At 34.3% G+C, this 144,179-nt stretch overlaps 4 protein-coding genes and 1 pseudogene across 6 annotated transcripts; 3 read left to right on the top strand and 2 right to left on the bottom strand.

Annotated features, from left to right (window-relative positions):
• Positions 1-50,806: 50,806 nt before the first annotated feature.
• Positions 50,807-52,295, top strand: LOC106664965 (transmembrane protease serine 13-like). Of its 2 annotated transcripts, XM_014391078.1 has the most exons (2): positions 50,807-50,895; positions 51,496-52,295. In XM_014391078.1, exon 2 carries the CDS (start codon positions 51,681-51,683, stop codon positions 52,206-52,208), a length of 528 nt encoding a protein of 175 aa, XP_014246564.1. In that variant the 5' UTR covers positions 50,807-50,895; positions 51,496-51,680; the 3' UTR covers positions 52,209-52,295. The 2 variants fall into 2 exon arrangements, with proteins under 2 accessions (XP_014246564.1, XP_014246563.1); XM_014391077.2 differs by lacking the exon at positions 50,807-50,895 and having other exon boundaries at positions 51,188-52,295.
• A 22,059-nt stretch (positions 52,296-74,354) lies between these two features.
• LOC106664791 (trypsin-2-like) lies at positions 74,355-75,432 on the top strand. The gene has a single exon (XM_014390784.2). The coding sequence runs from the start codon at positions 74,455-74,457 to the stop codon at positions 75,412-75,414; it is 960 nt and encodes a 319-aa protein (XP_014246270.1). The 5' UTR covers positions 74,355-74,454; the 3' UTR covers positions 75,415-75,432.
• A 4,462-nt stretch (positions 75,433-79,894) lies between these two features.
• LOC106664925 (matrix metalloproteinase-2-like) lies at positions 79,895-138,346 on the bottom strand. 2 transcript variants are annotated; one of them, XR_002910889.1, is made up of 13 exons: positions 138,219-138,346; positions 116,511-116,675; positions 104,463-104,584; positions 102,350-102,514; positions 100,977-101,101; positions 100,759-100,908; positions 96,041-96,357; positions 90,659-90,835; positions 90,458-90,605; positions 82,137-82,275; positions 81,815-81,944; positions 81,677-81,748; positions 81,522-81,614 (listed from the first exon to the last, which is right to left on the bottom strand). XR_002910889.1 is itself a non-coding variant. In XM_024229991.1 (12 exons), exons 1-12 carry the CDS (start codon positions 138,321-138,323, stop codon positions 80,052-80,054), a joined length of 1,842 nt encoding a protein of 613 aa, XP_024085759.1. In that variant the 5' UTR covers positions 138,324-138,346; the 3' UTR covers positions 79,895-80,051. The 2 variants fall into 2 exon arrangements, 1 of the variants encoding a protein (XP_024085759.1); XM_024229991.1 differs by lacking the exons at positions 81,677-81,748; positions 81,815-81,944 and adding an exon at positions 79,895-80,158 and having other exon boundaries at positions 81,493-81,614.
• Positions 83,610-84,666, top strand: LOC106664924 (anionic trypsin-2-like). Its single transcript, XM_014391013.2, has one exon. It carries the CDS (start codon positions 83,678-83,680, stop codon positions 84,599-84,601), a length of 924 nt encoding a protein of 307 aa, XP_014246499.1. The 5' UTR covers positions 83,610-83,677; the 3' UTR covers positions 84,602-84,666.
• On the bottom strand, positions 118,597-118,681 carry LOC112128177 (annotated as a pseudogene).
• Positions 138,347-144,179: the final 5,833 nt, after the last annotated feature.

The following is a 144,179-nucleotide window of genomic DNA, read 5'->3' as shown; positions in this document are numbered from 1 at the left end:
CATTATAAGGATGACTGAATTATTTCCAAGTAGCGGAATGCTACAGAGGTAAACAAACAATATCATTTGGAAGAGGATTAATAAGTGTTGACATTCATACAAATGAGTAATCCTGTAAACGTAAACAGAATATTTTATATAGATTTTTTTTAATGAAAACTTAAAATCCTGCATTATTTTCCGGACAACCCAATAAATATCGATTAACGGTCAGTAATCACCACACGTTACTAGTAATGGAAAGAAAGTTAATTATTTTGGACGATAAGGATGGAAAGGGAAATATAAAAACCAAGTTTAATAGTTTCAAATGCCTACGCCTGAGTAACATGTATCTGTTCTGTATTTAATGCTTTTTAGATAGATAAAAAGAGTATTATTTGTAAAAAACATTACTCCAAAAATAATTTCACTGCCTGTCGTACTTGAGTTACTTTTATGAAATAAATAAATAACATTATTAATAATAAAAATTATTAAGAAAAGAAACTAATAAAATATATTAAAAAATATTAATAGAAGCAATTGTTTTGATGTCAAAAAATATAGATTCCAAGTATACCAAAATGATCAATAATAGTTGCATTCTTAAGCTTAAAAAGTTGCTTTGCTATGTATTAAATAAACACAGAAACTAGAAGAAATAAAAGAAACAACAATTTGCACTACATCTATAATTAACCCAAATATGGTAGGTGTAAAATGTATATGTAAAAAATATATAAATAAATATAAATACGGCAAAGGAAAATAATAATGTATGTGTACATTTGTCATTAAACGTGTTTATGGTTAACATAAATTATCTCCATCATATAATATTCAAAATAAATATTATTTTGAGATCGTGAGGTGCGGTCCGTTGTGACGTAGGTTTTAGAAAAACATTTTTATATCGTGCCAACGTTTCGATCTTTATTGAGATCATCTTCAGAGACTGGGTTTTATAAACATTGTTTACATTCTAGAATACATGGAAGATGTGAAAAAATTGAATTTATACAATGCTAGAAATTTTAGACTCAATCAAAGTATTTGTTGACTTTGATTGAGTCTAAAACTTCTAGCAATGTACAAATTCACTTTTTTCACATCCTACATGTTATAGGTTAAACAACGTTTATAAATTCCAGGCTCTGAAGATTATTTCAATAAAGATCGAAACGTTGGCACGATAAAGAAATTGTTTTTCTAAAACCTTCGTTACCATACCGCACACCATACCGCATTTCACGATCTCCAGCGGTCACTAAACACCACACATAATTTATAGTCGTATTTGTGTTAATTTTGCTTGGGTTCAAAATTAAATTTTTGAACGTTAGGAAAAATTTGAAAAAATAATACTTCTTCCTTTTAACAGTATGCTTAATTACTCAAAATAAACGATGAAAGCACAGTTCAAATACACAATTTATTAATAAAAAGATAGTTATTAATAAAGAAAGATAGTTACAGTTTCCACTTCTTGCAAAACAATAATCCCCAGTCCTATGCTTGAGTCACCATCTAGGTTCACTTAACTCATTTTATTACAATACAAACACTACACATATTGATGTCTTTGAACAATAAACTAGACCAAATATATCAATTGTTGACTACAATAAGGTATAAAGAAAAAGCGTTCTTCCTTTCCGCACATGGACCAAGAAAAAGTTGATCGCTTACACCAACGACGACTGGTCTCGTTTTATAACCCGAGATAACATCCCCATAGAAAACTTGGGGCCGAATAGGGAAAGTTCCAAAGGATAAAATGGCATAATAAACATGACTTGTTTTTCCCCGCGAAGTTTCTTGTTTGTGCGACATTTCACCGCCTCGACGTCTGTCAATTTTCACTTTCCTAGGTGCATGGGGTTGCAGTAAAATCGGCGGATATTTTGTGTTAAACGCATCGCCAGAGGGATTTATGAAGCTCGTTATCCATCTTAGGATGGGATTAGTATGACTGATGAAAACATCATCTCTCCATCTTGGTCAATTCTCTTAAAGAACGCATGCAATATAATGACTAAACAATATCCCCAAATTCGATGTATTAAATCTTTTAAAAAAATCTAATTTTTTTTGTAAATATCTGCTTTATAACTTGTCCTTTTCCATTTTGTTCATATAAGTAATTTTTTCTTAGAAGCAGAGGTTTTATATATTATTTACTTATTTACTTCATTTAGTTTTTTTTTTTTTTGCCGGCTAACTTCCAGGGTCATCGCCGGCGCCCCACATATAAAGCCTTCTCACATTTATCTTCTTGTGTCTTCTTAGCCATCTTATGTGTACATTCTTTTCTGAGTCTTCTTATGCCTCAACTAAACGACTGTTGCCTTCCGATTCACCTAATAGGAGATAGTCCTAATAGGAGGATCTTGTTTTTTGTTACCCTCCCACATGTGATAAATTAAAATCATAGATATAATGTTTATACACATTTTCATAATTCACATTCATACTAATTTACTAACCTACATTACAACTAATTGGAGGTCGGAAGATTATCGTGATCTTGAGACCTCATTTCATTTACACTAATAAATACATGCAATCGGTATTTACAAATTCCGCTCATACACTAAACTATCCTAATCTAATTTGTTTGACGGGCCTATGGAGTACTCGATATTCCTCAACATCCAAGTCCTTTCACGCTAATAAATACATTCATTCTGGACAAGCCACTACACGTCGGTAGTATAGTGCCAACGAAATGCCAATGACCCGTCCCCACACTTTTTTTTTTTTTTTTTTTAATTTTACAATAGATACCAGGGACTGGAGCATTTCCCTCCTGAGCACTGCAGCTGAGCTGTACAGCTTATTGTACTTTATCCATGGCTCCATATTTTCGGGGGAGGGCTCGCAACACAAATGTGAACTTGAGCCCCCGTTGTACCGTTGTTCTTCCATCGAAGAACTCATTTTTGAAGGGGGTTGGAACCAAATTCAGGGTTGCTGAGTTCCATCCCGCCCCTCCCATTGATGAGTGCCATGCCAATTTCTTTCAATTGCGGCCACCGTTCCCCTTAGGCGTCAGAAAAAGTCCAGAGGCGACGGTGGGGATCGAACCCACGACCGGGGGATCTACTAGCCGAGAGTCTGACGCCTCAACCACTCTGCTACCGCGGCCCCCAAAACCGGCAATGTTATGTACCGAACCGTAAATCGAATTTATTTTAAATGTCATTATGATATGAAATAATTTTCATTTTATAATGGATTTTGAATAAAAAGAAAGGCGTTTGAAAACTTGGTTTCCTGAATCTGATCCTCTATTTCCTGAACCATTCTTTTAAAGAAAAGTGATGATCCTGAAGGTTACTACTGGGTCTTGGTGAGGTAAAAGTATGGCGAAATCTTTTACATATGAGAGGAGTACTGTTTCTAGATTGATAGGTCTGTAGTGTACATAGGGCCAAGTATGCTGCCTTGTATAACCCCCGCTACTGCATTACGATGGGGAAATATGAGTATACGTCGTTTTTACAAACCTGAAGGTGTTTTGTATTTTATTTTTACTCATTCGATTCTACCCAGTGTTTTAATTATATTTTGTTAAATAACCTATTGAATATTACACAAATTAAAATCTATAATTATTCATAAATCGTGAGATGCGGTCTGGTGTGATGTAGGTTTCAGAAAAACATTTTCTTTGGCACGAACTTTGGCACGATAAAGAAAATGTTTTTCTGAAACCTACATCACACCAGAACCCATCTCACGATTTCTGAATAATTATCGATTAACGGTCACTAATCACCACACATTAAAACCTATACCTCATTGGTTATTTAAAAGAACAGCAAACAAGACGTAGTTGAAGTTCTGAAAAATATATTAAATCAAAATTTTAAAAAGCACTTTTGGGCAAGTTGTATAAATGATACATCATAAAAAATCAGTTTTGATGTACCCACAACCAAAGTACACATACATATAATCAAAGTTAATAATTATATAAGGAAAGTGTCTTCTTTTTACCTGCAATTTTAAATTGGCATTGTTCACACAAATTCATTTCTCAATCCTAAATTCTGAATTTAGTGCAATAATTACAGTTTTCATACAATGATAACGTACATAATTACCTAAAGCTCGGCAAGAAAATAATTTCACCCACAAAGAAGTACCTGTATCCCATCCTTACATCATACTACAAATATAAAACCCACCTATACTAATTTGTTGGGCCTGTGAGTACTTGATATTCCGTCACAGCCACACCCATGCATACTTCGACATTCACGCAAATAAATACATTCATACAAATAGGAGTGATATAACACGTGTGGTGGGTTATATATTGCCATACGCATTGATTAATTTTAGGTAATCAATGAGCTTCCGTTTATAATGACTGTTGTGCTTAAGTACTTTTGTTATGTCATTGGGAAGGCCACACCGTGCTCTGTGCGGCGCTAGTTGTTCGCATTCTTCTAAAATATGTCTTACTGTTACAATTGCGCGGCACATGGGGCATTACCTCCGTCTCTTGCCGATGAGGAGACGTCCATGTGTCAGGCGGGTATGGCCTATTTTTAATCATGTAAGTACAATTCTTTCTTTATTTCTGAAAATTTCAGGGACCCAAGGTTTGACTGACGGGTTTATCGCTTTTAGTATTTCATTCAGGATTTATGTTAATTAGGACTTTTGATTTGCCATTCATACTATTTATTTATTGTCTTTTAAAAAATGTTTATTAGTCGTTTGCAAATGTGTGCGCTTTTGTACATTTTTTTTCTTAAAAATCAAATCATCTATCTTCATATTATTTTTATCTTTTAAATATGAAAGTGACAAAAACGACGAAAAAGCAATTACAAATTTACAAACAATTAGTGTTATTAACGACCTTAGAGTTAGCGTTTGAAAAAATACATTATTTATTGAATGTATTTAAAAAAATTCTTACTACTTTTTTTCTATAAATGTATGCTTTAAAACGCGTTCTTTTTTATAAATATTTTTTCTTAAAAGTAAATTTTTTATATTCCTTCTTATTATCTTTGATAATTTTTAAATGAGATGATTTGATGATATGTAAAAATAGATCCAAATTTATATTATTTACAACCTATTAATACAATATATTGTAACAGACTTTAAAAATCTTATTATTTTTTAATAAATGCATGCTTTATAACTTTTTTTTTTGCAAATTTTTGTTTTTTTTTAAAGCAGATTTTTTTAATTTCTTCATATTATTGTTTAGAAAGGAGATAATTTAAGGTTATAAAAGTAAAATAAACCCGAATTTTTGTTACTTATGAGCTATGGCATTCTACATATATGTTGTAGGTCGAATCTTTTTAAAAAAATGCTTATTATTTTTTTATTTTTTTACAAATGTGTAATTTATAAAGTGTTATTTTTTCTGTTTTGGAAAATAAGTTTTTTCTTGAAAATAAATTGTTTATATTTCTAACATTTAGAAATAAGTTAATTTGGTAATAAAAAATTGAAATAAACCCTGATTTATTTTATTTGCTACATCATTGCAGCTTTGTAATTTAATTTAAAGAAATGTGACAAAAACACTGACAATTAGTTTAAAAAAATATATATATTTATAAAATAAATCACTTTTATTTCGAGCAAGAGATAATTGTTTTGTTTTTAATTAATAAAAATAACCTAATTGGACAAAACTAAAGTACAGACAACCTAAATACTTGGTTGAAAAAAAGGAGTTGAGAAAATTTTCAGACAAAGCAACATTTCATGCTTTAGATGAACGCGGAACATGAAGAGACTCCATTGTTCGTTCTTCAGATAATAAGGGCCAATTTCCGGACGTCGTAGGCGAGAATAACAAAACAAAAATTATATTTAAAATATTCACTTAAAATGCAAGATTATTTAAAGAGAAAAATCTACACACATTAATAAAATATACACTCCCACGTATATAATATGATCAGTTTCAATTTAACCACATTTCAAACTTGTTTTTTCCTTATTTCAACCTCGATCTTGGAATATTAGATTTATTCGAATCGGTTTTGGCTGAGACGACGGGACTTTTCAACCCCACGTCGCAGATACGTATGCCACGTCTTGGAGTCAGGGCACGTAAACAATTACACCGCTATTACAGATTCACAACAACGGCATACATCAGGGGCTTCTTTCCATCTCAAGGAAGCCCCGGCTGAAGAGTTAATCGAACAAACATTAGGTTGAACAAATTGAATACACCTTTATGACATGTTCCACGTTGGGCGAGATAATTGGGAAAGCTTAACAGTTATATATTGAAGAATATATTCAACTAAAGTACACTGGGCTGTATGGAATATTTTGAAATAATTATACAATAATATAATTTAAATTGTACTTTTGTACAATTTATAAAAACAGTGAAGTGCAAATCACTGTACACTCAGTAGAATAAATAGGGCTCTCTCGACACGACACGCAAGAATGACACAATTACACAGAAGACAAACACTTTGAGCCCTGAAGATGATCTCAATAAAGATCGAAACGTTGGCACGATAAAGAAAATGTTTTTCTGAAACCTACATCACACCAGACTGCATCTCACGATTTCTAAATAAACTCAGTATAATTTTGTGAAATATAAGACGAATATTGTTTATGAAATCGAAATTTTTACAATAGTTATTTGGAACTTGGAAAAAAGTATGTTCGGTGAGGTCATAACAGAACGACAACTCTCTAAGTTTTTGCCGAGCTTTCGACGATTATATCGCTCATCATCAGAGCCGATTTATTTCAGGAAAATATCCCAGTTAGAAAATATTTTATCATTTAAAACAATTAAACAATTTTTCAATGATATATGTTCTAACAGCAATATTTTCCTAAAATAAATAGGCCCTGATGAATTAAAAAAAAATAATTTTGTTTTTTTAAATAATATAATATGTTCTAATTGCGATTTTTTCCTGAAATAAATAGGCTCTGATAATGACGATATAATCGTCGAAAGCTCGGCAAAAACTTAAATAATTGGCGCTCTGTTGTGACCTCAAAGAACATCCTTTTTTCCAAGTTGTTCAACAATAGGTCGATTCATCATCTCATCTTTAATAGTCATCAATTAATTAAGGTTTTTAGTTGAGATAAAAAAGTCAGTGTCACGAGCGGGATTCGAACCCACGATCTTCGGCTAGATACGCCGCTGATCTACCATTTGAGCTTTCAAATGTAGCTCAAGTGGTAGGGGAGCGGCGTATCTAGCCGAAGATCGTAGGTTCGAATCCCGCTCGTCGCACTGACTTTATTATCTCAACTAAAAACCTTAATTAATTGAAAGATATTAATTTGTCATGAAAACTAGTGAATTGAATAGTTATTTTTAATTTAGCCATTTGAGTAAATAGGATAGCAAAAAATGCAATATACGTGAGTTAGACTGCGTTCCATCACTGCTGATTTATTTAATCTCACAGCTGGCAAAACAGCCTTACCATTTGTCAACAATCTGGAGTTCAAAGGTCGCCGACAAAGTGCGTTAACGTTGAACAAACAGTACATATAATTGATCTGCGGAAAATTACCAGGAAGCACAAATTCGAGAAATTCAGATATTAAGTGGGCGTTTATTTACGACTTGAATCCTCTCGTGAAAATACTTTACGAGTAAAACCTAAATATGTTTGAAAATTTTGTGTTTTTGTAAATTTTCTTTTATTAAATGGTAAAGGAAAAGTGACGAGTAGACTTATCTGCGAAAATTACACGTCATTACATTTTAATTCCGCATCAAAGGGAATTTCAGTATATTCGAACGTGCTTTATAATGAATCTACCTGGTTTTGAAATCAGTCCCTCAGGTTTTCTCGAAGGAAAACATAATTTTCTTGTCTCGAAGTTAAAATGGAAGAATACTGGGGTTAATTTAATTGCTCCCTTTGTTGTTTAGAAAGCCTTTTACGTTTTTGTTTTATTTTATTCTTAATTCGCCTTTTTAAAATCCTGGACACTTTTCAATCTTTTCCATGTTCAAAAAGCAGAATCCAATTTGCAATCCTTAGCCCAAAAATGACGTACTGAATCTTCCAGATGAGTAAGGTTTTTTTTAAAAGCAGTATTCGTTCGGTACGTTTTGTTTTGAAGGAATAAAGACGGCGAGATAGGAAAGGTTTAGCCTGATGAGGAAGCTTGAGCACTTCATCAGCACGCCATCTCATTTGTATTCAGACGGCAACGAAGAATCATTGCACTTCCTTTAATGTACAACACGTATCTCCAGCTCCGTACATACTTCCGTGTCATTTAATAATGTAAAACGCACGCAACGATGATTTGTCAGTATCAGTAGGGATTTAAATCAACCTGATAAAATTATTTGTCCAACAAGAAACACATTGAAAAATTTCGACGAATCATGTAATATGTGAAATTTTGATCTGTTTAAAATTTTTCCTCGATGGCTAAAGAAATCCAAGTTTTAATGAGAAAATGTGAAATTTGACGCCACAGACAGGCAGTTATAAACTAAATGGACCTGCTTGTTCGAGGAGAGAATGCAACTTGTTAGGGCTCCACTCCTCAGCGTGCTTTTACGAGGTCTCTCATTGAATTTTATAACTAACTTGCATACATTTCGAGAAAGTGTCGATAAAAGGTCGGCGGCAGCAGTAAACACACGTTCTGCAAGCAGAACACAAATTTTTGAATTTTCAGAAAAGCCAACGTGATTCATGTTTAGCTTTCTAAGACTGAAAAAATCGTTCGACAAAATTGTATATTAAAAAAATGAATTTTTTACAATTAATTCATATTAGAAAGACCGACTAAAAAAGTGGGATAACTGATTTCAATGAAACTTTTTTGTGATACTAGGGATGGTTAGGACTTGAATGTCCCCTTGCAACTCTCTTATCCTCCTAATGCATTTATTCCATCAGACATACGGCACACTATTAAACAACTACCTTCACGAAAAGCTCCAGGTTATGATCTAATAACAAAACAAATATTACAAAATTTGCCCCACAGAGGCTTACTATTCTTAACATACCTATACAACGCTGTACTCAGGACCACATATTTTCCATTACAATGGAAGTTCTCTATAATTAAAATGATTCATAAGCCAAATAAACCTTCTGATCTTCCAAATTCCAATCGACCCATTAGTCTCCTTTCTATCCTTGCCAAAATACTAGAAAAACTACTTCTCCGACGATTACTGCCATTCTAATATTATTCCAGATCATCAGTTTGGGTTCCGCACATTTCACTCGACAACTCAACAATTACATTGTGTTGCTGACAATATAGCCTCTTCCCTCGAACAAAAACCGCATTGCTTGGGTGTCTTTCTTGATTTAGAACAGGCCTTCGATCGAGTCTGGCACTCCGGCTTGCTTTGGAAACTGAGGAACATCCTCCCTCATACGTACTATCTTATCTGACGGATCGATTTTGTCGAATTATCACCTTATATACGGATAAGGGCGGGAGTTCCTCAGGGAAGCATACTTGGCCCTTTTCTATTTTCCATATACACTGCAGATATTCCTACACACGTTGACATTTCGACACATACATTCGCTGATGATACAGCGATTCTTACACGCAATTCGGATCCTTCAATTAACACTCAACACTTACAACAACACCTGAATGAATTAACAATATGTTTCACAACATGGAGAATAAAGGTAAACCTAACAAAAAGCACACAGATCAATTTTACATTACGTAAAAATTTCTGTCAGGTGAGTATAAATGGAATGCCATTGCCTACCTGACCTTGTGCGTTATCTTGGACTTTTCATGGATAAACGACTGACTTGGAATCCCCATACAAGACTGAAAAGACAGCAAACAAACGGACGTTATAAATTGTTAACAAGACTACTCGATCAAAATTAGACCTTGAAAAAAACTTTTAATTTACAAGACAATGATTAGACCTCTCTGGGCGTACGGTTGTGAAGTGTGGGGCTCAACCAAGGATTCCAATTCCCAGCGTCTCCAATCAATACAAACTAAAATTCTCCGTCAAATTATAAATGCTCCTTTTTACGTTTCAAATTACACTATCCACAAAGACCTTCACATCCCGTTTGTACATGAACTCATCAAAACCCGACATAAAAAATTTCATCAATCACTGAACACACACAGTAATCTATTAGTACGAAATTTATCACTTCCAACCCTACCTGAAAATCCTCCAAGACGATTGAAGCGAAAGTGGCCCCGAGACCTTCTCATTATGTGAATACTGAACAAGATATCAGCGTGAAGGAGTGGTACCACTGGGCAACTTCTCCTACAAGAGCCTCAAATGATAATTCAACATATACGAACATATTTACTTAATACATCACTTGTAGTTGTAAATACCAAATAAATGTAATAAAAAAAATAAAAAGTGATACTAGGACGAAAAATTTTATACTGCTACTAGGATGTACGAGCCGGGAAAAATTGTTTAAAATAATATCTTTCAATTAATTAAGGCTTTTAGTTGAAGTAAAAAGTTAGTGCGACAAGCGGGATTCGAACCCACGATCTTCGGCTAGATACGCCGCTGTTTTACCACTTGAGCTATCGGGAACTTCCCATCTCCACCACCAACTTTTGAATTTTTTGAAATAACTACCCTTGGTAAAAAAATAAAATGGGATTTTCAAAATCAAATTTTTTGACTTGTTTTCCTACCCTGCTTAAACTAATAAAACAACTGACAATATAAGAAGTATTATCCTTACAATGAGAATACACAACAAAGGCAGCATTTTAAAAATTTATGTAAATTGCTCAATTTTTTTTCGAATCCTAAGACCAATGGACAAGAAAACTTGGATAGGTCCTTATATATATAATCTAATATTACCCAGAAAATCGGTTTTCCGTAGCTTCCCTTTGTCACTCTTTGATAATTTCATATATTTTTTCATTACAATTTTTTTGATCGACAATCAATTGTTTTCAATATTTTAAACCTGTCACGTTATTAAATCGACATCCCCTATTTTTTCTCAAGGCGCTAATCCTCTTTTCATTAGTTGTTCGTGTTTTTCCCCTTTTGCAACTGTGTGGTGTATAAGTTGACTTGGAGAAGTTGAGATATCTGCGAGCCAGATGCAGCCACAGCGTATTAGTCGGACGGTTTCGAAGGGAGCAACTCCTTTTGGAAGGGAGGGTGTAACGTGGCGTGAAGTGTTATTAAAAGTTAATGATACGGCACAAACATCCCCTTCCGTTTGGGCCGGGAGGAAAGAGGATGAAATCTCAAACTCACCCCCGGACCCGGCCGGGTCGTGTGTGTCTGTATTGTTTTTGTATTACTTCCACGCCGTTGGGCTCCAGAAGAGAAAAAGGTATTTCTTACCTTGAAATTGGTTGTCGCGTAAGTGCTCGCGCATCCGGCGGAAAAATCCTGATCACATGACATTTTTCGAGCCTTTTCTCTTCCAGGCTTAAAATATCACCATGGTGATATCATGTTTTTAATCTTAGAAAACAGAGAAATTTTACCTCCTTTTAAGATGTGGGACTGCTTGCTTTTACGATTATCTTACTATTTTATATCGCACCCAACTTCAGAGTTAAACGTTTTTCGTCATCAAAATCGTAATTTTGAATTACTACTTGTCACTTTCTAACTTAACATACTAGATCTGTAGTAAGTATTGAACGTTATTATAGAAAAATTGATACCAAAAATAATTTTAAATAATTATTATGACGCGACTGAGTAAACATCTTTAAACTAAATTATACAATCGGTCCTTTAAAATTGACACGTACTGAAAAAAATTCTCCAAATCCGAAATTTTATGTGTAGATCACTTTTATTTAATGATTGCTCCAACAATAAACTTCACTATTGTAATATGTTATTTGCCCTAAAGGTTTAATTTTTGAAAATAATATTTCTTTCTTTCCTGTACATTAATGGCACATGTGTGGTGGTTAGTGACGATAGTCGATAATTATTCAGAAATCGTGAGTTGCGGTCTGGTGTGATGTATGTTTCAGAAAAACATATTCTTTATCGTGCAAACGTTTCGATCTTTATTGAGATCATCTTCAGGGTCTGGGGTCCACACCCTACATGTATTTTTTAAATTTAAACAATGTTTGTTAATCCCAGGCCCTGAAGATGATCTCAATAAAGATCTAAATGTTGGCAGTGTATTTGTCCTGAGATTTGTTAGTATTTGATATCGTAAGAATAATTTATAATGTGTGTAATTAATTATTCAGAAATCGTGAGATGCGGTCTGGTGTGATGTAGGTTTCAGAAAAACATTTTCTTTATCGTGAAAACGTTTCGATCTTTATTGAGATCATCTTCAGGGCCCGGGGTCCACACCCTACATGTATTTTTTAAATTTAAACAATGTTTGTAAATCCCAGGCCCTGAAGATGATCTCAATAAAGATCGAAACGTTGGCAGTGTATTTGTCCTGAGATTTTTTATTATTTGTAAGTAGTATTGTAAGAATAATTTATAATGTGTGTAATTAATTATTCAGAAATCGTGAGATGCGGTCTGGTGTGATGTAGGTTTCAGAAAAACATTTTCTTTATCGTGCCAACGTTTCGATCTCACTACGGCTGTACTCCAACCAGAGGACACGATTTATGAGAAGTCAGTCAATGATGGTACTATGTTTGATATTGGATTAAAGCAAGGATAGGCTTTAATAGGCGACGTGGGGGTTCCCGGGAGGGAAGTAGTGGAGAGAGCTTGAGCAGTAGGGTTAGGATGGGTTGAATGATTGGAGTCAATTCTTCAACGAAGGGAATGGATACTGAGGTTAGATACATAGTAAGGAATTTGGAGGATTCATCTGAGCACTTTTATCCTCCTGACTGCTTGGATTCGATGGACGTTAGATGTAGTATATCCAAATAGTTCAGAGTAATGTGTTGTACAAAGTTAGTTTGTTCTTTTCTGTCATTTCTGATTTCGGTTCTATAAGTCTCCATAGTTGTCCAAATCGACTAATCAGTTCTAGTCGCTTGAGTCTTGTGTGAAGATTCGACGTCAGTATACTAAGTATAGTATAGCCCTTGTTTGTTTAGCTTGAACGTAATTTGGATGCATTTGTCCTCGTTCAGTATTATCTTCAACGTTTTGCACCATTATTCAATAAGCTCAAGATGTTTATTGGGGGTTACTTGGATAGAATTTAAATAAGAGATAAAATTGCATTTTTTACGAGGGTTCGCAACAGCAGAGGTTATATCAACCCTCGAGGTGCAGGTGTTTTTGAAAAAAAATGTAAGTATGTCGGGTTCGAATGCCCGGGACCTTTATCTTACAGTGAAGAGCGCCGTGACAACGCCTAAGCCGTTGCGGCCACCGCGACCTGCATTCTTATCAATGAAGGTTTTAAGGATAGTGTTGGTATATGTCGGCAGGTCAGGCGCACTTTGCTATGAAGCAACGATCAGTTAGGTATAATTTTAGGATTAGATAATAAGGAGTGGGTAGAAACTGCTTTTGTTTGAAGAGAACTCCCAGGTGCTAGACCCTGTTAAGAGTTTGGGGGATGTCGACCCCCTTCCCAGTAGTACTCTCTATTACCTGAAACAGAGAAAATAGTAAAACATTGGTGAATCGTGGAATGACAAGGACGAAAACAAAATTGGTGTGAAGGAATGACATTAAGGAAAATGAGGTTTATATTTTTTATAATGTATGTTTATTGTTTAGCACTTGAGATGAGGAGTTGGTGTTCGGGCGGATCGAAATCACGATAGCTCAAGTCGTTAGAGCAGCGGTGAATTTAGCCAAAGGTCGTGGGTTCAAGTCCCGCTTGTGGCCACTAGCTTTTTCATCTCAACCTAGACTTACGAAAAAAGAGTTAGTTCGACTGCTGAAAAGCCAAATTTTTCCCCTTTTCTTTGTCAACTATTATTTGATTTTTTGTTATTTTAAGTGAAGTAAATGAAAAGTAGACTTAACCAATGTGAACCAAGGCTGTTCAGTGCTTCTTGTTGCTCTTTATATCAATATACGATTGATAACGATTGGAAACACAACAATCAAGGTTTGTTTTTGTGTGACGATCTGGCTATCGCCTTTGATCATGCACTTCCTCTAAAAAAATTGTAATAAGAAGTGGGAGGAAACTACTTTAGTTTGAAGAGAACTCCCAGGTGCTAGACCCTGCAAAGAGTTTGGGACATGTGGACCACTCCTGAGCAGCACTCTCTGTTACCACAAGCAGAGAAAATAGTAAAGCATTGCTGAATCGTAGAATGACGAAGACGAAAACAAAGTTGGTGTGAAGAAATGACATTAAGTAAAACTAGGCTTACTTTTATAATGTATGATTATTGACACGAGATGAAGAGTTGGGGTTCGGGTGGATCGAAGTCACGATAGCTTAAGTCGTTAGAGCAGCGGTGAATTTAGCCGAAGGTCGTGAGTTCGAGTCCCGCTTGTGACACTAGCTTTAGACAACCTAGACATAGGTAAAGAGAGTTATTGAACCGTTGAAGGGTGGGGAAGGATGTCGTGTTAGATTGCCAGTGAGATATTGCTGTTTTATGTATATATACGTTGGATTTTGAAGGGGTGGGGAAGGATGTCGGGATAGAAAGACATTTTTATATGAGGAGTCGGCCTCTTGGAGGCGACAATGGGAAAAACCTGAATAATAGTTTGGCCAGATTATACTTTCAGGTTTATATAGACGAGATAACTGGGAAAACGAAAGCCAAATCCACATATAAAAATGTCCTTCTATCTCGACATTCTTCCCCATCGCTTCAAAATCCAACGTATATATACATAAAACAGCAATATCTCACTGGCGCTCTCAACACGACACACAAGAATGACACACCTACACGGAAAACAAACACTTTGAGTGAGTACAAATACTTTGATTGAATCTAAAATTTTCTAGCATTGTATAAATTCGTTCTTTCTTTACGTCTAAAATTTTCTAGCATTGTATAAATTCATTCTTTCTTTAAATCTAAAATTTGCTAGCATTGCATAAATTCATTCTTTCTTTACATCTAAAATTTTCTAGCATTGTATAAATTCATTCTTTATTTACATCTAAAATTTTCTAGAATTGTATAAATTCATTTTTTCTTTAAATCTAATATTTTCTAGCATTGTATAAATTCGTTCTTTCTTTACGTCTAAAATTTTTTAGCATTGTATAAATTCATTCTTTCTTTAAATCTAAAATTTTCTAGCATTGCATAAATTCATTCTTTCTTTAAATCTAAAATTTTCTAGCATTGCATAAGTTCATTCTTTCTTTAAATCTAAAATTTTCTAGCATTGTATAAATTCATTCTTTCTTTAAATCTAAAATTTTCTAGCATTGTATAACTTCGTTTTTTTTTTCTAATCTAAAATTTTCTAGCATTGTATAAATTCTTTTTTTCACATTCTCTCTGTATTTGTAAAATTTAAACAATGTTTATAAATCCCTGGCCCTGAAGATGATCTCAATAAAGATCGAAATGTTGGCACGATAAAGAAAATGTTTTTCTAAAACCTACGTCACACCAGACCACAACTCACGATCTACAAATAATCAATAGTTAATACGGTCAGTTTGACTGCTAAAAGCATATATGGATTCATTTTTTAAGTTGTTTTTGTTAAAGCATGAGTGTTGCTTTTTGTATTTAGATTATAATTGTATTTAACGGTAATTTGACTTACTTATCAATAGGAAAATTTTTAAAAGATTTTCAACCTACCGTGGAAAAGAAAGTGCGGGTTTTTGTTTACAAATACTCTCTTTACGTCGGATTCCTTTGTTTGACCATTGTCCAGAAAGGGGTTTGGGGATTAATTTTAACAACGAGAGCCAGTACGAGGCGGACAAAGGTGTTGCTTAACACAATCAGGTCGGCTTAACACGGCATCCGTCCTGGAAATCCTGTTTCTACCCCTTTCAGAAAACACATCCTGTGGGACTACAGTACAGAAGAGAAAATCATTTACATGTATGTACATATTCGAGTCTTAGAACTATGAAAATGAAGAAATAGTCATTTAAAAACGAATTATAATAATTTTATTTAAAACACTATGTACGGCTTGGGAAAAAGGAAGATTTCGTTAAATTTTTCAAAGGGAAAAATTCTTTTTTGATAAAAAAAATCAAACATGTCAGTTTCCACCTTCTTATTTACGATTAAACAATTACCCTTTACTCATGTAATTTCAAATATATTGGGTTGTCCGGAAAATAATGCAGGATTTTGGTATTAAACAAAAAAAAAGAAACTAGTTACTTTAAAGCAATGTTCTTTAATCAAAATAATTTCCCATACTCTCAATACATTTCTCCCAACGTGTTGGTAACTTATTAATTCCGTCTGAGTAGAATTCAGAATTTTTAGAATTGATAAAGTCAATAAATGCATTTTCCAGTTCCGTTTGATTTTTGAATATTATGTGTTGTAAGTAGTGGTCCAGGTGTCTAAAAAAATGGTAGTCAGTAGGCGAGAGGTCCGGAGAGTAGGGTGGGTGAGGCAAAGTTTCATAGCCAAGCTCCAATAATTTTTGTGACGTTACACGTGACACATGTGGTCGAGCGTTGTCATGCAACAAAATGGGCCCTTTCCGATTGACCAAAGAGGGCTTCATTACTGCCAATTTCTGATGCATGGTATTAATTTGGTTACAGTATGATTCAGCATTGATGGTTTCGCCAGGATTTAAGAAGCTGTAGTGTATTAAACCAAATGAAGCCCACCATACCGTAACCATTACCTTTTTTTGATGAGTTGGGGGCTTTGGAAAATGTATTGGAGCTTCTCCTTTGTCGAGCCACTGTCCAGAACGTCTAGTGTTATCGTAGAGAATCCACTTTTCGTCACATGTAACAATTCTGGCCAGAAATGGGTCATTTTTGTTTCGACAAAGAAGTGATGCACAAACATCAAAGCGCTGATTTTTTTGGCGATCGTTTAATGAGTGTGGAACCCAATTTTCGAGTTTTTTCACTTTTCCAATCGCCTTGAGGTGGTCAGCGACGGTCGTTTTACTGACTTTGAGTTGCTCTGCACCCACCACTGATCGCAGAACATCATCATTAAGAGAGGAAGGCCTTCCACGACCTTCTTCATCTTCAAGGCTGAAATCTCCCTCCCGAAATTTTTTAAACCACCTTTGCACAGTGCACTCATTAACACAACCCTCGCCCCAGACTTGGTTAATGTTTCTAGCCGTTTGGGCTCCGCTTCGGCCGAGTTTAAACTCGTAAAAGAAAATCGTACGAAATTCTCGCTTTGACATTATAAGGATGACTGAATTATTTCCAAGTAGCGGAATGCTACAGAGGTAAACAAACAATATCATTTGGAAGAGGATTAATAAGTGTTGACATTCATACAAATGAGTAATCCTGTAAACGTAAACAGAATATTTTATATAGATTTTTTTTAATGAAAACTTAAAATCCTGCATTATTTTCCGGACAACCCAATAGCATTATAAACAAAACACTCAATTGTTGTTTACATACCATGCCTAATGTTGTTCATATTTAAGCTTACATTTAGTCAGGTCAAAATGTTAATTTGTAAATCAAGGCTTATTTTCGGTCTTATGGAAACGTTAACAGATAAAAACACCACGAAACACTGTTTTCTTTTCATTTGTTTAAACTTACCTATAATTAAGCACAATGTGTAGGGTGTCCCGTAAAATGCCATCAATGCTTTGAAATGTTATCCTACTTGCCAAATTGGACATAAAAGCTTTATATTGTCCAAAGTCTGGTTCTGAATTTTATACGAAGTACTTCGTATCTCATAAAATGTTAATTCCTCTATAAATTTTATTACACCAATAGTAAGAGAATTAAAACCTCTTTGAGATTCTTGTTTTTTTGGGACCTTAAGCAAACACAATACAAAACCACTTACAGTAGTTTTTTTCGAGTTTCAGAATTTCTGACTTCTTGTTTAAGATTTTCTGGGTTCTGGAAATAATGCCAGACTATTAAATTAAATTCAGAGGACAATTATCACAAATGTAAAATTACTAAACTGGCTGCTAAGATCTGGATTAAGCGTTTAAAAAAATTATCTTTAAAATTTCAAAACGTCTATCCAAAAATAAGGTTACTAACATAAAGTAAACAAAAATTAAAAAAGTCTGTTCAATGCTAAATTATAAAAAACGTAACAAAAAGTTTGACAGAAGTAAAATCTATAAGGATATTACAATTAATTAAGGGTTTTAGTTAAGATAAAAAAGTCAATGGCACGAGCGGGATTCGAACCCACGATCTTCGGCTAGATAGGCCGCTGCTCTACCACTTGAGCTATCGTGACCTCGATCCACTCGGACACCAACTTCCTATCTCAACTCCACCTGTTGAATTTGCCCCACTTTTCCCCTTTTTGCCATTTCTTATCTCAACTAAAAACCTTAATTAATTGTAATATATTAATTGGTCAAGCGGACCATAAAAATAGTGAATCTGTAAGGATATTAGACCTGCATTTTTGAGAAAGGTGGACATTAGTTTAAGTTCATTAGATTTCATGGTCTGATTGACTAAATAACATCTTTCAATTAATTAACATTTACGTAAGGTATAATTCGAATCCCACTCCTGACACTGATTTTTTTTTATCTCAATCAGTACCTTACATAAAGATTAATTAATTGACATTTAATTTAACTTCACTAGTTTTCGGGTCCGCTTGACCAATTTAATATCTTTCCCATCTCAAATCCACGTATCAAGCCGAAGGTCGTGGGTTCGAATCCCGCTCGTGACACTGACTTTTGTATATAAACTAAAAACCTTGATTAATTGAATTTAATTAACCCTTTACGACGGATTTTGTTGCAAAAATTCTGTTTTTTATCTTTATGTTGCATTCATTATTTTAATAGATGTTTCAAAATCTTAATGACTCTTTTATAACTATTTGTAACTCAAAAATCGCATCATAACCTTCTCAAGATAAACTGTCAATTTTTCATTGGAACAATAAGAAATTTTTGTTCTGTGTTAAATTGTGCAAGAGTTATATGTTCCACTGCGTCATTTTTAAAAGATTTTTTTTACATTATTTCATTTATTCTATACATATCAGTACATATTACAAATGTAATCACAAACCTTTTTTTTTTTTTTAAGACAGTTTTAAGACGGGATTAAGATGGTCTCGAGACCATAGTCCATTAAGGCGATGTGTCGTGTTCTTGAGATGGAAATGTGTAGAGAGTAAATAATGCCAGACTATTAAATTAAATTTGACTTAATTTTCCAGAAGTCAATCATCATATATCTAAAATTACTAAACTAACTGCTAATATCTGGATTAAACGTTTAAAAAAATTATTTTTAAGATTTCAAAACGTCTATTCAAAATTAAGGTTACTAACATAAAGTAAACAACAATTAAAAAGTCTCTTCAATGCTAAATTATAAAAAACGTAACAAAAAGTTTGATAGAAGTAAAATCTACAAGGATATTACACCTGCATTTTTTAGAAAGGTGGACATTATGAACATTTAGTTTAATTTAATTATATTTCATAGTCCCATAGACCAAATAACATCTTTTTTGTTAGTAGTGAACGTTAAAACATTATTTTACAAACGGTGACCTTGGAAAAGAAACCCGAATGGAACTTTTGACTTTGCGTCGTCCCCATTGTGCGGGAGCTCACGCCATAAAACCTCATTGGTAATATATTATAGCCAGGTTTGACATAAACTGCCTAAATCCCTATTTACGAAAAAATAGGCCTGGACGGAGGGTCGCCAAACGGCGCTTTTTTCTTCCCCCCGGGCCATCGTTCGAAGATGATAAAACGCCTTATCGGCCCCTCTGGAAAATGGAATCGGCGTTAGCCATTCAGCGTAATTAACTGAGGTGAGATCCCGTAGGAGTCGGCCAGGCCCGCTCACCGAACCAGAAGCACCAAGATACCATGGGGGTCAATTATTGACGATTTTTTATGCTGAAATTCCTTCGCAACTGAGGGCTGAACGAAACGCCTAATCAATCGCGGTCACCCTTCCTGAATACTCTATGAATCAAACTCTTATAACCAATCCCCTTTTCATTAAAAATAAATTCAATTTTTACCTTAATTTATGATCTTTTTTATTATTATCGTATTCATGAAAATCATTAAATTATATTTATTTAATAAAAAAGTAACGAGTTAAAGAAACAAATGTATCTCAAGAGACGCGTGAGAGAGAGAGAGAGAGAGAGAGAGAAAGAGAGAGAGAGAGTGAGAGAGAGAGGGGGAGAGAGTGAGAGGGAGGGAGAGAACATGATAGCACAAGCAATAGTAAATAAGAGAGGGCAAGCGAAAGAGGAAACTAAAAAGGAAGAGAGAGAAAGAAAAAGGCTAATTGCAAGCGAGGTGTAGAAAAACATGTGGAGAGAAGCAAATGTAGAGAGAGAGAACAGGAGCGAGTGATAAAGACAGGGGTGGAAGAGGGACTGTGATAAAAAGGGAGAGAGAGCAAAGATAGGGCAATAAAGAGAGAGAGAAGAACAAGAGAGAGATTGACGATGTTATGAGCTTGCAGGCAAAGTTAACTCTCATGGTCCTTTCTTACATTTAACGTGAGTTATACATATCAATTTATTATGATTTAGTCAACTTTTGGTCTTTACAATGTATTTTACAATTAGAATTTATAGTGTGTAGCATTTAGTGACCATTAACTAATGATTATTTGGAGATCGTGAGATGCCTGTCTGGTGTGATGTAGGTTTAGATAAACATTTTCTTTATTTATTCAGATATCGTGAGATGCGGTCGGGTGTGATGTAGGTTTCAGAAAAACATTTTCTTTATCGTGCNTTTCGGACCTGGGATTTACAAACATTGTTTGGATTATACATAAAATATTGAATAATCCAAACAATGTTTGTAAATCCCAGGCCCTGAAAATGATCTAAATAAAGATCGAAACGTTGGCACCATAAAGAAAATGTTTATCTAAACTTACATCACACCAGACCACATCTCACGATCTCCAAATAATCATTAGTTAATGGCCACTAAATGCTACACATTATAATTCACACAAGACCACAACTCACTATTTCCAAAAAAGTATAATTTACAATGATGAAAAAAAAATATAAATTTGTTTTTTTACTAAAAATTTTACGATGTATTTTTTATATATTTTTTTTAGTAAGTTTATGAATTTGTGGGGCATACGTATAAATAAAACAAAAAACAAAACGTAAAATAAAGACAAACAAACAGATGATACGTAGTAGGGGATATTCATACAGTTCAATCTGTATCTAATTAAATTAAAATATATGACAATTATATTACTAAAATGCCAAAACTTATTATTAAAATCGTTAAGAATACTTTTCTGAATAAATAATAATAAAACACTAAACAAAACATTCAACAAAGACAAATAAAAAAATTAGTTATAAAAAAAATATATATGTAAATTTTAAGACGAAAGGTATGAATGGTAATGTTTGACAAATATAGAAATAAAATACAAGAAAAAAATCGTTAATAATGCTGTTTTACGGTGCATTCTTGTTTACTAAAGTTTATTTTAATTGTAAATATTTATTCATTAAATAATATTTATATAAATAATAGTGTGTGAACATACACAATTTTGTACATTTTTTATTTCTGAAGGCAGCTCATTATATAATATGTTTTATATGATAAACAAATTTCGGGAAGATTTTGTTCTGTCTTGATATAATAAATAGTTAGAAAAAGGACTTAAATTTTTATTATAGAAATTATTGTAGAATAAAATTGGATTAGCTATAAATTGTGTTTCTTTTATCATTATTGTTTTGTTTTTTATGAAAGTGACAAAAACAATTTTTGAAGATCTTCAATTTTTAAAATATTAAGTATTTCAAATTTTTTATTAAAATTATATGCAATAATTTTTGAAGATCTTCACTTTTTAAAATATTAAGTACTTTAAATTTGACTGGCAATCTATCAGCACACTTAAGATTAAGTATCACAAGTGTTTAATAATTTTTGTAAACTCATTTTAGTGTGAGTGAGAAAGAGAGAGAGAGAGAGAGAGAGAGAGAGAGAGAGAGAGAGAGAGAGAGAGAGAGTGAGTGGGAAAGAAAGAGAAGGATTAAATTTAACAAAACGTTATGTTATAAATTGATTTCTGACTGACCTTTCACCATATAACCTGTATTTGGTCGTATCCGATCACATTGGTCTTTCTGTCCTGACCGTTTTGGTCAGGCAGACACATTTTGGCTTTTCTCTATCTTCACTGTTTCTGACAACCAAATCAACAGTCATAAATAGAATAAAGTAATCTGTAACAACTAAAATATTTACATGATAATTATAGTAAACAATTTTTTCTTGCACTGGGTCACTTATTGGGTGCGTCTGTACTCGCGGGTTGATGACAAATTATTTGACACAACTATTTGACATAAACTCTTGAGTGAAGTCAGACCCACTAATCGACCCAACGCCGGTTAAGCATTCACCGACTCGCAGAAAGACCTAGCATCAATTCAAACAATTTTTTAACTGAGCATAATTTTCTTAGTTTGCTCAGTTGTAACCGGGTAATTAAGTCGTGGCCCGGAGTTGGTGTGGATGTTGTTGGCTCGCACAATTTGAACTTTGGCCGGAACTGGAGCAGGCGGAGAGGAAGCCACATTAGCACGGTCAGGATTCCACGAGTCGTCCTACGAGCGTGTTCGAAGATTTTTCATCTGCCGGACTATCGTTTCCTTTCTCGTCATCGGATATCGTCTCGTGTCTGTCTCGGAGAAGATATCGAGTGAGTGCTTACTTCAGACATTTTATTGTATGTTAAAGGCCTAAATGTTATGTATATAGTTTTAGTTTAGTTAGGATAAGTATCTTAATTTCATTTCGTTACGTGTAAATATATTTAGTTAACCATCACACTTTTATTTCTATGTGCTTTCTTTAATTTCTTTACTTAACAAATAGTCAGGTCCATTGCGAACCCTCCCGTCTCACGCGGAGCTATCTCCTGGCCGCCAACATTCGTTCCCCCCCCCCTTGATAGTTAAAAGACTATCTGGCGCCCGTACAAAATTTTCTTTTGGTCAGGACAAACCAGACCGGGGGTTACACAATTTAGAATAAGAGAAATCTGTACTACAAGTTCTTTACAAAGCAGACTATAAGAGAAAATCTCAGAAAAATGTAATAAAACACGTAGAAAAACGCTGTTATTAAAACATTCTAGGTTTTTTCTCTGCTTTTTTATCTTTTTCTCTGAGAATGTAACTCACAAAAAGAACTCTAGTTTTGTTTTTTCCGTGGACAATGTTTATTGACAGTAAATCAATGACATGGTAATAAACCGTCTAACGAGTTTGAGCAGATTATAAAAAAGAAAAGAAAAAAATAGAAAATGAGTTGGAAAAAGAAAAATAACTTTAAAAAAGGGATCAAATACATAACTGAAAATTGATATTCTGAGATCAAAGAAACTAGGCAAGCCCGGCATAACCAATAAAAAGGTGACATTTTATTGTAGGGTCAGGAAACTCTAATAGATGAGAAGCAGAAAGCCGCTGCGTACCAAAAAAAGGAATAGCGCACGTCAGAGTGTCGACAATACACACCCAAGCGATAAAATAAGTCCTCTCATAACGAGAACCGCCCATGACAAATCGTTCATCCATCCGCTTTTTCCATGATCTATGATTCAAATAAAGAATCATCTTTTTGAGACAAACATACTACACATACTAAATCCAGGGTTTAGATGAGGATAGAGAGGAAAATTGGTGCAAATCAATCGGCAGAGACGCTAAATCTTCTCGGCTAGCTGAACTTACTCTTGACTTACACTCCAACTTACTTCCTAAACGAAAATGTACTTTTATTTACAATTTCTACAGCAAATAACCTGGAAATAAAAGTGGGGTAAGTTTAACATTCTAAAACAATATATGAAGTGTAGCTTCAGAGTGTGAAGAAAAAATATCCACCTCAGTTTCGAGATGTAACATGTAATGAAGTGTGGCAGAAGGTAGGGCAGACACTTTCTTTATAAAGAAATAGTAGATTCTCTCAAGTATCTCGTAAGCTAAGGAGCACCTCCTTGAGCAACAGAGCAACATATACAGCGGCAGATCGATTCAAACACCTTATATATAATATGGAGAAGTACACTGACAGGCAAAAACTTCAGCCCGCTTGTAATATGACTTGATTTGTATATATTTTATATATTAATCAAAGTTTCACGTTTAATAATTGAGTCTTTGTCTAAACAAGTAAAACAATGTAAATGGCTAAGGAAAATAAATTTAAAAAAGACGGACACATAAAGTTGGTTTCAATTTTGTTTTAGATTTTTAATTAACATTTAAATATCGCCTATTTTCTCCTCTGCCTTAACGACATCTCGAAGACGCTCAGCATACTTTATAACAGGCTGGAAATGTCTTTTTTCTGGAGGTTAGCTCATTCTTCCCGAAGTCTCCTTTCAAGATCGTGCAGTTATCAGGAAGTGATAGACGTGATCTTATTCGTCTTTTGAGGTTATCCCATAAATTTTCGATGGGGTTCCAGTCTGGAGAACGGGCTGGCCAGGCTAAGACCCTGAAGGTATGGTGTTGAAGGTACGGTTGTACCATGCGAGCGACATGTGGAAGGGCTATATCGTGCATTAGAATAGGATTTTCGCTGCTTTCATCGAGGATAGGTGACGCATGATACGTCCACATAGCGAGTGGCCGTTAAAGACTCTCCACGATCAGCAACCAACTCTGTGCCTCTCTCCATTGAAATTCCCGCCCACATAATCATTAAGATACGTACAAAAGGTTGATTCTGGAAAAATCACAGTCTTCGTAGTTTTCATTGCGCTTTCTCCACACCCTTTCACGTCCATCTGGAGATGGTAGAGCAAATCTACACTCATCTGTAAAAATTAAAGCAGACCAAATGTCCAAAGACCATTGGCTGTGTTCTCGAACAAATGCGAGCCGTGCAACTCCATGTGTTCTGGTCCATTCTGGTCCTCTTACGGGGCGAAAAGCCACCAGTCCATACTGATTTAATCTTCTTCGAGCAGTGCGTTTAGAAATTTGGACACCTCGAACTTCATGGAGCTGATGAATCGCTTGACATCCAGTGTGGTGCCGGTTTTTCAAAATTCTCAAAGCCAAAAAACGGTCATCCTGTGATTCTGTTACTTTAGGGCGTGCCTTCTACGGTAGGCGAATTTTATCGAAATCCCAGTTTCTCGAAAACGTCTAACGGCGTCTTGCAGTGTTTCGTGGGATTTTCAATGGCAACAACCGCATATCACGCGCACATCCTCAGCATTAAGTGGCATTTTTACGTTAAACAGTTTCAATTAATTAATCTTTTTCTGTAGTGGGGTAAAAATTAGTGTCACGAGCGAGATTCGAACCCACGACCTTCGGCTCAATACGCCACTACTCTAACCACTTGAGCTAAAGGGTTCGAATCCCGCTCGTGGCATTAACATTCATTTCAACCAAAACCTTATCGAAAAAGATTAATTAATTGAAAGAAGAAGTTTGGTCAATCAGACCACTAAATATAATGGATTTACTAAAAAGTTTATTGCTTAAGAATTCAAATAAGGTTGAATAAACATTTCAAATTCGGTAAAAATTAAACATTAGAAAATCCTTTATCCTTGTCTTGGATTAAGGATTGAGTGTGTTTAACTCTAAGTCAAATTCCCAATTAAAAAGGGTCCGTAAACAAATATTAATTGTTAACAACAATTAGACAAATTAAGGGCAGATACTTTTATCGAGAAAATGAAAAAAAAATCAATTGGGTGGAATTTTTTGCCTGTCAGTGTATGAACATTATAAATTCCGAATAATCATCGACTACCGGTCATTAAAGTCATTACAGATATGAATACATTGGAATGTAGGGAATTAATATTCTGTTCTTCTTATGTTGTTTCTTTTTTGTTTGTCTTTTGTTTTTTTATTTTGTTCTGTTTGTCTTAATACATATAATTTCGAGTTTGTGGGCTTCTAAATGCGAATTCTGTTTGCCTGTGGGGGACCTTTTGTAAGTTAGAATCCTTTTGTTCTTTGAAGTGTCATTTTTATTATTTTCAAAGTTTATCGCAATTCAACCTTGTAATTTGAAAATCCTGAAAATAATTGTAACCTCTGAAGTTGATATTTTAAATTCTCCTTTTCTTATAATTATATAATTATGCATATTCTTGGGATAGTAATGCACTCCGAACTCTGGCTGACGGTTTTAGTACCATGCCATAATAATACTGTGTTTTTTATTTTTAACTCTATTTTTTTTTTTTCATTTTGTAACTAAAGTATAGTATATCTATCTATCTATCATTAAACACCACACATTTTATTATAATCTTTTTATCTTTTTCTGTTTGTTTTGTTGTAATGGGAATGATAATTTGATCTCTGTATCAATATTAGGATGATAATAGTTTTTGCTTAGATTTTTTTTATTCCGTTTGCGTGTTGGGTCTTTGTTAGGAGGTGATAAATTTTCGTTTACTTTTACTTTTTTAAGTTTTTTATGGTCTTTTTTTAAGCTATTTTGGTGCATTAGATTATTCTTTAGGTCGTGATTTTTTCTCTTGGTATTTGGTTTATTTGTCTTCACGAATTGTTGTTTTAATAATTCTTTAGGGTTTAGTGTTAGGAATAAAAGAAGTGCCTATGAGTTTTTAGTTTTGTGTATTTTAGTACTTTTGTTTTTGATTTTGTGCTTTATGACTGTAAATATTTTTATGTTTTTTGTTTATTTTGAGGAAGACGCATGTACAGCAAGGAAGTCAACGCCCAGACTGAAGTGACGTGTGGAGGAGAGGAGTTGGCGGACAGAAAGTTTTGGGACAGAGAAAAAGAAGTACCACGGAGTTTTTGTATTACGACGTTAATTGTAATCTTTATGTCGTTCTTGTCCATTCCACGATTGCCTTGTCAATTTGAGAACCTATTAATTCCATATATATGTGTATATACACAATACAAATTCCTTCTTTTGCTCGTGGAGCTAATACCAAATATCGAATTCGATCTTAGCGTCTCAGGAGATAGTGCCATTGTTATAATCCGAGTCCGTCTGGGGAGATAATGCCGTTCTCCCATCAGCTAATGTAACATTTGTTTTGGGATAACCACGAACACTAGCACAGAAACTCAATTTGAAATTCAATCATTTGAAAATTCAGTCAAGCAGATCATTCATTACGACGTCAGCCACCAAAGGCGAAAGATCACCTCCCATGGCGACCCCATCGACTTAGGTGTATGGTATTCCCTCAAACTTAATATAGTCTGACATACATGTGAGTTCCAAAATTTCCACGTTCTATGTTCGTTGTAAAATATAACGAAAAACACTTAGAGGGACTGGGGTAAAGAAAGATTTTAAATCAAATGACACAATTTCATCATCCCCAAGCGTTACATCAGATATTTTTTCTCGGAACTGAAAAGAATTTTTAACATTGTATTTTTCTTATACTAGCAGCTATATTTTTGACTTCAACCATTTTGATAACTTGTAAAAGGGTGACGGAATGCCTGAAACAATAGGCCTCAGGGGCATATCTGCTGTATGTACCCTTAGGCAAACCGTATATTTTTGGAGGAACAAAGTTATGTATTTTATGTGAATTAGCTTGAAAACTATTTAAGTATTTCTCGTTTGAAAGTTTATTAACAAGAATATTATTACGTCGCTCCAACACTAACGTAGATTTTCATTACTTAAATCGTCCTAATGGAATTAAATGACATCAAAAAATCCCTTTTGATTTACTCATTCCTTCATTATTTTAAAAAATTTCTATCGTTTAGCGTAATTAATATAATAGAAAAACTTCTTTCGAGGGATGGCGAATATGCCGGGATTGGTCAGCTGTGAATCAGTTTCCAAGACGTCAAAATCTCATAGTTTACGATGGTCGCTCCCTTTGTAAAAGTTGTCTGGCTCCGATCCGACCGTCGGCTTCTGACGTATGTAGAAAAGTTTCCTCTCAGGCATACAAACTACAAGTGTTCGCCGTGTAAATTCAGTTTCCATTGTAGCGACACGGGGCCCTTTTTCCTCGTCCTTTCACGGGGCGGCGCGGGCGGCCCTCGACCCCCGGGGGTTGGTAATTTATCGTACCACACGTCGACCCTCTCGCACACTAACAGGTGGCCATTTTACAATACATTTAACAGCTTTCTCTTTCGGATTCCCACACCAAGGCAATCTCCTGTAAATTAAATTCGTTAATCATTTTTAATTAAACTTATAAATCTAAGTTCATACCTGTTTTGAACTCATTTGCCTATATTTATTGCAATAAATCATGGCTTTTTTTAGATCAAACTAACCCTGTTCCAATACCTCATGGCTATAGGGATTTTTAAATGTAATGTAACATGCTTGTGCGTGTTTGTGTTTACGTTAATTTACTGGAATGAATATGATTGATTAGTGTGTTGTGATTAGTGACCGTTAATCGATAATTATTCAGAAATCGTGAGATGCGGTCTGGTGTGATGTAGGTTTCAGAAAACATTTTCTTTGTCGTGCCAACGTTTCGATCTTTATTGAGATCATCTTCAGGGCCTGGGATTTACAAACATTGTTTTCATGTGACAAATACATTTAGGATGTGGAAAAAAGTGAATTTATAAAATGCAAAATATATTTTTTATATTCAATCAAAGTCTTCTGTGTAATTGTGCCATTCTTGCGTGTCGTGGTGAGACTGCTAGTGCAATATTGCTGTTTTATGTTTATAAACGTTGGATTTTGAAGGGGTGGGGAAGGAAGTCGGTATAGAAAAGACATTTTTGTATAAGGTGTCCGCTTCTTTGAGGTGAAAAGAGCCGACAATGGGAAAAAACATGGGTAATGGTATGGCCTGATCACCTTTTCAGAATTATATAGACGGGGATAATTACGGAAAGGAAAGAAAAATTGTTGAAAAATTAGACTATGTAGAAATGTCTAATGTGTGGAATGTAATGATTGTTTTCTATGCTATTTGTTTTGTGTGATCTGATGATGATATACCGATAACATACATATATATTTATACATATATTTTTTTTTAATCTAAAATTTTCTAGCATTGTATAAATTCATATTTTTTCCACAGCCTATATGTATTTGTAAAATTCCAACAAAGTTTATAAATCCCAGGCCCTGAAGATAATCTCAATAAAGATCGAAACGTTGACACTATAAAGAAAATTGTTCACACCACGTCACACCAACGCGTACCTCACGATCACCAAATAATCATTAACTTAATAAATTTTGTATGCAGATTTGAAAACTAATCAATAAATAAACTAATCAGCTATTTATGTTTCTTTGATAAGATTGTTTCACCATAAATTGATTATTTTACTATTTTCTATATTTTTGGGTGTTATGTTTCCTGAGTACTCTGTACTTTTAACAAATTTTCTTGTAATTTTATATTTCTGATTTTTCTTATATAATAATCTCATTCCTCATAATTAGAGGTACAGAAGTCTGTGTAATTGATGTTTCGGTGCTTTGCTGATATCGCGCAAAAAAAAATCCAGACATGCTAATAAGTACGTATTGCTATAAGTTAAAGTTATTTTTTTAACACATGAAGGACATACAAAATTTTAAAAATGTGTTTGTTGTGTTCAGTCTGAATTAAAACCGGTCATCAGAGAGAAAAATGTCCAATCTGCCAATTTTCAAAGCCCTCATGTATCATGCTAATAATATTCATTTATACAGTAATTATATCTTAAGGTTCGCCCAGATTATCTTTTTAGGATTATATAGAAAGGGATAAGTAGGAGAAGGAAAGCTAAATTGTTGGAAAATTAGACTATGTGAAAAATATTTGATGTGTGGAATGTGATGTGATGATATATGTATGTTATCTATATTGAATTTGATTAATGATATTGGCGTAGCTGCGACTGAGTTTACATGTATCTGTTCTGTAATTGATGCTGTGTTTATCTCTGTTGATATAAACCATTTCTAAAAAATTACGTTTATGTTTGTTTTGTTCTGTGTTTAATACTTTTGGATTTTTGAAGTCGAAATTGTGTTGGTGTTCAAGATGGTGGGTAGCGAGTGCTGTAGGATCATTTGTCATTTATTTATTTTTAAAAAAATGTATTTAATTAAAAAATAATAAATGATAAAGAGAGAGAAAAATAGTTTATACATGTTTATAAGAGAAAACAATTTTAAATATTGACTGAGAATCTTTAAGTTGTTAAAACAAGGTAATTTTTGATTTTCATTCAAATGGCAAAATGGAGGGAAAATTCAAAAGGTGGGGTTGAGACGGGAAGTTTGTGTCCGAGTGGATCGAGGTCACGATAGCTCAAGTGGTAGAGCAGCGGCTTATTTAGCCGAAGGTCGTGGGGTTTTTTTTTTTTTTTTTTTGCCTTATGATCTTGCATATTAGCCATGGTACGAATTTTTGTGTGTTCAAATTGGGAGTTATCGGGAAAAAAGGGCCAGAGGCGACGGTGGGAATCGAGCCCACGACCGCGGCGTGAGAGTCTCTCATGCTAACCTCTCGGCTACCGCAGTCCCCCAAGGTCGTGGGTTCGAATCCCGCTTGTGACAGTGACTTTTTATCTCAACCAAAACCTTAATTAATTGAAAAGCATTTATTTGGCCAAGCGGACCATGAAACCTAATAAAATGTTCCATAACACTGCATTCAAATCCTCATAAAATCGATGCCACGTCGAATTCAAACGGTGATAACGCCAGAGGAGAAAATGCTCCAGACTGAATTGAATATTTTCTTCATTGTTTCTATAGCCATATTTTTGGTAAAATTGTTTTACCCATTTTAATTTTTTATTTAATTTTTCTTAGTTAGCTGTATTTCATGTTTTAAATATCCAGTAACCAAAAACCGGTGGTTACTTTTTTGCTTCTCAGTGTAGTAGAATTTTAAGGATGCATGTTGAAGACGAGAATTCATTTCAAGAAATAAAACTGATGCAATATAGAATGCGTCGAATGCTACGAATAAAAGTATAAATGGAAATTGTTTAATTTAAATTTTTTTGTTAAGAATTTATTTAATAGAAACAATTTCAATATTTATTATTCATTAGGCATTCAACGCAACTTAATTTAATCAAATACCGACTATACCGATCATTGCTAAGTAAATATATACCAACAATGCGATAATCGTTTGATTGAGTTGATTAGAGCGTTTTGATAAGGTCGATCCAATTAAACAACAAATTGGATGTTCGGTCTAAATTAATTCGAATGAATAGCAACATCTGCGATATTAAATATATTTTCCTTTCAACTCTGCATAATGTACCTCTGGTCCATTCTACCGAGCGTGTTAACAGCTTTAAAGGAAATAAATTTTTTATTAGTATTGATCCAAATTCCCTCACGAGAAATAAAATGATAGCCATATTTTTATTTAAACAAATAAAAGGTGGATTTATAAAAAACATATATTAATTTTTTTCTAAATAAAAGAAGCAATTGGAAATTTATAATCAAACTGCTAAAAATAGTTCTATTTTAAGCCTGTAGCACATTTCAATCTGATGATACTTCACAGTGTTTTTAATTAGCATGTCAAACTAAAAGGTATGTCACTACTGTTGGAGTAAAGTGAAGCTGAAATTATCAATTCAAGTTTACACAGGGTACTCCCAGCCTAGGAGAGGGTGTAATAATTCTAGATGTTTATGAAGCCCTTACGAAGACGTTGACGGCTCCAAGGGCAGGTAGTGCTGCTTAAAGCTTCGCACCGAGAAGAACCCGGGGGTGTCCTCCCCATTAGCCGGACCGCCTCCGCGACACGGGGCTAAAATAATAGAAAGGGGTTCCCTCCTGGGGGATCTTCACCCTTTATGTTTCTTCCTCGAGAATAGCAGGTATTTTTGGCCTCGCCGTACATCAGGGGTGAAGTAGTGTGGCTTCCCACTGAATAACGCCTTCTCCACCATACACATACAAAGTGTCCTTCCTTATGATTTATACAAACTGCTTTAACCTCTTTTTTATTTATAAAGCTAAGGGCTGGATGCTTTTCCAGCGCCGTTTTTAAGTGATGAACCTCCCTACGTTTTTATTTCGTTATAAATAATATATTTTCAGCAACTTCTCATTTTTCTGTCTCGAGTTAAAAAAATCTAGACTTCAAGATGTACAAGGGTATCAGAGCATATTTTCATACGGCAGCTTTATTTTTTCTTATTTAGTTTTATTTTTCAACAAGTTAAAAACAATATATTTGTTGCATATTTTTAAAATAAAAAAAATTTATTGGATCATCCGGAAAATAATGCAAGCTTTCTGGATTTCTTTAAATTATCCCTCTAATAATAAACTTTCTACTCGGTTGACACATGGGCACCTGCTTTTGGGCCGAAGCCCGCGCAGGTGCCCTTTATGCAGAGAAAGGTTGCTCGATGTGTCCCACATAATAGAGGCGTGTCATGCCTTGGCTCCATACAGAGAGCGTGTAGGCATGCCGCCGGATTTAAGAAGTCCTCGAGCACGGTAGCGAGTTTCAGAGTCCCCTGTTCTGCTTTTTAAGGGAAATTGGGTTTTTTTATTGTATATAGTATGTCTTATGTGTTATGTGTCTATATGTTTTGTCTGTGTGCATGTATTTATTAGCGTGAATGGCGAGGGGTGAGGGTGAATATAACGTCATCATCGCCCCTCGAACGATGAAAGCGGGTGAGTGTGTGTTCGGGGTCGATGGCGNAAAAAAAAAACTTTTTACGGGGGCGTCGGTGGCCGCACCGGTTTAGGCGTTGACACGTCGCTCATCACTGTAAGGTAAAGGTTCCGGGTTCGAATCCAGCGGCCCTGTATTCGAACTCGGCATACTTACAAACGGGCTTTTTTTCAAAAACACCGGCACTCCGAGGGTTGATATAACCTCTGCTGTTGCGAACCCTCGTAAAACATAAATAAACTAATAAACTAAAAAATAAATAAACTGTTTACGTTTTATAGGTTATTCTTTTGTATGAATGTCAACATTTTTTTAATCCTCTTCCAAACAAAAAAGTTTCCTTAGTAGCATTTCGTTTCTTGAGAATTATACAGTCGAGTTTTTCGAGTTTAAACTCGGTCGGAACGGTGGCCAAACGGCCTGAAACAATAATAAAGTCTGGGGCGACGGCATTGTGAGTGAGATCACCTTGCGAGATTGTTTAAAAAAATTTGGGAGAAGACATTAGCCTTGAAGACAAAGAAGGTCGTGGAAGGATTTCTTCTTTAGATGTATATCCCAGAACAACTGTTCTCGAACTTCCAGAGAATTTTTCAGTTCTGACCGTTGCTGACCACCTAAACTCAATGGAAAAGCTAAAAAAGCTCGAAAATTCGGTTCGTCATGAATGAAACAGAACTGAACCCTTTCTTTATTTGACATGACATTTTCTAACAATAAGTAGTTTGCGTACATATGTAGTTTTGAGGGAAAGTGTCGGGGGCCCTATGCGTCCTGTTTAGCATATCTCCATTTGTGTGCCTTACCTCCTGAAAAACATTATTGTCGATAACAATTAATTAAGGTTTTTAGTTGAGATGAAAAAAAGTTGATGGTGGCTCAAGTGGTAGAATAGCGGCGTATCTAGCCGAAGATCTGGGTTCGAATCCCGCTCGTGCGATTGACTTTTTTATTTCAACTAAAAACCTTAATTAATTGTTAAAGATTATTGTTTTGAACGAGACTTTTTTTCTTCTTAAAATGTTAGGTATATCGAGTATATCTTTCATTAAAACACAATAAGTACCTGCTTTTATCCGTTCTTTACGGATAAATGAAACAATCGAAAAAGTTAAGTGATAGTAGTGATCCTACTATATTTATTTCGGTTTTTCCGTTTTAAGTATAGTGATTTATGACATGGATGGTCCATTTTTTTGTTATTTCATGTCTCATTACTTATTCCTTCTAGCTATAATATTTTAGTTATTAATCAAGTTAATTTTTTTTATTGGATGAGTTGAGTAAAAATTTGATATTCTATTGGCTGTATAAGTATAATTATACAAATGTGTAACGAACTTTGTGTTATTTCATATTATTTTGTATATCAAGAAATGGAATATAATTTCCGATTTCTTTATTCATTTTAAAGTTTATTAAATTTTTTTTTCGTTAAATTATTGTGAAAACTTTTCTGTATCGTCCTTATGTACACCATAGAATTTTTTAGGAATCCATTGGATAGACAAATGTAATTGTGTAACATATCAGCATGTATTTTTGTGCAAAAAATTTTGATTATTCAAATTCTATGGTTTTGAGTTGTACGCACAACCCGCTAGAACATGGAAATCACCCATTGAAAAGAAAGTAAAATATTAGAGATTATTTTTATTTTTGTTTTTTGTTTAAAAATTAAACCTATTAGCGTGAATGCTAACATGTTAATAATATTAAATTCTTTTACAGAACGAAAAATTCTAAATCGTATAGAAATGAGAGGTGAAATGACTTTGGATCATTTTGGTGATCAGTCAGCACGAGGCTACAAAGCATACATTTGGCCTTAATGAAGACAAGAACTTTTTCTAAACAATGAGTACTGATGCTGACTTCTATTAACCTAAACCTTAAACCTACCCATTTTTTATGTAAACAATATTATATACGTTATAATGAATGTATAGAAGGATTGAAATTTTAGTTTAGAAAACGTGTTGTGTTGACAATCCCTCACTGAAGATGGCGCAAGGCCGAAACTGGTTTGAGTAGTTCATCACCCAATAAGTGAGCTCGCGCCGGTTTAGCATGGGTTCACCGACAAGCACCATTATCAACCCACATTAATTTTTATTGAATTTAAATAGATATTAGTTTTTTTATAATAAACCAGCGAAGTACTAACTCAATCCAATATTGAACAAATTTGCATCTGAAAGCGAACATCAATTTTTCTAGATTTGCTGATTAATTTTCCAGTGTAACAAGCTAGATATTAAAACAAGGATTTATAAAGTTATAGCCAAAAAAAAAAAAAAACAGACTACGTCTGTACGAACGTAAATAAAATGTATTTCCATGTAAGAATATATACTAAACTTTAATTATATGAACCAAAAAGTAATACTTGTTAAATTGGGTCAATCTTGTACGAGTCGGAATTACAACTTAATAAAGGTTACAATAAAATAAAGAATTACAATAAAACTTAAAGTATAAAATAAAGGAAAAAGAATTAGAATAAATGTTTTATGTTACCGTTTCAGTTGCTCCCATGCAGAATTTCATTATTTTTTCATTATGCTCGTCAAAATTAAAGAAAAAGAGGTCTTTGAAGATTTTAATTAGCGAGTAAATCGCTGAAATCTCCTTTTCTCATGGTTGCCTTCAAAGGCATATATACTGGTTAATTGTAATTATTTGCGCCAAACATTTTGGACCCGGCGGCAATTAACTGTATATTCGTAGAGATTAGTTCGAACGCAAAATTGTTGGGTTTCATTTTTGAAATTGAACATCATGAAAGGGGAAAATGAGCCTAAAGGTAAGCTTCTGAGGAAGGGTTTTCTCTTCCAGACCTGTACACCGTTTATAAACATATTTTGAACAAATTTTTTATCTAATTTATTAGAGATAACCTAGGTACTAAAATATTAGTACAGAAATCTTATCTTTGTTGAAAATACTTTGTACTTTTAGTTATTGATTTTTTATCTAAACTGCTTGACGTTGGTCACATGTTTATTTACCATTTATACGACGTACTCAAATAGCTTATTTATTGCCGAATATTTTTTTTTGTTTACGCCTGGTTTTAAATCTATACGATTGAAATTACAGGGACCGATAATACTATTGAAAGCGATTATGAAACAAACGCAATATTGCATGTTTGGATATTGGACGAAACCTGCGTTATAAAGCCGAAAAAAAACTCTACATGCATTCTAATAATTGGTGGTTAAGCAGGTAATAAATTTTCCAATAGGTACCTTTTAGTTACCAATGATCATTTCATGTCACCGGCCTCTGCTTTTAACTTTCGGGACGAGATCTGGGAGTGTTTGGAAAAGTGATACAAACAGCTGAGGAAAATGGATTCGGACGATCTACGTCGAAAAAAGTGTGAGTTTGATGAAAACTTTTGTGGATTGTTCCAGGGTAAATGCTTGCAAAAAGTTCATTAAAAGACCATCGCAAATCTACTAAACTTAAGACGTGTTAGGACTAGAATGATAGTCTCACTCTCACAATTTGGGGATGAATGTTTGTTGTGCGATGAACCAGCCTTCATACGATGTTGATTGGGATTCGGGTTGTGGTCTTCAAACATACAATGTTATTATATCAACGCCCAAGCTTTCGACAAGTTTTATTGCCTTCTTCAGGGGATCTACAGAGACATAGGGACATAATCATTTAGACAGTTATAAATTGTATAAATAGTTATAAAATATCAGTTTTTTGTTACTTACAGATACAAAGTCATATCGTAAACACATTGCACATTACACGATATGTATACAAACAAACTATATACATATATAATAAATAAATAAATAAAAACCTCTTCTTAACAGCAGCTCGTGACACGGAATTTTTTATCTCAACTAAAAACCTTAATTAATTGAATTATATTTAATGAAATATTCAAATTAATTAATATATTACAAAAAACTAGAATAAAATTACCGTTAAAAACCACGTTTTGGATAATAAATTGCAATTAAATGCGAAAAATCAAACAGTGGTTAAAAGATTTTTCCTTTGTGCTCTGAAAATCTCTGTGGACAAAGGAAAACATTTTTTTACATCTACTAAAAGATAAGTGAATACGCTGTTTAAAAAAATAAATAAAACGGTTTAAAGATTTTTCTAATCACTTATTTTCCACTGGTAAACCATAGGTTTATTTACATTTTAATTTCATACAAAATTAATCAAACAATATTCAAAATGTCAAATTTCTAGTGTCTCAAAAACTACTCATCCTCGAAAATAATTAAACAGTATTTTTAGACATAAGCTAAACATTAAAATAGTTACTGTATTTCTCAATTCCTTAAAAAAATTACAAAATGAAATTTTCGTCTTTCAATGGTACCCTAAATTTTCATTGCATTTCCAACAAGTCTGTTTTGATAAAAACTGGCGAAAATCAATGTAAATTGGCTCAGAAAAACGTTAGGTATTTAAAAGCAAACACGTCAAAACAAGAAACTTCAAAAGAAATTTCACAAATGTTTAAACCATAAAATGAAAAAAGACTAGTACTTTCTTGGTAGCTTACTTGCTTCAAAATTTGCATAGTAAAATAAGAGGTGTTTCGATAAGGCTTGCTGTTATTCTAATTATTTTAATAAATCTTAAAATTGAGATTCCGTGTGCAAAAAATTGCGTGCCGTGTAAACAGCGGGAAATAAAAAATAACCAATTATTTATGCATGGCACAATTTCATCTCCGACGTATTATACATTCGAAAATGCAATTTCAAATTTGACTTTTCAAACGAATGTTAATATTCCGTCCCAATTTAATAAACATTGTCAGCTTACCTTCATCATGGTCTTATCCAGTTACCACCAGTTTGCCCGTACGTGCCGAACTTCTTTGGCAACCCTACTTTAAGAAGAGATCGAATTGAAAAACATTCCGCTACCAGGCCAAATGTTTGACTTAGGCAACAGGAACTTTGCCCGGGGGGTAAGAAGGGTTAAATGGACGAGTTAACAAAGAGCAACCGGTTGGGAAAGTTGGCAGTGAGCAACACGTTGTCCTTTCGCAAATCTAATCGCTTCTGAGGCGATTTTCTATTCGGTTTGTAGTGAACAATCCCATCAGAACGAGCTTTTTTTATTACTATTGATCACAGCTGAGAACTGATAGCTCGCTTTCCTTCTGACAAAACCGCTGAGCGTTCTTCTTATACTAAAACCTATAAAACTATAACATTTATTTCGTGTCTTTCGATTTAAATTAAAATTAAAAATGCTAATAAAATTAAGAAAATATTTCATTTTAGCCAGTGAACATTGTATGCTATGATGGGAATCCCTTGTAATTCAGTATGTAAACAATAAAATATTCGCTTTTCGCGGATTATTGGATTTTCGCGGACGAGCTATTATGTAAAAAAGCTCATTAAACTGGCCGATTATTTTACAGATTGCTGCTTAAATGACATCGAAATCCGATTATGGAAATTTTTCTTTCAGCAAGGTTAAAAACTTTTCCAGGAATAAGAAAATATCTCGAAGGTGACATCGTTAAAATTCAGTATATTTTATTTTTAACACATTTTTTCAATCTGGATTTATTTTCTTTCTTTGGGCAGTTTGCCCCTCGTTTACTGTCAATTTATTCTCTTCTTTTCATCCTTTGAAGACAACAAAAGTCCAAAATTTATGGTTTTTGACAATTTATGCTATTGCCGGTTTATTTTCTATACAGTTTTGTTGTTAAAAAAATCCATAAATTATAATGCACCCAACTTAAACACACCTATCAATTATAAAGCTAATTAAAAACCGTTTACTTTGCATGCCAACATTGAAAAATTAAAATTAGAATAAAAGTTAAAATCGTACATATGTGTATGACCATATATAGAAAATCGCAATTTTTCTACTCAACAAAAATGTAGAGGCGATCGGATCTTTACGACTTATCTTTATTTTTGCGTGTTTAATACTGACAATTTTATTATGAAATTGGGCATGAGTCAACTTCTTTTCAATTGTACTTAAGTTTTGTATCAATAATAATTTAATACTGGTGGTTATATATTTATTGATATTTTGGTTACTGAACTTCGTTATATATGTCAATTAATTGAGGTTTTTAGTTGAGATAAACAACACTTCCCACCTCAACCGCACCTTTGGAATTTTCCCTCCTTTTTGCCATTTTTCAAGTTAGTGAAGTTAGTGTCCGAGTGGATCGAAGTCGCGATAGCTCAAGTGGTAGAGTAGCGGAGTATCTAGCCGAAGATCGTGGGTTCGTATCCCACTCGTGATACTGACTTTTTTATCTCAACTGAAAACCTTAATTAATTGAAAAAAATTCATCGGTCAAGCTGACCACGAATACTAGTGAATTAAATATAATGTTCTGTAAAAGAATCTTGAATGTCATTTTGTGCAAATAAGTCCAAGAGACCAAAATGATTTCACTCCGAACACTCCGGATCGAGGTATAGTCAAGAAAAAAAAGCAAATTCAGCTTTACTACCAAGCTTTCGACCTATTTTACGGTCATCATCAGGGCCTATTTTAATTTCACATTATTAAAAACATATTTTTTTAATCGATTTAACATCAATTTTTGTGGTTAATTTGTTTTTCATAATTTGAAATTAATATAGGGCCTTAATAGAAATGATAAATGATGGAATGAGTGTGGTGTTCAATCCTTTTTAAAAAGATAGTTCCTACTCACAGTAAGTTGTTTTGCAACGATCCGGATTTCGAGCCTTTTAGCTCATCATCAGGTTGAAGGACTTCTACAACCACGTCTCTCGACATGAATTGCCAAAGTGAACCAGCTGATACCTCCGCCAACGCAACGTTCCAATTATCAGCTGATTTTTTTAATGACGCTCAATTTGAACGTGCGAAACGCGGAAATTATAACACAAATAAATATTATACTAGTAAATACTTGATATTATTAAATTACTATAAAAATAATAACGATTAAAATAATTCGATTAATTATTTGGATGTTTGATATTATTTGTGTACATATTTAAAATGGGAGGTAGATCAAAATCTGTTATATTATTAATGCATTTATCACCATGTTCAATTTTAGATTTTTTAATTTCAAATTTCTCAATCCAATCTAGTTCTTTCCCTTTGTTGAAACTATGTAACACTCATGTATTTAAATTTGAAAAACTTACTGCAACAAAACAACTTACTGTGAGTAGGAACTATCCTTTTAAAAAGTATTAATATAGGGCCTGGTTATCACTTTAAAATAGTTCGAAATGTTAGCAGCAACAAATGAATTTGTCAGACCGTAACTTGATCTAGTGTTCGTGAGTGAAAATTGGTCGATACTTCTACCACTAAAATCAATTCATATATGCATAAGTATGATTATACATCATTTTATAAGCGAAGAACATATAATATATTCAATTTTTTTGGGATATTTTGTTATATGAAAAATAAGTGGGGAAGTTTTTTTTTCTGACTTTATATGAGATTTTTGATGACTAAAAAAACCAAATAAGAAACAGTTTGTTTTTCATTATTGCATGTTTTATCGTTTTAACAATTAAATAGTTTGGTTTCGAGTCTGGACAAAGCTAATTCACATTATTTAGATCCTAAGTGAGCCGGAGTTGAACTTATGTATTTAAGTTTCGAGAAATGGGCGGCCAGAGCATGACCTTAATTGGAGAACGTGGTTTAAAGCTAATTTAGTTATTGGCCTTGGATCTGGCAACAAGAAAACTTAGTTGTAAGCATGAATATTGTTGTGAGTAAAAACCAAAGGGGGTCGGGGAGCGAAATATGTGATAAGGGGGCTTTTCTTGAGGAAGGGGGCCGGATAAAGGTGTAGTGCCGTGCCTATCTCGAGCCCGGATCTGGAGGTTAGATCCCAGAGTGATACGGCGACATGTGGAACGAGTCGTTCGCATGACCCGAACACAGTTTTAATTTCAACTTGAAAGGAGAGTCAGCGAGATGTGGAAGAGCGAGATAAAACGGACCTTAATGAAAGAGTCGCACGCGACACAAGGACCCGTGTGGACAAAACACAACCATCCTATCCGATAACATCTCGTGCCCATGCACTCTTAGATCATATCGTGTTTGTCGGCAATGTTAAAACATCCTCGTTAATTTAACATGATCGTCTTAAATAATTGGACATAAAACTTCACGTTCAAATTCTCATTTAGCTCCAGAACTGTCTTAGGCTTATATATTCCTTTGGTGGACATTTTGAAAATCCATTAAATTCAATTATGTTGGAATAAATAATGTTTTGTTTTGCTAAATCATTTGACGCCAAAAACTTTCTAAAAAGTAGAGTTTTATATTTTTAAACTATTAAAATTTATTTTCGCCGTCCTTTGAACGCCTTAGACTCAAATGACTCTGATTTTGCAATAAACCTATATTCCTCTGTTTCTGAATATACAATTTGCCACGTTGAATTGTCCCGGACAGAAACGCACTTTCAGGTGATGATTTATTGAAATTAATCACGGTTGATTCGTCGTTTGAAACGATCACTGACTCACCGATGTCAAAGGATGTTATTTGCCCATACCCGCGTTGACAAATCCATTGAATATCCACCCTCCGTATCGTTCAATTATCCCTTAATTTGTCTTTTATGGCGTAGACGGCCTTAACTACATGCCTTTTATCTTTTCATACTCCAAAAATAACGCTACGGGTGAACAGGAATGTATTAAACGTTAAATTGGCTAAAATCATAAATGTTCGAAAATGAATGTCAAATGTACGAGGTAGCCAAAAGTTCGAGCTGTTCAAAAAGTTTAATAATTTTCACAAACAAAACTATTTTAAAAATATTTTATTCGGGGAAAATCCATTCGCAACTATAACCTTCTCCCAACGTAATACCAGCTCAGTTATGCCCCTCTTATAACGGTTTGGGTCCTGGAAAAATAAAATCAGCTCAATTTCCAGCGTTGGCGATTATCGAATTTCCGACTATATGATTATCCATTGCAACGAAATGGTGAAAGTCAGAAACATGTTAGGAATTCCCGACTAACAATACGCTTCATTATTACCTCCTTATCACTCTGGCTCTATGAGGGATACGTTCACGACAGCATGTTGTTTCTTGGTCAGGGCAAGAGACACATGTCGAAGTTGGCTTGAGTACATTTCCCAGATGATGGTATGACCAAGTAGCTGGAGTTTGCAGTGCACAATGTCTGTCCTGCTTCACCAAACACAAATCATCACCTTCTGTTTATGAATATTTGATTTTTGTAACCGTTGGACAGGGTTATTTGGTGACACTGCTTTGGGTTATTTGGTACAACCGTATACTTGGTCGTCCTTACAAGAACAATGTGGATCTTTAAGGTCCGCACCTGACACATAGGCCTTAACGGACGTTTTGATTCTCAAGGAGAGAGCTGACGCACCTCCACGCAGAATAGTGTTACTGCCGCAGCGTTGGTGTAGAGGCAGCTCAGCCTTGAGGGGCCAAGACACCCTCGCTCCCCGCTTGCCCATTCCGAGGGGTCGGGTCCGCATTAAGCACCGAACCGTATGCCGCGCGCAAAGGGCTACCTATGCCGAAATACATCAGCCTGGTCTCCTGCGCGCTCCCTAGATAGAGAAGGCCACTCTATCTCCCAGAGTATTGGGACTTCCCCAGCGTAGAAACTACCGGATCCGCTCCGGCCACGGCTTTTTTTTTTTTAGTGGAATTGCTAACCACCCCCTAGAGGAGACCGCCTACGGTATAACCTTCCAATCGAGCTCAGCCTACACGTACGTGCAAAGCATACTTAGCAATAGTAGCAACCGATTCACTACCCATTCCCATCCGCCACTACTCACGCATTCGACGGACTTTTCAGTGTAATCATAGCGTCCTCAGCGCTTATACGCTGCCGTCCGATCCGCCGTATCCATTGAGCCTGGGTGTATAATCGTAGTCATACGCAAGTTTCGTGCGAAGGTCACAGGTAGAAGACAGCCTCTTCTCTAAGTTACCGCCAGTGGCGTCACGACGTACCACTACGAATCCATTCTCATTGTAACAGGGGCTGAATTTTGGAAGATTTCTGTTATCCCGTAGTACAGATGCACCCTCCCCCGTCTATGCAGACAGGATCTAGTACCCTAACCCTCGTGCGCCTCTGATAAAGCACCCGCCGCCCAATGCCGACCCGAGGGCAACACGAGTACAGCTTGTGCTTTAGAGAGGTTGCCACGCCCTCAATGCGACACCATTATTTTGCGCCTGGACACCCCCCTTGTAACCAAGATTTGGGTTAGGTCGCAGCAAAGAATGAAGGAACCTGGATTGAGAAAGATCCGTGGATGAGGACACGAGGTACACCTTAACCACCCCGAGCCTTAACCACATTGTACCATCCGTTGTCGTTGTAGTTGTTATTTGGTGATAGCACGACTTTCTGGTTTTACTGTACAGAATGCTTTTTTCGTCACATCCGACAATCCGGTCAAAAAAAGTTTTACTTTGTGGCGTGAAAGCAATGAAAGGAAAATGTTTAGACTCATTTTTTAAGGCTTTTTGTGGGTAGATGCGGAATATAATTATTTTCTCCACTGCGATTTAAACAGTCTATTATGGAAACCCTTTAATTTATATCCATACATTGGACAGTGCGTTTTCCTCATAAAACTGTGCACATTTCCGGGTGTCTCTTCGTGGATCCTTGGGTATGAGAAATATCCTACCCAAGTGGTTTTACCATAAACGGGCTAACGCTTTGCATTTGCAACGGATATGTGCCAATGCCTCTGGTCCCTCCTGGCAGAGCCGGCATGTACCGAGGTGATAGTTAAGCGGGCAGTGGCCGGTGTAGAGGCCTATTCTTTTTGTCAAATCCTACCTGTTGAGAGAAAGGAGTTCGTTCGCCTTCCGTTTTATTATTGAGATATTTATAAATCTCTTAGCTTGCGTCATACCTGGACTATTTGTCCAGTGTTTGAGCTTGTCTTTCTCAATCCATTTTTACAGCTTAAGCACTCACTCTGCAGTATAGTTTTGGTTCTGGTCCCTTGGATGAGATGGTTGCCCCTTTCGTAGCTAGTCGGTCAGCCAGTTTATTTCCGTCCATGCGTTCATGCTTGGTAGCCCACTTTACGCGCAGAAGCTTGTTACCGTCGGTAAATTTTTGAGAAATGTGCTCAGCTTACACGACATTTCAAGTAGATGTAAACTAGAGCTAGAGCTTCAAGTTCGATAGCTTCCCTCAACTTGTCATCAATCAAAACAGAAGTCTACCAGACCATGGTTAAATTTCAATCCCCTCGTTCCCAGCACAAAATTTTTCGAACGATTTTTCGGCAGTGCACTCATTTATTGTTTCATCACCGAACAAAGTGCAAATTTTCCAAGCTGCTTCGGTTGCCCTAGAACGAGCTTAAATGCGTACAGTTAGCACAAAGTTTTGAAGACATGAGTTATACTTTTTCTTTATGACCTGACGCATTACCCTCTTGGTATTATGTTAAATAGTTATCGAATCCTTCAATGTAAATAGAAATTCATTACAGTTCATGGTCCGATTGACCAATTAACTTTTTTCAATTAATTAATATTTATGAAAGGTATTGGTTGAGATAAAAAAGTCAATGTCACAAGCGGGATTCGAACCCACAACCTTCGGCTAAATACGCCGCTGCTCTACCACTTGAGCTATCGTGACTTCATTTGTCGCCGAGAATCAAATAGATTACACGACTTTTGAAAAATGGCAAAAGGGAAGGAAAATTCAAACGCAGGTGAGATTGAGATGGGAAGTTAGTGTCCAAGCGGAAAGATGTCACGGTAGCTCAAGTGGTAGAGCAGCGGCTATCTATCAGAAGATCGTGGGTTCGAATACCGCTCGTGACACTGACTTTTCTATCTCAACTAACAACTTAATTAATTGAAAGATATTAATTGGTCAAGCGGACCACGAGAACTAGTGAAATTAAACTTATAATTAAATTAAATACACGGTAAATTGGCAATGGATCCAATTTTATTTTGATTGCTTAAAGTAAATTATGTAAACAAAATATACTAAAATATTTCTAATTTTCACATCTTTAAATTTAAACTGTACGTTCTGGCCAACAACTTACTTTCCTCTCTAAATTTGCAAGTGTTCCGTGAGACGTCACTATGTTTCAATTTTTCGACCGGAGAACAACAAAGTAGTTGCGCGAGTAAGGTGGCCCACATTGAATAAACCAGAAGGGGAAGTCTGTCAGTGACATGTCTCCCTTATTACAGGGTAGCATGTAAGACCTCTTTAGAGACTGTCACTTCCTAAGGGCTCCTCCTCCATCCCGGGCCCTTTCCCTCGGTATGAATAATTCTCACGGCCGCCTCTGTGTCCACTTTCTTTAAGACGTGTCTCTGACAAAAAAATTTAAAAAATTCGCGCTGTTGGTTTTCTTATTTTACCGACGTAGTACGTTAAAAGTCAAGTTTCAAAGATTCAGGATAATTGACAGTGATGTATTAGTTTAGAAGAAAAAGTTGGTTGTAAATACAACTAAGTACGGAAAATTAAGCTATAATAATATTTGTTAATACGTCTTTCAAATAATATCATTTAACAAAATTAACTTAAAAGTTTTAGAAAATTAATTTTCCACTTAAATTAAAATTAAAAATAAGTTTGCTAGTTTTTGTGATCCGCTTGACTTATTAATATCTTTCAATTAATTAAGATTTTTAGTTGAGATAAAAAAGTCAGTGTCACGAGCGGGATTCGAACCCACGACCTTCGGCTAGATACACCGCTACTCTACCACTTGAGCTATAGTGGCTTCGATCCAATCGGACACCAATTTCCCATCACAACCCAGCTCTGAATTAAGATGGGAAGTTAGTGTCCAAGTGGGTCGAAGTCACGATAGCTCAAGTGGTAGAATAGCAGCGTATCTAGCCGAAGGTCGTGGGTTCGAATCCCGCTCGTGACATTGACTTTTTTATCTCAACTAAAAACTTAATTAATGTAAATTAAAAATAAACAAAAACAAAGTCTTCATATTGTGTTCTGATCGAGACAATAAGTTTAAAACTGGAGGAGATTTGTCTGACGGGACAACGAAAAGTGAAAATAAAAGGGGGTTCATTCGGTCGAAGAGTATTGCAGAAAATAGATAACCGAGCTGATGTTGATTTTCCATGATGTGTTTCGAAGCCGGCCAGATAGTTGGAGAAAATTATATCTGCCCGCTAGACAGTGTAACGTTAACGGAAACAAAAGTCCCATTTCCTTCGATTTGCACGGCAAAAAAGACCATAATGTCGTTCGACATTACTATACAACACATTAGCAAACGTAAAACTGTCTTGTACTATCTTTGTAAGAAGGCTTTCCTCTTGAATTACTATTAGAAAATTATAACATAATATGTACATACTTAACCGGAGGGAAAAATGGTTCGAAATTTTCAAACAGACACATGATAGCCACTGATGAGGGTGTGAATTAATTTGCTGATAAAATAAAATAAATGTTTGAACGTGGACTAATAAGTTGAGTTATTTAAGTTAGTTAGTATTATTAAACAATTACGGACAATATCTGCAGGTAAATCTAAAATCTAAGACATTTTTCTCGTAAAATATTTTTGCTTTTAGCTAAAAAAAAGTTTCTTTTTTCTAAATGGTACACTCCAATGATGCAATTAGTAAAAATATTGATAATCGTAAATAAATATTATCGTTGAAGCCAGCTTTGCCCAAATGTTGTTTGCATCACAATTCACTAATCAAAATTGAAAACCTACTGGTTTTTTGTTTGTTTTATCGCTATTTTGTTTTCGCACTGATTCCCTTTTTCCCTCTATCTCTCCCTCTCTCTCTCACCCTCTCTCTCTCCCCTCTCACTCCCCTTCTCTCTCTCCCTCTCTCTTTCTCTCTCTCTCACTCTCTCTCTCTCTCTCTCTCACTCTCTCTCTCTCCCTCTCTCTTTCTCTCTCTCACTCTCTCTCTCCCCTCTCTCACCCTCTCTCTTTCTCCCTCTCTCTTTCTCTCTCTCTCTCTCACTCTCTCTCTCTCTCTCTCTCTCTCTCTCTCTTTCTCTCTCGCTCTCGCTCTATGTCACTATCTATCTATCTATCCATGTATCTAGCTATCTACATTCATTGTACCTATCTCTCTTGCTCATTGTCTTTTTTAATTTCTTATGGTTTTCATATTCTCTCTCCCTCTCCCTCTCTCTCTCTCTCTCTCTCTCTCTCTCTCTCTCTCTCACTCTCTCACTCTCACTCTCTCTCTATCTATCTATCTATCTATCTCTCGCTCTTTCTTTCTCTCATTATCTATCTCTATATATCTATCTATCTACCTACGTTCTACATATCTCTTTGTCTATATATCTGTATGTCTGTCTATCTAGTTGGCTCTAAGTCAATTTCTCAATTTTTCTTCCTAATAACAATAGAAATTGAAAGATATATACATTTAAAAATATGTAACTGTTTTTCTTGTGAATAAAAAACTTCCAACAACAACACCATCAAATTGATATTTAAGAATACACATTGTATTATTTGTAAATTGTTTTATTTTCCGGTAAATTACAGCAGTTTTTTTTGGTATGTAATCTTTTAGGGTAATCGCCTCGTTATTTAATGGCGAGCTGATTAATACATTATACATTTAGATGAAGGTGTCCAAAGTAATGGGCTCTCCCTGGTTTACCGACAAGTAGGATAACAAAAGAAAAATTAATTGGAAGGCGCCTCGAAAGAAGCATGAAAAATTAACATTCAATAGAAGGGGAGAGCAGAGAACTGGCCGAGCATTAAAGATTCTCTGCAGGCATCTCCCTCCCCAATTCCAGGAAATCACGAGCCTGCAGGCTTATGATTTAGGTTAAAAGCTACCCAAGTTTTAATGTAATCGCAGATGAATGATTCTAGACCGGCATAACGACATCGGCCTTTTCAACATTATTTATATTCGGCCATTATATTTCTTTGGTTCAGTTTTCAATCTGATCCTATTCAAATAACCTGGTGGGGAAAGTTCATTACTTATTTGAAGCTTGAAAAGACCTTTACACACCGAAAAATTTACTCTTAACATTGTTTCGTGAAATTCATATTCTTGTCTTTTGTTAAATCAGTTTTGTTTCTTCTCTTCTCAAACAGTTTTGGAAAACAGGATTCAATGGCTCACTCTCTCTTTCTTTCTCTCATTTTCTCGTATATATGAGAAGGAGGGTTGGTTATATATACTACTTGAGATGTCGTACATTAAGAGAGAAAAAAAATGGTGTGAAAAAATGACAGAAAGATAAAGATACGGATATCTCGAAGTCAATCAATCGTCAGAATTGGCTTTTCTTCGTAATCCTGCATTAAGGCGATAATAAATTAATTATTAAGGTCTTTACATTTCAAAATATCGTTTATTAAGTAAAATCCACAAAGGGTGTAGCGAAGCCTGAAGCCAGCGTTTCCAAAGTTGAACAGATTTAATTAATTTATTGTTTGATTTGAAAAGATGTTTTTCGAAATTATCCATGAATATTTCGGCACAAAGTGGGGATAATGGAGACCCCATTGGTAAACGTTTCACTTCGCAAAATTTATTATTGAATTTACAATAATTTGATAGCAGGCATATATTTAAGAAGTCTATTATATCATTTTTCACAAATTCGTTAATAGAATTCTCGGTAAGTTTTGCTTTATGATTTTAGTACATTCTTCAACAGGGATATTTGTGAATAAATTAGTAACGTCAACACTTGCCTAAATTGAGCAAATTTTCGGAATTTAAGGACCATCTAAAAGAAACAAAACATAATTTCAATTCAAATTTCAATACAAAAGTGTTACATAGTTTCAACAAAGGGCGAGAACTAGATTGGTTTGAGAAATTTGAAATTAAAAAATGTAAAATTGAACATGGTGATTCATGTCGAGACATGTGGTTGTAGAAATTCTTCAACCTGATGATGAGCTAAATGGCTCGAAATCCGGATCATTGCAAAACAACTTACTGTGAGTAGGAACTATCTTTTTAAAAAAAGGATGGTAAAGTAGGGTCCCTTGTTCGACTCCAGCGACCCTGCATTCAAGCCCGACGTACTTACAAATAGGCTTTTTTCAGGAATAATAGCCTAATCTATTGTTTAAATGACGTTTTCGTTTTTAATTCAAATTGAACTCAAAGTCAGTGAGTAAAGCGCGTAATCAGGGAGCCATTTGGTTTGACAATTCACGTATTTGAAGATCCGTCCTAGAAACCGAAAAATTATTTTACGAAATCATTTCTCGTTTTGTCTACGTTGCAGGAATTGAAAAAAATCATTCACCTCGGTAAATGAATAAGAATGCAAACAGTTAAGAAAATAATTTACTACTGGGCTAGTTTTACAGTTTTTACCTCATTAGACTGTTACCGGATTATGCTTTGGTTGTTCTTTTAAAAAAGCGAATATGCACGGCTTAGAATTTAATGGAGAAAAACTGATCCATGTGCTTTTTGACAGACCTCTCGTGGAAAGTTTTGCCATTCGGAAAATTCTGCAACAATTAGGATATTCGCTTTATGATTTTACTCTGGGTTCACGATGTGTGACACCTCCAGCAATACCTATTAAGAACAGGGTCGCTTTTTGAGCATCAGTCGTAGAAGTCTACAATTTTTGTTTTAACATTTAAATCAAATTATCGGATAATAAATAATTGTCGTGTGCAACATGAACACAATTGAATTATTGATTTGTTTTAATTTATTTATTTGTTTTTATATGAGAGGATACAATTCTCTTTTTCGAGGTTTGTAAAAATAGCCCATCATTCAGCTGACTTTAAAATACGCGCATCTAACTCTCTAACGTCAAAATAAAAGTCTCTAAGACCGACACATGTCTCATTTTTCTTTTTGAGCACGGCCCGGTTTTTATTTATCTCTGCATTTATTTAGTTGTAGTCGTTTTCGAATGAACAGGAAAAGCTAGAAAAGCAATACAAATTACGAACTGATTAAAAAAAAATTAATTTCATTCCTGAAAACATATGTACTAAAACAGCGTGAAGCAAGTTTTTTATCGTAATTCAATAATACACGGAACAAGATAACAATTCTCCGGTAATCAAAATGATCATAAATAAATCGTTTTATTATGAGAAACGTTGAAAATTAGAGGTTTTACGCTTTACTAGTTATTTTAGCAGATATTTTTATAAGCAAAAATTAGTTGTAGCTTGATAGTTCATCTTAGTCTGCCTCGCTGAATTTTGTCAGTCAGAGGGAAAATTATGCTACTAGAGAAAAAAGTTTGTAATTTTTCAGGAAGTACAAAAATGTAATTTATTATATAGTTAACATCTTGATATATTTTTTAATTTGCATTATGGTTTATATGTCTCTGTTATTAAGTTTGAATCCGTTGCAACAGGCATTTTTTGTAATAAGCACGCCGTTGCTTTTTCCATCGCTTTGCAAGCACATTGTGAACAGCTGGCGGCCATTAGGTCGAATATTAAGTGTATTATTTATCTTTATTGGTGAGCTGATGTTTTGAACCATTTCATAACAAAAAAAATTATATTTCATGGGTTATAAGTCTGTCACGAAAAAACAACTGATGAAATGTATCAAACAACGTTTATGTATTATTTATAATTTTTTCTTCATTTAGTAATTAAATTTATTCGAAGTTAGAAAAAGTTTATACTTGTTTCAGATGATATTGCAACAACTGTAAATGGATCAATAAATAAATGGATTTCATGAATAAAAAAAAATTAGAACGCAAAATGTGATTATGGTTGGAACTATCTTACTCCAAATTAGTTACACCTTCAATTTGCATTAATGATATATGTAAATCCGTTAAATTTGGTAAGTATTTATAAATTACTGATGTCCTTAAAATATATAAATTTTAAAAAATTAACATCCTATTTTCTCATCGTCTGAACGGTGCAGTTTGGAAACTGGGCACGCAGATACTAAACCTGCAAGACCTGTGGATGTTGCGGTAGTGTTGGTCTTTCACGCCGTTCAAGCGGGCTTAGAAACAATTTACTAATTGATCAATGAACAAGTGGGTCTTAAATGGCTGTACTTATAGATTTTAGAAAAAAATTTAAAACAGTGTAAATTATATATTGTGTAGATTCAAAACTCAGCATGTGTTTCAATATCGCTTACTGATAAATCTTATAATTCTTTAAAATGAAAATTTTACAATTATTACACATTCAATTTGCATTAATGATATATGTAAATCCTTTAAATTTGGTAAGTATTCATTCTTTACTGATGTCCATAAAATATATAAATTTTAAAAAATTCACATCCAATTTTCTCAATCGTCTGAACGGTGCAGTTTGGAAACTGGGCACCAAGATACTAAACCTGCAAGACCTGTGGATGTAGCGGTAGTGTTGTTCTTTCACGCCGTTAAAGCGGGCTAATAAACAATTTACTAATTGATCAATGAACAAAAATAGCTGTACTTATAGATTATAACACAAAATTTAAAAAACTGTAAATTATATATTGTGTAGATTCAAAAACTCAGCATGTGATTCAATATCGCTTACTGATAAATCTTATATTTCTATAAAATGAAAATTTTACAATTATCGTTGATAATATTGTTAATGTTTTACAAAACAAGCGATGTTGGCTGTACCGTCGATTCCAAGATAATAGGCGGAAGTAGAGCCAGGTTCAGAGAATTTAAGTACGCTGCAGTCTTCATGACCTCTGATCGTAAACCGACTTGCATGGGCACGATTATAACCACAAAAACATTGCTTACAGCAGCCCATTGTTTTCATTTAATTTATAAAAAAGCTATTATTCGTGTCAACATATCAGAAATTTTTGTTGTAGCTGGCAGTAGATACACGACGTACAAAGAGGAAGGCTACGAAGAAAGGAAGATCAAGTATGTAAAGGAATACCCCAATTATTCCATAAACGAGTACGACTTGAGTTTAAACGATTTAGCCTTTGTAATACTTATTTCTCCTTTTACACTGTCTGATTCTATCAGGCCGGTTAAGATCTACAGCAAAATGAAGAATAGATATAAGAAAAAATGGGATTATTTTTTAGGAAACAGGGCTGTTTGCTACACCATCGGTTTCGGAGCGACTACTTACAGGAAAGACAATTACAGCCATCTACCCGTATACGAAAAACCATCGGAGTACATGAAAGTCCACAAAGTGAGGCTGATGACGTACAAAGACTGCAATTATTATTTCCCGTTCAAGATAGCGTATGTGGAAAAGAACGATTTTATCTGCGTCGAATCTGCCAATAAGAAGCACGGCTTGTGCGAGGGAGATTCAGGAAGCCCGCTCGTCTGCGATAAGTACCTTTTCGGCATTTTCACAAGCTCTGAAGACTGCGGGGAACGAGGTGTACCGCAAATATTCATCAACGTGGTAAAAGTCTTAAACGAATTACCTTCAGTGGACGATTTTCAAGTTTTCTCTGGAAGTAATCTTAGACGGACCTTCTCTTTCAAAATGGTAGTACTCGCCATTATGACAATTCTTTATTTTAATCAAAAATATACATCGAATTTTTACTTTTAATACTTTGTAACGATTATCAAACCATCTATCAGATAAATGTTTATTTAATAATGCTAAAAAAATTCTACACGATTACGCATGTTTCAACCACATGATAAACAGCAGCAAAAAATTTCGATAAATTAATTTCTATAAAAATCTCTAAATATGACCTAAAGACTAATTGTAGCAACTGAATAACGGAAATATTTTAAAAAGTGTAAATATAAATCTTCTGTAAATTGTATTTTAGCGAAAAACTGTTGTTTATTTGCCTAAAAACATTAGGACTGGAAAAATATAGAAAATGTTTAGGTTACATTTTGCCACTTATTACTCATTATGTGTGGTGATTAGTGACTGTTAATCGATAATTATTTAGAAATCGTGAGATGCGGTCTGGTGTGATGTAGGTATCAGAAAAACATTTTCTTTATCGTGGCAACATTTCGATCTTTATAGAGAACATCTTCAGGGCCTGGGATTTACAAACATTGTTTAAATATAACAAATACATATAGGATGTGGAAAAAAGTGAATTTATACAATGCAAAATAGAAATACTTTGATTGAATATATAAAAAACATATTTTGCATTGTATAAATTCACTTTTCCACATCGAAAATGTATTTGTTAAATGTAAAAATTGTTTGTAAATCCTAGGCACTGAAGATGATCTCAATAAAGATCGAAACGTTGGCACGATAAAGAAAATGTTTTTCTGAAACCTACATCACAACAGACCGTAACTCACGATTTGTAAATAATTACTGATTATCTCAAACACTCTCGATTTATATAGGGTGTCGTTTATAGATGGCCCGGCTGAATTTTTCTTGAATCAATGACGCTATAAAAAAACCTTGTTTAATAATTTTTAGTCTAGTTTCAAATTTTTACCATTTTTGGGAAAAAAATTGTACAGGATACCTAAGGCTCAGTTCAAAATTACAAATACGACCCTATACATCCTGGCACATCATTTTACCCTGAAAACAATGATGCAATCAGATTGTAAATTGGGGGGAAAAAAGACAAAGCTTTGGCAAAATGTTTGAAAAAAACGCATTTTGCTTATTTTGTCGTTATTTCCAATAATATGCTCCTGCACTAAAATAAATATTAATTAAATTAAATAACAAAAATAATGGTATAGTCTGATCAAAATAGAAGTTACGTAATACATTTAGTTTTGTTTATTTAGCCTTGACAATTTGTTTATTGTCAAGAAGCTAAACGTACTTGTTAGAAAAATGAAATAACATATTTTCCTGACAAGAGAGGTTGACAAAGTGAGCTGTCCTCGCTTAGTACATGACAAGAGTGACAGCTCCTTTCCAAACTCGAGCGCCAACTTGCGCTGTTGTCCTATCGTCCGATCTCCTGTCACTCGCTAATAGACTTCCCGATATGTCCCAGCCTCTTTTGGAAATTAAATTTCTAAGGAAACAACCGTCAAGAATGTACTTACTTCGTTTTGAAGACTAAATAGTAAGTGGGGGAAAAAACCTTTTTAAAATAAATAATTCTCAATGTACTGATAGAATTCAATTTCAATTATTTTCGTTAAGAGAGACGTAACAAAGGGTCTTGGGAGATTCGGGGCTTAACGAGCCTGATCGGGAGGCACGGCAAAAGCGATTAATTTGAACATAAATCTATTCAAATCGGGTCATTGTTCACCGAAAACCCGATACCTTAAAACGGGCTGGAGTCACGATAGACCTTTTTAGAAAAAAAATCCGATCTATTTACCTCGAAAGATTTAAAACTCTCCTCTTTAAAGATCCATCAATCTTATTTTTGTTTTTCTAGAATTGTAGAATCCTTTGTGTTCAAGAGAGGAATTAAATCATTTACAGTAATAAATTAGCGGGCATTTGAGTCTGGATGGGAGGAATTTCTTTTTCTTTCCTTTCTTCTTGTGCCACGTCTTTTCTTTTTTAAATAACCTATAACTAAATATTTCGCTTTATGGAAAAGTAGACGGTTTTCTTATCAATTTATTGTCTTTTTTCAGATTTAATTTATACTTCTAGAATGTTAGATAGCCAAAATAACAACAAAATGCGAATCTTAAGGTTTTTTTGGATTGGAGGACTTCATTCTGTGAGTTCGATAAGGATGCTCTCAATTAAAACGCATGAGAATTCACTATGGTTTGTCTGGATTAAAGTTTGTTTTTAATAGTTCATTTAGATTCTTCTACAAAGGAGAAGATCCTTTCTAGAAATTTTCATAAAATATTCCTAAATTTTAAGAACTCCATTCTTGATGAATATATAGTTAATTAAGGTTTTTAGTCGAGATTAAAAAGTCAATGGCACGAGCGGGATTCGAACCCACGATCTTCGGCTAGATACGCCGCTGCTGTACCACTTGAGCGATCGTGACCTCGATCCGCTCGGACATTAACTTCCCATCTCAACCGCACCTTTTGAATTTTGAAAAATGGCAAAAAGGAGGGAAAATTCAAAAGGTGCGGTTGAGATGAGAAGTTAATGTCCGAGCAGATCTTGTGAGTTCATTACGGTTCTTCTATGTGAAAGTACTTCTTCATTCATATGAGTTCGTTAATGTTCTTCTGAATCGGAGGACTTCATTCTGAGAGTTCCTTAAGGTTTTTCTGGATTGGAGTGACTTCATTCATGAAATTTTTTAAAATTCTTCTGTTTTATAATTCATTCTAGTGAGTTCGTTACGGTTCTTCTAGGGGAAAGTAATTCATTCATAAGAGTTCGATAATGTCCTTCTGAATCGGAAGACTTCATTCTTAGAGTTCCTTAAGGTTTTTCTGGATTGGAGGACTTCATTCTGTGAGTTCGATAAGCTTCTGGATTAAACTTTCGTAATAGTCCTTAAGTTATAACTGTTACGGTTCTTCTTTATTACAGGAATTTCATTCGTGATATTTCTGAAGGGTTCTTCTGTACAGACTTCATTCTTGAAAGTTCTTTACGTTAATCAGAACTGAACTTAGTCATAAGGTTATCGTTTTTTATAGATTATCGTGGTTCTTCTAGGCAATCAGGAACTTTATTCTTAAGAAGGTTATTTTGAAGAAAGGTGCGTATATTTACGTATATTTTCCCGGATGATTGTTCATGCAATGGTATATGTATTTCATTTAGGTTCTTCTATTATGAGGACTTTATTGACGTTATTTAATTTGGTTAAGTGGATTTTGCATGTTTTCGTTAAGATTTTTCTGGATTAAACGTCTTTCATTGAGAAGATTTCGTTGAAGTAATTGAAGATATAGATTATCTTAAAGTGAAAGTATTCATAATGAAAGTTATTTACGTTTAGATTATTTTCCAGAGAACGACAAAGAACTAAATAGTGGATTTTCGTGTTTTGGGGCTTTTATTGTTCTTTAAGGTTAATAAATTTTCAAAATTATCGAAACAAAATTTCATAATGTAACTAAACATTTCATTTGCAATTTTTTAGCTTTTATTAACTTTTTATTATACTATATTATTAACTATTATTAACTATTAAACCCTTTAAGCCCACAAAAACATTTCTGGTTACTTGGTAATAAAGTTGAATGTGCTACGTTTAGGAAAACACTGAATTATTAACTATTACTATATTATTAACTTTTAATAAATTTTTAATTTTTCTTTATTATTTTCCTTAATTAAAATGTAACGTATAAGCTCTCAGTAACAGAAAAACCTAACATGTCGCAATGCTTTTGTTAATCAATTAATATTTTAAAAAAATTAAAAAATATTGACAAAAGCTGTAACAATTAAGTAAAACACGAAAAATTGTGTAGTATTTAGTGACCATTAATTAATGATTATTTGGAGATCGTGAGATGTGGTCTTGTGTGATGTAGGTTTAGAAAAACATTTTCTTTATTGTGCCAACGTTTCGATCTTGGACCTAAGATTTACAAACATTGTTTTCATTATGCAAATACATTGTAAGATGTGAAAATGAATTTATACAACGATGTGCACAAAGTAGAAATTTTAGGTTTAATCATTTGTACTCACTCGATGTGTGTGCTTTCTGTGTAGATGTGTCACTGTTGTGTGTCCTATCGGGTTAGTGAGGTATAAATATATTTTTGTTTATAAATGTTTGATTTTGAACAAGTGGGGCAAGAAGTAGGGATAGAAATTCACTTTTCTATGAGGAGTCGGTTTCTTTGAAGTGAAAGAGACTTAAAATGGAAAAAAGGGTGATGGTTTGTCGTTCGGGCCTAGTTAGTCTTTCAGGATTATTATAGACTGGATTATTAAGGAAAGGAAAAATAAATTCTCGAGGATTTAGACGATGTAGAATTGTTTGATGTATGTTTAATGATAGTTTTATAAGTTTTGTGGGTTTTATGTATATTATTGATATTGAATTTGATTTATTATATTAGCATAGATGCGGCTAAATTTACATGTGACTGTTCAGTAATTGATGCTGTGTTTATTTCTGTTGACGTAAACAATTTCTAAAAATGACACGCAAGACTGGCACACTTACGCAGAAAACAAACACTTTGAGTGAATAGAAATACTTTGATTGAATATAAAAAATATATTTTTTTTTGCAGTGTATAAATACACTTTTTTCCACATCCTACATATTTGTTCCATTTAAACAATGTTTGTAAATCCCAGACCCTGAAGACGATCTCAATAAAAATCGAAACGTTGGCACGATAAAGAAAATGTTTTTCTGAAACCTACATAACACCAGACCGCAACTCACGATAGCTGAATAGTTTCTAAAAAGTTACGTTTATGTTTGTTTTGTATATAATATATCCTCTGTGAAAAATTTTTGGATTGAAATCGAAAATGTGTTGGTGTTCAAAATAGTGGGTGCCAGTGCTGTAGATTTTTGTTTAGGTTTTGGTACCTGTTCGGTAAATTATATTCAGGATATAGCATTTGAATAAAATTAGTTTTCATTGTTTTGTTGGCCGCAACTACCAAGGCGTAAACATTGCTCCCAGCCAGATAACATCTGATTTTAGTCAAAATTCCAATATGTTCACAGTCGATCATTACGATCATAAGGCAGATTAAATAGCCCACGAAATAGGCAAAGAATAAGAAATAATAAATTATATATATATATGGCTTATTGACTCATAATAAATAAAACCGAAACAATAAAATCAGGCAAGTCACGGTGATGAAGGTTGAAAATATGCGCCGACAAATATTTTGTAAATTTTTACTAAAAAAAAAAATTTCAATTAATTAAGGTTTTTAGTTGAGATAAAAAAGTCAGTACCACGAGCGGGATTCCAACCCACGATCTTCGGCAAGATACGCCGCTGCTCTACCACTTGAGCTCGAGTATCTAGCCGAAGATCGTGGGTTCGAATCCCGCTCGTGACACTGACTTTTTAATCTCAACTAAAAACCTTAATTAATTGAAAGGTATTAATTAGACAAGCGGACCAACAAAACTAGTGAATTAAAAAAAATATTTATTTATTAATCCATAAATGTTTAGTTGTCATAATTGTCCTATTAATTATTTTGATTTATTATAACTCTTATACACAAAAAAAAGTTAGTATTATCAGCGGGATTCGAACCCTCGACCGCCGGCTATATGCTCTAACCACTTCAGCTTTCGTGACTTCGATCCACTCTGAGCCGAACATCGTGGATTCGAATCCCGCTTGTAACACTAACTTTTTCATCTCAACCAAGATCTTACATATATAGTATAATTAATTAAAAATTTATTTATCGTAGGATTGTTTTTCATTTTTGACTTCTAAAACATGGCGAAAATTTTTTGCCACTTTCAATTACTTGACATGTGTGAAATTATTTTTCGTATGCTTATATCCCGGACAGTGGCCAGTCTAAATTTCTCAATACCCGATTATCTATTAAAGGCAGTATTGAAAAATTTGTAGTATTCTTCTTGTTTTTATATTGTTTAAAAAATAAATAACCACACGTTCCATACTCGGCTGGACGGCAAAACCGATTTAAACAAATTAGGATAATTTCGGTTGAGAAACGCCTCTTTAAACACACGTTGGAAAATCGTGTTAGAAGGAATTAAGATAGGGCGGCTATAACTGAAAAAACATTTAATAGTTGGAAAACAGCCGGCACGGAGAAGGGAAATTAACATACCTAACTACCAAAGAGTGTGTAGCTCGGACTTGGTTAAAGGGCAGTAATCGGCCAGGGTTGGTGCAATTATTTACGAAAAACCACGAAAATGACCCGTAATGAACAGGAACGGTAATTGTCACGAAAGGGGCGATCCAGACCACAAAACAAATCCACTTACATAAGTCCCTGTGAAAGTTGATATTATTCGTGGAAAGAATAAAGAAGAAAAAGCTTCAAAATACGGCTTTATCTTAAAACAATATTATACAAAAAATCTCAATTCAAATGCAAAAACGAAATTTTTCATGGAGTAATAGGTATTAACCTAGTAATACCTAACAGGTAATAGGTATTAACCAAGTGAAAATTATGTAAATTTTCCTATCTATTTCTGAAGCTAAAATAAGAGGCTGCGATAGCACAGTAAATGAGAGACGAAGAGAGAGAGAGAAAAAGCAACTGAAGGATTGACAGGCTGCAAGAAATGAGATTGTAACAAAAAGAGAGAGAGAAAGAGAAAATAGAGATTAACAAACTTTGTTTCAAAAAACCTCCAAGTACTAAATCAATGGCTTAATTCACGGGTAGAAATTTACAATACAAGTTTAAACATGATTCACCGTTTTATATAGTTTGTATATCATGCACACTTGTTTTAATTTATTATTCACCTAAATCCTTTTATCTCTTATTTCCTTGCTCCATCTCTCAAATATATCAGTCTCACCTTCTCCCTTCGAGTAACACTGTCTTCTGCTCTCTTTTATATACCTACAGCAACAAGAGAGAAAGAATAATTTGTGGGGAAAAAGAGAGATAGCAAGCGTGAGAGAGAAGGAATGAGAGCGAGAGGAACAGAATAAGGGAGAAAGAAAGAGAGAAAAATATTAAGAGCGAGAGGAAGAAAATAGTGAGAGAGAGAGAGTGAGTGAGAGAAAGAGAAAGATAGATAGTGATGGAATTGATAGTGACAAGGAATTGAATTTACTTTGCGACACAAAGAATTACGTACAAACTGACAGCTACACAGAGTGTGAGAAAGCAAGAAAGAGGGAAAAAGAGAGAGGGAGAGAGAAAAATTAAAAAATAATTGAAGAGAGAGATAGAAAAAGAAGGGAAAAAAGAATGAATGAAAACGGGAAAGAGAGACACAAAGTTAGATGGAGAGAGAGAGTGAGAGTATGGACACAGAGAAACAATAATGAAAGATCTAAAGAGAAAGGAAAAATGGAAACTAGTACGAATGAAAAATAAAGAAAGGAGAAGAAGAAAGATGGATTCAGTTAAAAGAGAGTAAGGGAATTAGGTTAGACGGTGTGAAAAAGCGTAACAAAAACTAACGGCTAAAGGCAGAGAGAAACCGAAAGAGAGGGAGAAAGAGAAAGAAAAATAATTAAAACAAACAAGAGAAAAAATGAATGAACGAATCATTTATTGATAGCGCAAGGTTTAGTTAACAATTTAAATAGAATCCATTGTATTTAGTGGTCTATTGACCAAATTACTTCTTTCAATTAATGAATCTTTTAATGTAAGGTTTTAGTTGAAATGAAAAAGTCAGTGCCACGAACGGTATTCGAACCCACGTCCTTCGGCTCAATACGTCGTTGTTCCAACCACTTCAACTATCGTGTCTTCGAGCCGCTTGGACACCAAATGAAAAATGGCAAAACGGAGGGAAAATTCGAAAGGTTGTAGGTGAGATGGGGAGTTGGTGTCCTTACATAAAAATATTAATTAATTGAAATATTTAAATAGAATGTTCAAATATCCACCTTTTTGAAAAACGCAAGTTGGACATTATTTCCTGACAGAGTTTAAAATAGAAGTTTAGAAATTTTAGAAGATTTTTCGAAATTAATTTTCTTTCTTTTTTCTTTTTTTTCAAAGAAATACTTCAATAGAAACTATTCAATCCAAGTGAGATGGCTTCCTAAGTATTGAAGATTTTGCAGGGCAATTTTTTATATCAGCAGTTGCATTAAAACGTGGATTAAACCAAAAGCTATACTTTCAGGAAAACCGTGTTTGAATGTTTAAACTTTTCGTAAAAATGGAGACGCCATAACAATCTGATTTTTTGGTTGTCTCTGCATTATCATAGCTCCCGGAAGTTGTTTTTTGTTTGTACAATTACTTTATTGTAACAATTTTTTCTTCAAATTGACAATTTAACATGAAACGATTTCTTCTTAAAAGTAATCTCATAGTGTCAAATTAAAAGCACATTACTAAAAAATACACTGGCACGCGATAAAAAATTTACTGGCTCAACAATTCTGTTTTTATAATTTTTATTTTTGAACATCGAACTTCAACCACTGTAATAGGATTTTAGCTTTTTGATTAAACATCCCGTCCATCCGGATATGTCGTTTCTAAGGGGTGAGACAATGAGAACAAAAGTGCCAGGGAATATTAAAGGAAACTGAGGACAGCACTCTTCCACCACCCTCCGCATCATCCTTGGAGTGCCATTGTTAATTGAAAGACGCCCGGTGCCCTGGAGAGACAGACTTTCAGCTTGCAGAGATACGGCACACGCCATCACTCGCCTTCGCTTCGTCACCCGGCCATTCAACAATCAAAAATTGAATGTTATTGTGAAACCAGATCGAAGGAATGCATAGAACGTTTGAAAAGTGTTGTGAAGCGTTACTTGGTCTGTCTTATTAAATCGACTATAGAATAATGGGGTTGATGAATTTATCAGTAAGATATTTCAGAAGGAATAGATTGAATTTAGGATCATAGAATGAAAGTTTATTGAATTTGAATACAAAAGACTAATGACAAAGGCGTTCATTATTGGAAGAAAACGACTAGTGCTATAAAACGACAACCAAAGTTAACACTATTTCAATTAATTATTGTTTTTATGTGAGGTCTTGGTTGAGATAAAAAAGTCAGTGTCACAAGCGGGATTCGAACCCAGGACCTTCGGCTCAATACGCCGCTGCTCTAACCACATGAGCTATCGTGACTTCGATCCGCTCGGACACGAAATTACCATCTCAATCCCACATTTCGAATTTTCCCTCATTTTTACAATTTTTCAAATTTCATGTAACTATTTGTTCTACGCGACAAATGAAATGGCCACGGGTAGCTGTTAGTGAAGTTATACTACGTTTAACTTATTAAATCCATTATATTTAGTTGCCTATTGACCAAATTGCATCTTTCAATGAATTAATCTTTTCATTTGGTTGAGTTAAAAAAGTCAATGTCACGAGCGGGATTCGAACCCACGAACTTCGGCGAGATACGCCGCTGCTCTACCACTTGAGATATCGTGACTTCGATCCGCTTGGACACGAACTTACCATCTCAATCCCACCTTTCGAATTTTCTCGCTTTTTTACAATTTTTCAAATTTCATGTTCATTCAAATTTGTTTCTAGGCGACAAATGAAATGGCCACGGGTAGCTGTTAGTGAAGTTATACTACGCTTAACTTATTAAATCCATTATATTTAGTTGCCTATTAACCAAATTACATCTTTCAATTAATTAATCTTTTTACTTGGTTGAGTTAAAAAAGTCAGTATCACGAGCGGGATTCGAACCCACGACCTTCGGCTAAATTCGCCGCTGCTCTAACCACTTGAGCTATCGTGATTTCGATCCACTCGGACACCAAAAAAACTTTTAAAAAATGGCAAAAAAGAGGGAAAATTCAAAAGGTGTGGTTGAGATGGGAAGTTGGTGTCCGAGTGGATCCAGGTCACGATAGCTCAAGTGGTAGAGCAGCGGCGTATCAAGCCGAAGATCGTGTGTTCGAATCCCGCTCGTGACACTGACTTTTTTATCTCAACCAAGACCTTACAAAAAAAGAATAATTAATTGAAAGAACTAACTTGGCCAATTGACCAATAAAACATAAAGGTTTTTTTTTTTTTTTTTTTTTTGAGAAATCGTAAGATGCGGTCTGGTGTGATGTAGGTTTCAGAAAAACATTTTCTTTATCGTGCCAACGTTTCGATCTTTATTGAGATCATCTTCAGGGCTCAAAGTGTTTGTCTTCCGTGTAATTGTGCCTTTCTTGCGTGTCGTGTCGATAGAGCCAACCCTGCCAGTGCAAACACTTTGAGCCCTGAAGATGATCGAAACGTTGGCACGACAAAGAAAATGTTTTTCTGAAACCTACATCACACCAGACCGCATCTCACGATTTCTAAATAAATATCGATTAATGGTCACTAATCACCACACAAAACATAAACGGTTTACACTATTATTAATACTTGTACGCGGGTACGTTTATAATGAGTTAAGCTTTATTAATTCAATAAATGCTAAAGACAAATATCATCTAGATAAAACTTTATAGTTACAATATTGTGTGAGCTATATAATATATGTCTGCCCAATTGTATCACAGAAAAACTTTTTTATATATAAAATATTGAATGTAGCAATGTCACTTTAAATTATTTCAATTTAAATTCATTTTTTTTTGTAAAAAATTATGGTGAAATTTAATTAAGATCGTCCATTAGTAAGTGCAATAAAATCACTGTTAATTACAATAATTCGAACCGAGTCGGGGAAACGAGTAATTATTATTTTTTACCTCAGCGTTGGGGCTTTGCTGAACAGGTTTCATTGAGGATTAAAAATGCATGGTCATTTACACCGTGGATATCACGATTCTAATTTGAATTTAAAATATAAATTTGTTTAAAAATAAAAACATATACTGCATAAAATTACAAATAAAGCGAAAATGGTATTAATTAATTTTTGTCAAGTTTCGGAATTTGCAGGCAACTTGTCCTGTATGAATGCGAATATTTAGCAATTATATAACTAGAATCTGCGCGTTTCTTCACGGGTTAGATTTGGAGCCCGTTGTATGACAGGGTTTTATTTATATCTAGAATATGCATGCTTTACAGAATAATTGAATATTTCAAAATTGTTATATATAATATATTCCATGTTATTTTTGAATAATTACAGTTACCATAATATATAACCATGTTCTATACATTACAGATACATATTTATTCATAAATGTAAAAATGCGAAATGCTATATCAATGATGAATGATTTTCGCATGTTTTAATCAATATAACCGCTGTTACTTTAGTTTATTTTTTTTAAAAACATATGAACCATTGTTTTTTATGAGTATTCATAATTTCTTTCCTTGGTTACAGATGGGTGGATTGGATGGGATACTCTCTCTCTCTCTCTCTCTCTCTCTCTCTCTCTCTCTCTCTCTCTCTCTTTCTCCCTCTCCCTCCTACACTCTATCTTTCTCACTCTTTTCCTCTCTTTATCTCTTCAGATTGTCATAAATTGTTGTTCAAATTGTATTTGTGTATAATATATTTTCAAGCATCATGCCAAATTGTGTGAAAGCGAAACCCAACGTTCGTGGATCGGATCGAACGTCGACGTTTCAAGGCTGCCTGGGGTTAAAATGACCAAAGTCGCACATTTGCATACAAAGTCCCACACGTAAACTTTGCAGTGTTTATTTCAAGAAAATCTAACTTTTGAAAGTAATGACAGCTGGCATAGGCACGGCTTGAGAAACGGAGGAAAAATGGCACATAGCTATCGTCAAATTCAATTTACCTTAAAAACTTAACAAGATACAGTGACCCTTTTTTTGGTGGTGTTTTTAGTAGAAAATAACAAAGTAGAAATAGTAATATATTACACAAAAAAATACGGACAAGCAATGCTACACGACAATAAATATTTTGTATGACAAGCTTATCTGAAATTGCCGTAGATAACAATAGAAAATTTAACAGATGGGATTGAGTTAAGGGACACGAAAGCCGGTTTAACTTTTCCCTCCAACCATCAGCAGTTTATTTAAAAGGGAAAACTTCCCTACATGTTTTTAAATTAGGTAGATTAGCCCGTTATACCTCTAGTATAAATTTTGTTTGTATTTTATAGTAAAATTTTTATATCAGGTTTAACGTGGTTTTTAAACTATTTTAATGAAAAAGTTTCGTTTTAACAAGAGGCCTGGAAAATTAGGTGTCAGCGTTGTTTGGTTACGTCAAGGATGTCCAATATCCTTAACGTATCCCTTTCGGTCCCGAAACCGCCGTTGTTCGTAAACAAAGGTAAATTGCTTGAAATATGCCTGTAAACGCTTCACGTAAACGTGCTCACAGGTTCAGAAATTTTACGAGACCGCTTTGTTTACGTTAGATAGCCTACCGTGGAAAAAAGAAATGCGAACAAAAAACCTAAGTGTATATTTCACACAATTCGTCCTTTCTTCAAACATGTTCAAGTGGCGTGAAAAAAATCCAAGATACAAATTTTATCGCTCTATCCCGGTTTTCTGAAATCCGCAACGGCATAAATCCACGGTATTGTCTGAGGGAAACGAGATAAGGACATAGCAGGAAAAGAATTGGCAAGGAGGCGTGCCTGATACATATCTAAGCCCTTGGACCGACACCAACTCGGGATTATGGACCCACTAAATCCAGACTGGGCCAGACATTTTCTAACTGAATTCCCTCATAATAAAATTTAATGGCGCCGGGATCCACAACCATGCCAAGGGTTCGCTAGGACGCATTGTTTTACAGGCGTTGCGGGAACGGACAAAACTGTTTGTCTTTCTGTTTGCTCTCTTGTTTCATTAAATGAACAGTTTTTGTTGATAAAAGTTACTTTCATTACTTTCACACACTCACCTACGACATCTCTCTCTCTCTCCTTCTCTCTCTCTCTCTCTCTCTCTCTCTCTCTCTCTCTCTCTCTCTCTCTCTCGCTTTCTCATTTTTTGTCATCTACTCAACTTTCAATCAGAACGATCATATAAACTAATGTGTGTTAAAACGGTGAATTGGTGCGCAAATGATTGAGTTAATAAAAGAATTGATGAACTTTAAATTAACAAATGGATGAGAATGAATTGGACGCAAATGAATTGACAACCGATTAAAGGTTAAAGGGATAACAGAACGAATAAACGTTTATGTATATGATTTTATAAACGATAGGATAAGACCAAAATATGTGCAAATTTATAAATGATTTTCTTAATTAATAATTGACTGGAATAAACAGAGAGCTATAGTGATTCATTTTATCTTATTAAATTCACTAGATTTTCGTGGTCCTCTTGACAAATTAATATCTTTCAATTAATTAAGGTTTTTAGTTGAGATAAAAAAGTCATTTGTCGCTTAGAATCAAATAGATTGGACATTTGAAAAATGGCAAAAAGGAGGGAAAATTCAAAAGGTGGGGTTGAGGTGGGAAGTTAGTGTTTTAGTGGATCAAGATCACGATTGCTCAAGTGGTAGAGCAGCTGCGTATCTAGCCGAAGGACGTGGGTTCGAATCCCGCTCGTGACACTGACTTTTTTATCTCACCTAAAAACCATAATTAATTTGCCCATATTATTTTATTATTTACATTAATTCAAACGGCAATTTTATAACATAAGAATAGATAACAACAGAAAGATATATATACGACCTAGATAGATGGATAAAAAAGTAGATCGATGGAAAGATGAATGGACTGATAGATAGAAAGTTGAAGAGATAGGTCGATATATAGATGGTTGGGTAAACAAAATTTACAGATAAATTGATGTATAGATAAGTATAATGATAGATAGATAAATAGAAGGTTATTGATAGATTGATAGATAGACAAATTTGTGAGCTACGTTGATAGATAGTAAATGGATGGGTAGATAGATTGAAAAACAGAAGGTTGTGTGGATAAGGTTTAAAGTCAATTATTTATTTATTTATTATAACTCCAACAGAAAGAATCTACAAGAGGAGTAGTCAAAAAAGGCACATAATAACAAAAAGAACAAATGAACAATTAAGCAAAGCAAAAACACAAGGCTTAATGATTCAAGGCAAGTAAACATTTTAATTTAACTTTAACTGAATTCAAGGAATCGCGAAATACATCTATTTCATTAGAATAATAATTCAGCAATCTCATTATCCTCGGTAGGGGTGAATTTAGTCCATATTCTGTTTTGTAGTGTGGAACAAAGAACAAATCATGGTTCCTAAGTGGTCGCTGAGGCACATATAGCGATAAATGTAAGTTCAGGATATTAATGGCCTCATTCCACAATTTCCAACCCCAAATGAGATCGGCAAAAATACGGCGGGAGCTAAGCAACTCAAGACCAAGTCAGTTCAGTCTTAACAAGTAATTCAGGGGTGCAAGACCAAATCTGAAGGCCATTATCCTGGTAGCTTTCTTTTGTACTTTTCCCAAGTCGCTAATCTCACCAACGTAGTAAGGGGACCACACGACACTTGCATACTCCAGATGGCTACGATGATATAATATATTAACTGCCAAGATTAGATGTATAGATTAATGTATATTTAATGTATACATTCATGGCTATATACAGACAAATATTTAGATATGTGCATAAATGGATGAATAAATAAATAGATAAAGAAAAGGATGGTTAGATAGATTGAAGAAACTATATGGATAGAAAGAGATATGTACGAATAAATAAATAGATGAGTTGATAGATTGACAGATAGCAAGATAGACGGATGAAAGATAAAAATATGATTGATAAATAAATTAATAGATAGTTAAGGTTAGTTACAATTGCACGAACAGGCAGTGTTTTGTAAGATGTGATTTTTATGGTTGGCATATAATATTTTTTTAACTGGTAAGTGAAAAAATCTTTTTTTAATATTATGTGGATACTTAAATAGATCGATAGACGGACGGATAAATAGGTATGTCGATGGATAAGTGTATAGATAAAAAGATGGATGAAAAGATGGACGAATGGATAGACAGAGGCGGTATTTCCGGTCAAACCACTTATTTTATATGTTATAACTATGTTTACAATTTATAAAAAAAATAATGCTGAATGTAGAATAATTTTCTTACTGAATCGCAGTATTAACTCATTTCTATATCAACCATGGAACATGGGGCAATGTCTATAATTAAGTGACTGGTTATACCCCATTCTCCCTTATGGATGGATAAGTTACCAGGTAAATAGATAGTTAAGATAGGTCAAAAATTGCATGAACAGTACATTGATTTTCAGATTTTACATATAAGTAATTAGGATTTGTCCTGTATATATTTTTTTTTTACTGGTGGGAAAAAAAACTTTTTTTTACATGTTATGCGTTTGTATTATAAAAGGTCCAAAACGTTTCACAGACTCTGGTCTTGTATTATCCCATGTTCGTTTGTCTTTCTTTCATTTTTTTCAACGGCCGTGTTTCCTCGATAAATTAAAACAAAGAGGAGGGAAAAAAGGCGTTATTTATGGGTCGTACCGGGGACATTAGGTAACAGTTGGTCGAGCGAGGACACGTCAGCTAACTGCCTTCGCAGTGGTAATTATGCACATTACACTCTTGGCAATAAATAGTCGTACTGAATATGTGCCATCTAGAAAATCGCCGTTTTCTAACAACAAAAAAGCTTTGTACAATTATGAACTTTCTTCTTTCACCACTTCAGGATTCAAAAGGAAACCAAAGGCTATAAAAGTGTCTAAAATTAATAAATAAATTGAAACTTAAGTATTTCACAATAGAAGAAAGTATGAAATGTGTTAGACTTACCTAATACTTAGTTATTCATTTCATAGGACTTCTACGTTATTAAATACCAGACACCACTAAACTGAAAGAGGTGAACGTACAAAATAAATAATAAATAAAACGTACGTGTGAAATCACCAATTTTAATGTATGTGTGTTTTTTGTATGTGTAAATAGGTCACCCTGCGTAATATATATATATATATATATATATATATATATATATGTGTGTGTGTGTGTGTGTGTGTGTGTGTTTGTTTGTGTGTATGTGTGCGTGCGTGTGCGTGTGTGTGTGTGTGTGTGTGTAAATAGATTAAAAAATATTACATACTAGTCCAAGTGATCTGTGCCATGGAGGCGAGAATATATATATTTTTTTTTTTTTTAATTTATTTTTTTTATTTTTTATTTTTTTACGAGGGCCGGCTCGGGTGTCTGGTCGGCATTCACCCTACCACAGAGTACACTATATTCCAAGGGGTATTTAGGGACATCTACAGCTAAATCTACTTTTTATACAATAAACAATAACTATTATTTGGAGGCTAAATAAAAAAAATTTCGAATCTTATTACGCATTCAAAAAGTAAAACAAAGTTTCAATTACTTTAAAATATTATTTATGTATTTTTCAATTATTTAAAAATCATTTAAAAAATAGTTCACATTAACAATTTGCAGGTTTGAACGATCCGGATTTCAACTATTAAACGCTCATCATCGGGTTGAAAGATAAACAAGCAGGTCTCTCGACATGAATTGTAAAAGTGAACCCGCTTATTAAAATTAAATAATATTTGACATACAAGTTATTCATTTGTTTTTATCTACAACATGTATTATATACAACCAGCACGTGAAAATCCCAATGAAATGTGTTATTTTTTACGTAAAATGTGGCTGAAACAATTTTTTTGTACGAGGGTTCGACAGCAGGGGGTCATATCAACCCTCATGGTGTCCGCGTTTTTGAAAAAAAAGCCTACTTGTAAGTATGTCGGGTGCGAATGCAGGGACGCCCCTTTTAGTGATGAGAGCCGTGTCGACGCCTAAACCGTTGCGGCCACCGACGCCCCTAGAAAATAGTTTATCTGTTTTACATTTTTTTAATGTACTTCGTCATTTTTGTGGATATTTCATGATTTTTAAAAATAACAAAAATTTGTTGTTTTTACATTTAGAATAGTAAAGTAATATGTATGCTTGTGTTAAATGTGAAACAATACATACAATTTTACAAAAAAAAAATATATATATATATATACAGGGTGTCCCAGTTCGTTCTGACGAAACTCAGGGAACGATTCTACTCTTTGTTTGGAGCAAAAAATGCTCAGGAGAAAATTTTCTGAAAGTTCTCTATTTTGAAGATATTTGTCAATTTAGGTGTTTTCAACTTTTCACTACCTTACCACATAAAAACGCTTCCAAAATGTTGAGACTAAAATAAATCCAATTACACCATCTGAAAGAACGCTAAATTTTCTGTAAGGTACTTCTATTTGCAATAATCTGAATGACATAAAATGTTAGCCGTTATCAGTTGGAACATGTCAAAATTACAAAAATTAAACTTTTGGTCATGATTGCACGTTCTACTGAGGTTACAAAAAAATACCTACAACAAAACTACCTGGATATATCCAGGTTTTTAAATAACGTTCTAGTTGAGTTGAAAAATCAACGTAAAGCATATTAGATGAAGAAGTTTTTGTGAAATTTGACAAGTTGTAGGTATTTTTTTATTTTAAATTTTGTAATTTTGACATGTTCCAACTGATATTGGCTAACATTTTATGACCTTCCGATTATTGCAAATAGAAGTATCTTACAGCAAATTTAGCGTTCATTCAAATATTGTAATTGGGTTTGTTGTGGTCTCAACATTTTGGAAGTTGTAAGCGTTTTTATATGGTATGGTAGTGAAAAGTTGAAAAAACCTAAATTGACGAATATCTTCAAAATAGAGAACTTTCNTATTAATATATATATTATCTATTATATTATTATATATTAAATCATAAAACATTCTTACTTATTCACACACCATTCACTCAGTTTGGTCCGAAAGTAAGTGTCCATGTGTCAATCATACAGTATATTCATACATATTTACATTGTTCACATACTGTATGTTTAATGGTATTAAATTAATCAGTAAAATCAAAACATTCAATTTTATATTGTAACACAATATCATGACCAAATCTATGGACTTGTCAAATAGATACTGGGTTAAAATGGAAAAAAGCACCTCAGGGAAAAATAACGGTTTTTTGTTAAACATTACTGATAGCAAAAGTTCGTTTTTTACGTTGTATCCAAAGAAAAAGTACGCTGTTTTCAATCATTTCCGAAAGTACTACAAGTTGATGCGAAAAAGATATTGTCAGGGTTCAAAGCGTTTTTTTTTACTTTAAAATTTGCAGAGGACTTGCACCAGGTGTGAAATGTGCGAGCCAAAATTCAGTGGATTTATACACCGCAGGATGTTTACTTAGGCTTCGTGGTGAGCTTGTCAGGTTGAACGCTAAGCCTTATCTAACTACTGCCTCTAAGATATGTTCTCAGTGAAATATGTGCCGACTTGAGAGTAAATATACGACTTTTTGTGTATTTGAGCGAGTTAAAAAATTTCTTTCCAGCAAACTTATGCTCGACGAGACTGATTTACTAATAAAATGATCCTGGCTGGAATCAGATGACTCAATAGTTAATACTGAAAAATAAAAAGTAAATTGTAATCAAATCAATTCGAGACCAGTTCTTTGGCAGATGGTTAGAATAATCATGGAGTATGGTTTGTTTATTTTTCGTTTAGTTTAATTTTTTTTTAATTCGCTCAAGTATAATTTTTTTACGAGGGTTCGCAACAGCAGAGGTTATATCAACCCTCGGCGTGCCGGTGTTTTTGAAAAAAGCCCTTTTGTAAGTATGTCGGGTTCGAATGCAGAGCCGCTGGATTTGAACCCGGGACCTTCACATTACAGCGATGAGCGCCTTGTCAAAGCCTAAACCGTTGCGGCCACCGACGCCCCGAGTATTCAGAATATTCCAAAATTAACGAAACATTAATAACACTTCATAATAGGAATACTGCTGGCAAAATACGAAGTTAAAATCGCTAGAAAAGATTTTTTTGAAAACAGTACGGCGTATTAATATTTTTCCTAAATGCAAGTTTTTGTGGAGTTGATCTTAATTCAGAGATAACGAAAAACATAGCCATTATTTTCCTTAATGTTTGGCAGTTGTGATATTTTACAAATTTGATTTACAAAATTATTTATTTCTCTGCCCCTGGGAGCTTTTTTAAAAATATCGCTCAGTTTGTCCACGACTGTTTTACAAAACGGAGAAATAATCGATTTATAGTAAACACTGTTGAAGAAAGTATCGAAACGTGAAAAAATACAACTTTTCTGGGTCAGAGATTTTCTGGTCGAGCTCGGATTTTTTCCTTTCCTGCCGAAATTATTCTCTCAAAACGTTCCGATTCCTCTTGCAGTGAGTGGAGTCAATAAATAATTATTTACTTGGGTGGGCAATTTTCGCCACAGAATATAAAGAAAAATAGAGGGTATGTTGAGTTGGAAGTTCATCAAAGCCAAACCCAGAGCGCTTATTTCAAAACTTAAAAAACAATATTGGTAGCGCTTCCAAAGCTTAAAATATCATACAACCTATTTTATTCTGTACTTTAATGAACGTTGTTTCATTTTTTAAATATTAAAAAATTGGAGTTTGGAAAGCAGTCACTAGCTCCTTAAGATATCATTCCTGAATAATTGAATATTATTAGCATGATACATGAGGGCTTTGAAAATGGGCCATTTTTCTCTCTGATGACCGGTTTTAATTCAGACTGAACACAACAAACACATTTTTAAAATTTTCAATGTCCTTCATGTGTTAAAAAAATAACTTTAACTTATAGCAATACGTACTTATTAGCATGTCTGGATTATTTTTTGCGCGATATCAGCAAAGTACCGAAACATCAATTACACAGACTTCTGAACCTCTAATTATGAGGAATGAGATTATTATATAAGAAAAATCAGAAATATAAAATTACAAAAAAATTTGTTAAAAGTACAGAGTACTGAGGAGAAATAACAACCAAAAAGTATAGAAAATAGTAAAATAATCAATTTATGGTGAAACAATCTTATAAAAGAAACATAATTAGCTGATTAGTTTATTGGTTGATTAGTTTTCAAATCTGCATACAAAATTTATTTTGAATGTGTGATGTTTACTGGCAGAAAGTTAATGATTATTTGGTGATCGTGAGGTGCGGTTTGGTGTGACGTAGATTTTAGAGAAACCAATACCTTTCATAAATTTTAGAAAAACATTTTTTCTACCATGCCAACGTTTCGATCTTTATTGAGATAATCTTCAGGGCCTGGGATTTATAAACATTGTTGGAATTTTACAAATACATATAGGCTGTGGAAAAAATATGAATTTATACAATGCCAGAAAATTTTAGATAAAAAATGAATTTATACAATGCTAGAAAATTTTAGATAAAAAAATGAATTTATACAATGCTAGAAAATTTTAGATAAAAAAATAAATTTATACAATGCTAGAAAATTTTAGATTTAAAAAAATATATATGTATATTATCGATATATCATCATCAGATCACACAAAACAAATAGCATATAAAACAATCATTACATTCCACACAAACATTTCTACATAGTCTAATTTTTCAACAATTTTTCTTTCCTTTCCGTAATTATCCCCGTCTATAGAATCCTGAAAAGATAATCAGGCCGAACCATTACCCAAGTGTTTCCCATTGTCGGCTTCTTTCGCGTCAAAGAAGCCGACTCCTCATATAAAAATGTCTTTCTATTTCGATTTCCTTCCCCTCCGCATCAAAATCCAACGTATATATGCATAAAACAGCAACATCTCGCTGGCACTCTCAACACGACTCACAAGACTGACACATCTACACGGAACAAACACTTTGAGTGAGTACTAATACTTTGATTGTATCAAAAAAAATTTCTAGCATTGTATAAATTCATCTTTTTTTAATCTAAAATTTTCTAACATTGTATAAATCCATTTTTTTAGTCTAAAATTTTCTAGCATTGTATAAATTCATATTTTTTCCACATCCTACATATATTCGTAAACTTCAAACAATGCTTATAAATCCCACGCCCTGAAGATGATCTCAATAAAGGTCGAAACGTAGTCATGATAATGTTTTTCTAAAATCTACGTCACACCAGACCGCACCTCACGATCTCAAAATAACATTTATTTTCAATATTATGTGATGCAGATGATTTACGTCATAAACACGCTTAATGACAAACATACAAATACATTATTATTTCTCTTTGTCGTTTTTATATTTATTTTTATATTTTTTAAATATACATTTTACATCTACCATATTTGGGTTTATTATAGATGTAGTGCAAATGTTTGTTTCTTTTATTTCTTCTAGTTTTTATGTTTATTTAATACATAGCAAAGCAACTTTTTAAGCTTAAGAATAGAACTATTATTGATTATTTTTGTATTCTTGGAATCTATATTTTTTTACATCAAAGCAATTGTTTCTATTAACATTTTTTAATATATTTTATTGGTTTATTTGACTAATAATTTTTATTATTAATTAGTTTTATTATTAATAATGTTATTTATTTACTTTAGAAAAGTAACTCAACTACGACAGGCAGTGAAATTATTTTTGGAGTAATATTTTTTACAAATAAATCTCTTTTTATCTTTCTAAAAAGCATTAAATACAGAACAGATACATGTAACTCAGGCGTAGGCATTTAAAACAATTAAACTTTATTTTTATATTTCCCTTTCCTTCTTTATCGCCCATAATAATTAACTTACTTTTTTAGTACTAGTAACTGTACTCACTGTATGAACCCAGAATCCCAAATTCAATTTTAAAAAATCACCATTCTCGGCCTCTCTTGAGTCAAATAAAACCACATATTTTCAAAGAAAATTGGCCTGATTTACTGCATCCCAATAAAAACAGCATAATACAAATTTATGTTCCACAATGATTTCACGCAAAACAAACATGACACTGCAAGAATAGTATCACACATTTATGTAAGTATGAAATATTTGGTTCAAAATTTATATTATTTACATCTGTATTGTACAATATAATTTTTTTCCAATCAAAATATGTTTGTAATTCACCCAAGCCCTGAATATCGGTCGAATAAAAGTCGACCCGGGGGCAAAAAAAAAATGAAAAAGTATTTTTCTAAAATACTTCTTTCCTGGCCGTACCACACTATTTCAACTTTTCTTTAAATTACAGAGAACTATTTTTTTTTTCAAGATGAATTGATTTGATTTAACGCGAATCCAGAAGATATATAAATAAGTGAAGCACTACATTTATGGTAAACAATCATGTAAAAGGATATGGTTTATTAATTATTCCAACCTGCATATATTAATTATTTTGTACCTTCCACTTTCCAGATGGTTTATTCTATGCATATGATCGTAATTTAGAACAAGTTTAATTATTGATCCATATGTTTTTTTATTTTTCTTTAACTCGAAATTAAGGTATAAAATGCGCATTTTTTTGTCGATTTTGATTTTGCAATGGATGTTAGAACTTGTGAGCCCATTTCTTAACCAACAGCAATACCACAAAACCGGGGTTAAGATCATAGGTGGACGGAAGGCTCGATACAAAGAATTCCCTTTCGCAGTCGTCTTCATTCGGCGTAGCAATAGCCAATCTGTCTGCATGGGTTCGGTCGTAACAGTGCTAAAGGTACTTTCCGCCGCGCATTGCTTTCAGCAGTTGAAAGAAGGAAAAATGGTAAAAGTCGACTTGAAAATCATCTGGGCCGTCGCCGGTTCCAGGTACACACACCGGTTGGAATACGGCTACCAAAAAAGGGCGATCATATCTCAAGAGCCGCACCCTGAATTCCAATGGCTCGATTACACCATCATCAACGATATCGCTATCGCACATTTGGATTCGCCGTTCCCCATAAGTGAATTAATCAAACCGTTAACAGTGTATAGCTCAGACCCGACAGTGTTCAAAAGAAAATGGGACTCGCTGCGTAAGTTGCACACCTTGTGCTACGGCATCGGCTTCGGATCGACTACAGCAACCGGCAATTCGACCTACATTATAACCTCGTCGTACTTGAAGGTCTCACTCGTTCTCCTCCTGACGTACAAGGACTGCAGCAAAATCTACCCGAAATTGGTCGAAGAGTTCAAAAAGGAGAAGACCTACTGTGCCGTTTCCATCCATTCCAACGAAGGCATGTGTGTCGGTGACTCTGGAAGTCCGCTTTACTGCGATGGTCATATCTACGCCATTTTTACCAAATCTGACGGCTGCGGCGAACACTCTAAACCTGCCCTTTATCTTTCATTAGAGAGTTACATAACAATGTACGGCCTGTCTGGACAAACTTCTGTCATATTGAACGGTTCTTTCCATTCTACACTTTTGTGCCTGCTTGAGATAACACGGTTGTTATACATTTTTGAGCAATTATATTAAATTTTTTATTTGAGTTAACTTCAATTTTCTATCGTCAAAATATTTTCATATTGGTAACAGATAATTATAAAGAAATAAGTAAAGGTTTTCATTTATTACTATTATCATCTTCCTGAGAGTACAGATGTTTATAATAATTAGACATATGATAAGACATATTGCTCATAAAATTTAACTAACAATTTTTTTTTTTTTTTTTTTGGAGTGCCGCGAACCACCAAGGGTCTTGTTAGCCCGTATCTTTTAAGAGGATCCCTGCGGAAAGAAGATCGAGGAACCAGTACACACCAAAAGGGCGCACCGCACAAGACCCCCCAGGATGCCCAGCCCCACGACACGTCCCCGGCCACAGGCAGTCCCATGTTACACATTGTTCGTTTATATGTTGTTGATTAGTTTCATTTAAAAAGTGAAAGCGGTTTTTTGATTTCTGATACTGTCCTATAGGCGACATGATATAAGCATATGTTTTAGAGTCACAGTCTCACTGCATAAATTACAGATCGATGGTGGCTGACGAGCCATCAAGTATCCCTTGGTGGCTCTACAGTGCCCGATTCTCAGCCTAGTTAGGATCGCTTCTTCTTTTCTTCTAACTCTAAATGAAGACGGCCACATTCGAACAGTAAATTTTATTTCCCGAAGCTTGTTATCTGTGACAACTGACCAAACCTTTTGCCATTGTGTCCATACTTTAATTTCCAAAGCGGAATTTAATCTCGCTGATTTTGGTGCCATTTACTGCAACCTCTTTGGCAGCTCTGTCCGCTAGTTTGTTGCCTAAAATATTCATATGCCCTGGGATCCAAACAAAAATGACACTCTTCCCTTCGTAACAGAGTATGTATGCATTATTATTATTTAACCGGGATGCCTCCTAAATTATAATGCCTCCTAAACTAAAGTTGGCGGTGGGTCAATCAAAATTAAGACGGCCTAGGATAAGTTTAGAGGAGGGTAGAGGAGTGAGTCGAAAAGAGGACAGTGTGCGTTGAGACGTAGATCCCTACGGCCTGGCCGAATCATAGAAAACCATCAATTCCTTGATCAACGAAGTGACCGCGGACCCACTCAACTTCAGAGAAGGTGCTCCACATTTTCCTGGAAGCGGGGGGTTTTCAATCGTTGGGAAAAAGAAGCATAGTTGTACACTGGTTCCCAGGAAAGTTTAGTTTTAAATGAATGTTTATTTAGATTTTAAGATAATTTAGGGATGGTTAAAATTTACCATTAAAATCAAAACTTTCGACATACACATACCTACTCAAACCAATTTGGATGTATGGGTGCCAAGTATATGGATCGGCCAAGTATTCCAATATTCAAAGATTACAAAGTTTTCAATCCAAAATTTTAAGACTAATTGTTTCTGCCCCATTTTATGTAAACAATAATACACTTCACAGAGATCTTCAAATCCCAACAGTTTTTTCATCCATCAAAACATATTACAGACGTTTTCATAGTAAATTACAAAATCACACCAACACACAAATACAATTACTCCATTCCCCACAATTACCACGTAAACGTCTGAAAAGAATATGGATAAGAGACCTCTTAAATGATTAATATAATTTCATTAATCCAGAGCGGCTGCCAATGGGTAGCTTTCTCTATAACGCCCATAATGCCAAACACACAGTCTGAAATCCAATCTGCTGGTTGTATATCATGCATGTACAGTTGTAGATATAAATAAATGAAGTCAAAAAAAAAAAAAAAAAAGATAATTTAGGTTCATTTAGTGTGTCAGTTTGATAAAATGTTACCCATAGAGAATTAAGATTGATCTATGTTTAATATTTTAGTTTCCTTTGGAATAAATGTGTTTTTTGTTTCCTTGGGTAAATATTGTGTTCTTTTTTTTCTTTTTTTTTACGGTTCGCTGTTTCCGTGTCAGATTAAACAGCGTGGCGCCCATTTTAATTCAACATTACATTAAGTAACCCCGCCCGTCTTCACGGAGCGAACCCGGCAAATTCTCGACGTAAGACCCTCGCTGTGAAAGACTCCTCAGAGAATAAAGGGCATCCTGGATCATGGGGTTATTTGAGAACGGGTAGGGCGGACGTCGAATCAGTGCATACGACCAGTGTATTGTTCGAGCAATCAACATTCAGTGATTTAATTATTGCCGTCATTTCAGCTGTATAGTTACTCGCTATTGAGTTTAAGGAGAATAAATATTTTCTACCTCCAACAACACAAGCTGCTCCCACTCCATGGGACCCTTTAGAGCCGTCCGAATATACGTACGTTACTGAGGGTAGCTTACTCTTGATGGTTAATAATTCTTGTTTATATATATACAGCTAGGACTGTCATTTTTATTATGCATATTCAGAGACAAGATTACTTTTTGTTTTGGTAGTAGCCAGGGAGGTATGACTGAACAAGTTTTTTTTTTTGCAATAGTGGTATCATGAACTGTACATCCAGTAGCGATATTCTAGCAGAGAAAGGAGTCTGCTTGATAGTTAAATTGATCATTAAATTTTTATATTTCTGTAAACAGCAATAACCAAGTGTAAACGGTAAATTGAGAGATAGTTACCACATAGATAGAGAATTGATGGTGTAGAACAAATGTCTATACAAATAATATATATCCATAAACAAATAATATTTACAGCTATCTCGATCTTTCTGATTCCCTAAAGGAAGGACCGACCTACCAAAATTTAGGACTTTCATTTTCAGATCACTTTATTTTCACTAATTTACACTATCCATTTGACTGTTTCTTTTAAATGGTTTCTTCGATTCTCTTCTGGTTTTAAAACTGTCCCATCACTCCCTTCTCTCTCGTACTCTATCTCTCTCTCTCTCTCTCTATTTCTCTCTGTCTCATACTCTCTCTCACACACCCGTAAACACAGGAAACACACAATATACACTCTCTATTTTCCATTTATTCTCTCTCTGTCCCTCCCACTCTCTCACTCTTTCTCTCTCACTCTCTCTCTCACTCTCTCTCTCTCTCTCTCTCTCTCTATCTCTATCTATCTATCTATCTATCTCTATCTATCTATTTATCTATCTATCTCTCTATCTATCTATCTTTATATATATCTCCATTTGTCATTTTTTCTGTCTAGTTCTCATTTTCTTTTTGTTCGTTCTTCATCTTCTTCTTCCCAGTCCCCTTTTACACACTCTCCTTCTCTTCCTCTCACAGGCATTTTCTCATCAAATTTATTCTTTGAATTAAGGACATAAGCTCTCTCTTTTTTAACTTATTCTTTCTCTTCATACGTATTTTTCCTTATTTGCCAGCATCCCACCTTTCATGCTAAATAACCATCCCATCCCCTTCTGCCCTTCGTTTTTCCCGCAATTCCATTGCCTCCTTCTGCCTGTTTCGTCGGTCCTGGCTTCTCTTACCTTTCTCCACCCGCAAACTCCTTGTATATTCCCTTATACTTCCCTTCTTCGATTATAGCTGTTTGGCATACGGTGGTCACTCGGAGGGGGAGAACGCGCGATTGAAGCGTATTATGAATTGTTGCGTAAGATTTGTGTACGGCACTCCACGGGGATCTCGGGTGTCGGGTTTGTATTCCCAACTTTCCTGGCTATTCCCCTCCTTCCGTGCACAGTATTTCCTAGGTTGCTTTCTTTTCCAGTCCATCCACTCTCGTCGTCCTCCTTACATCATCCAATCCCTCCAATTCAACTCCTCACATCTCACTCGTAAGACCCGCTCATCCCCAATCGACCTTATCCTTCCGCAACATACAACCCATACCTTCGAAAGATCCTTTCTGATCCGAGCCCCTAAACTCTGGAACTCCCTTCCCCTTTCTATTCGTCACGCTGCCTCCTTTTCCTCCTTTAAATCCCACCTGTATAATCACCTCCTCTCACTCCAAGCAGAGACCTCACGTTAACATTTGTTATTTTTGTTTAATATTCTTGTAATTTTCTCTTCTGGCCAGCCTTACTGGTATACATTGTGCCAAGATTTCTATATATTTTTTTACTTTTAACTTCATAGAAGGAACTTCCTTTATTTATTTCATGTAAATTATTCTTTACCAGTCCCAGAATAAAGTTATTTTTCTTCTTCTTCTTCTTCTTTTCGTTCTACCTGCCTGTCTGGTTTTCGAACTTCTCTCTCTCTCCCGCTCTCTCTCTCACTCTGTCTGTCTGTCAGTCTTTCTGTCTCTCTCTCACTCTCTTTCTACGTCCCTCTTTCGTTCTCTATCTATCTCGTTCAGTTCCCAATTCATATCTACCAACCTAGTTTAGTAGTAATAGTGCCAAATGGAATACGTCAGCATCAGAATTGCCTTTTCGTCTTGATTATGTTTATCATTGTGTAATAAAATTATTTATATATTATTAATATAGGATCAAGAAAAATAAAAAACAATAAAATTTTAAACGCAATATTCAAATTTAAAAAATCTATTTAACTAACATTAATTGTTATAATTACATTTGGCTAATGTTTTGGCACAAATTCGACATGGTATTCAGCATAGAACTGGTTTATTATATAAAAATCAAGTAAAAAAATTATAAAATAGTTAGATCACAGATAAACGGTATCGCTTCTATCAGAAGCTGAAAACTGTTTTTTTTTCTCGTATATTTTCTTCTCTTTTGTTGAAAGAAATAGCACTTGTGGTTTAACAAGCGATCCAGAAATTTGAAGCAGAAACCGGGTACTTCCTCACTGTGAGTCCTGATTTATCATCGGATACCCAGAAATCGTCTCCCTTGATGAAATATTTCTCTGAAATATGAAAAAATACATCTAGTAACTTGACATAAAAGTTTATAATGGACGAAATTAGTAAAGTTGCCGATAAATACAAAGTAATAATACATAAGAGACTTTTAAATGAACGAATTCTTAAATGATAGAAACGTGTTTAGTTAAATTCACTAGTTTTCGTGGTCTGCTTGACCAATTAATGTCTTTCAATTAATTAAGTTTTTCAGTTGAGATAAAAAAAATCAGTGTCACGAGCGGGATTCGAACCCACTCGGGTTCAAGTGGGCCACGAAAACTAGTGAATTTAATAAATTAAAATTAAGTACATCTTCGGTAAAGCTCTCCGTGGCCATTTCATTTGTCGCCGAGAAACAAATTGATTACACGACATTTGAAAAATGGCAAAAAGGAGGGAAAATTCAAAAGGTGGCGTTGAGATGGGAAGTTAGTGTCCGAGTGGATCGAGGTCACGATAGCAGCGGCGTATCTAGCCGAAGGTCGTGGGTTCGAATCCCGCTCGTGACACTGACTTTTTTATCTCAACTAAAAACCTTAATTAATTGAAACATATTTAATTAAGTTAAATTAGACCGATTTTGAAAATGCATCCTCCAGTGTGAGTCCCAATTACTATGCGGGTAGATTAGCGAATGTAAAAAAGAAGAAGAAGAAGTTGTGAATGAGTAAACAGGAGTTGTATTTAGTTGTTAAGTAGGGTAAGTTAGTGAATGATCAAACAACTAAAGAGTGAGTGAATTATTAAGGGTGTAAGACTATGAATGTTGAAATGATTGAACGCCTAAATGAGTTGCTCATAGATAAAGTATTGCGAGAAATTTGAGCGAACTTTGTTCAGCACGGATTCGACTTAAAGGAATCTTAATCGAAGTTTGACCAGTTATCCCAGCGCACAACTGTTTGCCAACTTGCAGTTTGGACTAAGCACTCATAGAGTTAATAACTTGTCCTACAACTTCAGTAATATTGCTATATAATTTCCTCTAATTAGATAATCGACAGGGGGCAAAAATTGTACACAAAATGAATTGCTTTTCATGTTTTGTTGTTTTTTGAGAAAAATGTCAGTTCATTGTAATCAATATTAAGAGAAAAACAATAAGCAGCTTTTGATATTATTAACTGATGTGGACAAGATGACACGTTATAAAAAAAATAATAAAAAGATGCCCACGTTTAATATTTTCTGTCTTAGTATCATCAAAAAGATTTTCATTAAGACTGTACACTCAACTTGTGAATATAATAGTTTGTAATGACCCTAACTGTCTTAAATGTTATTTTCTATTTTCTAAAAATTATCAAGAATACTTTTGTTGGTAATACAAATTTACCTTCTTTGTACAAAAGTGCTGCGTCTAGATTATCGGGTAAGCTTTTAAACAATGCCAAAGGCTTTGGGTTTTTAGAAACAGGCGATTTCGTCGTCTCGTTGAACGTCCAAAACCTGTCACTTCTGTAAAATGAAATTGATTAAACATCCACTAATTATTTTGTCTAAATAAATAAAAAAAGAACTTTGGTCTAAATTCTGATCACTCAGCATTATGGGGTTGTACCAAACACAGCAATATCAAAATCGTACAAACACTAAAAAAAAAAAAAACTTACGGAACATGGTCAATGCACCTTGGTACATAACGAATAAGGACTTACATAGGGATCTTAAGATCCTTGAAGTCACGGCGGAAATACAAAGATTTGCCGCCAAACACCAGGCTCGCCTGAGCCAGCACCAGAATGTGAAAGCGACCAAACTCTTACATAATCGAAACATGGTCAAAAACTAACAAAGCCATATAAACTTGTGTAGTTAAAAATGAATAGTGAAATGTAAATCTTATTGTACCAATGGGTTTATAAGAATGTAAACATTTATTTATTCTATAATATTATTGTAAAATTAATGGTTAGGCTAATAAAACCAGTTTTAATAAATAAATTTAATTAATAAAAAAATTTTAATAAATCGACTCACTTGAAAACGAACACCTCGGAGTTACCGCCAGACAAGACGGCATCAACACTGTCGACTTCTTCCGGTAGGCCGTAGTCGGTTATGGGCCGCGGGCTGCCTTCCAGAAATTCAAATCCGTCGTATATCCAATAACGTTTCCCTGTAATCATGCTGGAGTCAATGGCAAGGAAGATGTAAAGGTAGATGGAGTTAAATAAAAAAATAGTATTTAAGTATCCTAGGGTATGCAGATGAGATAGTTCTAAATGACAGAGGACAATTTGCCGAAACATGTTGAGGTCTGTGAGGACATTTTTATGTTGTTGCTGATACCCAATAAGTATAACATGCATATGCATAATTTTGTACAAGTAAAGAAATTACTGACACACAGAAGGGCTTAACATCCAACGTCATGGACGAGAGATCAAAACCACTTTACAAAATATTTCTCAAACCATTATCAAATAAAACGCCACTGGCTCGGCCGGGATTCGAACCAGAACCGCGAGCGTGGCAAAGTACAAGTAGAACACTCTAAACACTCAGCCACCACGATCCCAAATTTATAAATTCGTATTTTGTCGTAATTTTTAGGCTCAATTTTCCCTCAAAATTTGGTTAGAATACTTCTGAGAAGGCTGAAGACAAGGTATTTAATTTTTATCAGTTCTTTTCCCTGTATATTTGTTTAGTATTGCTTATTGCCATTTCTTTTATATTTTATTAAACGGTGTTATCTCAGTATTAAATGCAGCTTTTAACCTAGAAACTCTCTCTCTCTCCCTCCCTCTCTCTCCCTCCCACCCTCTCTCTCTCTCTCCCTCCCTCTCTCTCTCTCTCTCACTCTCTCTCTCCCTCACACTTTTTCTCTCTCACTTTCACTCTCACTCTCTCTCTTTCTCTCTCTCACTCCTTCTCTCTCTCTCCCTCTCTCTCTCCCTCTCACTTTCTCTCACTCACTCTCACTCTCTCTCTTTCTCTCTCTCACTCCTTCTCTCTCTCGCTTTCACTTTTTCTCTCCCTCTCACTTTCGCTCACTCACTCTCACTCTCTCTCTTTCTCTCTCTCACTCCTTCTCTCTCTCCCTCTCACTTTTTCTCTCTCTCTCACTCCTTCTCTCTCTCCCTCTCTCTTTTTCTCTCCCTCTCACTTTCTCTCACTCACTCTCTTTTTCTCTCTCACTCCTTCTCTCTCTCCCTCTCACTTTTCTCTCTTCCTCTCTCTCTCTCTTTCTCTCTCACTCTCTCTCTTTCTCTCTCTCACTCCTTCTCTCTCTCACTCCTTCTCTCTCTCACTCCTTCTCTCTCTCACTCTTACTTTTCTCTCTTCCACTCGCTCTCTTTCTCTCTCTCCCTCTCACTTTTTCTCTCTCTCTCTCTCTCTCTCTCACTCCTGCTGTGCATATTTTGTTATTTTTTGTGTAGAATTTATATACCTTTGTATTTATTTGGTTCATATGATATAATTTTATTTTTGGTTATTACCTTATTTTTTTGTAATTTAAACAATTTTTGGTAAATCATTTTTTTCTTTTATTAGGTTTTAATTATCCACACGATATGCCAGTTAACATCGTCCTGAGAATTGTTGGATGGATTTGGCTCATGGATCATGTCAATTTTGTATCGTCCACGGGACAGATCGTTAACATCGTGGGCACGAGAAAGGCCCAATATAAAGAATTCCCTTACAGCGTCGTTTTTATTTCGCGTAGCTCAAACAAACCGGTATCAATGGGCTCGGTAATAACAGGAGACAAAATACTTTCCGCAGCGCACTCTTTTTATCAGCTCAAAGACGGAGCGCAGGTTCAAATCGCAGCAAATCGTCTGTATGCCGTCGGCGGTAGCAGGTTCACGACGGCGAACGAAATCGGGTATGAAAAGAGATCGTTAAATTCCATAAAGTCGCACCCGGATATCAAATGGCTCGAGCACACAGTACTGAACGATATCGCGGTCGTTTACCTGTTTGAACCCTTCAAAATCAACGACTATGTCAAACCGCTTTCAGTTTTTAGCACATCGACGGATGTGTTTAAAAAGAAATGGTACTCCCTGGGCGAGTCGAAAATCGAATGTGACGGTTTACGCTTCGGTGTGGTTTCATCGACCAGTAATATATCATTCGTTAACAACAACGCTTTCTTGAAAGCGACACGTGTGCGTTTCCTCCCGCAAGAAGACTGCCAAAAACTGTACCCGGAAATAGGCGAAGAATTCAGGAAAGGGTACATATACTGCGTTACTTCTAAGTATTCTAACGAAAGCATGTGCGTCGGAGACCCTGGCAGCTCTCTTCAGTGCGAAGGCAACGTTTACGCAATTTTCATAAAATCCAAAGGTTGCGGTGAACATACTCAACCAGCACTTTACTTGTCATTAGAGAATTATATTATAATGTTTGGACTCTCAGGGCAAAATAACATTTTAAACTCGTTCATAATTACCTTCTTGAGTCTTCTTGTATCAATGTGTTTCTAATAAAATTTAATGTTTAAAATAACCTCTTAACGATTTAAAATAGGCCAGATGATAACTTTTTTAAGAACACAAGGTAAAATAACATAATTATTCAAAATTATGTTTTACCTTGTTTACTTTAACTACGTATTTTTATTAGACAGCTATATATGTATATTTATATATTTAAAACTATATTATTAGCACTGCGCAATATTTTCCGAAAATTAGTATTACTTTATTGCAATTTTGTTATAAAAGAAATGAGTATACGCAATAGTTATATAAAGAAGATATCCGTTCACAATAGAAATTGAAGAATAAACATAATATTTAAACATGCACAGGGTGGGCTTACTAGTGCACCCGCCTGCTTTTATCATACTCAACCCCCCAAAAAAATTAACAGTATTCTTTATGAAGCTCTATTTTTAAACATTGCTATAATTACCGGGTTTTTTAAATTTACTATAAAAGTTAGAAAATGAAAGTTTTATTTCTTTTGGAAACTTATATTGTCATTTAAAGAAGAATACTTACTATAGAAAATTACATTTTTTCCTAACAATAGGTAGTGAATATAAATATACGAGCAAAGAAGTAAAGAGAAAGAGAGAGAGAGAGAGAGAGAGAGAGAGAGAGAGAGAGAGACAGGCAGGCAAAAAAAAAACAGAAAACGACGAGACAGGAAAGCCATAAAGGAGAAAGGGAGAGAAGGACCTGTTTCAGACAAAGAAAGGGTTGAGACAAAATGAAACAGACAGACTAAACCAGACAAACTAAAAACCAGATAGAAAGAAAATGAGAAAGAAAGACAAGTCCAAAGATAGATTGAGTAAGATCTAGAAAAACGTATACACATACGTTTTCCTTTCATAAAACTAAAAAACTAATCGTACGATAAAATGAAGATAATTAAACTTATTCGATTATTAAAACTAAAAAACATATACAATGAGAATAAAATATTGAGAGAGTGATAACGACAGAGCAATAACATAGAGAGAGAAATAGATAATTTGACAGGTAGATAGATAAATATACAGATGGATAGATAAGCAAATTGATAAATAGATAGATATAAAACCAGACAGAAAGAGAGACAAACAGACTCGTACAAGAGAAGAAGGGAGATGGGGGGGAGGAGAGAGAGTGAGAGTGAGAGAGAGAGAGAAAGAGAGAGAGAGACAGTGAGACAGAGAGGGAGAGATACAGACAGTCAGACAACCAAAACAGAAAAAACCGATCATAAAAAAGAAAAATAAGACAGAGGCAGTTAAAGATTGAATAAGATATTAAGAAATAAATACACATCTTATTCGATTATTAAAACTAAAAAAACATACGATGAGAATAAGATAGTGAGAGCGTGATAAAGACGGAGCAATGACATAGAGAGAGAAATAGATAATTTGACAGATAGATAGATAAATATACAGATAGATAGATAAGCAAATTGATAAATAGATAGATATATAATCAGACATAAAGAGAGACAAAAAGACTCGTACAAGTGTGGAAGGGAGATGGAGGGGGGTAGAAAGAGAGAGTGAGAGAGAGAAGGAAATACAAGGAGACATAAAGACAGGCGGGGACAATGGAGACAGATTGTGAGTGCGATATAAAAAATATATACACATGTATTTTTTTTTTTTTTTTTTTTTTTTTTTTTTTTTTTTTTTTTTTTTTTTTTTTTTTTTTTTTTTTTTTTTTTTTTTTTTTTTTTTTTTTTTTTTTTTTTTTTTTTTTTTTTTTTTTTTTTTTTTTTTTTTTTTTTTTTTTTTTTTTTTTTTTTTTTTTTTTTTTTTTTTTTTTTTTTTTTTTTTTTTTTTTTTTTTTTTTTTTTTTTTTTTTTTTTTTTTTTTTTTTTTTTTTTTTTTTTTTTTTTTTTTTTTTTTTTTTTTTTTTTTTTTTTTTTTTTTTTTTTTTTTTTTTTTTTTTTTTTTTTTTTTTTTTTTTTTTNGGGCCCTCCTTAATCTGCAAAAGTGGACGCAAACCGTCTTCGACGAGGAGAAGGAGAAGCCGGTTTCCTCGGCTCTCGCAGCCACAACGTCTATTGCTGATTGCACCCTGCCGCCGACCTCCGCCAAATCCTTACCGGAATGGTAGAAGCAGAGGTCGTCGACAAAAAGCATCCTTTTTATCTGCGGAGGGATGCCGTCAGCAATTCCGTTCACCGCCACTAAGAAAAGCGCAACGCTCATCACCGAACCCTGGGGGATGCCGTTCTCTTGAACGTGATCCCCAGAGAGCACGGTACCCAGCCTGACTCGGAACCTGCGGTTCTCCAAGAAACCCCGGAGAAACCTCGGCAACTGACCTCTTAGACCAAAATCGTGACACTTCCGTAGTATCGCGTATCTCCACGTCGTATCATACGCCTTCTCAAGGTCGAAGAACACAGCCAGAGCGTGTTCTCTGTTCAGGAACGTGTCCTGAAGGTCGCCCTCGAGAAGACATGCATGATCTACCGCAGAGCGATGTATTAGCGATACACATGTATTACGATTTGAAAGATAAGACTAAGATAACTAATATAGACTGGCAGGCAGATAAAGACAGAAAGAAAATGAGAGAAAAATAGGTAGGTAGATAGTTTAACCGGCAGTATAGATAAATAAGTTATTGAATAGATATATTGAGAGCAAAAAAGAGAGAGAAACCTAAAAAAAGAAAGAGGTTGTGAGACTGAATCGGAGAGATTGGAAATACATCAAACTAGATTCAATTTTGTAATGGATTTTAATTAATTAAATAACTTTAAAATCATTTTTACAGCGGTTTTGTATTTGTGCATGTTTTTAATAGGGGAAATGAGAGTAGAAAGACCGGAATAAACAGCTCAATTTTGAATTGTCGCATTAAAGTAGGACAATATTTACATTATTGTTAAAATACTATCACTTTATGCGCACTATTGTGCTTTTAAACCAATGTTAATGAAGATATAAGCATAAAAATCTCTAAAAATTTATATCATTTATGGAGTTTGTAGAAACGTTGGTTTATTATTACAGAGTTAAATAGTATCGCTAGGTAATAAAATACAGCGAATATAAGTCAAGAGTACAAATTAAACCTGAAACAGCTGGTGCAGAACGTTAATTAAACTATAGATGGGATGCACAAGTAATTTCAATCAAATAGGAAAATGGGCGATTTAAATTAATTTACATATTCTTTTTACTTTTCTCATTTTACCAGCATCGCCAAGTGTTTTAAAATTGCTTAATTCAACTCAATTACCTCCAGTTGTAATTTTCTCCTTTAGATTCTTTATTTAAACCAACTTCTTTCTTGGAAGCCCTGTCGCAGGTGGCTACGAGCTGTTAAATTGGCCGGTCAGTATGACAAAACAGAAAGTAATTGCAAATTTGCTGTTTAACGATACTCAGAAAACAATATTTTAATTAACTTTTTTCTGTTTTAGTTTTTAATTGCATTATTTTCTAAGTCCAGATATAAAAGTTCGGTAATTCGTTTGTGTTTTTTTGTCGACTTTATTAGCAACGAGTTTCGCAAAATACTATAGTAATTCCTGTTCACACAGAATAGCTTAATGTCCAACAATTCGTTGGTTTGCGCAGACATGCTTTCCCGTATACTCGGTGGTCCTAAAAAGGACAATGAGGATCTTTAACGTCCGCACCTAGCCTATTCGGCCTTATCGGACGTTTCGATTCTCAAGATGAGAGCTGACGCACCTCCACATACGACAGAATGGTGTTACTGCCGCAGCATTGGTGTAGAAGCAGCTCAGCCCCGAGGGGCCATGACAACCTCGCTCTCCGATTGCCCATGCCGAGTGGTCTGCATTAAGCATCCGACCGTATGCCGCGCACATAGGGCTACGTAAGCCGAAATTCATTAGCCTGGTTTCCCGCGCACTCCCTAGATAGAGAAGGCCACTCTATCTCCCAGACTATTGGGGCTTCTCTAGCGTAGAAACTACCGGATCCGCTCCGGCCGCGGTTTCGTTTAAAGTGGAATTGCTAACCACCCCCGCGTAGAGGGAGACCGCCTACGGTAAAAGCCTCCAATCGAGCTCAGCCTAAACCTATGTGCAAAGCATACTTGAGTAGGAGCAACCGAATCACTACGCGTTCCCATCCGCCACTACTCGCACATTCGAGGGACTTTACAGCATACTCAACGCTTATACGCTGCCGTCCGATCCGCCGTATCCCGTGAGGCCGGGTGTACAACGGTGGTCATACGCAAGTTTCGTGCGAAGGTCACAGGTAGAAGACAGCCTCTTCTCTAAATTCCCTCCAGGGGCGTCGCCACGTACCATTACGAATCCATTCCCAGTGTAACAGGGGGTGGATTTTGGAACATTTCTGTTACCCCGTAGTATGATTTTGCACCTTCCCCCATCTATGGAGACAGGATCTGGTACCCTAACCCTCGTGTGCCTCTGATAACGGATCCGCCGCCAATGCCGACCCAAGGCCGACACGAGTACAGCTTGTGCTTTTATAGAGATTGCCACGCCCTCAGGGCTGCACCGTTATTTTGTGCCCGGACACCCCCTTCTACCCAAGGGTTGGGATAGGTCGCAGCGAAGAACGAAGGAACCTGGATAGAGAAAAGGATGTGGATGAAGACACGAGGTACCCTTTTCAAGGCCCCGAGCCTTAACCGCATTATACCGCCCGGTTTTCGCGGGCAAAGGGTCATATCAATTTGCAGAACTATTTTACATATTGCTATGAAATAAAATTCAAGGGCTAAGCTGAGATTCGAACCTAGAACCCTAACCACTCGGCCACCGAGGTCCTCAAGGTCTGATCGTGCATACCTTGCTGCACATTTCTTTCGTAAACATGGAAAGCACATAAATGCATAACCTACATCCACACATTACATTCACCCCTCTAAAAACACAACATATAATAATAATATAAAATGTAGAAACAATACTGGAAAAGCCAAAACATTAAAAACACATTAAAAAATATAAAATAACCACCGGGTCCTACGTTATAATGACCTAAAAGGAAAATTAGACAGACAGTTCTTTACTGAAGATAGCGCATACTTCACACGCGTTTGAGTAAGATCAAGCCCACAGTGTACTATCCCACCATCAGCTCATTATTTTATTCGTAATTTGATCGTTAGCCCTGACTATCTTAACTGGGTGGTCTACCTCGCATTTCAGCATTTCGCCAAGTTCAGTGTGCCTGACAGACACTTCGCACTGTGAGGCGATGAACCTATGGTTTGGATCACTCGATGTTGATAGAATCTGAATCTTTCTGTCAAAAAACATAGACGGAACAAAGAAGAAAACGATATAATTTGGTCAAAGGGACAGAGTCCAGACGGAAATCGAAGACTGATATTTTCGTTAGGTAAGTGTCCTCAGTAGCACCAGTAGTACCAAAACCTTCTGCAAAATTCCAAACCGCAATAAAGAAGGATCAATTACCGAGATCACATTAGAAACTGATATCTTCTAGAACAAAACTCTAGGAAAAAGAGACGTCGATAAGAAATTATCTCCTAAAAATGCTGCAAAACCCATCTAGCATCAAAACCCGAATAAAACTCCGGGTAATTGAAGGGCTGCAAACCTGACATTGGCTCAAAAAGCAGTTTAAAATATTGAGAGAGACAGAAAACAGCCTGTTGGTTCTAACAAAAAAAGAGGAAACCTCAATACTTTTTTAGGCAAAGAAAAGGTGAATCCATTAAAAATAGCTGAGGCGCTATGAAAGAAGTAGAGACTAATAAAACGCCAAAAGTTGGATATTGAGCTATAGCCCATAAATCTATAGTAGCAAACAAAAAGAAATTTTAATGTACCAAAAACGACAGACTTTGTAGCACATCACATAAATCTAGGTAAATACAAACACGAAAAACAAATACCTGAAAATATCATGATGCTCGAGTCTTCACTCCTTTCATAAATGGCGTCAATCTTTTCCAAAGATTTCGGCAGAGAGCTAAAGAGCCTGTGAAAATCCAAAGGATATCCGTCTAAAACTTTCCCTGGTTCGGATAGCCGCCATAGCATCTTAAAAAAATATTATTTACGCTTGTTTATTTATTATATATTTTTGTTTTTACCTTGTTTTTGATGACGAACAGTTCTCCTCTGAAAAAGGCGACAGTGTCGAATCCGCCACGACAGCCGTCTTCTTCAGAAGGCGCATCCATGCACGGCTCTTCTCTCGGAGGGATGCCATGTGTATGATCATGATCTTTGTGCCTCTCGACCGACTCGTCGTCCCCTTCGTAAGTCACCTTAAAGCCCAAAACAATCCCTTTTTTTTCAATTGCGTGATATTTATAAGCAACATAGCAATTATTTCGTCCGAGAGCGTTACACTGAATCGAACATGAGAAATGTAGATTAAACATATAGGGTGTGGCGTGTGCTGTGATTTACGGCTTGTCACTGTGTTATTTCATTTTCGTGCGTGACACAAAAATCTGTTTATCGTGATTTCACCACTGGAACGGGAAAGTTATCATGAACGGTCGTAATCTTTAACGGGTTTGATATAGGAGCAAATTAAAGAAAGATGTCGGGTTAGATTACAAGAGCTTTTTAATATGAACACACATACACACACACACACANATATATATATATATATATATATATAATATGCATACAATTACTCATAACGAAGAGCATTATTATAAAACCACGGTGATGTGGTAGACCCACTTTTTTTATTTAATCGATTAAAATCGTACCATCGGTTTGGTAGTGTTGAAATGGGGATTTATATGCTTTTCTTTAAAGAATCAGAGATTTTTCTGACACCCAAAATAAATACTTTTTTTATATTTCCTTTATTCAAAAATCGATAACGCTAGCTATTTTGGCTGTTTTCTAAATGCTGTCAAAACCGGTAGATTGAATGAATTTTAATTTTTCTGAAAAGAAAAATAAAAGTGTTTTTCATAAATGGCCTACACTAGTCTTATTTCTTTAAAATTACATTTCCATTTTGTCTGTGGTATTAGTTTGAAAAAAGTGTTCAATATATTTATTGATATATTAAAATCCATTACATGAAGATTGAAAAAAAAATAAGAGATAAAAAAAGTTTCATAGATGTTAAAGAACGAACATAATGTTTAAACTTTTAACAACTAAGAATTTGTAAATTATAACAATAAGTTTATTGCGAATTTTCCCTTAAAAAACTAAGTAACGAAACATTATATACTTTTCTCACTATTTTAGGCCCCTGAGAAAGAAGAAATAAAGCACCCACAGCTTGACATAGTTTCAATACCACAACTTTCATTGGACCACATCCCCGGCCCCACCAAATATAATGTAAATACACAAAAATATCATTTTTTTTAAGTAAATCTTTTTTCTCAGGTGCATTTCATTTCATAGTTTCAAAACCGGCTCAAAGAACTTAAAAAAAAAAAAAAAAAAAAAAAAAACAATTGTTTTAGTTAAATTCACTACTTTCGTGGTCCGCTTGACCAATTAATACTTTACAATTAATTAAGGTTTTTTTGTTGAGATGAAAAAAAGTCAATGGCATGAGAGGGATTCGAATCCACGACCTTCGGCTAGATACGCCGCTGCTCTACCACCTGAGCTATCGTGACCTCGATCCACTCGGACATCAACTCCTCCTGAAAAATGGCAAGAAGGAGGGAAACTTCAAAAGGTGAGGTTGAGATGAGGAGTTGATGTCCGAGTGGATCGAGGTCACGATAGCTCAGGTGGTAGAGCAGCGGCGTATCTAGTCGAAGGTCGTGGGTTCGAATACCTCTCGTGCCATTGACTTTTTTTCATCTCAACAAAAAACCTTAATTAATTGTAATAGTTTCAGTATCCACAAATTCTCAATACTTTACAACAACTAACAAAGCCATTTTTACCTAAAGCAACTCAATCCAATGAAACGTGTTTTTTTTTTTTTTTTCAATAAAAATTTCATTTCCGCTTTACTTTTTTCCTGCCTAAGAACGCAGAATATTGTTTTGTTTTTATTGATTTAAGTTTACGAAAATAGGTGGGACTTGGACCAGTAAAGTGGGAGGAATTTCTACTTATTCTACCAAATTGATCAGAACAAGGGCTGTAGCTATACAGATTCAAAACCGGCTCAATCCAAAATTTAAATTTAAATTTTTGACATCCTGGAAGTAATATAGTATTGAAAATTATGTCTTAACTGTTTGCAGACTTTCTATGTTTTTCCCAATAAAAATTAATAAACATTTAAACCATAATGCATGGTTCTAAAATTTGTTTTGGGTATCCTGCAAAGATTTTCAAAATTTTTATTTATTTAGAAATCGTGAGATGCGGTCTGGTGTGATGTAGGTTTCAGAAAAACATTTTCTTTGTCCCGCCAACGTTTCGATCTTTATTGAGATCATCTTCAGGGCCTGGGATTTACAAACATTGTTTACATATAACAATTACATTTTGGATGTGGAAAAGTGAATTTATACAATGCTAAATATATTTTTTTATATATTCAATCAAAGTATTTCTACNAGGCCCTGAAGATGATCTCAATAAAGATCGAAACGTTGGCACGATAAAGAAAACGTTTTTCTGAAACCTACATTACACCAGACCGCATCTCACGATTTCTAAATAAATATCGATTAACGGTCACTAATCACCACACATTTTGAAAATTGGTTGAGCCGGTTTGAAATTTAATCCCTTCCGCATGTGAACTAAGTTTACGGTAGAACTGCGTACAATAAGTAGAAAATAAACAAACCAAATATTTCAATTAGTTTTCAATTAATTAATCTTTGTGTAAGGTATTGGTTGAGATAAAAAACTCAGTGTCACGAGCCGTATTCTTTTCTTTATCGAAATTCGATCGAAATCAAAATAATTATAGCAAAGTATTTAGGATTGTTTATATTTTTACTGAGTCCTCGAGTTTTATGGGGAAAACGGGATTTTTGAGCACACAGTTTTTCGGTGTTTGGTTAGAATTCACGAAAAATTCTACTCCTCGATCGATACCGGATACAAAACAAAATATTATACCATCAATACAGAACAGTTTATTCGACGATAACTACGTCCGGTAACGGTGAGACACCTATTAGAGGAATGTATTAAGTTAAGAGAGTACCGAGAACGGTGTGATCTACCATCTAATCTGGAAATAGTTCTTAAGCATAACAGTGACTTCAAAGATAATCTTATTTAGTACTTAAAATTGATAAATGCGTATGGATACATATAACCAACCACACGTGGTATATCTCCATTTTGCAGTGTGAATGTATTTATTAGCGTGGGTGATGAGGTATGTCAACGTATGGCTGTGACTGAATATCGAGTAGCTCACATGCCCGCCAAATTAGTTCAGGTAATTATTTATTTGTTGTATGATGTGATGGACAGGTCACCGCTATCGTTGTAGTAATACTACCGAGATGCTGCGACCTCTCCAATGTGAATGTATTTATTAGCGTGAATGTTTTGTGTAAATGGACGTGGATGTCGAGGAATATCGAGTACTCCACAAGCCCGTCAAAAGAAAATTAGTCTAATGGATGAATGAAATTTTGTACATACTGTATGAATGTATTTATTAGCACGAATGGAAGGAAGTCGGTAGGATTATGACTATCTTATCGACTTTTTATTTAGTTGTAGGGCCAGGATCTCAGTCGTGCACCTGTACTCTGAGCCCTGCTAACTGTAGATTAGGTAATCATTTTCTTAGCGTGAGTGGTAAATATTGAAGTATTTTTACAAACCACGTTGGGATGGTAGGAACGAGCAACAAGATACTCCTCTGTTTAGTCGGTAGGAAACAAAATTAAAAGAAGAGATATAGTGAATGAGATAGAGATAAAGCTGAAATGAAATAAAGAAAAATGCGAGAAGCTTATATACGTGAGGTGCCGGCAATGACCCTAGTAGTTAACCGGCAGGGGGGAAAAAAACAAAAAAAACTATAGTTTCTAAGTTTTACAGTGTTTTCGTCTATTATTTTCTATATTGTTATTTAGTGTTAGTGTCCAAAAGGTTTTCCTCTCTTGACTCTTATTCGGTTTGTTGTTTGAATAAAATTTACATGATACTCACCTTGATTAATACTGAAATATCAAAAATGTTTTACTATCGATTAAAAATAGTTTAATTGATAACAATAATGTTTTATCAAGTTTCACAAGATATTTTTCTGTGTTGGTTCTAGGTGTTAATGTCCTAAATGAGAATTTTACTCGTTATCATGTATTAATGTTTTCAATTTTTTATTTATTAATAATTACGAGGAGCTTTTCGAAAAGCCGAAGAATGTCGGTTTTGACAAATAATGTGTTCTACATCTCAATGTTCATCTTGCTTCTCCATTAAAACTCGAGGCTTCATTAAAAATATAAACAACCCTAAATACTTTGGTATAATTATTTTGTAATTTTGATAAAGGAAAGTATTTTAATATTCATTTTTAAACTGCAAAAAGACGTTATCTCAACCCAGGTGTTGAGTTTGCCAACTTGGCAATTTCAAAAATGAAATTAAAAACTTTTCATTATTAGAATAACAAAATTATTATACCAAAATGTGCAGAAAGAAAACAAGAATGCTTTTGCCATTTCCAAGTGAGTCACTATTCTTAAATTTTGCAACAAAACATTTTTATATCGCATTGATAAGTAATAGAGGTTTTTTCTAACTTCTTTTCATTTTCAAAACTAATACCTTCATGTAATAAGCTTATACAAAAGGAGGCTCGGTTTTTCTTTATTTATTTTTTTAATTTTTATTTTTTAATGATAATAGATCACAAAATGTTAGGTAAGGGTCCGAGCGTGTTTCCTAATGAGCGTCTAAAGCGGAGAAAAAAATGTTTAATTATTTTTAATATCTTTCAATTAATTAAGGTTTTTAGTTGAGATAAAAAAGTCAGTATCACGAGCGGGATTCGAACCCACGACCTTCGGCTTGATACGCCGCTGCTCTACCACTTGAGCTATCGCGACTTCAATCCACTCGGAAACTAACTTCCCATCTCAACCACACCTATTGAATTTTTCCTCCTTTTTGCCATTTTAATTAATTGAAAGATATTAATTGGTCAAGCGGACCACGAAAACTAGTGAATGTATTTTTAATATGTTTTTTCTTTCATTGCTGTGCATGTATTTTCAATGTATTGTATGTATGTATGTGTATTTGTAGCTAAGTTCAGAAAATAATGGCTGATACTCATAGTCAAGTAGTAGGCTAAAATATTTTTTAGATAGGGACGAAATTAATATCGCTGTTTCATTATAGTACAATTATCATTTTAACAAATCTTTTTGAAAGGAGCTTATTACTTAACTATGTATCAATGTGGAAAAAAACCGCAAATTTACATTCCTTAGGCATCCTAGGCCAAATTTTTTAGAGAAAATTGATAGTCGCAATAGGTCTGATAAAATCCTGAATTTTGAAAACTGCAAAATGGAAAGAAAAATTTATTTCTTAAAATTTACCTCAAAATAGTTCGTAGTTTTTCTAGTGGGCTCAGTCGTGTATTCGTAGGTCGGTCTTGTTTCTTCCGTTGTCGGCCTCGTAGGCCTTGGATGGTCATGGTGGCTGTGGTGGTGGTGAAAAGGATGGTGGTAGTGCGGATAATGCGGAAAACGGGGATAATGCGGATAACGAGGCCGGTCATGAGGACGATCCGGGAAATGAGGCCGCTCAGTGTATCGTGGAGTGGTGGGCAAGTTTGGGACTTCCGGTTCCCGAGTGGCCCCGTCGTCATCCTGATGGTCACTGTTGTCACCTTCCTCTTCCAACCTCCTGGAAACTGAAAATTCCATCTTTTATTTAAATAACACAACTCAACATAAATAATTTTTTATATTTGTTTATTCAATAGATTTTCTCATTTTGCAAGTTTACATCCAACATTTTTTTCTTTTCAACAATGATTTATTTGAAACGTGTACAATACAGTAATACATTAACAATATGTTGTCCATTTTAAAGGATTAGAGGTAAATAGAACCCCGACAAAATCTCACACTTGTGTTTACAATTGGATTTTGTAAATAATTTTTCAATAGTCAATCTCTTCTTTGTTGAAAAAGAAAGTGTTTTTAAGCAAACAGAGAATACATGAAGGGAGAAAGTGAGAGAGATAGAGTGAGTGTGTGAGAGTGAGAAAGAGAGAGTCGTCAGGGAGGCAACTGAGACAGGGTACTCGAGCCACCTCATGTTACCATCGTTTGATTTCTAAAAAAAAATATTTAAAATACTATTATATTTCCTGTTGTCGCTTGTGAGATGATAAAGCTCTATAGTCAGGTAACCAAAGTACATACTTAAAATGTTATAATGTTATAATTAAGAATATAATTTTTTTGTAAGGAAAGGAAGTACGAGAGATAGAGAGATAGATACAGAGAAAGAGAGAGAGAGAGAGAGAGAGAGAGAGAGAGAGAAGAACAGGAACAAGAATGGATAGAAAGTAAGGCTCATTCCCTTACCTTGAGGTAAGAACAAAGAGAGTGAAAGTGAAAGGAAGAAGGATTTAGAAAGAGTAATCGGATGGAATATGTTAAAAAAAAGTGGAGAGAATGATAGTGAACGAGAAATAAAAAAAGAATGAATGAAATGAAGAGATAGAGAGAAAGAGTCACATATACATAGACAGAAATAGAGAGAGAAAGAAGTATTGAGAGAAAGAAAAAGGATATATATTACGCAGGGCGGGCGACCAGGACCCGAGGGGTTAAAAGCCTAAGTAGGCCCGTACCCCATCCCTAAAAGGTCCGAGATTTGGTCGGTTCACGTGTCCTGCATAAACCTCTTGGAGTTGTTCACAAACCCCAAGATTTTGGACCATTTTATCTTGTGGAGTGATTTGGCAATGTCCTCTCCTTCAAAAGTTTCAAATCTTTCCCTAGCATAACTATCACATTCTGCGAGGTAGTGTCGAGCCGTTTTTTCTTTTATTTCACAGAAGCGGCAAAAGGGGTCTGTTAGAATACCCATTATGAAGAGGTGTCTTCTGAAGGTGTAATGGCCCGTTAGGATACCTATCAGCCTACTAATTCCCCTCCTTGAGTTAGAGAATAACCATTTCGCTTCTTTTCCTGATTTCCTTCAGAATCTCCTTCGATTGCCTATGTCCTCCATTCTTTAAGGAATTGTTTCATGCCCCAGCAATAAATACTCACTTTCGCTGTGCTTATAGAGTGGGGTAATACCGGTTGTGGCCCGACAAACGCAGTATTTGAGCCTTCTTTGGCCAGGCTGTCCGCCTCTTCATTGCCATAGTGCCCCTTATGAGCTGGTATCCATATGAGGGTTACCCTATTCTCGTCCATAGTAGTTATCCTATTGATAAGTTCAACGGTTTCCTCTACCAGCCTAGATGTAGATAACTCTTTTTGTAATGACTTAAGACTGGCCTGACTGTCTGAAAAAATTCTAATATCTTTTCACTTAGTATTATTATCCATGAGTGTTCTGCAGCAAACATTGATGGCCCAGACCTCAGCCTGAAAGACTGAGGTGTTATTACCAAGAGGGGAGGAGATGCTGATTCCTAATTTGGGTATATGTATACCAGCACCGCTTCCCTTGTCCTTAATGAGTGAGCCATCGGTGAAGCAATCTATGCTATTATGGTCATCATCCGCATTATAGTTATAATCACATGGAGTAACTACCTGAAAGTGTTTTTTCCCCAAAGGTGTTTTAACCTTTTTGTCGCTAACGCTTAGTAGTTGGTTATTAACCTTACTCAGTAAATGTAGAATTTTCGAGTGTCTTATATTGTTTCCCTTATGATTCCGATGGGTCTCCCAAAGAAAGAGGATATAAGAATAAGTGTATAAAATGGGGAGTACCCGAGAGAGAGAAAGAATGTGAGAGGCGCAGAGAAAGAAAGCAAGAGAGAAAGTGACATAATGAAAAAAGTGAATGAAAAATAAGAGAGAGAAAGAGAGAGAGAGAGAGAGAGAGAGAGTGATTAAGAATTTGGGAAAACGAGAGTGGCAGAGAGTAAGCTGGTAAGGTAGAAAGATCAAACTGATAGAGAAGAGATAGAAACATCAATAGCCTATAGGAGATAGGATAGATGAGAATTAAGAACAATGAGCAAAAGAAGAGATAAAAGAATTACGATTAGCGATATTGAAAGATATTAATAAGTGATGTGGGTCAGGTATGTGTGTGTGTGTGTGTGTGTGTGTGTGTGTGTGTGTGTGTGTGTGTGTGTGTGTGTGTGTGAGAGAGAGAGAGAATGAGAGAAAAAATAAGTAATAAACAATGTGCGAAAGAAAAGGTAGATGAAGAGGTAGGTAGTAATAGAAAGAAACCTGACAATAAAATGGAATGTGCAAGGGAGCAGCTACCCAAAGATAAGGCGAAGCGAGCTTTGATGGCGTGCAGAAGAATAACAGGAAGGAACTGGGGATGCAGAACGGAAACCCTGCTGTGGATGTACACCATGATAGTAAGACCTTTACTTACATACGGAGCAATAGCCTGGGCTGATAAAGCAGAACAAGTAACTAAAAGAAAAGAACTCACAAAAATACAGAGACTTGCATGCATCTGCATAACGGGAGCAATGAGAACATGTCATACAATTAGCATGGAAAAAATTCTGGGATTAATCCCCCTACACCACATGGTAATAAGTACAGCGCAGAAAACCATCATTAATTTTACCAAAGAGGATAGTGCCTGATACTACAGGAATAAAACTAAAATGGAGAGATAACAACAAACTATGGAAAGACAATCCGATACTCATGACCCCGAGGGACGACATGAACAGGATGTTTGAATGTAATCAAAACTTTCGAATAAACCTAGGTACCAAAAAAGAATGGGAACGAGAGGGAAACACCTCTTTTAAGAATGGCACCATCCTTTGGTACACATATGGATCTAGAACACAAGAAGGTACAGGGGCAGGAGTATTTCACCTTGAACCAAATACTCGGAACCCATGGGAAAATACACCAGTATCTTCCAAGCTGAGATTCATGCAATCGAAAGATGTACCCAACTCAACCTAAGTAAAGGGTACAAAAACAAGAATATAGCTATCATGTCAGATACCCAAACAGCCATCAAAGCACTAAGCTCAAATATGGTGCTAAAGTGCAAAACCATATTAGGTACGCAGAATAAAATCAGCCTCTGCTGGGTCCTAGGACACATGGGAGTGGAAGGCAACGAGAAAGCGGACAACCTTGCAAGAAAAGGGGCTGTTACACCGCTGATAAGACCCGAACCCTTCTGTGGCATAGGAACCCACACTATTAACGAATATCCCAGAAAGACAAAAAGAAAATGAGGGAACTATGGAATTCACTCATTGGACACAGATAATCCAAGAATCATTTAACCAATTTTGGAAGGAAAGAAATTACAGAATGTGTCAAGGGAAGCAGGAACAAACTGCGTATCATAATAGGATATCTAACAGGACACTGCAAGTTAAATGGACACTTAAAGAAAATTGGAACAATCCAAGATGGCACATGCAGATTCTGCAGAGGCCGAAGAGACACCAACACATCTACTAACAAACTGCGGAGCTACACTAGCCCGCAGGAGGAAATGTTTTGGGATGTATAATGTGACCATAGAAGAGCTTCAACCACTGAAACCGGGCCTATTAATCAAGTTTCTTGATGAAACAGGACTCACCGATGTGCTTTAGGCAGAGCACGGGGGATACAATAGCTCTTAAGGCGCAGTATACTATACCCTAAAACTATATCTACATCTACCCAAAGATAAACAAAGAATGAGCTGGAATGGGAGAAATAAATTTAGGGTCATAGGGAGTCAACGTTAAACATTATCGATCCGATGATACTATTGCACTTTTAGAAAGAAGAAATTAGAAATGCAAACGGTCATGGTTTATTTTTAGGATCGTCTTGTACACCGATCACATGATGGGTTACTGATTTGTGAAAATCAATTTAATTAAACGTGATTGACGGTTAGCGAGCTGTCATTGGCCGGTGAGAATTTACGGTTTAAATGATCGATTGCAGAAAGGTCACACACGCATGGTCAGAATTCCTCAGAGGGGTTTTAAGACGCGTTTTACTACCGCAGTGTGTAAAATCACGCTATAAATTCGGTAGGGACCGGCACCCCGAATTCCTTTCCGGTCGTAAACCATTTCCCAAGAGATTTTCGGAAATTATTTTAATTAAAAAATACCACTTACTGTACAACTCGTGCATTGCGAGTATGTCGTCGTAGCCGAGCTCCTTTTTCGCCTTGTAATATGGGTTCATGATCGATCCTTGTTCAGGAGAATGGGACAGGCCGAGGGAATGGCCGAGTTCGTGGAGGGCCACGGCAGAAAAATCAACACCTGAACTCAAATGAATAATTTAATTTTAAAAAATATATATATAATTTGACCATTCACGACTATCTTACCTTCGTCGAACTCTCCAGGGTTTATAGTCCAATCCTCGTCATCGTCGAAATGTATGTCACCTCCGAGACCGTCGTTCGGATAAAAGGCGTGTGCCAAGACGTTTCCATTCCCGTCAAACGGAGTACTAAAACATAATAAACTATGCTAAAAAGAATTTAAAATAATAATTTTTTAAAAATAAATTTTTTTTGAATAATTACAATTTTTAAAATTTGTCAGTGTTTATTCAGAAATCGTGAGATGCGGTCTGGTGTGATGTAGGTTTCAGAAAAACATTTTCTTTATCGTGCCAACGTTTCGATCTTTATTGAGATCATCTTCAGGGCCTGGGATTTACAAACATTGTTTTAATTTAGCAAATACATGTACGATGTGGAAACAAGTAAATTTATACAATGCAAAATATATATATACTTTTTTAATTTATATTCACTCAAAGTATTTGTACTCACTCAAAGTGTTTGAGTGTGAATATAAATACTTTTATTGAACATAAATTAAAAAAATATATATTTTTTGTATTGTACAAATTCACTTTTATCCACATCCTACATTTATTTGTTAAATTTAAACAATGTTTGTAAATCCCAGGCACTGAAGATGGTCTCAATAAAGATCGAAACGTTGGCACGATAAAGAAAATGTTTTTCTGAAACCTACACCATACCAGACCGCATCTCACGATTTCTGAATAATCATCGATTAACGGTCACTAATCACCACACATTTGTCAGTGTATGAGTCCGGGAGGATGGCGACAAGCTGCAAATTCCGGGCTGATCTGCCAAGCTGAACCACCAATCTAAGCCAGCGCGGGACTTAACTTTAACTTGAGACCACTCCTTTACATAAGAACTAATTACTTGCGCAAATCGTTACGCCGGATTATTATATAAGAGCATTAATTGCATTACGTTTATCCTTGAGATGGAAAAGCGAAAGGATTAAAGACTTATTTCATCAAGAAAAAAATGCTTTAGGTTTAAATGAGATCAATTAAAAGATTTGTTTTATCTTTTGTTTATGTGTCCTGTAAAAATATATTTTTGTCTACTAAATCGTTATGTGGTGGTGGTTACTGGTAAGCTAACAAAATAAGAGAACAATGCGGTGCCAAACGATTGCACAAACACAAAACGAGAAATATCTTGCTAATGGTGTGATAAAGTTGATACAAGACAAACATTATACCCAACGCTTTCTATGAAACGCGTCATCAATTTAACAAATATTGTGATTAACTTAAAAACGTAGTAAAACTCGCTAAATAATAACAATTATCTGTGACCAAAAGTAGCAGAATTATACAATAATTGTACAAATAATATTAATGAAAGTTAAGTATTTTGATACTTTAGTAGTTTTGACATACTTATCTCCGTGATGGCCACGATAGAAACCGATGTTTATGTCAGCCTCGCTTGGAGTCCTGCTTTCGGTGAAAACAAGCCTGGAATATTTTGACCAGGCGTCGAATGCTTTCCTCAACTCGGTCATCACACCGCTTCTGGTGAGTTTGGGCGACCAATTGGTCAAACTTAAACAAAACAACAAAGGGTTGCATTTTTGAAAATTTAAAAAAACTATCATCACATAACAAATACCATGAGATTTGAAATCTAGAAAGGTTTGAAACAAACATCATGCAAATCTTTTAATTCGAAAGTAAGACAGAATTGTCACATTTCAACTGGAAGTAGCAGTATATGTTAAATAGATATCTTTATAATTTGTAAAAAATTATATTATTATACATGGATAATATTGTTGTTATATTATTCTATTGTTATTAAAATTGATTTTTATCTTGATCCACTCTAGTCTATAGAAGTAGACGACCAAAAAAACACTTTCATAAAAAGTAGTCTTTATTTTTTTTTAACCAGTATGGATTTCGGGTGATGCTCACACCCCAGCTCCACCCTCTTCAGCTGTTTTGACTTTAAATTTTAAAAAAAGTTCAATATTTAAAAAAACATGTTTACTAATTACCGTGTGGTGATTAGTGACCGTTAATCGATAATTATTCAGATATCGTGAGATGCTGTCAGACCACATCTCACGATTTCCGAATAATTACTAATTAACTGTCAAACGAAAACGAACAGTCGTTCTCTTCGTGTATTCTTCTCGAACTTTGGCTCTCAAAACTAAAATACTAAAACAATAAATAAATAAACACAAATTATAATTTTTTTTAAGAAATTATGTTATTATATACTGATAATATTGTTGTTATTTTATTCTATTGTTATTACAATTGATTTTTTATCTTGATGCACTGTACTCCATAGATGTAGACGACCAAAAACACACTTTCTTAAAAAGTAGTCTTTATTTATTTAACAGTGTCGATTAGTTGTAAACATGTTTTTTTTTTAATATTGATTTTTTTTTTAATTTAAAGTCAAATGAGCTGAAGAGGGTGGAGCAGGCACCACGCGAAATCCATACTGGTTAAAAAAAAATAAAGACTACTTTTTATGAAAGTGTTTTTTTGGTTGTCTACTTCTATAGACTAGAGTGAATCAAGATAAAAAATCAATTGTAATAACACTATAATAAAATAACAACAATATTATCAGTATATAATAATATAAGTTTTACAAGATAAAAAAATTATAATTTTGTGTTTATTTATTTGTTGTTTTAGTATTTTAATTTTTAGAACCAAAGATCGAGAAGAATACACGAAAAGAACGACTGTTACTTTTCATTTGACAATTAATTAGTAAACATGTTTTTTTTAATATTGAACGTTTTCTTAAATTTAAAGACTAAAGAGCTGAAGATGTTAAAGGGGGCATCACCCGAAATCCATACTTGTTTTTTAAAAAAATAAAGACTACTTTTTATTAAAGTGTTTTTTTGGTCGTCTACATCTATGGAGTATAGTGGATCAAGATAGAAAATCAATTATAATAACATAATTATAACATAACAATAATGATGTAATTTTTACGAGATAAAAAAATTATAATTTGTGTTTATTTATTTGTTGTTTTAGCATTTTAGTTTTTAGAACCAAAGTTCGAGAAGAATACATGAATATAGCGACTGTTCCTTTTCATTTGACAACTAATAATACAAATATCAAGATAAGTGTTTTCAAGAGTTATTTAAAGTTAACAAGGTAAATTCTAACAAACAGGTTTTTAATTAATTATAAACTGGTTAGATCTGCAGTTTAACGCAAGGTCAAATTACATTTAAAGAAATGCCATTCAATTTTCAACTGCCATGAAGTTTCTACTGTTTGAAGCTAAAAACACGCTGCTGGTAGTGCCGCAATTCGGTAGGCATTATAAGCCTTTACCAATTCCATGGTGGTTTGAAAACCCCTTTGATATGATCATGTGAACATTAATTTTCCCCCAAAAGGACTACTTGAAAATCATGTTCGGAGTATCCTAGTTTTTCAATTTATTAGCTATATACAATTAAGTGTATAATATAAATTGTGTAATATAAAAAGAAATAATTACAAATAAGTAAGACGTCTTTTTTTCCAAGATTGCGATGTCAGGATGAACCTTTTCCTCCTTCTCCCTTGGTGCGTCGCGTTCCGCTCGACGTCAGGTAAGCCGCACCGACGAGTCTCGAATAACTAAAAAACAAAAGAATGCAATTTCAATTATTGTTTGTGTCTGATTGAAGCATTAGAGAAGGAAGATTAAAAGAGTTAAAAAAAATTCAACCGAGGCAAACCGCTCATTGTGGAGAGTAAGAGGATAAGAGAGTATTAGTTGTAATGTCTTTCTTTCTTCTAGTTACTCGGAAATCCTTAAAGGATTTTAATCGTTAATTTGAAAGCGTCTGGATTTTTTCCGTACAATTCTAATGAGAAGTTACAATCCTGCCGGGATTTGTTAAAACGGTCAAATTACGTTTTTTGTAACCATTTTTAAACAGACCTTATCTGACAAGAATGAAAATGGAGAAAAAGCTCAACTGTACCTTTTTTTGTTTAACACTAATTTAATAAGAAACAACAGTCTCGGTTAATATTATTAATCCGTAAAAAATTAACAGATAGAACTATAAAGAAGAACACATTAAAATTTTAATAGAAATTCTCATTAACAGGCTGTATTAATTCCAATTTAAAAAGACGAATTATTCAAGAACAAAGCATTTTTAGTAGATTATTGATTATGCAAACACTTCCCAATTCTCTTCAATCTCTTAAACTTTAATTTTCCCTATCTCAATGATCGTACCTTCTTTTTACCCATATTTTAATTATTTTTTTTTACATTACCTTTCAATATCTATTGTTTAAGTACCAATCTGTCCACTGTTTTATCTCTCTCTTTCTCTCTCTCTCTCTCTCCCTCTCTCTCTCAATTTTTATTTTCACACTCTCTCTCATCTGTTTTTTTCTATCAGTTTTAGAAACCCGTTAGTTGCGTTCAAATGTTTTGTTGCATTTTCGAAAATGCATTTTTTTTTGTAATTTCTTTTATTCCTTTCTTTTATTTTGATTTTTTTTTAAAGTCCATTATGAATTTTTTGCTTGTAATTTCTATTATTTGTATAAATTCATTGATCTTTCTTTTAAATGCATTTATAAAAATAAAAAGTATTTCAAAATGTGTGGTGATTAGTGACCGTTAATCAATAATTAATCAGAAATCGTGAGATGCGGTCTGGTGTGATGTAGTTTTCAGAAAAACATTTTCTTTATCGTGCCAACGTTTCGATCTTTATTGAGAACATTAAAAATTGTTTTCATTTAACAAATACATGTAGGACGTGGCAATAACTGAATTTATACAATGCAAAATATTTTTTTTTTAAGTTCAATCAACAATCTCAATAGTTCGGCAATTCAACGACTATATATTTGTTTTGCTTGAGTGTACTCTTCATCTGAAATATGTTTTCCTGTCAGTTTATTACAAAAACACCCTTTTTTGAAAAAAAAAAACTAATAACTAACAATTAAGAGTTGATACACTTTATACATATTTCAGTTGAAACCTGAGTATTGCTAATTTGTTTCTTAGGTTGGCCAGAGGCTGTTGAAGCTTTGGGTGAAATGTTGTGCTATTAAGCAATTAGATACTTTTAGTACAATAATGGCCAATCAAAACAAAACGATTGAATGGAATAAACAGACTGGGATAAAATCCATCTACCGAAGGGCGTTGAAATTATTTCATATATCTTAATATAACACCATAACACCGTTACTGACATTGTTTCTAAGATATTTATGGGGATACTACTAAATAGATTAGAAGAATGGTGTAATTAAATAACATCTTGGTAGAGAGCCAGGCACGATTTCGGAAAAAATATTCCGCAGTGGACAATATTTTTAGTTTAACTAACACTATAAAATTGAAATTATATATAAAACGTATAAAAGTTTACTTTGTTGATTTTAAGTCGGCGTTCGATTCGCCAAAGAGAATGGCCATTTTCTATAAACTGTATAATTATGGGATCTCCAGTAATTTTCTTGAGGTATTAAAGTCGTTGTATAGCGGGGCAGAGAGTGCTGTGTGGTGTAGGGGAGAGTTCACAAGTACATTTGAAACTAGAGTGGGTGTAGGGCAGGGCTGTCTGCTTTTCCCTCTTCTGTTCCCGCTGTTTATTAACGATTGAACCGAGTTTTTGGGTGGAGGTCTGTTTGTCGGAGTATCATATGTAAACTGTGCAGATGATGTAATTTTGATGAGTATTGAAACGGTTCAACTTCAAAAGATGTTAAACAGGTTGAGAGAATACTGCCGAATGTGGAATTTGTCAGTAAATTTAAATAAAACTAAAATTATGGTGTTTAGAAATGGCCATCAACGAATGAACGATGGCTTTTAGAAAATGAAAGAATAGAGGTAGTAAAAGAGTACAAATATTTAGGTATAACGTTGACTCCTCTACTTTCCCTACCCATCCCTAACCATCCCTTCAAAATGCATTTGGCCAATAAACATAGGGTTATTAAACAAGGATTGAATATAACCTGAAACAGTATTCTTGATATAGGATAAGATCCTCTAAAAAGTAAATTTGAAGGTTCTAATTCCGCCTCTAGGCTGGGATGTGTTATGCGACACAAGTATGGGGCTACCATCAGTAGGAAGTTGGAGAAAAACTTCTTTGTTTTTTTATTAAGATTTTTTTATTATAGATGAACTGAATTGCAGAGATAATTTTATGTTAAGTTTATAATTTGTACGTTAATTTAAGTTTTATTTAAGTGTAAATATGTAAGGGTCAACTGGCACGCGACTAGTTCATGCCATTACAAGTATTATTTTGGTATTTTGTAAAAAAAATGTAATATTTTGTTATCTTTTCTAAATTTACTTTTATAAAAAAATATAACACCATAAAATGACATTGAATTTTAAAACAAGCCAAAAAATATTATCGTAATACCAATAAAAATCAGAAGAAAAAATAGTAACAAAATACTAATTTGGAGTTGTAGACTAAAAAAATAGAGAATTATATACGAATTTAAACTTGAATTTAATTTGTAGCTGTAGTTCCAAGCGTTCTGGAATATTAAATCAATTCTTTTAGTTTATTTCTACCGTCAAAATGAATGATGAATAATTAAACTATTTTTTGATAATTTAAAAAACCCAAAACAGTCGACAAATGTTGACCAAGGTTCGCACAAATCTGAATTCAGTTAAAAACGTCAAAACTCATTAAAAAAGGAGATCGTTGAAGAAGTAACCATTGAAATTCATTGAGCCCTGTAATATAGTATTGAAAATTATGCCTTAACTGTTTGCAGAATTTCTATGTTTTTCCCAATAACAATTAATAAAAATTTAAACCATAATGCATGGTTCTAAAACTTGTTTTGGGTATCCTGCAAAGATTTTGAAATTTTTTATTTATTTAGAAATCGTGAGATGCGGTCTGGTGTGATGTAGGTTTCAGAACTTTTTCTTTGTCCCGCCAACGTTTCGATCATTATTGAGATCATCTTCAGGGCCTGGGATTTACAAACATTGTTTACATATAACAATTACTACATTTTGGATGTGGAAAAGTGAATATATACAATGCAAAATATATTTTTTTTATATATTCAATTAAAGTATTTCTAAAATACTTTAATAAAAAAATTTAAAAAAAAATATATTTTGCATTGTATAAATTCACTTTTCCACATCCAAAATGTAATTGTTATATGTAAACAATGTTTGTAAATCCCAGGCCCTGAAGATGATCTCAATAAAGATCGAAACGTTGGCACGATAAAGAAAATGTTTTTCTGAAACCTACATCACACCTGACCGCATCTCACGATTTCTGAATAAATATTTCAAAAATTGAAACAAAAATAGAGCAGAGAGAGTGAGAAAAATCTCTTGATTAATCCAACTCGAATAAAATCAAGCTTTTACAACGTCCTAAATTAAACTTTTAAAATATCGATACATAGAAATAAGACATTTTAAAGTTATGGGAAATTTAAAAAAAATCAGGCATTAAATCATTTCTTCTTGTTTAAAATAGAAGTCATTTTTACATGCAATATTGAATTTGATGAAGTTAATTTATTTTAAAATTCATCAGAAAACAAATAATATAAAATTTAAAAGTAAATTACATCTTTGACATTTATTTTAATTTGTTTAATAACACTTGTCTTGATTAAAATTATATTATTATTTTTTAAGAAATGCTTTTAAAAGAACGGTAACCTTAAGTGTATACATTAGAAGAAACATAGTAGTCTTTTTACCAAAAGAAAAAGAATTAATATAAAGAAACCAATGCATCACCCTGTATTTTTCAACTTGTCAAAACCATCCTCATCTTTTCTACAGGTCAAATCCTACTTATGAGATAGCATTACGTCTTAATTGAAATTGAGAATTAGAAATAAAGAAAAATTAATTAATAAGTAAAAAAAGAGAACAAGAAAATATGTAGAAAGTGATATGTGTTGTATTTAGTATGTACACTTAGTACGTACATAAACACATATAATCAATTCAAAGTATATCAAACTTTATTTTATTGTAATTCGTTACAAACAGTACCTTTACATAATTTGTATTTGCCCAGGCAATGCTGCACGGATGAAAGATAAGTGGAGTAAATGACCCGAAGCAAGATTATTGTTGTGCTAGAATGACCTGGAGGAAGGACCAACTCGGGTCTTATCTAGGGTTTAAGGGTCGTGGACCCCTTCCAAAATTTATGTGAGCAATTTAGCCTCCTTCTGTCATCGAGAATTTTCTATGTTAACGCGTTGTTTAATCGCATAGATAGAGTGAGATGATAGAGCGTAGGAGTGAGGCCAAAATGAAAAACTGTATTACAAATAAAATTTGATAATAAGGAAATATATAACCTGTAAGGAACTCTAGAAATTACTTGCTTTTTGTTCCAAATCCGACTCCGTTATTTGTCGGTGACAACCCTGTCGAGCTGTAAAAATAAGCGGAGGGTAATAAACCCCAATGCGGAGCACAAGGAACTGGAACCCAAATTCCTTCTTGTTTTCATTATTATTTTTATTATTACCCGAAAGACTTAACAACAATGCCGCCTTCTTCAAACAGATTATCTTCAGTCTGTTGTGGAATTATAGTCGACGGGATATTATTCAGGCCCGTGACAAATCGATTTATGGATGTTTAATAGGGACAATTTTTGGTGGAGTTAGTCAGATATCAATAACATCTTACAGATAAATTTCCACGTGGGGATGGCTAAATAACTATGCAATTTAAGTCAGTGAGCGTGCAAGAGAGTAATAGTAAAAGAGAGAGAGTGAGAGAGAGAGAGAGAGAGAGAGAGAGAGAGAGAGAGAGACAGAGAGAGACAGACAGACAGACAGACAGACAGACAGAGAGAGAGAGAGAGAGAGAGAGTAATATTTGAAAGAACAGGGAGATTCTGCATAAAGTAAGCGTGAACAATAACGCTACATTGATGAAGTACTCTTGCCCAGATTTAACTGAACGCTATTTGAAATAGTGTCCTACGATATTCTAAGACAAAGAAACAAACAAAGAGAGCTTATTACCGGGTGATGGTAAAGTCAACAAAGTTGTTTTTTGGTGGAGATATTGTCCAATTTAAAAAAAAATTATATATGTAGAAATTGAATAAAATTGTATATTTCATAGTTTACATTTTACGATTTGAAGTTTTCATAAATTCCAACTTCTGAGAATATGTATATTGGGTAAATTTAGCTGTTTTATTTGCATACAAGCAGGGTTGACAGTTATTGATTAATCAGAAATCGTGAGATGCGGTCTGTTGTGATGTAGGTTTCAGAAAAACATTTTCTTTATCGTGCCAACGTTTCGATCTTTATTGAGATCATCTTCAGGGCCTGGGATTTCCAAACATTGTTTAAATTTAACAAAAATATGTAGGATGTGGAAAAAGTGAAATTATACAATGCAAAATATATATTTATATTCAATCAAAATATTTGTACTCAAACAAAGTGTTGGTTTTCAGCGTAAGTGTGCCAATCTTGTGTGTCGTGTTGAGAATGTCAGTGAGATATTGCTGTTTTATGTTTATATATGTTGGACTTTGAAGGAGTGGGGAAGGAAGTCAGTATAGAAAGACATTTTTGTATAAGGAGTCGGTGTCTTTGAGGTGAAAAGAGCCGACGATGGGAAAAAAAGTTGATAATAGTTCGACCAGATTATTCTTTCAAGATTATATAGACGGGGATAAATAGGAAAAGGAAAGCTAAATTGTTCAAAAATTAGACCTATGTAAAAATGTTTGATGTGTGGAATGTGATGAATGTTTTATATGTTATATTATGTTTTGTGTGATGTGATGATATATGTGTGTTATTGATAATGAATTTGATTAATGATATCGGCGTAGCTGCGACTGAGTTTACATGTGTCTGTTCTGTAGTTGATGCTGTGTTTATCTCGGTTGATGTAAACCATGTCTAAAAAAGTTACGTTTATGTTTGTTTTGTTCTGTGTGTAATATTTTTGGATTGTTGAAGTCGAAATTGTGTTGGTGTTCAAAGTGGTGGGTAGCCAGTGCTGTAGGATTTTGTTTGGGTTTTTTGCAATCATATATATGTTGCTTTACTTATCCAGATATTGGGATGTAAAATCGATGTAAGTTGCCGGACAGTTTAAACAATTGATTTTGTAAATTACGTCAAATGTATTTGTTACTGTGTGGTGATTGAAATGTTTATATGTTTGTAAATCCCAGGCCCTGAAGATGATCTCAATAAAGATCGAAACGTTGGCACAATATAGAAAATGTTTTTCTGAAACCTACAACACCCCAGAGTGCATCTCATGATTTCCGATTATTTTATTTGTTACTGGTGTGGGATCTTTAATTTTAGAAAAAAGTGTTTGAATTGTTGTATAATTTTTGAAAGCTCTTTTAAAATTATCGGATGAGAGAAATGTGATAGGCCGTGAATGAATGGCATGAAAATGTATGTTGGCTTGTTTGTATTTGATAGATTTGATGTAATATTATTAGTACTAGTGGATGATTTTAGTGTTGAGTTGTATTTATTGATTATTCTGTTGATTATGTGTTTAGGGTAGTGATTGTTATGGAGGATCTGTTTGTATATCTTTATGTTCTTTTGGTGAAATGATTAATGGCTTAGGGTAATAATTCTGTGATGTAACCCTTTGGCCGTGTTTATTATTGTATGAATAGGATGGTGAGATGTAAAGTTGAGATAGCGATCTGAGTTTCTTGGTTTTTGATACCAATCAGTGATTAATGTGCCATCTGGTTGTTTTATTACGTGTTTATCTAAAAATGCTATTGTCTTGTTGTTTTCGATTTCATGTGGAAATTGTAGGCATGGGTGAAAGCTATTAAATGTATCTAATGTAGTTTGAATTTGATCTGTGGGTATTGCTATCAATAGATCATCTACGTGCTTAGTGAGGAAGAATAATGTGAAAGGAAGTTGTGGTATGACTGTGTTTAATAAATGTGTCAAAATTATGTCTGCAAGTATCGGGCCTAGGTTGCTACCCATGGCTGTGCCATATAGTTGTTTGTAAAATTGATTGTTGTATGTAAAATATCCGTTGATACAACAGTGTTATGAACGTGTTATTTAATAAACTTGGGTGTGGTGTTATGTTGGTCCATTTATCTTTAATAATGTTCAGTGTACCTACATCTCACCAGACCGCATCTCACGATTTCTGAATAATCATCGCCTAACGGTCACTATTCACCACACATTGACAGTTATCTAGGAATGCTGCAACTTATACATCTTCCTTTCAATAAAGTCAGAAATTGTGTAAAACAGACCCATTAACTGAACCGCCTAAATATAAATTAAAAGCTAAAATTCTAAGAGACAGGTTATAATGTGAATGTATATTGTTAACGAATTGCACTGTAATATTTTATTTTGCTAAGCTAAGCTAAAATCTTTGCTTTTGGTAAGGATTTTTGACGCTTTTCGTCCTCAATTTCATTTATACTGAACTTGCCCCGAATCGCCAGGTAATTAATGTTTACTTTGTTAGAGCTTATTATACTATCAGGTCCTCAGCATTTGCCAAGCCATCGTCAGCAATCAAGATAAAATCCATAACATCCGTGAACGGTGCCTTTGTTTACAAGCTTGTATCATACGACTATAACCTGAACTGCGACAAAATCCCCAGGAAACTAGGCGTTAGCGGAAAAATCCGTCTTTAAATAGCGTCAATGTTATTTGAAAGTCGTTCAATAGTGATCTTGAATTTTTTTTATTTTATTTTTTTTTTTAATTGAACATTCAACAAGAGTAACATTCAAATTCCAATTTTTAACATGACTAGAAATTCAGAATCATAAAGCAATAAATAACAAGTAACGAGAGCAATAAATATTGATCAACCACAATAAGTACTAAAAATCAAAAATTCGGTACGAAAACAACAACAAAGGATAAATAAAGACAAACAACAATGAAACAATTAAAAATGCAAACCTACCAAATAACAAATTACATTTTGACAAAACTAACAATTTGAAGACACAAACCAATAAATAAAGAACATGTAACAGAAGCAGTAATTAACTATCAACTAACTACAATAAATACTGCAGAATAAATAAAGATCAAACACTCGGTAAAATAGCCGTCCTACGAGGGTGCAGAATCTCTTCAATGAGAGAAAAATGAGAATCTTTTAGGGCGTTGAATACTAAACCTGCATGACTGCAAGGTATTGCGGGAGGAATGCGCCATCTATACAGATCCTACTTCACACTTTGATAAAGGTGGGGTGAGTATGTTGTTTAATATCTTTAAAAGATATTTCTTACTAACAATTTGCTGCTTTTAACGATCCGGATTGCAGGCATTAAACTCTCATCATCAGCTGGAAGTAGTTACAGGCACGTCGCCCGACATGAATTGTTAGAATAATGAACCCGCCGATCGCTCATCATCAATATTAACCTTCAGGGTGTCGGTGTTTTGGAAAAAAAGCCCATTTGTAAGTATAGTGACAACGAATAAACCGTTGCGGTCCCCGAAGGCCCCTGACCTCAGATTTAATTCTCTATCTAGAAGGTTCACGTCAGATCACAATAAATAGACTTTCTCTGTCCAATTCACATTATTACCGACCGGTTTCAACCCATTGGGTCATTCGCAAGGTCCTACATTTCTGTCAGTTTTGAACAATTTTTTACAAAAACAGTAAATCCGTACAAATACACTTGTGTACATATAATCTTTAAGCTAGAGGCATCACAGCACTTATCTCTAAATAACAGACTGACATATCTGCGATGTGTTGTCTCTGTACGTTAGAGACGTCACCTGTGGGGTAACCGACTCATAATTATCGTAGGATAAAGGAACACCTACCCACTTCTATAATAAGTGCTGTGATACCTGTAGCTTAAAGATATTATATATATACAAGTGTATTTGTGAGTACAGATTTACTGTTTTTGTGTAAATTTGTTTAAATCTGACTGAAATGATTATTCAGAAATCGTGAGATGTGGTCTGGTAGGATGTAGGTTTCAAAAAAAAACATTTTCTTTATTGTGCCAACGTTTCGATCTTTATTGAGGTCATCTTCAGGGCTCAAAGTGTTTGTTTTCTGCGTAAGTGTGCCATTTTTGCGTGTCGTGTTGAGATGCCTACATCATATCAGAGTGCACTCACGATTTCTGAATAATCAACGACTAACGGTCACAAATCACAACACACTGACAGAAATGTTGATTGTAGGACCTTGAGAATGATCCAGTGGGTTGAAACCGGTTGGTATGAAAGTCAATTGGACATTGAAAGTCTATGTATTGTGGCCTGTTATCATCTCCTCCTAAACGGAGAATTTAAATTAGCGATTTAAAATGCTTTATTACGTACTCAACCGACAATCAAAATTACCATACAAATCAACTTGTCATACACATACCATCATAAATTTGGATTTGTATTTGGAAGGACGGGTTATGGATAGGCCAAGTACTTCAATAATCAAAGATTACAATGTTGTCAACCCAAAATTTTAATTGTATTGTATTGTATATGTATCGTAATTGTAAACGGCGAAAGATTAATTTGTTATGAAGGGAGACCAGTTAGGCGTTGACACGGCGCTCATCACTAAAAGGTAAAGGTCCCGGGTTCGAATCCAGCGCCCCTGCATTCGAACCCAAAATACTGACAAATGGGCTTTTTTTTTTAAACACGGGCACCCTAGGGTTGATATGACCTCTGCTGTTGCGAACCGTCGTACAAAAAAAAATGTTTCTGCCACTTTTTACGTAAAAATAACACACTTCATAGAGATTTTCAAGTGCTGGTTGTATATAATACATGTTTTAGATAAAAATAAATGTAATGAATAATTTGTTTGTCAAATATTATTTAATTTTAATAGACGGGTTCACTTTTACAATTCACGTCGATAGATATTCTAGTATCTCTTTCAACCTGATGATGAGCGTTTAATAGTTGAAATCCGGATTGTACAAAACAGCAAATGGTTAGTATTAACTATTTTTTCAAAGATTTTTAATTAATTAAAAAAACATATATTACTAAATAATATTTTAAAGTAATTGAAGCTTGGTGTTACTTCATTGAATGTATAAAAAGATTCGAAATATTTTTTTGTAGTCTTCAAATAATAGTTCTTGTCTATTGTATAAAAAGTAGATTTAGCTGTAGATGTCCCTTAATACCCCGAGGAATATCGTGTACTCTGGGGTAGGGTGAATGCTGACCAGACTAGCATTTTTAGGTGGTTTTTTTTGTTACTGTGTAATTATGTTTGTTATTTGCGTTATTTTATCCACAATTCTCGAGGCCCTGAGGTACATAAGGAGGCTAGCAGTAGGATAAAGAATACAGTAAGTTGTTTACCGTAGTAAAAACATCATGATACATCATGAGTTACGAGGAGAATCAGTAAAAGAAATAAGAAGGCTTAAAAAGCGAGAAAGATAAGAAAAGAAATGCAAACCTAAGAAGAAATGACCAATGTAGTTTGCCGGCCCTAAAAATAACAAAAAAGTTATAGTATATATATTGGAGAATTTTGGGAAGAAGAGCGTCAGCCTGAAAGAGGGCGCCACAAAAAGATAGAGAGTTTTCGCGGGGAAAAAACCTCTCGGATAAAAAAAGGATTTTTTCTCTCTCTTCTCTTCTTGGGTCGACCACGTGAATACGTGATTTAGATTTCTGATCTGTCCTAAATTAAAAAATTAATTGTTTTATATCTCAGCTAAGTGTGATTTGTGAGTCAAGTCTTTATCATAAATTTTTATTGTTTGTAAATTAATGAATATATGTTTTCTATTATTTTTTTTTTTCATTAGAAGGACTAACTTTATTTGAAATTTTGTTTTTTCTTTTTCTTGTTTAAACCTTTATTTTCTGAGGAGATCCACATAGTTACCTTAAATACAGGTAGCAGAGTTTAAAATAACTCAGAGGGAGGGGGGAAATCAATGTATATAGCAATACTCAGTAGATAGTGATTGATTTTTTTTTCTTCTTTTTTTTGTTTGTAGCGGGGAGAGTATTTATAACATATAGTATATATATATATATATTGGAGAATTTTGAAAAAGCGCGCCATTCTAAAAGAGAGCGCCACAAAAAGATAGAGAGTTTTCGCGGGGAAAAAACCTCCCGGATAAAAAAAGATTTTTTCTCTCTTTTCTCTTCTTGGGTCGACCACGTGAATATGTGCTTTAGATTTCTGATCTCTCCTAAATTAAAAAATTAATGTTTTGTATCTCAGGTGAGTGTGATTTGTGAGTAAAGTCTTTATCATAATTTTTTATTGTTTGTAAATTAATGTATATTTGTTTTCTATTATTTTTTTTAATTAGAAGGACTAACTTTATTTGAAATTTTGTTTTTTCTTTTTCTTGTTTAAACCTTTATTTTCTGAGGAGATCCACGTAGGTACCATAAAGTGTAGATGATCCTCTATCTCTACAGCAATTATGCAGACTTTTACAGCTATTTTTTGACACGTTTGTTTTTGGAAAAGACGCTTGCATATATATATATATATATATATATACACACATACACAGCTTACCTTCTTTGTCGCCTCGTCGAGTATTCCGGTTTGTGGCAGTCCTCCGAACTTCTGCGCTTGTTTAAGTGCGCTTTCCACCGATTTCATGCTGTACAAAGAAGCAGCCGCTACTTCTCCGCTTGGCCCGTCTTTGTTCAGATATCCGTATCTTTTCAAGTACTCCAGCTGCAAGTTAAAAATCAAAATATAAAAAATTTTGTGAAAAATATTACCTACTAAAATAAATGCAAAAAAAACTTCACTGAATTATGTTAAACAAAAATTTTAAACAACAAACAAAAACAATATAAATAATTACAAAGCACATTATTAATGTAAAAGTTTAAAATCGGGACTGAATTGAAAATCATAAATTAAAGCTTTCAAGTTCTCAGAGGAATATTTGAACTTTAGAACCTTCCAGTAAATTTTTAATTGTATTGGAACGGATCAGTAATAAACAATCACCTAGTTTAAAATGTGTAATTTCATTAACTTTTATAATAAAATATCTTTCATTTATTTTTCATAGTATAAACTTTCTATATTCTTCCCTAATAAAGCAAGTAACATATTGGACTAAATATTAGTTGGTGCAATTAATACAAAAAAATAACACATAACAGCACACACCACGTTGTCAACTTGGTGGTTGTTATAGTTCCTAATTCAGTCTGTTAGTGGTACAAAATAAAAATATCATTATATAATAAACGGTTTCGTTACACACTTATAAATCTTACACCCCTTTACTTAAATAAACATGTATTATCTAGTTTATTTGCAAAGAATTTTCAAGATACAACGAGACATTTTACTTTTTGAAAAGGAAATCAATCAGAGCGGCAGCCCATCGTTCAGGAGGCTATCTTTTCTCCGGCCCTTACAGCATAATATATGGCTCATCCGTCTTTCCTTTCAGAAAATCACACCTCTCTCTCTTACCATATCAAATCGTACATTGTATGCAGGCAATTTTACAGACGATACATAGATAGAAACAGCGAATTTCAGCGCGCTTCAAATAATTATAAATTTAAATTCACCCGTAATTTACTTACTGAGACGTGTTCGAATTGTCACATAATTCATTGAAGAAAACAATAAAATAATAAGATAAATGAGATTTGTGTAAACATTTATTCGCACAATAAATAGAAACTTTCATCAAAGATTTATTTTTAAATCTACTTTTCTATACAAATTGTTTCAACTTATTGAGCGGGATTCGAACCCACGATCTTCGGCTTGATACGCCGCTGCTCTACCACTTGAGCTATCGTGACCACGATCCACTCGGACACCAACTTTTTCAAATGTCGTGTAATCGGATTGGATTCTCGAAGACAAATGGAATGGCCACGGAGAGCTTTAGTGAAGTATACTTCATTTTTAATCATTAAATTCACTAATTTCGTGGTCCGCTTGAAAAATGGCAAACAGGAGGGACAATTCAAAGGTGTGGTTGAGATGAGAAGTTGGTGTCCGAGTGGATCGTGGTCACAATAGCTCAAGTGGTAGAGCAGCGGCGTATCAAGCCGAAGATCGTGGGTTCGAATCCCGCTCGTGCCATTGACTTTTTTATCTCAACTAAAAATCTTAATTAATTTCTACTTATAGATGATAGATAGAATATTATTTTATTGAAGAGAAGGTATCGACCACTTGAAGTTTAATTTGACGTATGATCAAGGGGTAAAATAAAAAACAAAATTCCAATTTCGCCAAGGTTTCGACCCGGGCTTCAAGGTCATCATCAGGGCCTATATTTTCCAACGAATTAACAACAATAAATTAACAGTTATTTTATAAAAACAAACAATTACCAATTGTCGGCACAGATTACTACTGCTATTGGGTTTTTTAAATAAAACTTGTAGTAAAAAGACATTAAAAAAACAGGAATGGTAACTCTTAATAATTTATAAATACGCAATCAAATACGCTAACCAAACATATCTTATTTTAATTAACTAAAACATCTAATGAACATATTTATTGTTAATTTTTAATTTCTATTGATTTTAAGGTTTACGTTAGCAAAGGTGAGAAGAGAATGGGAGTGAGAGAGAGAGAAAACAGATTGAAAGAAAATGAGGGGGAAAATAAATGTAGAGATAATAGTTTTCAACTAGCAATAATCGCATCTCGGTAGAACTTCATTGATTACGATATTGCCCCTGCGCAAGGTTCAACCTAAATGATCCAGAAAGCCAGCTAGATGGAGGAATATGCCTTGAAGGTGGTGGTAAGGTTAAATTGCTCGCTTATGCAGATGACCTTGTGCTACTAGCTTCCAACCCATACACTGCAAGGAATGATCAATTCACTAGATAACTACGGCAAAAACTGGAACTTATAAATCAATCTTGAAAAAGAGAAATTGATGGTCTTTAGGAATGGAGGCAGACCAGCGTCTAACGAGAAGTGGCATTTGGGTAAAGAATGCATTGAGGTGGTTAATGAGTACAAAGACTTAGGAATCAGACTTACACCCACTTTGTCCTTAACCAAACACTTTACAGAAAAGTCGGGAAAAATTAAAATGGGCTTAAATATAATATGGCGCCAGGTTATGGATAAAAACGATATAAGTTTCCCAGTAAAGGCGAAGTTGTTTAATACAGCCTGTAGATCTGTGATTTGCTATGGAGCCCAAGTATGGGGATGGGAAGAGTACGAGGAATTAGAGAGGGCGAGAGATTCTTTATCAAAAAACTGCTCAAGCTCCCTCAATAAGCACCCACCTTTTTTGTCCAAGCGGAAACAAAATCGCTCCCCATGTTTCTGTATACAATTAAATAGCTTACCAAAAATCTTAGCTACTCAGATAATTAAAAAACAAATATACTGGTTCAGGCAAATACAAATCCTGTTGAAAATGTTTAAAATAGATATAACACTAAATCATTGTAATGCAGCTAATACTGAATTATGGAAAAACGTTTTAAAAAGATAGTTCCTACTCACAGTAAGTTGTTTTGCAACGATCCGGATTTCGAGCCTTTTAGCTCATCATCAGGTTGAAGGACTTCTACAACCACGTCTCTCGACATGAATTGCCAAAGTGAACCCGCTGATACCTCCGCCAACGCGACGTTCCAATTAGCAGCTGATTTTTTTAATGGCGCTCATTTGAACGTGCGAAACGCAGAAATTATAACACAAATAAATATTATACTAGTAAATACTTAATATTATTAAATTACTATAAAAATAATAACAATTAAAATAATTAGTTTAATTATTTGGACGTTTGATATTATTTATGTACATATTTAAAATGGGAGGTAGATCAAAATCTGTTATATTATTAATGCATTTATCACATCCTCTCAAAACCTGAAGACAAAGCAGACAACTTGGCAAAAAGCGGGGTTTACCAACTCAATTGTAATGATTGTGATATTAAATATATAGGGCAAAGCGGTAGAGAAATAAAAACAAGAGTAAAAGAACACTTGCCTAAATCGAGCAAATTAAAGGATTGAACACCACACTCACTTCATCATTTATCATTTCTATGGAAAAACTGTCTTAAAGAAATAAGAAATTCTATACTAATTAATTACAACAAAGAATGTGAAGATAATATTAAAAATTCGCTGACCACCCCGGCAGCCTGACACTCGATTCTACGAGGTGGATTATTAAAATAAGAGGCGATGTGTTAAACGTAAATTATAAATACTTTAAAAAAGATAATATTGCATGTACACTATATACTAGACAAGAAGAAGAGGACCTATTCAACTTTCTGGCTGTCTGTACCGCTTACAGGTTGAAATATTTCAGCGAAGAAACAGTTTCAGGGGAAAAAATGTTAGAGTAAATTAACAGCAGAGATTGGACATTATTAGTTAAGTACTGTAAAGCGGCCAACACCGCTCGTAACAAACAGTTACAAACCTAAAACTACGATTCTTTATTTTTACTTTGATATCACAGCATTATCAATATTAGGGTTTATTGTTTTTATGTACTAATTAAAATCGCTTATTACTAACATTATTATGTATTAAATATTATCGTGTACTATTAATCATGTTCTTTAAAAATTATCATAGTAGACTTCTCTGGCGGTCTAAGACCCTGATATTTGTCTTTATGAAGTAATCCTTTATTCATTAAAAGTCCTGTTATGTTAAGGTGATAATTTATTTTCATTTTAATCAGTTTGTATAATTATGTTTGTATGAATTAAAAATAAAGACACTTAATGATAATAATAATAGTAATAAATGTAGACAAAGATAAAGCGGGAAGTCGGGAGAAATTATTGGTTAAATTTCTCTTAATTGTTGTATATAAAAACCTTTATGAGAGAGAAATAGAGAAAGAGACATTGTGAGAGATGAAGAGTGAGAGAATGGTATGAATTTTGTTTTAAGTAAGTTAGGTTTTTAGAAAACTGCTAAGACTTAGAGGGCATCATTAATTTTATCTATTAAGTAAAATTTATGAATTAAGAAAGAAAATAAATAATTAAATTCAGTAGTTTTTGTGGTCCGCTTGACCAATTAATATCTATCTATTAGTTAAGGTTTTTAATTGAGATAAAAAGTCAGTGTCACGATTCGAACCCACGATCTTCGGCTAGATACGCCGCTGCTCTACCACTTGAGCTTTCGTGACCTCGATCCACTCGGACACTAACTTCCCATCTCAACCCCACCTTTTGAATTTTCCCTCCTTTTTGCAATTTTTCAAATGTCGTGTAATTTATTTGATTCTCGGCGACAAATGAAATGGCCACGGAGAGCTTTAGTGAAGATATACTTCATTTTAACATATTAAATTCACTAGTTTTCGTGGTCCGCTTGACCATTTAATATTTTTCAATTAATTAAGGTTTATAGTTGAGATGAAGATCCGCTCGTGACACTGACTTTTTCATCTCAACTAAAAACCTTAATTAATTGAAAGATAAATAATTAAGTTTTTTAATAGTCATCCAGTTGATACGGAGAGTTGAAAGAAAGAAAGAATACAAGTGATAGAAAGGTTGAGTGATTAATAGATATATAGATAGACAGATATATAATTACATTAAGATGTGAAAAAATTTGAATACATAATTAACGGAATATCTATTATTTATTTTGTGCCCTCAGCTCTACCATCGAAAAATTTACACTAAAAGACTTTCAATCAATTAAAACACCTTTATATCAAAATGAATTTGATTTCAATTTCATTGTTTACAGATACGTCGTGGGCAAAACGGTGAATTTTTCCACACGAATAACCTCCACCCCTGCCACGCTTCATGCTTTATCCTTTCAGCTTAATCCGGCAAATTGTAACCGTTTTGCAGCTCGTCTTCGACCGGTATTAACCCTCGGGCTAATCTCCAATGACTCGGAACGGCTCGCTAATTATCCGACCGCTGTGTCTATACCTGCGTAGACGCCCGGCTGCGTTCACCCCATGATTGTCAGCCGCAGCATAATGACCGTCATTGGATGTCCACATCAATCCGGACCTCAGGCGAATTAGAGCCATTGTTTCAATCAACAACTAAGGGATTTGGTTTTAAAATGGCTGTACGCTAAATTACAATTACCAACATTTTGTGATTAGTGTTTACTGGCATCCAATAACCTGCCAATAAGATATTTATCAAACTATTTAATTATTCTCTAAGCGTATGAAATTTTAATAAAAATCCATTACTTTCAACGTTGTACTGGCACACCGCTCAATTAACAATGAAATAAACAGAAACAAATAGACTAAGAAACAAAAACAAAACCAAAAAATAATCAACCAGACATTGAATGGTGAGAACTGTGTAAAGAAAAAAACGAAATACATTAAACGAAACAAAACATAATAGATATTTATTACAATTAATTAAGGTTTTTAGTTGAGATGAAAAAGTCAATGGCACGAGCGGGATTCGAACCCACTATCTTCGGCTAGATACGCCGCTGCTCCACTGCTGGATTCTCGGCGTTTTCCCTTTTTTCCCGTTCACCATTTGTCGCCGAGAATCCAATCCGATTACACGACATTTGCAAAATGGCAAAAAGGAGGGGAAATTCAAAAGGTCGGGTTGAGATGGGAAGTTAGCGTCCGAGTGGATCAAGGTCACGATAACTCAAGTGGTAGAGTAGCGGCGTATCAAGCCGAAGATCGTGGGTTCGAATCCCGATCATGACACTGACTTTTGTATCTTAACTAAAAACTTTAATTAATTGTAAGATATTGATTGGTCAAGTGGACCACGAAATTAGTGAATTTAATAGATATTTATATCCAGTTTATCTGTGTTAAAAGCACACAGGTTTGACAAAGAAGCCTTCAGATTATTGGTAAATTATCGAGTTGAAGTGTAAAAAAGATTATCTATCCATTGATGCATAATTGGGTCAGTTCTCCATGTATCGAAGGAGAAATAAAAATAACAGGGAAATCAAGGGTTCGAAACAGGGCGAGTTGATATTCAGCGAGCGTTTAAAGAAATCAGCGAACTGAGGACGTGAGGTGTCACTGTCTGCGAAGCAATTCTGATTTTATCCTGGTCCGGCCCAGTTCCCACGTGTGGGGCCGTCGGGCCTTCCTTTAGTTTCCCTTAATCGCAAAACTGGAGTGTTCTCATTCATCCGACAACATTTATAAAACACTCTCTCCCTCTCTCTCTCTCTCCTCTCCTCTCACTATCTCTTTCCTCTCCTCTCTATCTCTATCTCTATCTCTCTTTCCTCTCCTTTTTCTCTCTCTCTCTCTCTCTCTCTCTCTCTCTCTCTTTATCACACACTCTCCTCTCTCTCCCTCTCTCTCTCTCTCTTTCTTTCACTCTCTCTTTATCTCACACTCTCCTCTACTCTCCTCCTCTCACACTCTTTCTCTATCTCTCTCTCTCTCTCTCTCTCTCTCTCTCTCTCTCTCCCTCTTTCTCTCTCTTTTTCTTTCTTTTAGAGATGCCTTTTTTTAATAATGTTAGAAGTATTTCCACTGAGAAAATCATAGAATTTATAAATTAATTAGTTTTTGGGATTCTAAAAACAGAAATAATGAAAATTAAAATTAAAATTAATTTGAAGTCGTCTAACTCGTAAAAATTCGTGTTAAAGTTTTTAAATTTTATTTTTTTCTTTTAATTGTTATTCATTGTTAGGTATTTATCTTGACAAATATCTTCTATGTATATAAATCAAAAAATTTCTTATTTTCAAATGTTAATTAAAAATTACATTTTCCTCAAATTTAAAAAAATATATTTTTTTTTGCATCACACTTTATGCCCTGAAGATGACCCGAATAAAAGTCGAAACGTCAGCAAAAATGAGAAACGTTTTTTCTAAACTACTTCATTTCTACCTCTCACTCTTTCTTTTTTTCTTTCTCACCACTTTTTTACTCGCTGTCTCTTTTTTCTCTCTCTTAAACTTAGCTAACTGAGCTCACTCTCTAACTTAAACTTAGCGCCAGATTCGCTGAGAAAAGCGATAATTAAATTTTATTTTCCGATAGACATAAAAACAAGAAAATCTAAATATTTGCTTATGTTTTTTCCTAAAGTAAATGTAAACTGGTAATACTATAATATATACTAATATTTATTAGTATATATTATAGTATATATTATTAATAAAAACTTAAATAAAAAGATTGAATGAAGTTCAAAACATAAAAAATTAATCATATTGACAAGTAAATAAACAGAGGAATTTGTTTGCAAAAATTGAAAAAAAGTTTTTTTTTAAGTGAACGATTTGTTGGATTCGTGAGGAGCGGTCAAGAAAAACACTTTTTTTCATTTTTTCATAGAGTTTCATAGAGTTGTATTCGGGTCATGTTCAATGCATAAGGAGTTGTTGTCATCATAAAGGTCGAAACGTTTCCAAAAAAAAAGTGTTTTTCTTAACTACCTCGTTCTTGACCGCTCCTGACAAATCCAAAAAATTATTAACTGATATTTTCTTGATCTGAACATGTTTATCTTGTTTTTACATCAATTTTTCGCTTTTATGTCACAATCTCGACCAACGTTTCTGTCAATTTATCTCTTCACTTACCCATTGTCTGCTATCTATAATCTATAATAGTCGAATTTGTGTTAATTGTTCTACTTCATAACGCTCTAATCTCTCTCTCTCTCTCTCTCTCTCTCTCTCTCTCTCTCTCTCTCTCTCTCTCCCACTCCCTCTCTCTCTTTTTAATATTAATGTGCTAAGAATATTTTTGTGTTTTACTGGTGAAAATAAAAATGTCACGTGCGCAATGCTATTTGGGCTATTTAAGTAAGGCTACATCCATTGACTATTATTAGTTAATGTTTACCTTTAGGCGGGTATTCGCTAATTTCTCCCTGCGTCAGGCCTTGATGGTAGGTAATTTATCGTATGTCTATTTATCATGTGTTCCAAGTAATGCGTATGTAATTTGTGTCAGTGTAAACATTTATAATGATGGGGGGGGGGTAAATTCAATCGGTTAAATCAATGTAAATATTGCTCGGACGTCATGGAGTATAAATTGCCTATTTGTTTGATTAAATTGTGGGTCAGTCTATAGAAAAGATAAGTGTTAATTTTTGGTTTTTTAAACTCCATTCATATTTTCATTAAATGCTATAAATTAGTTCTCAGAAGACATGGGACCAATAATACGCACAACGAAAAGTTTTCGCGATTTGTAAAAAACAAAAAATTTGATCAACATACTTTTTTTTTAGTTGAACATTAAAAAGTCAAGAAAATAAAATAAAAAGAACTTTAAAACTGTTATAACCAAAATTATAAAAAAATTATTAAATTATTAAAAGTTATTAAATTGGTGGAAATTTAGAGATAAATATTGATAAGCAATTAAAAAGGCTTTTTGGTTCATGTCTTATAGTTAAGAAGTGTTGGTGATTTACTAACTTTTTTAAAATTAAAAAATATGTATGTATTTTTAATCAAATAAATCTTGACGCTGAACTGAACGTATTATTTTCTTTCAAATTTATTAAATTCTTGATTTTTATTACATTTTTTCAAATGCATGTAGATTTGTAGATTTTTTTAACGGGAGAAGCATAAAAGAAGTAATTTGTAGGTTTGTATTAAACAAGATTAGAGATGGAGAAAGTTACAAAACCGAAAAGGATTTACATTACAAATAAAAACAATTCTGGTGCGTTAATAAATATTTTTAAAAACCCTAAAAAAATTCATAACAATAAAAATACACATTGTTAAGTGAAACACCAGACATCGAGGGGAAAAGAAATCCGGCGAATCCAGCCAAAAATGTTTATTTTATTATTTACATTAAATTCACACTTGAGGGCTTTAAACCATTCTTTTGAGGGTCTTTTCATTTTCTTACTTTCTATATATCAAATTATATTTAGTAGGAACCTGCATATCATTTTCCTTATCAAAAAAGTTTTTCGTTTTTGTAGAAAAAACGTTTGCTGGATCTACGAATTCAAAACTACATCCAATTGCATAAATTGGGTCTCTGTATATAAATCAATACCCGAGATTTTTAAAAAGTTTGATGGTCTTACTTTATTGATTTTATTCTTTTACGTATAACGACATAAAATCTACTCACTATTGAAATTATCTTATAGAAGAAAAAATCAAATTTTAAACTACTCTAATCATTTTCAATTAATGAAGGTTTTTAGTTGAGATAAAAAGTCAATGGCACTAGCGGAATTCAAACCCACGATCTTCGGCTAGATACGCCGTTGCTCTACGACCTGAGGTATCGTGACTTCGATCCACTCGGACACTAACTTCCCATCTCAACCTCACCTTTTGAATTTTCCCTCCTTTTTGCCATTTTTCAAATGTCGTGTAATCTATTTGATTCTGACTTTTTTATCTCAACTAAAAACCTTAATTAATTGAAAGATATTAATTGGTCAAGCGGACCATGAAAACTAGTGAATCTACTGTAAAAATGTTAAATTTGGATTTAATCAAGAGGTTTATGAATTTTTAAGGGAACAACGGAAGAGTAAGAAAATTGCCTCCGACGAATCTAGTCAAAAAAAGTATTTTTTAAATGAAATTCGTATTGAGAACTTTAAATATTGTTTTAAAAAAAATTTTTAAGAGAAATACATAATTATCTTCTTGAAAATCCTGTATACAACATAAACGAATTTTTTAACGTCAATTATGAAAAAATGTAAAATGACATGACATATGAAAATGTGACATTTATTATCTTATATTTCGACCTCAACAGTTTAACTTATGATTTTTCCTTCTTGAAGATGGGATAATAGGTCATCTCAAAAAAACCACAACCAGTTTTTATCCGCAACGTTTCGGATTTATTTTAATCCTTTCTCAGGTGAATTAACGCAATGGTTAAAACATGGTGGTCTATCGTTAATATTTTATAAATTTTTATTTTAACAAAGAGCCAGTGTGCTATATATTTAAGTCTTTCAGACTCCGAACAAGCGTTTTAACATTTTGTACCGGTTCAAAAGGTCTAAAATATTAAAATAAGAAGGAAAAACCATAAGTTATATTTATTATGTAATATGCTACACAATAAATTATTTATTCATTTATATGAATGATAAAATATCTAATCCTATTTAATACGATCCTGCATATTATGTTTTTATCCTGGATTTTTTTATAAATCGACTTATTGTAATAATCGAAAATAAATGCCTAACTAAGGCAACAAAAAACATATTTGTTTGTAGAAAAAAAAAAAAGTAAATTACGTAAAATATTTGTTTTTGGATCCTAGTGCCTACTGGTAAGAACGGTGGAACACATGCCTAATATTTTTCGAAGTAGTACCACCAAAAACCATTTTCTTGGTCTCATTACTGCTTTTTATTCCATACATAATTATAATTCAACGGTGGACATTTTTATATGCATATTTTTACATGGCCGATGCATTGGGGCAAAGCCAAGAAAAAAAAATTTTTTTCTTTTTCCAGAACTATGTCATGAGCTGACTTATTTATCAACAAGCAAATCAAACATTTTCTCCTACATTCTCTTAGTTGTCGGGGATCCTACTTTGAGGAAATTAGTTGAAAACACCACTACTTTGGGGGCAAAAAGCGACGACTTTGGGGCAAGAAACTAACAACTTTGGGGAAAGCACGAATATAATTGAATAATAATAAATTACAATTAATGAAGGTTTTTAGTTGAGATAAAAAAGTCAATGGCACGAGCGGGATGCGAACCACGATCTTCGGCTAGATACGCCGCTGCTCTACCACTTGAGCTATCGTGACCTCGATCCACTCGGGCACTAACTTCCCATCTCAACCCCACCTTTTGAATTTTCCCTCCTTTTTTGCCATTTTCGAATCCCACTCGTGCCATTGACTTTTTTATCAAATAAAAACCTTAATTAATTGTAATATATTAATTGGTCAAGCGGACCACGAAATTAGTGAAAATAATAATAAGTACAAGTACATTCATTCTGATAGCACGTCGTTGTTATCATAACACTATTGGGACTGTAAATATTATTTAAAAAAGATAAACCAAGTAAAAGACGATAAGTGCACGTGTGTAGCATTGAAACATTGGAACATATAATCGTTCTGTATCCTCTCTACGAAGAGAAACGGAAGAAGATGTTAAGTGCTATAACAAAATAATGGAAAATGAGGTAGGATACTCTAAGATAATAAGCTCTTGTTCTATTGAGGTGATCTTTGCAGTAGAGGACTTTTTGAAGAATATAAGCAAAAAATTATGATTATATATTAAAATAATAGTTGTAATTATTGTATTAATTAATTTATTTATTTGTTATTGTTGTTTTTAATTGTAATTTTGAACAAATTGTACTTGACTATATGATGTTGCAAATGGCTCTGGCAATCAGATGATGCCAAAAAATGTTTATTTCCCCAATCTAGTCAGTAACGTTTTCCCCAAAATAGACAGTCAAACGCCGACCTTTCATTGCCTCGTTCCCCAATGTAGTCGTCGCCCTTAGTTGTACCACAAAACAAGTTTTAGTGTACATTGTTAAATAATGAATTGGCAAATGTAAATCGTGATATAAACTATAAGGATTACTATTTGACCGTGGATTTAATAAAGTTTCCACGTGGGAAGATATTTGCTTATGTACCTTGTTTATGGAGTGGTACAGTATAATTAACATTAATACACGCCTGACACAAACCGATGAGATCAAACGGATTATAATGTAATTAGCAATTACCATTTTGTTAGGTCAACAGCAGAGATATTTTTTATCTTATCATTTAATTTTAAATTATGTTAATGTTGCGTTTTTAATTTGTGACGAAGTGTTTTGAACGTGGTAATCCATGCGTGTTACTCCAATTTTCTCAGCTCCACTCATACACCTGAGTGGTTAATTAAAATTGATAGTTTGTTTTCATTAGAAATTGCTCGGGTCTGGGGCGGTCGAGGTACTTGTACCTTGCCATTTGGCCAAATAAAGGGCGTGTTCTCGGTTTGTTGTAAACGAGTTTAGCCTTTGTTGTCTGCCGGCTGTATATCCGCGGCTTTAATGTTCAAGTTGCGATACAATAATTAAACAGGATAGCAAGTTTCGCCCGAGAGTTGAGTTATCCTAGCTCCTGGGCCCCACACCTCGAGCGCATTAATTTGTATTTTACCAACCAAACTATGACTAATATGCCCCGCCAGAATTTCAAAGGCCACATTTCACCTTCCGCTATAAGATTTTGAGCAATCTTCTGACAACGTTCTCCTCGCTTTTTTCGGAATTCCCGAAGAGTCATCGCAAGCAACGGGTCTCGTCGACCAGCCTCAAATTTTACATCAGACATTTCAATTTTTATGATGGCACGTTAGTACTATAAATTCTTAGTACTATAAATACTATAAAGAAATTTAAATAAATTCACTGAAAGGAACATAAAGTTTTTCTTTCTCCAACGAAACATAAAAAAATGTGGCTTAATAAAAAATAAAAGTTCAAAAAAAATTCAAACGTTGGAAACTTTTTGAAGAATTTCAAACATTTAATACACTGTGACAAAACCTTTAGAGATAGGCAAATTTTACAAAACTTTCGAACAGAATGCTTGGTAGAATCGGTGACCATTTTGTGTAAGAAGTACGGTCGATCAACCCTCTCAAAAAACGAGAATCATAAAAAAATCAAGGTGTTATAAAAATTCACTAGTTTTCGTGGTCCGCTTGAACAATTAATATCTTTCAATTAATTAAGGATTTTAGTTGAAATAAAAAAGTCAGTGTCACGAGCGGGATTCGAACCCACCACCTTTGGCTAGATATGCCGCTACTCTACCACTTGAGCTATCGTGACTTCGATCCACTCGGACACCAACTTCCCATCTCAACCCCACCTTCTGAATTTTCCTTCCTTTTTACCATTTTTGCCATTTTTTATCTCAACTAAAAACCTTAATTAATTGAAAGATATTAATTGTTCAAGCGGACCACGAAAACTAGTGAATTTTTATAACACCTTGATTTTTTTATGATTCTCGTTTTTTGAGAGGGTTGATCGACCGTACTTCTTACACAAAATGGTCACCGATTCTACCAAGTATTCTGTTCGAAAGTTTTGTAAAATTTGCCTATCTCTAAAGGTTTTGTCACAGTGTATTAAATGTTTGAAATTCTTCAAAAAGTTTCCAACGTTTGAATTTTNAAATTCAAACGTTGGAAACTTTTTGAAGAATTTCAAACATTTAATACACTGTGACAAAACCTTTAGAGATAGGCAAATTTTACAAAACTTTCGAACAGAATGCTTGGTAGAATCGGTGACCATTTTGTGTAAGAAGTACGGTCGATCAACCCTCTCAAAAAACGAGAATCATAAAAAAATCAAGGTGTTATAAAAATTCACTAGTTTTCGTGGTCCGCTTGAACAATTAATATCTTTCAATTAATTAAGGATTTTAGTTGAAATAAAAAAGTCAGTGTCACGAGCGGGATTCGAACCCACCACCTTTGGCTAGATATGCCGCTACTCTACCACTTGAGCTATCGTGACTTCGATCCACTCGGACACCAACTTCCCATCTCAACCCCACCTTCTGAATTTTCCTTCCTTTTTACCATTTTTGCCATTTTTTATCTCAACTAAAAACCTTAATTAATTGAAAGATATTAATTGTTCAAGCGGACCACGAAAACTAGTGAATTTTTATAACACCTTGATTTTTTTATGATACTCGTTTTTTGAGAGGGTTGATCGACCGTACTTCTTACACAAAATGGTCACCGATTCTACCAAGTATTCTGTTCGAAAGTTTTGTAAAATTTGCCTATCTCTAAAGGTTTTGTCACAGTGTATTAAATGTTTGAAATTCTTCAAAAAGTTTCCAACGTTTGAATTTTACCTCCTTTTTGCCATTTTTCAAATGTCGAGTAGTCTATTTGTTTCTCGGCGACAAATGAAATGGCCACGGAGTTTTCGTGGTCCGCTTGACCAATTAATATTTTTCAATTAATTAAGGTTTTTAGTTGAGATAAAAAAAGTCCGTGTCACGAGCGGGATTCGAACCCACGACCTTCGGCTAGATACGCCGCTGTTCTACCACTTGAGCTATAGTGACTTCGATCCACTCGGACACTAACTTCCAATCTCAACCCCACCTTTTAAATTTTCCCTCCTTTTTGCCATTTTTCAAGATAGACCGACAATGAGTAGTTTATTGTCACCAACGCAGACTTCAAAAAAATAAATGGGCTCAGTAATTATATGAGTTGAAACTCAAAGATGCCGCAATACTGTTTATATACTGTTTACTTGCGCGCAGACTTCTCTAAATGTATTAATAGCAAATCATTAAAAAAAACGTAAGATCATAAAGTCAAACTTTTTACGTGCTAAACACATTAGCACGTAAGCCGTTCGCAAAATACTCCGTGAATACATACCAAATCTCCACAATCTTAGCAACCTGACAACGCACAAATTCTGGGTGATGATTAAACGAACAAACAGGCCAGAGTTGTATCAACATAGTCATATAAATAAGCTTATACCCTATACCATGGTCTTGGCAAGATAAAAAAAAAATACTTAACCATCTCTCGAAATAATTAGACAATACGGTCACTGGCATCCAAGAAAACAACTATACAATGAGGGTACAATGGGTATGATCCAATTTGTAGGTTATGTAATGTAGGTGAAGATAATGCCTTGTCAACTTTGAATTAGAAGCAACCGTTTAATTAAAAACACAAGGACACCAGGAAGACTTGAGACAAGGGATTGCAGTAATGACCTACAACTTCAAATATGGGTGGAGTCAATTGAAGTATGCCACATAAGTAGGAAAGGCTAAGAACCTTAACTGCATATTTCAGATCCTAATTAGACTTAGTTATTAGGCCTTGTATAATCATAGCATTATTCTCTCACAAATCAATAGAAATTTACATTATTTAGTGTTAATATTTACAAAAGGTTAAACAACCGTTGAATTACTAATTTCCAATTTATATTTCTGTTCCTAATCAGTGTTATAATATTAATTGTTATTATAATCCAATGGGTCATGTTGATTGACAATACTTGAGCTGGTTACAAAGTGAAACAAGGAAACTGGCATGTTTACGCTATTTAAGAATTGTTTATTGGGGGGGATTACATCTAAATTAACCGTTGATCTTTGGCGGGATCAGGTAATCCAGTGACTCTCAAGACTTGAAAGGGAGTCCTTACGTTTTTCCTCTGTTCTTATTTTTAACCCTTTGATCTACGGGAAGTTCAAATTTCAAAATTTTTGAATCAGTCCGGGTCATTTTCTGACGGGAGCTGGGGGAAAGAAAATCCACCATATTTCTTGAGCGAACTGGTCTGCCTAGTACTTGAACCAACTCATTTAAAAAATCATAAAACGCATGATGACTTCTGCAGGGAGTCGTTGATGTTCATGCAGATCAGGATGTCTTAATGTTTTTTCCCTCAGGGATTTTTTATTGTGCTTATACATATACAAATGTTTAAGTTTATCAAAAATGGTTGGCAGAATGTTTGCGCTATTTAAAATTGTTTATTTGGTAAAAGCGCATTTGGAATTATGTGTGGTGATTAGTGACCGTTAATCGATAATTATTCTGAAATCGTGAGATGCGGTCTGGTGTGATGTAGGTTTCAGAAAAACATTTTCTTTATCGTGCCAACGTTTCGATCTTTATTGAGATCATCTTCAGGGCTCAAAGTGTTTGTCTTCTGTGTAAATGTACCATTCTTGCGTGTCATGTTGAGAGTGCCACTGGCCAATTTGGAATTATATTGAACGTGACTATTAATCTTTCAAAGAATCTGGGGTAATCCAGTTGCACTCAAGGCTGAGAAACTCCTCTTTTCCGCCAGCTCTTGCTTTTTTTCTCCTTATTTACAACTTGATTTTCTTGTGGTGTTTAACTTTAGGTTTCTTTTAATGAAGCACAGTAAATCCAACACATTTGCAATTTTATTTTGGATAAAACAAAATGAAAGATTGTAACTTTATATTAAATTTCTCAAATACGATTGTTTTTTCAGGGTTTTTTTAAGTTTGAAACGTGCTCAATTTGCTCAGACGGCCTGATGATTAGCGATCATGCCCTTGGGCCACATTAAGCCATTATCAGTTGACTGACAGCACTTCGTCAACTCGAAAACGGAGTTAACTTTACGATTTAAGTTGAATTTAATCTCAACTATTGTCAACCCCGAACCAATCAGTTTGAAAGGAACGAATTAATTTTTCACTTATTTCATGTCAATGGTTTATTAATTCGTCTATTATTCACTCTCTCTATCACCCTTTCTATCAGTCTATCTGTGTATCTATCAGCCTATCTCTCTCTCTCTCTCTATTTATCTCACACTCTCCTCTCTTCTCCTCTCTCTCTCCCTATTTCTCTTTCTCTTTTTGATAGTTTTGGTTTTGATATAGATTACCAACAAAAAATAAATCAATTGTAAGCAGAAACAATTAGCTTAACTTTAACTATCTTTAACTAACACTTTGAAATATTATAATGCATATATATAATATAAGTTCGTTTTGCCTAATGTACTGGACTTTAGAAAACAACTGAAATGTACTAATAGATGCGACACATGAATACTTCGGACCTTCTAATAATAATAAGTAATAAAATCGGCAGACGGTTTTTATCCATGCCGTTATTTTATGTTAAGACATATGTTTTGTTTTGTAAACATTTTTTGTACTAATAAAGCATTATTATTATTATAATAAATACATATAATAAACGAGTAGCAATTTTAATTTATAATTTGACATGATTTGATGAACCGCAACGGGGACATTGCCAGTTATCCTAAGCGCTCCTTAACAGAAGACGGTATGTGGCTTAATAATGCAAGAAGAAGAGGTTTTTACCTTGGCTCTTCTTCTTATAAAAGCGGGTTTTGTTAAGCTAATAGGAGAAGAAGCCGGGTGCCTAACATTTTATCACCCCCCGCACCATTCTTCCCAACGTTGGAATTCTCCTCGATTCAACCGGGGGAGGGGGGTTGTTTTAAAGATTTTTTCCTCATTCTGGCGTCTTTTTAATCACAATTTCTTGTTTTTTGCTCGTTCTAATTACATTTATGTGGTACATTTAAAAAATTTGTATAACATTGTTTTTTTTCTGAATACATTTATCCTTATAACTCTCTTACTTCTCTCTCCCTCTCTCTCCCTCTCTCTCTCTCTTTAGCTCTCTTTAGCTCTCTTTCCTCTCCTCTCTCTCTCTTTCTCTCACTCTCTCTTTATCTCACAATCTCCTCTCTCCCTCTCTCTCTCTCTCTCCCTCTCTCTTTCTCTCTCACTCTCTCTCTCTCTCTCTCTCTCTCCCTCTTTCTCTCTCTTTTTCTTTCTTTTAGAGATGCCTTTTTTTAATAATGTTAGAAGTATTTCCACTGAGAAAATCATAGAATTTATAAATTAATTAGTTTTTGGGATTCTAAAAACAGAAATAATGAAAATTAAAATTAAAATTAATTTAAAGTCGTCTAACTCGTAAAAATTCGTGTTAAAGTTTTTAAATTTTATTTTTTTCTTTTAATTGTTATGTACTGTTAGGTATTTATCACGGTAAATATCTTATATGTTGATAAATCAAAAAATTTCTTATTGTCAAATGTTAATTAAAAATTACATTTTCGTCAAATGTTAAAAAAATTTTTTTTTTTTTTGCAACACACTTTATGCCCTGAAGATGACCCGAATAAAAGTCGAAACGTCGGCAAAAATAAGAAACGTTTTTTTCTAAACTACCTCATTCTTGACCCCTCTCCCCACGAATTATATATTGTAAAATCAATAGTAAAGACCAAAGGAATCTACATAAGTTATTTGTATAATGTAAAATAGACAAATCAAATTAATTGAAAGAAAGATCCAGGGATCCAAGAGAACTAACTTTGCATTATTAAATAAACCATATAATCAATAAATCTATCTATCTATCTATCTGTTTATCTATTATCTAACAATCTATCTATATATCTCTCTTTCATCTGTCTCTCTCTTCTGTTTCTCATTCATAAAAACATACACTGACAGAAACATGTACAAACAACAACAATAGTTTATGTGCAAACAAACCCTAAAATTTGCGCTTCGCACTCGCATATTTTTATCTCTTCACGAAAAAATATTCAATCAAAAATATGTTAAGCTAAACCTATTCGTAACCAACCAAACTTCTAAACCAACGGTAAACATACCTGGCCTAACTTAAAACATACCGCAAAAAAAAATAAGAAAAATGATAAGAAGCACGAAAAAAGCAAAAATAGTGTTCACCGTCGTTCATACTCTTTCACCAAAATGTGAAATGTAAATCTTTAATTTTAAAATATATATTTTTATATTCTATAATCATCTCATACATAATAATCTGAATGATAAATATAACAACTAAAATGAAAAAAAATTAGAAACAAAACAGATACTCTATACAGCTATATATTACAAATGCGGGCAATACAAATAATTACAAATCAACATTCGCAGAGAAAATTGTTCAGAACAATGTCATAACAGAGAAATAGCTCAGTTTTTTTATTCAAAATAACAACCAACAGATACATGAAATCCATTTATCAAGGACAGATACATCAACTAGAATCAAATTTTAAAAAAATATATATATTTTGGAACAGACAAATATAGTTTAAGTTGAATTTGTAGACTAGGCAATTGATTGTTGATTAAATGATAAAAAAGAAAGTAATGGTAGTAAGAACATTAGGTTTTCCTCTAAAGATTTTTTATTGATGGCTGAGTTTTTAAATCTATAAATACATGTAAGTACATTAAGCGTTGGAACAGTTTATTTGTCACGATCCCCTACTACAAATAAAATGCGAATAATTAATTAACGGTGGGTAATTTTAATCAGTACAAGTTACTTTATTGATTCCTAGTGCATAGCGTTATATGCAACCGATTCTAATCAAACCTAATCTTCCCATCAGACCCTAATTAATTTACTTGTATTAGAGCAGCCGTCCTGTCGTGAATTACTGCTGGTACAGCAAGGTCCGTTTGCTCCCAAGCCAAACGCATTATGTTTGGAAACTATGGGTCCGTTCATCATGACGTTATTGATGTCCTTCCATAGAACAATATTTAATTTAAAAATACTGTTTTTTAGAGAAGTTTTTTAAACGTTAATTTTCCTTATTCGGGGTGGACACATAATTGAATAAATGAGTTTAATTGAAGCAACATTTATTTTGTGTTTGCGTTTGTATTCGCAATTCGGCTTTGAGATGAGAAATTAATGTCAGCTGTCGTAAAATTATTCTTTGGTTAAAAAAAGGTGAAACTAAAAAATACGTTAAATTCATTAGTTTTGTGGTCCACTTGACCAATCAATATCTTACAATTAATTAAAGTTTTTAGTTAAGATACAAAAGTCAATGGCACGAGCGGGATTCGAACCTACGTTCTTCGGCTTGATACGCCGCTGCTCTACCACTTCAGCTATCGTGACTTCGATCCACACGGACACTAACGTCCCATCTCAACCCCACCTTTTGAATTTTCCCTCCTTTTTGCCATTTTTCAATCCAGCTCGTGCCATTGACTTTTTATCTCAACTGAAAACCTTAATTAATTAAAAAATTCGGTGTTCTTGAGTTATTGTTACAAGTAAATACACTGACAGGCAAACAATTCCACCCACTTATGATATAACTTGATTTGTATATATTTATTTTATATATTAAACTATGTTTCAGTTTTTTTAAGGTTGAAGAATTTATCTTTGTTTTCAAAAGTAAAAAAATTTAAACTGCTAAGGAAAATTAAAAAAGACTGGCAGATAAAATTTGTTCTAGATTTTTAATTAACATTGCAATATTGCATTTTTCCTGCTCTTCCAGTAATTACATCTCAAAGATGCCTCGGCATACATTCTACAGTCTTTTCTGGAGGTGAGCCCATTCTTCACGAAGAGTCCTTTGAAGATCGTGGAGTGTATCTGGAAGTGATGGACGTGCTCTTATTCGTCTTTTGAGTTTATCCCATAAATGTTAGATGAGGTTCAAGTCTTGAGAACGTGCCGGCCAGGCTAAGACCCGGGTATGCTGTTGACTATGCGAGCGATACGTAGATGAGCATTCTCGTTCATTAGACGATTTTCGCTGATTCATCGAGGATAGATAATGCATGATGTTCCAAAATTTCATCCACATAGCGAGTGCCCGTCCCCACGAACAACAACCGTGCGACTTTCCATTGAAATTCCTACCCAAACCAACACTGAAGTAAGTTGACAAGTTGGCTCTGGGAAAAATTACAATCTCCATTGAAATTCCTACCCAAACCATCACTGAACTAAGTTGAAAAGGTTGGCTCTTGGAAAATTTAAAAGCTTCGTACCTTTTATTTCCCCTTCTCCACATTCTTTCACGCACATCTGGACATCGTAGAGCAAATCTACCCTAATCTGTATCAAATACAGCAGCTAGTCATCTAATGACCGATGACTGTGAACTCGAGCAAATGGGCCAGTGTGGTGCCGGTTTTGCAAAATTCCCAAAGTCAAAAAACGGTCATCCTGTGATTCTATTACTTTAGGGCGTGCCTCCTATGGTAGGACCCAGTTTCTCGAAAACGTCTAACGGCGTCTTGCAGTGTTTCGTGGGAATTTCGATGGCAACAGCCGCATACCTGATAGAATGTCCATCATCAATAAGTGCCACACCACGCGCAACACCCTCAGCATTAAGTGGCAATTTTACGTTAAACAGTTTCAATTAATTAATCTTTTTCTGTAAGGTTTTGGTTGAAATGAAAAAGTTAGTGCCACGAGCGAGATTCGAACCCACGACCTTCGGCTCAATACGCCGCTGTTCTACTACTTAAGCTATCGTGGCACTAACTTTTTCATTTCAACCAAAACCTTACCGAAAAAGATTAATTAATTGAAAGAAGTTATTTGGTCAATCAGACCACTAAATATAATTGATTTACTAAAGAGTTTATTGCTTAAGAATTCAAATAAGATTGAATAAACTTTTTAAATTCGGTCAAAATTAAACATTGAAAAATCCTTTATCCTTGTTTTGGATTAAGGATTAAGTGTGTTTAACTCTATGACATACCCAAATAAAAAAGGAGCATAAACAAATATTAATTGTTAAAAACAATTAGACAAATTAAGCGCAGATTCTTTCATCGAGAAAATGAAAAAAATCAATCGGGTGGAATTTTTTGCCTGTCAATGTATAAACATTATTTCATAAATGTGCTGGACTATGCGGATTGAGGTAGAAACTTACCGATTCCGGCGCATCGGCGACAAGGCTGGATGGAGCGTTGTCGTCTGATGACGGGTTGCCTGCGGCGAGGCCGAACAGAAACGCGACGATAAACCGGTCGAACATGTTAAACTGAAATGAGAAACCGTCAGGGGAGTATATATAGGCTCGCCAATGAGTCATTCCTCTCGTCGCGTCGTCACGGTCACACGGGAGATCCCGAGACGTGAGGAGAGGACGTGAGGCGCCCACTCACATGACCCCTGCGGACATCCGCCGGACCTTGCTCATTGACCTATGAAATATTTGCACAACAATCCACTACCTGGCCATTTTCGGATCTAATCTTTTCCTGACTACTAAAGAGAGACAGAATTTGCCTGAGGTTCATTCAGCCATTAATGTTCTGGCATTCCTTTCCCAACTCAATGCCCATAATATTCCAAACGGAAACAAACATACCTACTTCCCCAATATTTTTCCGTAGAGTGTGCAATCATTTAAACATTTGTTCACCGACTTGCATACCAACAACATATAACATGCATATAAAAAAGCATGTACTGATAGATAAATAATAGATTATTTACCTAAAATAATAGATCTATACAGTGTCCTTTTTAGAGGGGCCGGCTAAATTTCTCTTGAACCCCTGACGCAAGCTAAGAAAAAAAATACATGTTTAAAATATTTTAGCCTAGTTTCAGATTTTTACCTTTTTTGGAAAAAAATTAAACAGTATACCTCAGGCCAAGTTCAACTTCAAAATTTCAAATACGACCCTATACAACCTGACATATGGGAGCTGGAGTCTTCGGGATGAACCCAAGGACCGAACTGACGATAAACCTAGGTAAATCTGCTTCAGTTTTCCAGTCCGATATCATAGCGATTGAACAATGCGCCAGAGAAATACAAAGGCTAGGAATAGATTTCCGGAAGATAGCCATTTTCTATGACAGCTAGGCAGCACTTTGGGCCCTAGCCTCTTGCGAAGCGAAGGCAAAGAGTGCTTGGAACCGCATGGAGGCCCTGACGGAGGTCAATGCCACTCATGACCTGACTCTGGCATTGGTCCCTGGACATTGAGGGCATAAAGGCAACGAAAAGGTTGACATTTTGGCCAAAAAGGAGGCCACATGAGCTCTCTGGGCCCAGGACCACAAAAGAGGGTACATCTTAAAATGGATGCTTAATGATTCCAAAACATGGTGTACCACAGGTATGAGGCACGAAAAGAAATTCATAGAAGAACCATCCGCAAAATTCACCCAAGAATTACTGGAAGGCGACCGAACCGAACCTGGATTCTGGTAGGACTCCTTGCCACTTAAGAAGGCACATGTAGCGGATAGTACAAACAGAAGAAACACTCTGCAGATACTGCCAGGAAGAGGAGGAGACCTCAGAAGACATTTTATGTTTCTCTGAAGGTCTATGTAGTTGTAGGTTCTTGCAACTAGGACAAGAAAAACCACAAGCAAGATCCTACACTAAGGAACCTATGGCATAGCTGTGGAGACTGATTAATAACGTGAAGCTGGCCAGTGAGTTATAAGTAACAGTGAGCACAATAAATCTATTCAGGTCGAGGTGCATTAGGTCTTGCGGCCGCCCTTTCTATCCCAACAACCAAACACAACACGTTAAAGGATTTTTTACCCTGAAAACAATGGTGCAATCGGGTTTTAAATAGTCAAAAAAGACAAAGATGACAAAAAGCTTGAAGAAAACAATTTGGTTTACTATTTATTCATCGCATTTCATGCTCGAACTACCTGCCCTGCATCAAGATGAACAGATTTGCACTTTTTAATCACTCTTCACCGGTGCTCAGAGCGATAGAGTCAGGGGAGATGGATTGACAACCATTTTCTATTCTTTGCGGCAGTTTGTAGACACTGGTTTTTAAATGGCCCCACTAAAAATAGTCAAAAGGAGTTAAATCGGGTTACCGACTAACAGATCGGTCCATGAAGTCCTATCCACCTATCCTGGAAGTGACGATTCATATAACGTCTCACCTGCAAAGAACTGTGTCCGAGGCATCCATCAACCTGGAGAATCATTCTTTGTTCTTCTGTCGTTGTTGCACAGGAACATCATCTAATAGTGACGGTAAATCCTCCCTCAAAAATTGAAGAACTATCAACAATCTGAGCAAAAAGAAGAAGAATTATTTCCGAAAAGTCCACACCAAACGTTGATACTGTGTTGCTGATACCTGTTGATAACAAGAGTACGAAATTCTCGGATTTTCCTCTGCAAAAATTCCGACGGTTTAGTGTGCCATTAGAGGTGAACATGGATTCATCAGTTCATAGGATACATGGAAGAACGTTTTCTTCAGCCTCCCAAATCGACATTTGTCCAAGGAACGTTAGATCAGAGTGTCAGTGTCATAATCAGAGTCCCGAACCCTGGGCAAGGTAAGTGCGATATGGCTTAAAATTGTAAATCCAGAGAACATCTCTAATTTTTATTTTGAAAAACCAAAAACCTATACATATATAAAACACTTCCACTTTCATTTTTACCTTTGTCGATAATTAAATGGACTCCAAATAAAAATTACTTTTTAAAAAGAATTTTATTGTAAGAGCTACAACTGTTCAGACGGGGCTTACAGCAGAGAGTGATTAAAATTACAATAATAAACTTGTAGGAAGGGAAGGGGTTTTAGATTAGTTATCAGTAGACATAGTGTCAGCAGTGTCGGATTACTGTTTCCTTTCCTGTAACTGATGACACACCCTAATTCTCACCGCCCCGCCGATAAAGACCACGTTACAGTTTCACGTAATTTACAAAAGCACTTACTTCGAATTAATTTTTTCTTAAACAAAGTAATTTTATTTCCTTTGTTCAGAAAGCTTAATAATCCTAATTCCACGTTTAACAATTTTAAATTGGATTGTCAAATTTCCTCCTGTGGTATGCAGTGTTATAAACCTTCTGTTTGATGTTTCCTATCATCCTGCCATCCTCCCTGATTTTTGTTAATTCAGACGCACTTCGCCATCTTTAGTGTTTGGAAGATATTTGTCGAGTGATGCTTTAGTGTGATGCTTTAGCTTTAGGTCGTGGATAGGAAGGGGGCTTCGTAAGTTTTAGCGATATTAGTACTGTTTATCGGTGTGGTTAATGTATTAAGTCGGAGTTTTGGATTGTTTAAGTCGATTTGTCCTTTTTAATATGTGTAATGATTTAAATGATGTGATGTTTGCGAATTGTTGTTAAGAGTTTTTTAAAATTGTTCTAGTTTCTTATCTTCTCTCCTTTTTCTTTTGAATATGTTTGCGCGTTGGTCAATTTGTAAATATATGAGCTTTTTAGTGTAGAATGTGTTATATTTATACAGGGTGACTGGCGATAAGTGTTGAAAATTTTCGGAGGTTTTCCACTCACCAATATGCAACAAAAAACACAAAAACGTATAAACCCCTGTCCAAATCTCAATGGTTAAGAAGTAATTTAAGGATGTTGTTTTTTTCGACTTAAGTCCAGTAAATTGCATATAAACTTCAGAATTATTGACTGTAGAAGAATCTGGTTTGTACCACCTGAAAAAACTTACTGTGAGTAGGAATTACCTTTTCAAAAAGGTGGAAAAATAGCAAAAAGGAGGGAAAACTCATAAGGTGGGGTTGAGATAGGAAGTTGATGTTCAAGTGGATCGAGGTCACGATAGCTCAAGTGGTAGAGCAGCGGCGTATTTAGCTGAACTTAGTGGGTTCGAATCCCGTTTGTGACACAGACTTTTTTATCTCAACCGATACCTTAAATACATATTAATTAATTTTTAAAAAGGATTGAACACCGCACTCACTCCATCATTCATCATTTCTGTTAAATTAAAATTAGGTTATATAAAATTAATTATAAAAATAAAAGATTCATCTTCTAATTTGGGGTTGTTTTTAAATATACAATGGCTCTTATATATATATTACGGCATGAAAAAATTGTATAACTACAATTAAAAGTTATGTTATTTCGAATTAAATTCACTAATTTCGTGGTCCGCTTGACCAATTAGTATATTACAATTAATTAAGGTTTTTAGTTGAGATAAAATGCCAATGGCACGAGCGGGATTCGAACCCACAATCTTCGGCTAGATACGTCGCTGCTCTATCACTAGGGCTATCGTGACCTTGATCCACTCGGACACTAACTTCCCATCTCAACCCCACCTTTTCAATTTTCCCTCCTTTTTGCCATTTTTCAAATGTCGTGTAATCGCATTGGATTCTCGGCGACAAATGAAATGGCCACGGAGAGCTTCAGTGAAGTATACTTCATTTTAAATCATTAAATTCACTAATTTCGTGGTCCGCTTGACCAATTAATATATTACAATTAATTAAGTTTTTAGTCGAGATAAAAACGTCAGTGTCACGAGGGGGATTCGAACCCACGACCTTCGGCCGCTACTCTACCACATGAGCTATCGTGACTTCGATCCACTCGCTCACTAATTTTCCATCTCAACCCCCCCATAAGGATCGAACCCACGACCCTCAGTGGTAGAGGAGCGGCGAATCTAGCCTAAGATCGTGGGTTCGAATCCCGCTCGTGCCATTGACTTTTTTATCTCAACTAAAACCCTTAATTAATTGTTATTTCGAATGATTGATCACAATCTACATCACACAAGACCACATCTCACGATCTCTAAATAATCATTAATTAACGGCACATTATTTACACCTTATTTCAAATAAAAAAACAAGTGATTCAATTTTTTTTAGAAAATATAAAACAATTATTTTTTGTTTAAATAAATATAAATATAAAATAATTATATTATATTTTTAAAAATTCTGGAATTAATGGTTTTTATAATTAATTTTAATTATTTTTCATATATCATTTTTGATGAGAAACCATTTTATATTGTATTTAAATCTCAAATTAAAAAAAGAATCGTTTAATTTAATATTTAATTTTACCTAGTATTTAATTTCCATTTTAATTATTTTTATAACGAGAAGTCGAATTATTTTATATTTCAAAATAATTCCCAAATCTACAGTAATTTTACTTTATATGCTTAATACCACCTCCTAAATTCATTTAATGCTTTGAATAAAAGTTTAATTTGAAATTAAACCCGCCGTACTTAAAAATGGACATTTTTACAAATTCACCGGCCCCACAAAGGTTCATATGAATCTCGTATTTGAAATATCCTCATAAAAAAGGTTAAGGTCAGCCAAAACCACATTCTCAGCAGAGGAGAAATTACTCCTCCCTCTGGTCACTCTCACACTGCTTCGACTTGTTTGTGGAACATGGAGGACTGTACTTTTCTGCTTTTCAACACGTAGTTTTATTCGTCGGTTCCTCTCTGATGTCGGGGTGTGGCCATTGATTCAAAAGTATTTTTGTCAAATGCTCCATCAAGATCCAAGGAAATCGCAAAAGCTTATTCTTGATTCACCGAAAGCTTGGCAAACTTATAATAGTTTATTTCATTGGACCAACTCTCTAATCTACAACGCTAACCTTATTCTTGATTGTTGAGTGAATTTTCTAGTTTTTTAAATGTTTGACGTAGAGGTGATTCACAGGGATTTACCTTTTTGGTAGACCTGATCATTCCGTCAAGTTGTTCTTTTTATATGCAAGGAAAAACTATAATAATTATCTGTATTTATTACATACAGGTACGGGAAAAACACCCCATCCTTAATATTACGAAGCATAGATTTTAAATTCAATAACCGTAATGCTCAATATTTTTTACAGATTTAAGTGCATCGATCAAATTAAAAACAGATGTAATTAATTGTTCTAAGTGGTAACTACAGCACTTATCCAAAACTCGCCGTTTTAACAAGCCTCAATCAATTAATTATTTAATTAAAGGATAAAGTAAACCTTTTTAATAACTGGTAACCTCATTACCAAACTAATGATTAGCTAACGTTACAATTACGAAACTTTTTCAAAGCAGGGTGAGAAGTTTAAACGGAC

This window comes from Cimex lectularius, unplaced genomic scaffold (genome assembly GCF_000648675.2).
Source record: "Cimex lectularius strain Harlan isolate CLEC.00 unplaced genomic scaffold, Clec_2.1 scaffold105, whole genome shotgun sequence".
Taxonomy (NCBI): Eukaryota; Metazoa; Arthropoda; class Insecta; order Hemiptera; family Cimicidae; genus Cimex; species Cimex lectularius.
The sequence above is the reverse complement of the archived record's forward strand: the minus strand, read 5'-3'. Positions and strand labels throughout refer to the sequence as shown.

Coding starts and splice junctions, on each gene's coding strand:
- LOC106664925 (XM_024229991.1), bottom strand. CDS start 138,323: ATGTTCGACCGGTTTATCGTCGCGTTTCTGTTCGGCCTCGCCGCAGGC. Junction 82,276..90,457: donor GAGCATCATGATATTTTCAG/GTATTTGTTTTT, acceptor GCATGATTACAG/GGAAACGTTATTGGATATAC. Junction 80,159..81,492: donor AGCACTTTTGTACAAAGAAG/GTAAATTTGTAT, acceptor TTCATATTTCAG/AGAAATATTTCATCAAGGGA.
- LOC106664924 (XM_014391013.2), top strand. CDS start 83,678: ATGCCAGTTAACATCGTCCTGAGAATTGTTGGATGGATTTGGCTCATG.
- LOC106664791 (XM_014390784.2), top strand. CDS start 74,455: ATGCGCATTTTTTTGTCGATTTTGATTTTGCAATGGATGTTAGAACTT.
- LOC106664965 (XM_014391077.2), top strand. CDS start 51,225: ATGAAAATTTTACAATTATCGTTGATAATATTGTTAATGTTTTACAAA.